Here is a 130,021-nt window from a genome sequence, read left to right as displayed (position 1 = left end):
AAAAAGCGATTATGAGACTGAATACGCATATTTTGAATCAATCTGCATGTACGGCCCTGCAGAGCTCACACGCTAGCAAACACAACATATGGATGATTTTACACATTTGACTACGATTCCTGCAATTAGTAAATGAACCTCCCATAAACATACAAAAGTTGTTGATGTATGTTGTTTCTCCCTGAACCCCCCAGGATCCAGAAATGACTGGTCATGGAACTAAGGGACAGAACTGCCTGATGGGATGTTGCAATGCAAACTTAGAAGAACCAAACGGCTGCCACAGTCAGGTATCCACAACTGTGCTGTGTATTTTCCAGCTAGAGCTTCATATCGAAATGTTGCCTGTAACTATGCAGAAACCTGTGCAGAAACCTGAGTTTGAACAGTAATACCAAAATATCTCCTTTTCTTAAATGTATTTTTTAATACAACTTTCTTAGTTCTGATGATAAATGAAAAAGCTTAGAGTGGCAGAAATAGTTTTTAATGCTTTATATTAAGATAATAAATATCAGTTTCTTAAATTCAAATCAGGGAATATCTGACAACAGAACACTGTACATAGAAAAAGAACTGGACCAAGAATTCGCTACTAACCTTGCTACATACACATTGAGTCACTCAAAGCGGTACTGATGTCCCACATGCAGAAAAAAGAAGCAGTCATTAGGTGTATTTGTGTAAAAACCTTGGGACTATGGATGCCTGTTGTTTCAGACCGATGACGATGACTTCATGCTGGAGAAGCCACTGGGCTACCTGCCCCTCCATCATGAGCTGGACAGTGGTCTGGGCTGGACTGATGGCTCCATCCACCAGGGGGACCTCTCAGGGCTGGAGACCGAGGAGGGAGGTCTGGAAGACTGTCATTCACATGGGGCCCTCGCTCCAGGTGGTTGTGGGGGCTTCAGAGGCGGTGGTTCTCCTTCCTCTGAGTCCTTCATCTCTTCTGAGCTGAGCGACTCAGGCTTCTACAGCGTGAGCACCGGGGAGTTCAGGCACTTCCAGAGGCTATTGGAGAAGCGAATGCGGCTGTACAATGCCAGGGTGCAACATCAGGGTGAACCCTGTGAGAGGCGGGAGCGGCGTGACAGTTGCCCTAAGAGCCACCGAGAGCTGCTGGAAGCCATCCCTGAGACACTCACAATGCAGCCTCAGTGTCAGCGCCTGCAGATGGGGATGAATGAGGATGCTGGGCCTATCATGGACCTCCCACCCCGCGGACTTTTCAGGTACTCTTCAGGCGCTGGTTTCACACATTTCTGACGAGACTAATGAAAAGACGTTTGTTTGCAGACAATCTATACAGTAGCTAGTCGACCAACATGTTTCCAAGATTTTAGGGAATATCTCTAATGTCTCTTTAATTAAGAGTAAATCAATACAAATAAACTGTTAAGACAAATTTTCTGGAAAACACAGTTAACAGCTGAACAGTATACATGTTCAAAACTGGAAATGGATGTTAATTTTCCAACAATACATGACGAATTATAACGAAATTATGAAATTCATAGTTTTGTGCCAAAGATGAATTTGAATTTGAATTTGAAGTTAATCTATTATTTAGAAGTGTGTCTTTATGAAACCATCCCCTGACTTCTGAACATCTACAGTATGTCCTGAAACATGTGTTGGTGCTGTTTCATTGTAGACTTCACTGTTTGTGTTTTCAGGGTTTCATCGATGCAGTTCCATAAAGCTGATCGACCCTGTCTGAACCGCCACAGCTCCAGCAGTGGAGCCCTTTTTAACCCCTCCCACGCCGCAGTCTCACGATTAAATGCCCCAGTCCTCTCCACCTGCAGCACCCCCTCTAGCCACCGGAGACCACTAGTACCCATGCAGCAGAACCAGCAGGGCTCAAATTCAGTGGGGATGTTGAGGAGGAGCCGTACGTTGCACCATCGCCCTCCTCCGCAGGAGTATCGCCGCCGGGCAAGCCACCCATCTTCCCCCTCCTACTGTGCAGCAACCATGCACCACTGTGGAGGTGTTGCGCCATGCAACGTCCAGCCACCAGGCTTGCCAGAGGAAGGTGAGCTAGTGGCAAGTGTGATGGCCGCCCACCAAGCAGGCATAGCCCTCTCGCCCCAACAACATCACATCACTCTGGGGCACATCAGGGGTGCCAACACCCACGAGAGATGCTGTGACAACAACAGCCAGATTACTCACCACGACTGTTGGCACTCACAAGAAAGACGATTGATGCCAGAGTCACTGGTGAAAGAACGGGACAGAGAGTTTGAGAGGGAATTGGAACAGAAAAGGCAAATGCAGAAGGAGAATGAGCTGGAGAGGAGGGCACAGATTCTGGAGGAGATCAGCAGAGAAAGACAGCAGGATATGGGGAGGAGCCGAGCCAGAGAGCAGCAGCATCTCCAGAGTTTGGTCCACCCTTCTCAGGCTGTAGACATTAATGACACCTGGCCGAAACCGGCCAGCCGTCAGTCCCTGGTTGGTGGTGGAGGGAGAGGTCTCTACAGCACCCTGGAGGGCCACACAGGGGCTGTGTCTGCTGCTGGTTGGGATGAAAAGAAAGGACATATGAATGCAAGTTCAAGCCCTAATCCCAGTTGTGGTCAGCAGCCAAAGCTTGATCTTATCTCCAAACCCAACACAACTTCAAGGATCTCTAGGAACCAGCTCTTGAGAGACAGGGCATCTCAGCTTGCAGATGAACGCAGCGGGATGAGCACAGATGAGGAGACCAGTACTGACATGCTGATGGGACGGTACTGGAGTCGAACGGAGAGGAGGGAACACTTCCTGTTGGCCCGTGAACAGAGGCAGCAGCAGCAGCTTCAGGTCAGAGGACTGACTATACGAGACACCATCAGCAGGGGAGGAGCCACGGCAGGGGGAGGAGGATCCTCTGTTGGAGATGGAGGTGTGCTGGACAGCAGAGGAGGTGGAGCTTTTGCAGAAGGTCGGTGCAACACAGTCCTGGAGCTGAGTCAGAGGAAGCTGAGTCGTCTTAGGAACAGGAAGATGTTGGATGACTGGACGACAGTAGAGGAGCTGCTGACTCATGGGACCAGGCTGGATAACCAGGAGAACATGCTGTGTACTAGCTCCTTGCTGACGGTCACCACAGTCTAACTGCATGGACACAATATCTAACTGTGTGTGACTGTGTATGTATGTGTGATGTTAAGATAACAATAGGACACTTTTGTAAATCCTCTTGTTCTGTATTTTTAAGTTAGACGCTTCTATGATTATAGCTCCACCCCTGTTTGTTCAGTACAGAGATAGGCACAGGAAACATTTTTAGCCTTGTTCAGCACAAATACTGAATCCAGGGGGAAACTCCTTGCCTAGCTAAATCTCAAGAGACAAATAGCATTCAACAATTACAAGCTAACAAGTCACACACTTTGTTTAAAATTGTTAAATTGTTTTAAAACAGCACATTCCTTAATGTAAATGTACTTCAATACTGCACTTGCATTACCATATGGTCTGCATAACATTAGGTATATTTTGGGCTTGCTAACTCAAACCCAAAATGTAATTTGTACATACAGTATATGTGGTTTCTTGGGTCTGACTGTATGCAGCTATAGTACAGTGTGCATTACTTCCACCCCGTTGTCGGTATCATCGTTGGAGCATTTTCTTCCGTTATTCACACATGAAGAACATAGTCATCTTCATCTCTGTACTTGAACAACACAGATGAAAGTAATATCTATTAATATCAATGGGACTCTGGGGAAGAGAGAGAACATGAGGATTTATGGGAATGTTAGACTGTTCCTTGAATGAATGTGCGTGAGAGAGGGGAACCTCACTGTTATCGCTGTACATCACCTCAACTGATAGCTTTATGTGTGGGTGTATCACCACTGTACAGCACTCCAGACAGAACGTGTATGTCAGTGCATGACACTTGTAATGACTACTGAACAAGGTCACATATGCGTGTATGTTTGCATAATGTGTTTCATGCTACATCTTATGCTAGATATATTTCACAGAATATTTTTGGGGGAGCAATACTGTACCAGTGATGTACCCATCTGTGCACTAACAATTGATCGTCAAAAACTACTTTTACATCAGAGCCACAAATCACATCAACTGTAGCAATGCAGACAATAACAACTGAGATTTGATACCATATCCTGAATAGTTTTTATAGGAACTCTGTTTACAATTAAAAAGAGCATATTCTTGCTTGTGCAACAACCGTGACCAACCGTGTTGATCAGGGATGGGGAATAATGTGCCACGAAGGTTTGCAAAATATTTAAACCCAGTTTTAATCTCCAAAAATTAGCTGTTGTTGCGTTTTGATAAGGTTTATGCTGCATTCACATCATGTCTTTTAGACCATACTTATGAGCTTTTAGTTGTTGTTGCTAATATTTCACAATTGGTTAAAAGAAGCAAATACATGTCAATAACACAGCAAAAAATTGTGGCAAAATAATGAGTCCCCTCCCATGGCAGTTACATTGAAATAAAATCCAATATTAACACATGTAATTCATTCAGATAATTAAAAAGGAGTAAACCACTTCTACAGATTTCTATATGAAGTTTTAACATACATTTGTAACAGTGTACTTAATATATGTTTATTTGGTTTGGATACAAGGCTAACCACACACTTGTTTCAAGCACATGCAGAAGCAGGCCCACTCACTTATGAACACATCGTTATTTTTAACAATAACAGAATATTTTTTATATGCTGCTGCAGTTCACCACAGAAACCACATGAATGATGAAGAAAGACATACATCCATGAATTAAACACTTCTTTGCTAGCAAAAAAAGAAAACCCTATGTTTCAAAATGTTATTATCCAGTGTGGGCTACTAAAAAATGTTATGATATTAGTAAGCAAAATCTATGATTGGATTTCAATCAAAATTCTAAGCATTCCTAGTTGATGTTGCTCTGATTCCAGCACCTTATCAAACTTAATACCAACCTTGCTGTCCAGCACTAGCAGCTGGCCTACTAAAAGCACCATGTGTGAATGTTCCAGTTGTGATAAAGATATACCCCCCCCCTCCATTGATATTGTTGTGCTGACACAGTGTGAATGCAGCATAGGATTTTTGGCCCTTCACGGCTCCCTGTTTCTGCTATTGTCTTTACTATCGGCAGGATGTTTACAAATCTACCAACCCAGGTAACAGCTTATGCATGTTTACTAAAGTCTACAATGATGTTTTGACTGTGTGGAGACCATTTTCCAGAAAAGACAATAGACCTCATGTCAGTTTGTTGGTAGGCTGCTGCAGCTTATGTACAGTGAAGGCGTCAGCGTTGTTGACATTCCACCAAAAGTGTGAGTAAATCTGAAATCTACTGATTTCAGGTCTGCTGTTCGGGAAAATGTGCAATAATACCTCAAGTTAGTTTGAATATGATCATGACAGGGTTGTGTGCACTGCCTGTCAGTACCTGTCATGCAGTAACACATTTCAAATCAAACTGATGCACAAAAGTGATGCATCACTATAAGTGCACAGTAATTCTATAAACTAAAATAGCAAGAACAAAAGTTATGTAGATATTACATTATTTCTTTAAATTGTTTTCTATGAGGGACCTTAGAAAACAACTTTTTGCACATAATTTTTTATACAAAAACGTTTCCCTACCTTTCTGTACCAGGGACAAAGGCCAGTAGAACGTCTGTAATTAGAACAACAGTGTGTGTTGATGTTTTCTTTATAAACTATCATAGTGATTCATGGCAGAAAAAATTCAGTTTATTGTCATTGTGTTGGACATATAAATATTTTTCTTGTGATGGTTACAAAACCAATGTAAACAGTTTTTATGATCTTTAAAATCTACTTAATTTACTTAAAAGCTGGTGAAACTTTTATTTTCCGTTTTCAAAGAGTAAACACAAAACGTGAACATTATGTCTCTTTAAATAGCTAAATTGAATTTTACTGTTGTTTTGTGTCATTATGACATGTACATATTGATTTTGTTAGAAGGTGCAGATGAGATTGGAGTTAGTAACAGAACATACTGATGCCATCAAACGCCTCCAATGGTTTAACATGTGATTCTATAGGTTTATAGCTGTGTTATGGAGGCTGTATATACAGCATTGAGGATACCATTGTAGTAATAGTACATTTAACACACAATATTGTTAAGAAATCATGCAAAATGGTAAAGTTTGTTCTGAATGTTAAATGATATCAACAAATTATGAGTCAGATCACTGTCACACTTAGCCTGGTCCTACCAGACCATCATACTTAATTTCATTTGTACAGGAGGTCTGTTGACAAACGTTAACTCACTTGAGGGCGGGTGTCTGTTGAAGTTTAAAACTATTGGATCCGACCAGTGCCACTCTGGATCTGCCAACCAATCGCATAATGTTTGGTCATGGCGTATGTCATGCGCCGGCTTCTGAGCCACTCCCTCTGTTCGCTGATAGGACCACCAAAAATCTGTCCAGAGAAAACCTAAGAATATACTGCAGGCCCAGACTAACTACTCAAAGGAAAATAAAATTGAGAGGAAGTATGCATTGCCAGGCTATGTCACACTAATGCTCAAAGGAAAATTTAAATTCATATACATCTTCTTGTTCTCTGTTTTCTCCAGAGTCAAATGATTCACATAGATCAGTTTCATCTCTCCGTGTATCAGCTACAAAATGGGTTTTAATCCTGGTTTGGCACAAATACTGGAAGAAAAAGAGAAACACTTCCAACAACTCCAAAGCCATCAAAGTTAAGCGTTTAACCTCATGAAATATAAAGAAGTTGTGGTTTTATAAGGTTAGTTGGCACAAAGAATTGAAGCAGGGGGAAACTGTACTGAGCTCTAAATATGATGCCAGAAGAAAAGTCAGCATATACTGAAAATCATTACAATTCATTCTGACGGCACCATGGATATCTCAACCAAAAGTCTTGAAAAACCATACAATAGTTTGAGACAAACTGTTTCAGTCTGGACCCTTGGTGGTGGACCACAAAATATATCTATGCTGCTAGTGTGGCTTAAAAAATACTATAACATCTCCAAAGTTGTCTGATTTACAAGTTGTTGACTCATGGCTAAAAAGCTCACTAAAAAAACAATTTGTGAACTTCCTCAAGAAACAATCCAAATTACAACACGAAGGAGGCTGATTGATACATTCCCTCTCCTCTCAACTGAGTCCGGAGAAGCCAAAATAAGAGTATTTACAGAAAGTAAACCTGTTGGAATCAAACCCTTGAAATTAGAGATGGAAAACATGGAATCAAACCTCCATTCGTTGGTTTCCACGTTTTCCCCTCTCTCTCCGCTGTGACTCAAACAGTCTGAATAATGGATGACGAATAAAGCATTTTTCCTTCCCACTGTCCCCCTTCACTCTTGTACGTTACACAAGGCCACAGAGAGCTGAAAATAGTACTGCTGTCCTCATGTGATGGGAAATTAAAAGCACACTGGAGCGAAGACATTTGCTAAGGGGGAACTGAACACTTGTTTCACTCCATCTGACAATCCTGCCATCCAGCCTGCAACACCACCTCCATTTGTCTGTGCAAGGGTACCTTTCACAAAAGCAAGCTTTTTGGAATATGATGTACATGTGATTGTAATAAAAGAGATTTTAATTAGTTATGATATAATGGTTTTGTGTTTTCATTGATAAGTTAAAAAAAATATTGTGACGTCTTGATGTTCAGATATGACCAGTAAACTTTGGGCTGTTTTAGTCATTCGAAACTGGTTTCAATAGTTAAATTAATGTATTTATGTCACAAATGATTAGTTAAGGCCAAAAAGTTCCTTCTTCAATTACTGGGCAGGATATATTGTCCATACAGTAGATATCCCATATATTATACATTAACATACAAACTACATTAGAACACACATTAATGTTGGGTCATTGATTTAACTATGAACTAAATACAATTATTTATTTATTTATTTTTAAAGTTTGGATAAATACTATTTGACACAAAATCGAATCCAGTCGGGGCATTCGCAATTTCCCTCTCTATTTTTTTGTTTTTACTTTATGCAGTTATTATTCTAATGTGTTGTATGAGATAACAGTATTTCTTTTTCCAAGAGCCACATATTGCAACTAATGTGTTATTTAATAAGACACACCTGTATTGATCTTTCAGAAAAATCTGTGAGAAGACTTAGGTGTGGGAAACCTAGGAGAAGATCAAGGAATGTGGTGGAGAGTTAAAAAATGTTTGCAACAAATACAGCTAGATTAAAGAATAGCTATCACACGTGTTCAGTTTGATTGGCATCCTTAACCCCAACCAGCAGCCGACTAATGTCCAGAAAGATTTGGCATGGTAAGGAAACACATGTTTTGAACCCCCTGCCTTATATATGGAAGTAACATTTTGATCCAGTAATTACAAAAAAACAAATTTGACTAAAAATTTATATTTGCTACACCTACAAGTTAAAATGGTAGGTACAACTTCAGTATGATTGCTAAAATAGAATATATTTTTTATTGTATTTCAAAGTTAATCAAACCTTGGAGGACACCAATGACACCAAGGACAACATCCAGATTGTTGGTGATGTCAGGCTATGTCTCTATGACCGTATAACAGACAACCAGCATCCGTCACAAAACCTGATTTCAAAGATCTTGTGCTTGCAGCACAGGCATATACAATCTATTTTATATGTTGAAATACTATTCAGTTATATGATTTAATCCACATTGTACAACCGTGTGTAGTGCAAACTGATTATTATATAATAGTTGATAAAGGAATGGCCAAAAAGTTATGTTGAAGTGGGATATAGTAAGCATGTGCTGAGTGAAAGTAATTAATCCCAGGAGCATGTCTGCTCTCTCTACATTACATGGTCACTATTTTCCCAGATTCACACATAGCTCCGTGAGTCTCCAACAACCCTCTCAGTCCTCCACCTGTTCCCCTGAGAACAAACCAATGTCCCCAGCACATCAATTATTATTGTTGACTCTCTTTTTGGCTACCAACTGTGAGAAACATCAGCTAAACCAAGACCCACACATCGAGATGTGGCACTATAAATACAAGGGATGAAGCCTGAAGAGATCAGATTCTCTCTACAGCACACATATCCAGACATGGCACATACAATCACTGCATCAATGATGAATTCTCAGGAGCAGTCAACAGCGCCCTCTGGGGGCCATGGTAGACACCTACAGACTGGAGTTACTACCAGAAAAACTGAGTAGACAACATCAGTCCAAGATTACTGGACTGAATTATTTAAAATTGTATATACTTGTAACTCTGTATGTACCTGTACATAAGACTGTATCATAGAATGTCAGATTATTTTCTTTGAAAAACATCACATTTCCTAAGGAAAAATATATAGGGGAAGGTGGGGTGATTTGTGCATTTTGGAAGTTGCAAAACCCCTTGTTTCTAGAAAACCGTGGAAGAAATTGGAAATGTGACCACATATTTAAGAAGAGCCATCCATTTGACTCATCCTGTAAAGAAGGGAGACACAAGGAATAAGATATAAGCACATTTAAGCTCAAAAAACTGTGTTTTGCCTTTCAAAGTAAAATTTCCATGATCAAGGTTTTTTGATTATTGTGTCTGAACAATTATAGACACGTTTGAAAACATTTGACACATGTTTTAGTGCTTTGGTATGCTACACTTTGAGTCTATATAGTTAGCACAATGTCAACCCTAAATTGCTGCATCATGCCTATTATCCAAAATTCTGGGGATGGGGTGATTTGTGCGCAAGGGCCTGGGTGAGTTATAAGTAAGTAAGTAAGTAAAATGTATTTATAAAAGCACATTTATGACAGTTTGCACTGTCCAAAGTGCTGTACATAGTGCATTCAGTAGGTAAACAATGAAGGTAAAATAACAATAACCAAAATAAAAGACGTAAAGCCCATACATCCACATAAACACAGATAGTAGTGCAGAGGTAAGTAAGTAGTGCAGAGGTTAATGGGGAGGAAACACCAGGGTGTACATATGGGTTTTGAGCCTTGATTTAAAGGCAGAAATGTAGGGGGAATCACATTTGTCAGGTGGCAGTTGGTTCCACAAGCACGGAGCAACTAGTGCAAAGTACATTTCTGAGAGTTGTGCCAGTGGCATGGCTGTATACGCTGGTCACCAAAAGAAAGTGATTGTCTACAGTAGCTCAGAAGAGAGTGACATCTCAATTCCACTTAACGACACCACTGATGAGAGTTCAGATGGCCAGAAAGATGATGATGGTGACTTTGTCATTGTGACACAATGACGCACAAATCACCCCACATAGTGGGGTGATTTGTGCGACAAGACAACTTTTTTTCCGAAAGCTATATTTCTTAAACAGTTTATTCCAGATCCAAAGTTTTTATTGCCAGGGATGCACAACATCCTGAAATATATGTACATATTTGAGTTGGAGACATAACTGTCAAGGCCTCACTTTAAAATCACTTTGAGTAAAAAGTTGCACAAATCACCCCACCTTCCCCTACAATGTTTAGAAAATGAGGAAAGAGAACATGTTGAGATTCATTGAAATCTTGTTGTAGTAATTATCACACCTCATTGTACTTCATGTATTGGTAGTATACTAATGTATACTGGGGTAAAAAAAATTATGTTTTGAGCATTGATTTCTGTTATTTTTTTGGAAACTTTATTATGATGGATTACCTCACTTTAAACTCCCTGATTAATCAAACTGATCAAAATGTTTTGTTTAATTTTTTTTTTTGCAGAATGTCACAATTTTCCTCAGATTATTTTATGCTTCATTGAACATGCTTCATTGCACATCCTGTATTGCTTAAACATACTATATCTGTGATATACTATGTTACTTCTAGATCAGTAATGATCACTTTGATTCAATGTATTGTACTTATAATGGACATTATGTCATTATGGAATTTCCTTCACTTTTTGTGATCATTGCACAACATTGATCTGTTTAAGGATTAATGTTTCTTCTTTTACTATAAAGGCTTGTTTAATGTCTGATTGTCAGAAGTTTCCAGTGACAATGTCATTTTTAAATTCTGAAAATTAATTTAATTGGGTGGATATTTAGAACAATGTGATCTGTTGTTAGGTCAGTTTCTACAAATGTTTGTTTTGTCCAGTCACTGCAAATGTTTAGAATAATTCATTTTAAAACAATGAAAAAGGTGTCCTCAAATATAGTGTTAATTGTTTGTCTTTTATAAAGAAACATGTTCCTTTACTTTCTGAATACAGTGTTGTCTTGTTGAAGTCTACAAGTTGTTGCTGTGATGTGTCATCACCTCTAGTTGAGCTCTCTTACATAATGTGCCTGATTGAATAAACACTCCCAAATGCAAATGTTATGTTCTCATGTATCCTTTTTTTTGAGAAAAGTATTTATCAGATTTTAAGAAAAAAAACAGGCCCAAACATATATTGTTTACCCACAATAAACCAACGACTGTTGATGAAAAGGGCTTATCTGCATTAAGATTCTTTATATATATGGGGTCACAGATTGTACCTAATGTGTGGCATAATAAGGCACACTTCTATTGTTCCTCTAGTGAAAGCAGTGAGTGTGGGAAACCAGAGGAAACTCACTCACAGAGCCCTGTGGGACAAAAGATCCAGACCTTTGCCCCAAAGATGCTGAAATGAAAGGGGCTGTGGCTCTCAAAATTGGAACTTCAAAAAAAAAATGTATCATGGATTGATTGCAGTTGTTCCTCTGATATAAATCTGCATCAAAATATTTATATAATCTAGTGATAGTAAATATTTTCAGATCATTGTTTTAAAAATGTCCTGGCTGATATATTGATAGAATAAATAATAATAGATAATATGTAAATTAACCTGTAATACAAATGCAAATACAGCATTGTTTCCTTTAACTTGATTTGGTGTTTCTCAGCAATGCAACCTCATGATATGTCTTTTAACAGTAAGCTGAAAAACACAGCAACTGCACATGGTTCATAAGCTAACCAGCTGTTAAACGCAGATTAATATCTAGACCACTAAAAAGTGAGTTATCTGCGAAAAAAAAAAATGTTGCAGAATAGGAGGACAACAAACCTAGTGGTATACAATTTTAACTTTAGCTTTAGCTAGATGAAATCAATCTCTATTATTTTAACATTTGTATACAAAGAAGAAATCTCAAAATTAGATGTTCTGCCATGTACGCAATCATGAAATTTTAGCAATTAAATGTTTTTATTAATCAGCCGAAAACGTGACCTATTGCTTAAGTACCCACTTTTCACTCCAATGGCTAATTGGTTCCTGAGGGGGCCCCACCCTCTATTTTTGGCGGCACATATTCTGCTTGTGCACACTTTCCTCAAAGAGTCCATTTGAAAAGGGGCAGATGCCTTTTTTCTGCTAATGGATGGAGTGTGGGAAAGCTCTGGAGAACAGCCTTGAATAACATTCAACCCACCAGCAACCAAGTAAATCCCCAAAGGGATTTGGCACACTTCAGGAAACAGCTGTCCCCCATGAAACCTCTCATCCTTACGTGAAGAGCTGCCATTTCAATATGTTTTTTTACGAGGCATGTTTATAAGTAGAGTATCAAAATGTCTGCCAGTGAATGGAAACAGATAATATGAAATCTTAAATGGTTTAAGTGAAACTTTCTTAAAAGGTAATTCCTCAAAATTTGAAATTGTACTTGTTTTCAGAGCCAGCCAATGGTGTTGTTTCCCTCCAGATGGTTGGTGATGTCAGGCTCCGTTTCTAAACAACACATAGCCAGCAGCATCTGTCACTGAAGTCCCTTTGTGGTTCATTGACCACACCATACAGCGAGTCAGTGTGGGAAACTGAGCTCAACTTGTTACTCACACTGACAATAAGACACGTGTCAAAAGACTCATTGACATCTGGAGACCAGCATGATTATTGCCTTGGGTTTACTTTATGTATTCAATGTATGGGCAACATTGTTTTATAAAATCTTACAATACATTAAGCAAAATGCTGCCTTATAAGTGAAGCAAAACTAAAGAAACATTGATAAAAACATTGTTTTTTAATTATAATTACATATAAAAAAATATTCACATCTTGCATGTAAATCATGCATTACACAAGAAATTATATTTCACCATGTGTGTGAGCTCAGTGGAAGTCATTGATCTCAGCATCAGATCTGCTCTGTCTACACTACAGGGTCACCACTTTCCCATATCAACACAGAGATTAGTGAGTATCTCTCCTTTAACCCCCCAGTCCTCCACCTGTTTCCCTGAGATCTAACTATTGTCCCCTGGGCAATAAAAGTATTCAGCGTGTAGCTTCCCTCATTGTCTTACCAAGCTCTCTATTGGCTGAGAGTGTGAGAAACTCCGTTCAGACCGAGACCCACACATTCATATGGAGATGTGGGACTATAAATAGGAGGGATGAAGCCAGCAGAGATCAGATTCTCCTGACAGAGACCACTAAAACACAGAGATCCAGACATGGCACCTACAATCACTGCAGCAATGACCAATTCTCAGGAGCATCTGACTCTGACCCACAAGGTAAATTGAAAATGCAAGAAGATTTTTATCCTTGATGAGAGTTGATCTTGTTCATGCTAAGACTATACTCCAGAATAAGATGATTAATTACTTTTTTCTTCTTTCTGCAGCTCAGAAAGCCTCTGGTGGAGAAGTTACGCAGAGAGCGAATCAACAGCAGCATTGAGCAGCTCAAGTCTCTCCTTGGTCCAGGGTTCCTCAAACAGCATCCAGACTCCAAGTTGGAGAAAGCAGACATCCTGGAGAAGACAGTTTGTGTTCTGACACAGCTGCAACAGCAGAATCAACAGCAGAAAAGACTGATGAACCATTTCAACAAGCCTGACCTGAGAAAAGCTGATGTCTCTCCTCTGAGCTCCACAGTCCACACCAGCATCCCCAAAGACAAGAGTCCAGTCAACAGCGCCCTCTGGAGACCGTGGTAGATAACTTCAGACTGGAGTAAAGTGAGATGACCATATTGGTCAAAGATAACTGGAACTGATTTATTTGAAGTATTATAGACTTCACTTCTGTCTGATCAGAAGGCTGTATTATGTTTGTGAATTTTCTGTGTGAAAGATGATATTTCCAAAGGAAATAGCAATATCTTTTATAATAAGAAAAGTCATCTTGTCATGCATGTTGTATGCATAAAATCTGATTGCATCAGCAATTATTATCACTTTACTACATGTATTAGTAGTGTATATTATGGTAACATTTGTAATCTTTCCATTTGTATTGATCATTATGATCAAAGAGTTTAAACAGTCAATTACGTATACTCATTGACAGATCTATTTTAAGATCAATAGTATGTTCTTTTACTGTAAAAGATTTGTTGCATGTCAAACGTTTACATTTTTCCAATGACAATGTCATTTTTGGAAGCAATAGAATATGATGGTTCATGATAATGTGACCTATTTTAAGTTTTGATTCTACAATTTATTTTTCAAATTGTACCATAAGCTAAAATGTTTCCATTTGGAGAAAAAAATCTTGAATAACAGTGAGTACTGTGTCCACAAATATTGTTCGTCTTTTATAAAGACAACTGTTCCTTTACTGCCTCTGAGTACAGTGTGTCCTGTAGAAATGTACAAGTTATTGTTGTGATGTGTCATCACTTGTAGTTGGAGCTTTCATTCTTTATGTGGCTCATTATGGCTTGGTGAATATATAAAATAAAATATAACACTGCCAGGTCTTCTTTTGATAATATTTATACTTTCACACCTTTATAATAAGTAAAAGGAATAAAGTTTGGAACAGTGATTTAATTTAAATCAAACAAAACAGTTAATAGCATATGCAAAAATATAAATGTATTTAATTTAGGATTTTTTAAGACCAATTATGTATCATTACTCCATTTATTAAGTAAATTAAGTAACCCAGTTGAAGGAGAAAACTTTACATTCCAAATAAATTTGGCTAAACTTTAATTTTGGTAGAACTTAAGTTTCAGGTGTTTTAGAGTAAAAGGTTTGAAATTAACCATTGCTTTTTAAAGAGATCAGACATTGTATCAAAATAGTTGCATAAAAAGGCACACTTCTATTGTTCCTCCAGTGAAAGCACCGACAGGACACAGTGTGGGAAACCAGAGGAAACTTACTCACAGAGCCCTGTAGGACGAAAGATCCAGACCTTTGCCCTGAGAAACAAAGCTTAAAAGTAGTCTGGCTCCACAATAAAAAGCCTCCGAGTCCGTATCAGTTTTAGGTTCCAGAAGAAATAAATCTAACTTTTATTCTGAGATAAAATCGCCTTTACCAATTACAGCAATATTGACATTTCTTCAAGTCAGGACTTGGCAAAGTCATAAAACAAGTTTCTGTAGTACAGTGATAATGAAAAGGGATTGCCGTTAATAATTTATTGTGTAAGATATTTGGTTTGTTTAGTATTTTTTTCAGTGTATATATACCACAAACGTCAACGATTTGATGAAATAATATGCCTACTACAAAGATACTACGTATATATGGGGTCACCGATTTTAACTAACGTGATGCATAATAAGACACACTTCTATTGTTACTCAAATGAAAAGACAAAGTGTGGGGAACAGGAGAAAACTCACTCTCAGCGAAAATTGACCATTATTGATAACACACAAGTCTGTATTGCGTTAAAACAGTATGAACAAAATTAGTTTCAAATGTGGATTTCAATTTGGATTGGTTAGATGTCCAATTTAGGTTAAAGTATTAAAATAGGTAAATTTTTGCTGGTTTCAATTACTCACAATTTTTAATTTGTAATATTGGTGAGCTTTACATCAGAAAAAAATAAATAAACAGACCTCAAAAAAGGAAGAATCCTAAAAAGTTGTATTTGAAAATAGGAACACGTCAAATCTTCTTTCACTGAACAGAGTGTGTGAAAACTCTGGAGGGGGAAGATTTGCATGCTTATTATCACAAATTCCACCAGCAGCAGACAATTCCCCAAAGGGATTTGGCACGCTTCAAGAAACAGATGCCTCAGCCTTTCACCCTCATTCATAGATTTAAAACTTTGAACAAGTTGCTGATACAGGCAAAGTTATGATTAGTTGATCAAAATATATGAAAACAATTGGGAGTGCAGTGGACTAAGTATTTATGCACAGCAATGTAGCTGACCCTTCATTTAAAAAAAAGTGATCACAAGTTAAATTGTAACTTAGAATCAGCCAATGGCATTCTTTCCCTCCAGATGGTTGGTGATGGTGATGTCAGATCCTGTTTCAACTACAACACACGTCCAGTATCAGTCACAGTCACACAACTCTATTCAAAGTCCTTTTGTTGTTCATAGACCACAGCATTCAGGGAGTCAGTGTGGGAACCTGAAACCCACTTTCTACTCACACTGGATACAAGGCAGAAGTCAGAATACAGATACATCTGGAAAGAACAATGAATATTGTCCTGAGTTTATTTTTAATTACTTGAATAGGTTTACATTTTTGGCTCAGGACGGCAAAGTGATTGTGCTTCTAAAGCTTTGAAAACATTTAGAATCATGATGGGTATAACAGTTTTTGTAATGTATTTTTATTTATTTCCAACTTTAAGAAAAATGTCTATCTGCATTTTGATTCCGGTACATTTGTGAATTAATTGGAAAGACAATGGAATAGAAATTACATTTATGGGACTCTTTTTTCCAGAAATTGACAGGATGAAGCTTCCAGACATAAACGTTTATTTTCACTGATTATTTGAATTTGTGACATCTACGTTTTACTTTTATCCGACATGCAGTTAACTCTCAGAATCCCACGTGGGTGACGGGATGATGAGCGTGTTCTCAGTCAAAGTCATTGATCTCAGCATCAGGCTGTAATTCTGCCCTCTCTACAGGGTCACCACTTTCCCAGATTAACAAAAGAACTCTGCCGCCCCCCCCCCCCCCCCCAAACACACACACACACACCACCCCGCCCTCCACCTGTTCCCTTGAGATCTAACAATTATCCGACAGGCAAAAACAGCATTCAGTTATAGCATCCCTTATTGTGTTACAAGGCTCACTGATTGGCTGAGAGTGTGAGAAACTCCATCCAGACCAAGACCCACACATTCATATGGAGATGTGGGACTATAAATAGGAGGGATGAAGCCAGCAGAGATCAGATTCTCTCTACAGAGACCCCTACTATACAGAGATCCAGACATGGCACCTACCATCACTGCAGCAATGACCAATTCTCAGGAGCATCTGACTCCAACCCACAAGGTAAATTGAAGATTCAATGAGCGTTAATCCGTTATAAAATGCTGTCTTTAAACAAAACAATACATTATACCTTGAAAAAGATTACTAATGACTTTGTTCCTCTTTCTGCAGCTCAGAAAGCCTCTGGTGGAGAAGTTACGCAGAGAGCGAATCAACAGCAGCATTGAGCAGCTCAAGTCTCTCCTTGGTCCAGAGTTCCTCAAACAGCAGCCAGATTCCAAGTTGGAGAAAGCAGACATCCTGGAGATGACAGTTTGTGTCCTGAGACAACTGCAGAATCAAACTGTGGACCCAGCAGCTGTCCACCAGGGTTACTCCAGGTGTGTCTACGAGGTGACAAATTTCCTGTCCAAGGAGCGAGTGAATATACAGTCCCCAAAAAGACTGCTGAACCACTTCAACAAGATAAAGTCTTCCTCTGATAAAGACGTGAGAAAAGTTGATGTCTCTCCTCTGAGTTCCACAGTCCAGGCCAGCATCGGCAAAGACAAGAGTCCAGTCAACAGTGCCCCCTGGAGGCCATGGTAAAAACCTACAGGCTGGGGTAACTACCAGATAAACTTAGTTGACCACATTGGTCAAAGATCAAGGGAACTGATTTTTGGGAAATTGTAAGGACTTGTTCTTCTGTTTGAACAGAAAGCTGTATTGTTTTCTTTTTACATTTTTTTTTGTTGGTAAAGATTATATTTCCCAAGGAAATTATAGCAAAAAATAAAAATGTATGTTAGGAAAATACTATCTTGTCATGTATGTTGCATGAATCAAATTTAATTGCATTGGCAATTATTATTATACCTCACTGTGCTTCAATTATTGGTAGTTTGTTTTGCTTAAATTTGTGACTTGATTGTTATTGATCAATGTAATGAAAAAAATGTATCTGTCCTTTTTATGGACAGGTTACTGGGAACTACCCAACTTTAATCTATCTGATTACTCAATACTGATCTTTTGAAAGATCCAAATGTTTATTATTTTTTTCTAAAAGGTTTTCTTAATATCACAATATGAATATACTATGAATATGCATTTGTCTGTGGTACTTTAATGCCTTAATGTTACATGTGGATACAATATAATGCAATATTGACATTTGATACCTATTGATGGGCAATGTTAAAATAGACTTTACTTGATTATTGGAAAAACTGTTTAGAGAGCGATATGTTTATCCTTTTACTGTTTAAGTTACTATACAGTTTTACATTATGATAATCCATTGAATGTTGTGGTTATTGGAAAAGATGTGGCCTGTTGTAGGGTCAATTGTAAATACTTATTATCTTTCACTAAGTGAAGATGTTTTAATCATCTGAGTAAAAGAATTATCTTTTTTTATGGAAACAGTGAGTACTATGTCCTCAAACATTGTTCGTCTTTTATAAAGACAGTGGTTCCTTTGCTCTCTCAAAGTACAATGTGTCTCTAGATTTTGTGTTTGTGATGTATCATCACCTCTTGGAGCATTTGTAGCACATGCAGGTCATTGTTCCTTATTGAATAAAAAAACACCTCAAAGCAGCAATTCTGTATTCTCTAGTTATTTTGTGTCATGAGTAACAGTCTGATTTTCTATGATAAATGGGAGACTTTCTACATTCATGTTGTGGAAGATTTCTCACATAATTGATAGAGACTTTCGAAACCACCTTTGAATAACAAACATCAAGATTAAATTAAAAAAATTAGAAGATTTACATTTAAAGACATATTGTTTTCATGCAATATCCTTTTGCTACGACTGTCAGTTTAGTGCATATTGATGGAGAGTTTAAACTAAACCTTTTCCTCTCTTTAAAGATGTTATCTGTAGGATTACCATCACATTTATTGTCTGTAAAGTGCCTTTCTATCAAATAGTAAGTTAAAACAACGGTGATAGAGCATATCTCTTTATGTCGTCCTCAGACGAGCCCTCCATCGTTGCTTCCAGTCATCCCGATTCTCCATACATCTGGCCAGTTCATTGGTACTTTGCGCTCCTGCATCCGTCTTGAGTAAATCCACGTATGTTAGTGTAGGACGTCCTCGCGACCGATGCCCATGGTTTGGTTCCCATAGTACCAGTTTGCTGGCTGGCAACTCTTGGTGTCTTTGGCAGTGTCCTGCCAGTCTCATTCTTCTAGAAGCTACTTTCTCGCTAACCCGGTAATCCTTCATACAGGTTACTGTTAGTAACATGTGTGCTCCTGCTGATGTTTAGTACTGCACGCAGCATTCTGGTGTAGCACCTGTCTAGGGATTTCTCCAAAGTTGGCTTCAGGGACCAGCATTCGCTGCCGTAGAGGATATGACCCACTAATGAAAGCTCTAGTATTTGCTGCTTTGCCCTGTTATACTTTCAGAGAGGCAACCCTTGTATTTGCCGAGGTGCGTTTTTGTATTCAGGACATGGGAGCTTCAGACTCAGTAGTAATGAGTTCAGAACTGTATGCTTTCCAGTACATCCATACATTTTTTTAAAATGTTATCTTTTATATACAGTCTATAGATTGTAAAAGACATGGTCATAGGTCCCACATTTTCTAAATTTATGAAAAGGTCATTCTGCACACTGTGTGTGCTGTCATGTCTGAAGTTCCGGATTTTCCATGTACAATCAAATGTAGCATGCATGCCTTTGTGACTATCACTGTGTCGACAGTGTAGCGAAACAGAATCTGTCTGTCTGAACTTCCCATAATGTCTGAGTCACAATGTTGGATCTGAACACACAGAGATAGCCTTCCGCATGTAAGAACTGCCAACATAATGACTTTGTACAGTCAATAATGTTCAGTTTTGAAAGAAACTGCTCCAGAAACACCACAGCAGAAGTGTGTAGAAATGTAAACATTCAAATGTATGCTGACAATGCCGTTGTTTTTACACAGGGCAGGAATAGCCAACCAGCCTTCACCAGTCTGGCGTTTACCTGGACGGTGTAGAGCTTAGTTTAGTTAGTGAGTTTAAATATTTAGGCCTAACATTGGACCCAACATTACCATTTAAAAAACATATCAAACAATTAACAAAGACGGTACATTTTAATATACACAATTTCAGACAGGTAAGATCCTTCATGACTACTAATGCTGCTCGAATGTTTTTACACTCGATGATTTTTTTCACATATTGAATACTGTATAACCACTTGGTCACATGCTGCTGGCACAACACTTGAACCAATACAATCTCCTTTTAAAAAGGCCATAACAATCTTTGACAAAAAGCCATTTTCGTTTCACCATTGCATTGTTTTAGATAAACATACCGTATTTTCCGCACTATAAGGCGCACTTAAAAAACAAATTTGACAACAGTGCGCCTTATAATCCGGTGCACCTTATATATGGATCAATTGGAAAATTGGTTGATCCATACTGGTTGTACACAGCGCTCAAGGCGCTCTGTCTTTCAAAGGTTTTTTTATTCATCAAAAAAAAAATTTGCAAAGCAAATACAATACAGTGATTAATTTCCCCCCCCACCCCCCTCCCACATCTCACCCCCACCCACAACCAATCCTGCAGCACACAAAGAAAAAAAAAAAGAAAGAAAAAAAGAAAAAAAAATACACGTTAGAAAATTACATAGACGAAATACACGCTACAAAAAACAAAAATAAACAATCGATGAAAAAATAAAATAAATAAATAAAAAAAAGAGGGGAGGGGGTAGCTACTCCTGTATTATTGTAGTTGGTTTATCAAAATAATTTATGAAGGGGCGCCAAATTTTGTCAAATTTAATCTCGGATCCCTGGGTAGTATAACGTATTTTCTCTAGATTCATACATGACATAATGTCTTTAATCCAGTGTGAGTGGGAAGGAGGAGCAGGATCTTTCCACTTGAGTAATATAGCCCTACGAGCAAGTAGCGAGGTGAAGGCCAGTACCTTCAGCTTCACTTTAGGCAAGCCCGGATTTGGAGCAATGCCAAAAATTGCAGTAAAAGGGTTCGGCTCTATTTGATACTGTAGTACTTCAGAAATTGTTTGAAAAACTGATGTCCAGAACTCAGTCAAGGTGGGACACAACCAGTACATGTGAAAGAGTGATGCCGGTGCGTTCTTACAGCTATCACAGGTCGGGTCTACATCGGGGAACATACGAGCTAATTTAGTTTTAGACATGTGGATACGATGTACTACTTTAAATTGCACAAGAGCATGTCGGGCGCACATGGAAGTAGAATGTATCTGATCCAGGACTGAATCCCACATGTGATCTGTGAAGGCAGAACCAAGGTCCTGCTCCCACAGAGTTCTTATAGCTGCTAATGAGGGGCTATGCAACTTCGAAATAAGGTTGAAAAACACAGAAATTGAGCCTTTTAATGTGGGGTTTACAGAAAAAAACAAATCGACATGATTGGCTGGCGGTTTGTGAGGGAATTGGGGAATTAACTTCTACGTAAAATTCCTGATTTGCAGATATCGGAAAAAATGAGTCTTTTCTATACCAACATTTTTTGTCAATTGAGAAAAACTAACAAATAGATCATTAATAAATAAATCACCGATGCATTTTAAGCCTTTTTTATGCCAGATCTTGAATGCACCATCCACAGTCGAGGGAGTAAACAAATGATTAGCTGCAATTGGACTGAAAAGTGAAAAATTCTGCATTCCAAAATTCTTCCTAAATTGGGTCCAAATTCGAAGGGAGTGCTTAATCACGGGACTACTGTTGGGAATCGCCGAAGAGAGTGGAAGTGCGGCGCTTAAGAGGGCAGATAGAGACAATGGGCTAATAGCGCTGGACTCCATTGTTACCCAGACTGGGGCTGAGTCATCAAGGTGAAAATGCACCCAATACATTAAAGAACGGATATTAGCCACCCAGTAGTGGCGCTCTGTCAAAAAGTTTCAGTTTGAAAAACCAATAAAAACTATTTAATAAAATGTTTCAGTACGCCTGGTAACAAAGCCGCACCGCTTGCAGCATTACAGCTACCGTAGTCAGTAAACTGTCATGGTCTGTCTTTGTTGTGTCTTGTTTTGGTGATCCCCTGTTTCCTGTTTTATTTTGGTATGTCTGTCTTGTTCCTCCCCATGTCCTGTCAAGTTTCCCTCCTGTTTGATTGCTGTTCCCGCCCCTAATGTGTTTCACCTGTCTCTCGTTGTCTACCCTGTCTTGTGTGTGTATATAACCCCCAGTGTTTCTTTGTTCCCTGTGCGAGCATTGTTTCCTGTTGGTGAGTCTGTCCCGTGCTTGTTCTATGTTTTCCTGTTTCTCCTGGATGTTCGCCTGTTGGCCTTTTTTGTTAAGTTTTTGGACAATAAATATCTTTTAGTTTTACGTCTTGCATTTGGGTCCTGTTTTCCTGCCTGCCTGCCTGCCTCATCGTAACAGAATGCTCGCACCCAGATTGGACCCAGCAGACGCTCTTTTTTGCCATGAGCTGGAGGACATGCTATCTTTTATTATCAGTGCCATGGACGGCTGGGGGAACATTCCCAGTAGGAGGGAGCAGGGGTATGTGTTGGCGGGTATTTACAAGGCTGTCGCTGCTAAGCCCGAGTTGGAGGGCGCCTTACCCGAGTGGGCAGTCGAGCTTCTCAACCCCACAGTTTTTTGGCCTGAGAGCTACACGCCACTGCCACCAGATTTTGGCAACCGTCCTAAGCCTCCACGCTCCAGCCTCCAGTCACTGCCTCCGGTGTTCAGCTTCAAGCCTCAGCCCCCGAGTCCCAGCTACCAGCCGTCTCCGGCTTTAAGGGCTATCAGAGTGGGGGTGGTAAGTTTGGATTGCCATCCATTCTGCGGATGCTCTCCAGCTCCCGAGTTGCCCCCGGCCTCCAGCAACAAGCTCCAGGCCCCGGTCTCCAGCAGCAAGCCCCAGGCCCCGGTCTCCAGCAGCAAGCCCCAGGCCCCGGTCTCCAGCAGCAAGCCCCAGGCCCTGGCCTCCAGCAGCAAGCCCCAGGCCCCGGCCTCCAGCAGCAAGCCCCAGGCCCCGGCCTCCAGCAGCAAGCCCCAGGCCCCGGCCTCCAGCAGCAAGCCCCAGACCCCGGCCTCCAGCAGCAAGCCCCAGGCCCCGGCTTCCAGCAACAAGCCCCAGGCCCTGGCTTCCAGCAACAAGCCCCAGGCCCTGGCTTCCAGTAACAGGCCCCAGGCCCTGGCTTCCAGTAACAAGGCCCAGGCCCTGGCTTCCAGCAACAAGCCCCAGGCCCTGGCTTCCAGTAACAGGCCCCAGGCCCTGGCTTCCAGTAACAAGGCCCAGGCTCTGGCTTCCGGTAACAAGCTTCAGGCCCCGGGTCCCTGCAACCAGCCTGCTAGCTACCAACCCCAGCAGGCTAACTACCAGCCCCAGCATGGTAGCAGTCAGGCCTGCTTCCTTCGCCTTCCTGAAGGGGTCCGCCCTCCGCTCCTGCCCGAGGGGGATCGTCCTCCGTTCCTGTCCGAGGGGCCTCCTCCTCTGTTCCGTCTTCTTCGCCTGCCCGAGGGGCCTCCTCCTCCGTTCCTGCCCGAGGGGCCTCCTCCTCCGTTCCTGTCCGAGGGGCCTCCTCCTCCGTTCCTGTCCGAGGGGTCTCCTCCTCCGTTCCTGTCCGAGGGGCCTCCTCCTCTGTTCCGTCTTCTTCGCCTGCCCGAGGGGCCTCCTCCTCCGTTCCTGTCCGAGGGGCCTCCTCCTCCGTTCCTGTCCGAGGGGCCTCCTCCTCCGTTCCTGTCCGAGGGGCCTCCTCCTCCGTTCCTGTCCGAGGGGCCCAGCTCCGTGTTGCCTCCCGAAGGGCCCAGCCCCCTGTTGCCTCCCGAGGGGTCCAGCCCCGTGTTGCCTCCCGAGGGGTCCAGCCCCCTGTTGCCTCCCGAGGGGTCCAGCCCCCTGTTGCCTCCCGAGGGGCCCAGCCCCCTGTTGCCTCCCGAGGGGCCCAGCCCCCTGTTGCCGCCCGAGGGGCCCAGCCCCCTGTTAACGCCCGAGGGGCCCAGCTCCCTGTTAACGCCCGAGGGGCCCAGCTCCCTATCCCTGCTCGAGGGGGACCGCCCTCTGCCTCGCCGGCCTCCAGAAGGGGGATGTCGCCCTCGCCGCCGGCCTCCAGAAGGGGGATGTCGACCTCGCCGCCGGCCTCCAGAAGGGGGATGTCGACCTCGCCGCCGGCCTCCAGAAGGGGGATGTCGACCTCGCCGCCGGCCTCCAGAAGGGGGATGTCGCCCTCGCCGCCGGCCTCCAGAAGGGGGATGTCGCCCTCGCCGCCGGTCTCCAGAAGGGGGATGTCGCCCTCACCGCCGGCCTCCAGAAGGGTTCCCTCGCCTTCATCTTCGTCGCCACCGGCCTCCTGAGTGGTTCCGCCCTTGCTGTCCTCCAGAGGGGGTTCCTCGTCTTCGCCGAGGCCGGCCTCCTGAAAGGGTTCCTCACCTGCATCTTCGCCGCTGCAGGTCTCCAGAGGGACGGAGCCCTCGCCAACCGGGCCGTCCGCCTGAAGCTCCCTGCCGTGCCCCTGCTTGCCCCCCAGGCCGTCCGCCTGAGGCTCCTGTTTATGCCCTGGGGCATGTTTCTGGCCGCCCGCCTGACACCCCTCCATTCTGCCCCACTCCAGTTCCCTGTCCAGCCAGTCACCCCTGTGCTCTGCCCCAGGCCATGTTTTTTTTTGTTCCCTCCTCCTGGCTCCCCTCCACCCACCCTGTTTGGGTTTGACTTTTTCTTTTTTGGTCGCCTGGAAGTCGACCTTTTAGGGGGGGGTACTGTCATGGTCTGTCTTTGTTGTGTCTTGTTTTGGTGATCCCCTGTGTTTCCTGTTTTATTTTGGTATGTCTGTCTTGTTCCTCCCCATGTCCTGTCAAGTTTCCCTCCTGTTTGATTGCTGTTCCCGCCCCTAATGTGTTTCACCTGTCTCTCGTTGTCTACCCTGTCTTGTGTGTGTATATAACCCCCAGTGTTTCTTTGTTCCCTGTGCGAGCATTGTTTCCTGTTGGTGAGTCTGTCCCGTGCTTGTTCTATGTTTTCCTGTTTCTCCTGGATGTTCGCCTGTTGGCCTTTTTTGTTAAGTTTTTGGACAATAAATATCTTTTAGTTTTACGTCTTGCATTTGGGTCCTGTTTTCCTGCCTGCCTGCCTGCCTCATCGTAACATAAACTTTTATTTTGAAGCAGAAACACTAAGCGCTTCCTAGTTCCTAGCCCCGCTGCGCTTCCATCACACTATTTTCGCCCGACCGAACCAGGCTTTTCTCGCTTGTGTGATAATCAAAGTTCATTTCGGACACTGAAACCCATCGGTAACAGACCTGTCGGTGTTTGCACCATGGGCAGAGGATCATATATCCCCGCTGACAGAGCAGTCGAGCCGGCGTTACCCAGGCAGGCAGCGCTTGACAGGCTCACGGGGTTAGCATCCGAGCTAGCGGGGCTGTTTGGCTGCTATCCCCTCGGGCTGTTTTGTTGACATTCCCTTTAGCACAGCTCCATCTACGCAACCCCAGTCAAATGTTTGACTGCAGTGTCTTCTATTCTATGCGCCTTATAATCCGGTGCGCCCTATATATGAAAACAGTTCTAAAATAGGCCATTCATTGAAGGTGCTCCATAAAATCCGGTGCGCCTTATAGTGCGGAAAATACATAACTTTTTCATAACTTTGTTTATTTTAGAAATGCATGTTTTATATATACAATTTTGCACGGACTTGCTCCTCCTCCTTTGAAGGACTTTATTAAGCTGAAGTCTGCGAGTGGGACTGGCACCAGGGCCACAGCCCAAGGAGACTGTGACGTCCCTTACAGACGCACTACTTTCGGACAAACTGTTCTGTCAGTCAAAGGAACTAAATATTGGAATATTCTCCCACTCACAGATAGTAAGAGACTCACAAAATTATGCAACCTTCAAAACACACCTCAAACAGTGGATAAAAGAAAACCAAGTCTTCGACCACCTTTAAACTATTTATTGTCTTGTGTCATTTGTGCCTTTGTATATGTATTCTATTTGTAACTTGTATTTCTCTGCCTGCTTAGGGACAATGTAAATGTAATGTACATGTAAATTAGCACTTTTGCTAAAATCTGGCATTTTTACAGCTGTAATTGTTACAGCTGTTCATTAATATGCATTGTCCCTAACAAAAAAAAATAATAAAAACATTATTTGCCAATTACATGCAGAGCGGGTGACTGAGAGACGTGTGTTATGAAGTGTGCACACTATATAAGTGATCAATGTATGAATATAGAGCGATTTAACATGTATATTAACATAAATATATCGCTCACTTCACCTTTACATTTTTGACAAAGGCCCACACCTACATTTCTTTAATGAACAGACAGTCGCAAAAATCGGTACAAAAATCAACCCACCAGCAGACTATTCTCCAAAGGGATTTGGCACACTTCAAGAAACAGATAACTCAACCTCCCACCCTCACTCATAGAGCTGAAACTTTGACCAAGTCACTGCAAAAGCACTATTATTAGTTGAAAATATTTGGATGTTGACTATATAATTTGGACTGAATTTTATCCCACCTTCATTATGAAAATTCATCATAATTTCGAACTCGAAGTTACTGAGAGCCATCCATTGGTGTTCTTTCCCTCCAGATGGTTGGTGACATCAGGCTCTGTTTCTACAACACGCAACAACAAAGCTCCATTCAAAGTCGTTTTGTTGTTCATTTTCCACAGGATTCAGGGAGTCAGTGTGGGAACCTGAGACCAACTTTGTACTCACACTGAATACAAGGTGGAATACAGCTACATCTGGACAAAACTATGATTATTGTCTTCACTTTATTTTAAGTTCAATGAATCTGCATCAAATCACTGTGCTACATATGGAATGAAAAATGATTTTTAGGATCTAATAAAAAGGAATTTAAAGTAAATCAGCATCACAGCTTTGAGAATACATAGAATATATGGACCCCCTCGAAAACGAGATGATACATCTCAAGGGGCTTATCCTTAAATAAAATGTTTGAAATGAAAATGAAAGGAAATATGCAAATGTGTTACATTTAGTATTTAATATACATTTAAAAGACAATTTGGAGGACAAATAAATTAAAATATATACAATACATGCAAAGATGCCCTTAATTGTCAGTCTCCAAGATGTGTGATGGGATGATAAGCTTGAATGAGCGTTTGCTCGGTCAAAAAGTTATTGATCTCAGTATCAGGCTGTAGTTCAAAGAGCTATGCGAGTCTCTCTTCAACACCCCTAGTCCTCCACCTTTTCCCCTGATTTAACTATTGTCCCCCAGGCAATACAGCGTTCAGCGTGTTGCATCCCTTATTGTGTAATTAAACTAATTGATTGGCTGAGACGTTGAGAAACTCCAGCCAGTACAAGACCATTACTTACTTTATAATTAAATCAAACATTTCCAACAGTACACTTGTCATTACGTGCTAAGCTATTAGTTCGGTAAAACTGTCAGGTTTCGGGAGTTTTAATTTAAAAGGTTCAATGTTAACCATTCCTTTTTAAATGAGGCCACACATTGTAACTAATGTGATGTATAATACGGCACACTTCTATTGTTCCACCAGTGAAAGGACAGAGTGTGGGAAACCAGAGGAAATTCATTCACAGAGCCCACAGGGACAATAGTTCCAGACCTTTGCCCTGAAGGGACAGAGATTAAAAGGTTCTCTGGCTCCACGGATAGAAACCAACTAACAAGTTTTAAATTATGTAGTAAACCTTTATTTTGTCTTAAATTTCTTATCAATAATTTGACTTGTATTGAGATTTACTAAAGTCAGGTTTGAGCAAAGTCATGAAATACAAATATGTCAATTGCTTTACCTGTGAAAAGGGATTGCTCTTAAGAAATGCAAGTTTATGGTATTTGGTTTGTTTGATTCCAATAATATCTGAGGCATTATGACATTTTGTTTATACAAACAAGACAGGGAATTGATTACGATTTTGAAATGTTATCTTGAATAGATGTAACGCAAAAAGTAAAAGTAAAAACCCAATGTCCTAAAAGACAAAAAATATCCTAAAAAGGTGCATTTGGACATAGGCACATGCCTACATACCTTTCAATGGACTGAGTATGGGAAAACTCTGGAGATCAGAATTTAGCATGATTATCATTACCAATCCCATCAGCAGCATACTATTCTCCAAAGGGATTTGGCACACTTCAAGAAACAGCTCCATCAACCTTGTGCCCTCATTCATAGATCTAAAACTCTGATTTAGTTATTGCAAAAGCACAATTAATAGTTTATCAAAAATAAATGTATGAAAATGATTGGATGTTGACTTCATAATTAGGAATGAAACTTAAATGTATGTTCAATTTCAAAACTCAAAGTTACTGAGAGCCATCCAATTACATTCTTTCCCTCCAGATGGTTGGTGATGTCAGGCTGTTTCAACTACAACACACGTCGAGTGTCAGTCACAAAGCTCTATTCAAATTCCTTTTGTTGTTCAAAGACCACAGCATACAGGGAGTCAGTGTGGGAACCTGAGACCAACTTTCTACTCACAGTGAATACAGCACACAAGTCAAAAGACTGCTACATCTGGACTGACGCTGAATATTGTTTTCACATTTTCAATGAAAGTTCAAAGTATGGCCATCAAGTCAATGTAATGCACTGCATCTGTATATTGGGAACATAAGACAACTTTCAAGTAAAATTTCTGGAGTTCATTATCTTTTTTAAAATTTTAAGAAAAAAGTCAAATTACATTACATTCAATTTTTATATACATTATTATTTACAGAATTATTTAGAATTTTTTAAAACCCTCATCACTTTCTTAACCAAGGTGTAGTCATAAGAGATGTTTTTATACAATAAGTTTTATCTTTAATGCAATTCATTTTCAGTCTCCCACGTGTGTGATGGGATGAGGTTGTGCGCTCGGTCAAAGCCATGGATCTCAGCTTCAGGCAGCAGATCTGCTCCATCCTCAGGGTCATCACTTTCCCAGATTGACACATGGCCAGTCCTCCACCTGTTCTCCTGGGATCTAACCATTATCCCCCAGCAATAAGAGCATTCAGCGCGTGGCATCAACTATTGTGTCACCAAGCTCTCTGATTGGCTGAGACTGTGGGAAACCCCAGCCAAACCAAGAACCACACATTCATATGGAGATGTGGGACTATATAAAGGAGGGATGAAGCCAGAAGAGATCAGATTCTCCCTACAAGAGACCCCTGCAGCACCGAGATCCAGATATGGCACCTACAATCACTGCAGCAATGACAAATTCTCAGGAGCATCTGACTCTGACCCACAAGGTAAATTGAAAATTCAGGAAGCCTTAATCCTTTATAAAACATTGTCCTGTTTCAAAAAGAACATTAGACTACTTGGAAAAAACAATATATTTTTTTTCTTTCTGCAGCTCAGAAAGCCTCTGGTGGAGAAGTTACGCAGAGAGCGAATCAACAGCAGCATTGAGCAGCTCAAGTCTCTCCTTGGTCCAGAGTTCCTCAAACAGCAGCCAGACTCCAAGTTGGAGAAAGCAGACATCCTGGAGAAGACAGTTTGTGTCCTGAGACGACTGCAGCTGCAGCAACACCAAGCTGTGGACTCAGCAGCTGTCCACCAGGGTTACTCCAGGTGTGTCCAGGAGGTCAAACACTTCATGTCCAAGGAGCAAGTGAAGACACAGTCCCATAAAGGCATGCTGAACCACTTCGACAGGCTGCAGTCTTCCTGTGATAAAGACCTGGGAGAGGACTTCCCTCTTCTGAGCTCCACAGTCCAGACAGGCATCACCAAAGACAAGAGTCTAGTCAACAGCGCCCTCTGGAGGCCATTGGTAGACACCAACAGACTGGAGTTACTAAAAGCCAAATTGAGTTGACCAAATTGGTTAAAGATGACTGTTAATAATGATAACTGAATTATTTTAAATTGACCTGTTCTTTATGAAAAGAAGGCTTTTTTTTGCTTGATGAAAGATGAGATTTCCTATGGAAATGATAGCAACAATATATTGTATATTAGAAAGATAACACTTATTATTATGACTAACTGTACAGAATGTATTGGTAGTGTATGGTAACATTTGTTATCTCTTAATTGTAATCAACGATTATGAACTCAAAATTATCCTTTATAAGGACTTGTATGTGATTGTTTAACATAGATCTGTTGTAAGATCATTTTATTTTATTTTCCTCAAAGGTTTATTTAATGTTACCATATCACAATTTTCCTGTGATAAGTTTATGCTTCATTGTGCAACATGTATTTTTAAAATATAGTGCAATGCTGATCTTTAATACTTCTCAATTATTCAAGATAATTTTGATCAAATATGTTACTTTTCTAATTTTGGGACATTTTGTCACTTTACTTCAGTTTATTTGAATATTTAAACATGATCTGTTTAAGGTCAATATGTTTTTATTTACTGTAAAATGTTCGTTAATGTCACACTGTCACAGTTTTCCAGTGACAATGTATTTCATACATTTTGATAATTAACTGACTTAAAATTGATGTGACCTGTTGTAGGGTCAATAATAACCATTTTTGCTTTTGTTAATTTATAGCAAATATATTTATCCAGTTGGGGAACAATCTCAAAGGATAGTGAGTACTGTGTCCTCATATATTAGTAAGTCCTTGTCTTTTATAAAGACAGCTGCTCCTTTACTCTCTCTGAGTACGGTGTGTCTTATTGGAATATGCAAGTTATTGTTGTGATGTGTCATCACCTTTGGGAGGAGTGTTCTACTTTGTGACTGATTGTTCCTTTTTCAATAAATAACACTGCCAGTTGCAAATCTGGTGTTCTGATTGATGTTATTTAGCCTCATACCCACTTAAAAGAAGGTATGGGTCATTCCACAATTTTTCATTTAATCAAAAGATCATTAAAAAAAGAGGCGTTCTATATGTGTATTAATTTTAAATAAATTGATGGATATCTCCACATCAAAGATACATTTTGGCCACATACAGTAATTGATTATTATTCATAACACAACTGTTAACAAATGTTTTTAAATTCAGTTGTCTGATTAAGAGACATTATAATAGGCCACTCTGTAACTTTAAAGTAAATTAAGTTGCAAACCAAATAAGAAAATGTGCTTCAAAGCCACTATTGCTTAACTTTTATTTCGGTAAAACTGTCAGTTTGAGGTGTTTTAATTTAAATGGTTTAATGGTTTTAAGGCAAGACATTGTGTCTGAAGTGATGCATAATAAGGCACATTTCTATTGTTCCTCCAGTGAAAGCAGTGAAAGGACAGAGTGTGGGAAACCAGAGGAAACTCACTCACAGAGCCCAGAGGGACAATAGTTCCAGACCTTTGCCCTGAAGGGACAGATATTAAAAGGGAATCTGGCTCCACATATAGAAACACCCCAACAAGCTTTAAATTATCTAGTCAACCTTTTCTTTGACCTAAATTCCTCATCACTAGTTTCACGTGTATTGAGATATACTCAAGGCAGGGTTGAGCAAAGTCATGAAATAAGAATGTTTCAATTAATTAACTGTGAAAAGGGATTGCTATTAAGAAATTAAGTGTATGGCATTGTTGTTTTTTATTCCAATAACATCTGAGGCTTTATGACATTTTGTTGACACAAACAAGACAGGGAATTGAGGAAAATGTTAAGTATTGTCAGTGTTCGGTTGAAAGAGTATGTCTAAGAACAAGAATCAAATATTGATTGTAGTGTGTATCGGTTATATTTAGGGCTGTCAAAATTAATGCGTTAACGCTGGGTGATTCATTTCTGGAATTAATGCACACATTTTTTAACGCAATTAATGCATGCGCATAATGACCCGCCCAATATATCCCACCCGCTCTGCACTAGTCATCGCTCTAACGTTATGGCTGACCCAGGATCTGCACTAGGCACAATGGTGATGCACAGCGGCCGGCAGAACGTAGCAGCACGTTTTGTTTTGACCTGCTAGTTCCACTTTTGTGTCCCGGGCAGCAGTTGCTGTCTGAAGCAACAGGGGGAACAACATTGTCTGCTTTGTTCAGAGCAAGGGAGGACACAAACGTCTGCAATTTTCAGAGGTGTGTGTGATTAATACGTGACATCAACATAACGTAGGCTTTCTGGCACAAATAAACAGTCCCCCAGAATGTGGGCGCGTGGCGCAAACACACACACTCTCACACACACATGCACACACACACACACACACACACACACACACACACACACCGTGGACTGCAATCAAGTTGTATGCAGGAATGCAGAAAGGAAAACACACACATTTAACCATTGCTTTTGGTGTAGAAAATCCAATAAATGCCATATATTTGCTCAGGGGCATAGTAGGAGCAGTTAAATGCTACAATCTTTCAATTTGTGATACAAGCGTGAACATTGGCATTAGCAGTCTCCATGGGTCACCTGACAAGAAAATTGTCCGAGACGATGAAGTGATTTTTTTTTAATGAAAAAAATCAATAAATTTGTATGAGACATTTTTTACCTTTAAATTTCAAATGTCTCGGACAATTTTCTTGTCAAGTGACCCAAGGAGACTGCTTATGCCAATTTTCACCCTTGTATCATCAACTGAAAGATTCTGACGAAAATAAGCACTTAGCCGCTCCACTATAGCAAAGAGACAGCCGTATTTAATTATGTTGTGGTATGTTTTTTTTCAGTATTATCATAATTTGCATTTGCCATGATTAAAAAATTATTATTAAAAGTATCCACCTTCTGTCATTCATCTTTCCGCAATACAACAATATACAGCGAAAATTCGAATTTTTGAAGCATATTTCGAATGGCGATTAATCACGATTAATCCACAACTACCCAGTGATTTATGTGATTAAAAATTGTAATCGTTTGACAGCCGTGGATATATTTGAAATTCAGTTTTCAGTGTTTTTAGTTTTTAAATAGTGTGAGAGATTGTTTCAGGTTTCCATTACTCCCAATTTCCGAGAAAATATTATATATTTTGATATGTAATCGTGATTAGATGTAACGCAAAAATTAAAAGTAAAAACCCAATGTCCTAAAAGATTAAAAAAAAAACATCCTAAAAAGGGACATTTAGACATAGACATATGCCTTAATATCTTTCAATGGACAGAGTATAGAGAAACTGTGTAGATCAGAGTTTAGCAGAATTATCATTACCAATCCCATTAGCAGCATACTATTCTCCAAAGGGATTTGGCACACTTCAAGAAACCGCTGCCTCAACTTCCCACCCTCATTCATAGAGCTGAAACTTTGATTTAGTTATTGCAAGAGCACTAATATTAGTTTCTTAAAATAAATGTATGAAAATGATTGGATGTTGACTATATAATTAGGACCGAAACTCCACTCACCCTTCATGGTAAAACTCAATCATAATTCTGAACACAAAGTAACTGAGGGCCATCCAAAGGCATTCTTTCCCTCCAGATGGTTGGTGATGTCAGGCAGTTTCAACTACAACACACGTCCAGTATCAGTCACAAAGCTCTATTTAAATGTGTTTTGTTGTTCATTGACCAAAGCATTCAGTGAGTCAGTGTGGGAACCTTAGACAACTTTCTACTCATGCTGAATAAAGCTACAAGTCAGAAGACAGCTACATCTAGAGAAGGATTATATATTGTTTTTGTTTATTTTGAGTTAGATGAATGGGCATCAACTGACTGCTACATCATAGGAGCAAAATTCAGCTTTTGAAATAATAATAATAAAATATATATAAACATAATTTTTTTTTATATAGGAAAATTAGCACATTATCTTTTTTTAAATTTTAAGGAAAAAAGACAAATTGCATTACATTCAATTTGTACTGAAATTATCAACAAAATATCGAATACATTATGACATCTACAGGATTTCTGGTTAGGAAACAATTAATATTTAAACACAATCAGTTGTTTCCTATGATTTTTTTACATTCAATTTGTACTGAAATTATCAACAAAATATCGAATACATTATGACATCTACAGGATTTCTGGTTAGGAAACAATTAATATTTAAACACAATCAGTTGTTTCCTATGATTTTTTTATTCTGTATAACATTAAATTTCATGTAGCTGACGCTTTTATCCAAAGTCGCTTCCAATAAGTACATTCAACCGTGAGGGTACAAACCCAGAACAGCAAGAATAATGTACTTACATAAGCGTCAAAAAAGCCAATAATAACTACAAAGTGCTTCATATCAGTGCAACATGTTACTGAGATTAGCCAAGGTGCAGTCATGAGAGATGTGTTTTATACAATAAGTTTTATCCTTCGTGCAATTAATTGTCTGTCTCCCACGTGTGTGATGTGATGAGGTTGTGTGGTCAGTCAAAGCCATTGATCTCAGCTTCAGGCAGCAGATCTTTTCCATCCTCAGGGTCACCACTTTCCCAGATTCACACATAGCTCAGTGAGCCTCTCCCCATTAGCCCCCCAGTCCTCCACATGTTCCCCTGAGATCTAACCATTATCCCCCGGCAATAACAGCATTCAGCGCGTGGCATCTACTATTGTGTCACCAAGCTCTCTGATTGGCCACGACTGTGGGAATCCCCAGCCAGACCAAGACCCACACATTTATATGGAGATGAGGTACTATAAATAGGAGGGATGAAGCCAGAAGAGATCAGATTCTCCCTATAGAGACCTCTACAGCACAGAAATCCAGACATGGCACCTACAATCACTGCAGCAATGACAAATTCTCAGGAGCGTCTGACTCTGATCCACAAGGTAAATTGAATATTGAAGAAGCCTTAATCCTTTATAAAATGTTGACTTTTTTAATAAGAACACTATAACTTGGAAAAGATTATTAATGGCTTTTTTCTTCTTTCTGCAGCTCAGAAAGCCTCTGGTGGAGAAGCTACGCAGAGAGCGAATCAACAGCAGCATTGAGCAGCTCAAGTCTCTCCTTGGTCCAGGGTTCCTCAAACAGCAGCCAGACTCCAAGTTGGAGAAAGCAGACACCCTGGAGATGACAGTTTGTGTCCTGAGACGACTGCAGCTGCAGCAGCATCAAGCTGTGGACAAAACAGCTGTACACCAGGGTTACTCCAGGTGTGTCCAGGAGGTGAAACACTTCATGTCCAAGGAGCAAGTGAAGACACAGTCCCAGAGAGGCATGCTGAACCACTTCAACAATCTGCAGTCTTCCTTTGATAAAGACCTGAGAGAGGTTGACTTCTCTTCTCTGAGGTCCACAGTCCAGATCAGCATCACCAAAGACAAAAGCCTTGCCAACAGCACCCTCTGGAGGCCATGGTAGACACCAACAGACTGGAGTTACTACCAGCCAATTTGAGATGACCACATTGGTTAAAGTTGACTGGACTGATTTATTTGAAATTGAATTGTTCTTCTTTATGAAACAAAGGCGTTTTTTTTTGGCTTAATGAAAGATGAGATTTCCTAGGGAAATGATAGCAACAAAATATTTTATATTAGAAAGATTACACCTTGTCATGCAATTTGCATGAATGAAATCTAAAAGCAACATCAATTATTATAATAACAAACTGCACTGGTAGTGTATGGTAACATTTGTTATCTCTTAATTGGCATTAACCAAGATGACCTAAGAATTATCCTTTTTAAGGACTTGTATGAGATTGTTTAACATAGATCTGTTGTAAGATCAATTTTTTTCTTTTCCTCAAAGGTTTATTTAATGTTACCATATCACAATGTTCCTGTGATAAGTTTATTAAGTTTAACATGTATTTTTAAAATATAGTGCAATGCTGAGCTTAAAGACTTCGCAATTATTCAAGATCATTTTGATCAAATATGTTACTTTTCCGATTTTGGGACATTTTGTCATAATATACTTTACTTCAGTTTATTTGAATATTCAAACATGATCTGTTTAAGGTCAATATGTTTTTATTTACTGTAATATGTTTGTTAATGTCTCACTGTCACAGTTTTCCAGTGACAATGTATTTCATACATTTTGATAATCAACTGAACTTGAAAGTGATGTGACCTTTTGTAGGGTCAATGAACCCATTTTTGCTTTTGTTAATTAATAGCAAATATTTTGATCCATTTGGGGAAAAACCTCAAAGGATAGTGAGTACTGTGTCCTCGTATATTAGTAATTCCTTGTCTTTTATAAAGACAGCTGCTCCTTTACTCTCTCCAAGTATGGTGTGTCTTGTTGGAATATGCAAGTTATTGTTGTGATGTGTCATCACCTTTGGGAAGAGTGTTCTACTTTGGGACTCATTGTTCCTTGTTCAATAAATAACACTGCCAGTTGCAAATTTTGTCTTTTGATTAATGTTATTTTGCGTCATACCCACTTAAAAGAAGGTAAGGGTCATTCCAAAATTTTTAATTGAATCAAAAAGATCAATCATTGAAAAAGAGGCTTTGTATATTTCTATAAATTTTCAATTAATTGATGGATATCTCCATTGATGTTCTTTTGTTTGATCATAAAAACAAGATACATTCTGGCACATACAGTAATTGATTGTTCATAACATAAATGTTTACAAATGTTTTTAAATTCAGTTGTCTGATTAAGAGTCATTATATCATGACACTCTATAACTATAAAGTATATAAAGTCCTCAAGTTTAAATGGTTTAATGTTAACCATTCCTTTTTTAATGAGGCAATTCATTGTATCTGAAGTGATTCATAATAAGGCACACTTCGATTGTTCCTCCAGTGAAAGCAGTGAAAGGACAGAGTGTGGGAAAGCAGAGGAAACTCACTCACACAGAGCCCAGAGGGACAATAGTTCCAGACCTATGCCCTGAAGGGACAGAGATAGAAAAGGACACTGGCCCCACAGATAGAAACCAACAAACTAGTTTTAAATCATGTAACTAACCTTTTTTCTGTTAAGAATACCTCATCACTAGTTCCACGTGTATTGAGATTTACTCAAGTCAGGGCTGAGCAAAGTCATGGAATAAAAATGTGTAAATTAATTAAAATGTGAAAAGGGATGCTCTTTATATTCAGTATTGACAGCACGCAGGTGTGTGTAAGGTTGAAAGAGTATGTCTAAGAACGCGTATCAAATATTGATATCGTATTGGTTATATTTGAATTATTATTTTTTTAAGTTTTTCAAAGAAATTGGTGTTTATTTTTTAGGTTTCCATTACTCCCAATTTCCCCAAAACATTTTATTTTTTGAAATGTAATCTTGATTAGAAGAAACACTAAAAGGAAAAGGAAAAACCCAATGTCCTCAAAGGAAAAAAAATACTAAAAAGGTGCATTTGGACATAGGCACATGCCTAAATATCTTTCAATGGACCGAGTACATGAAAACTGTGGGGATCAGAGTTTAGCATGATTATCATTACCAATCCCAGTAGCAGCATACTATTCCCCAAAGGGATTTGGCACACTTCAAGGAACAGCTGCCTCAACCTCCCACCCTCATTCATAGAGCTGAAACTTTGATCAAGTTATCACAAAAAGCACAATTATTAGTTTGTCAAAAATGAATACATGAAAATGATTGTATGTTGACTACATAGATAGGACCGAAACTTAACTCACCCTTCATGGTTAAAATGAATCATAATTCAAAACTCAAAGTTACTGAGAGCCATGCAATGGCATTCTTTCCCTCCAGATGGTTGGTGATTTCAGGGTGTTTCAACTACAACACACGTCCAGTATCAGTCACAAAGCTCTATTCAATTCCTTTTGTTGTTCAGTGTGGGAACCTTATATCAACTTTCTACTCACAGTAAATACAGCATACAAGTCAGAAGACTGCTACATCTGGACAGACAATGAAAATTGTCTTTACTTTTTCGATGAAAGTTCAATGAATGGCCATAAAGTCACTGTGCTATGAGAGCAAAATATGTATTCTTTTTAGGATTACATTGTTCTTTTAAATAAATCATGAACATTACACTTTGATCAAGTTCATGATGGTAAAAATATATGACAATGACTTATAGGGGAATTAGTAATTTTTTTCAAATACTTAGCTAACGCTCCATAAAAAAAAGACACTACTCAAACTTTTTGATTATTTCAATCCAGCCAATGGTGTTCTTTCCCTCCAGATGGCTCTGCTTCAAATACAGCACACGTCCAGTCTCATTCACAAAGCTCCATTCAAAGTCTCTTTGCTGTTCATTGACCAAAGCATTCAGTGAGTCAGTTTGGGAACCTGAGCCAACGTTCGACTCACACTGAATATAGCCACAAGTCAGAAGAAATTACATCTGGACAGAAGGATTATTATTGTTTTTAGTTTATTTAAAGTAAGATTAATGGGCATCAACTACTACAGCAGGAGGGGAACATTATTGTTCTATTGAGGTGAAAAGAAAAGGCTTCATCATAAGAGCAAAATTCTGTGTCTTAAATGTATATTTTTTAAACAATAAGCATCACATTCTTTTTCCTATTCTTATTTTAAGGAAAAAAGTCTTCGCATTAGATTTAATTTGTTCAAATTATCAACACAATATGTAAGCCATTATGACATGTACGGGATCTCTGGTTAAGACCAAATCATAATTTAGATACAATCATTTATTTCCAATGAGTAATTAATTATGTAACATGTAACTTATTATATGACATTACATTTCATTTAGCTGACACTTTCATCCAAACTCGCTTCCAATAAGTGCATTCCACTATGGAGGTACAAACCCAGAACAGCAAGAAACATGTATGTACGTAAGCTTCAAATAATGCATTAATAACTACAAAGTGCTTCATATAAGTGCAATTTATTTACATTTTTTAAACCCTCATCACTTTCTTAGCCAAGGTGCAGTCATAAGAGATGTGTTTTATACAATAAATTTCATCCTTCGTGCAATTAATTGTCTGTCTCCCACGTGTGGGATGGGATGAGGTTGTGTGCTCAGTCAAAGCCATTGATCTCAGCTTTAGGCAGTAGATCTGCTCCATCCTCAGGGTCACCACTTTCCCAGATTCACACAGAGATCAGTGAGCCTCTCCCCATTAGCCCCCCAGTCCTCCACCTGTTCCCCTGGGATATAACCATTATCCCCCCGCCCCTGGCAATAACAGCATTCAGCGCGTGGCATCAACTATTGTGTCACCAAGCTCTCTGATTGGCTGAGACTGTGGGAAACCCCAACCAGACCAAGACCCACACATTCATATGGAGATGTAGGACTATATAAAGGAGGGATGAAGCCAGAAGAGATCAGATTATCTCAACAGAGACCCCTACAGCACAGAGATCCTGATATGGCACCTACCATCACTGCAGCAATGAACAATTCTCAGGAGCATCTGACTCTGACCCACAAGGTAAATTAAAAGTTCAAAAAGCCTTAATCCTAAAAACTTAAATGGTGTTGTTAAAAGAATAATAATAACACTATACCTTGAAAAGTTTACTAATTATTTTGTTCTTCTTTCTGCAGCTCAGAAAGCCTCTGGTGGAGAAGTTACGCAGAGAGCGAATCAACAGCAGCATTGAGCAGCTCAAGTCTCTCCTTGGTCCAGGGTTCCTTAAACAGCAGCCAGACTCCAAGTTGGAGAAAGCAGACATCCTGGAGATGACAGTTTGTGTCCTGAGACGACTGCAGCTGCAGCAGCATCAAGCTGTGGACAAAACAGCTGTACACCAGGGTTACTCCAGGTGTGTCCAGGAGGTGAAACACTTCATGTCCAAGGAGCAAGTGAAGACACAGTCCCATAAAGGCATGCTGAACCACTTCAACAATCTGCAGTCTTCCTGTGATAAAGACCTGGGAGAAGACTTCCCTCTTCTGAGATCCACAGTTCAGACCAGAATCACCAAAGACAAGAGCATAGCCAACAGCACCCTCTGGAGGCCATGGTAGAAACCTACAGATTGGAGTTGCTTCTACACAAACTGAGTTGACCATATTGGTAAAAAATTACTTGAACTGACTTCTTTGAAATTGACTAGTTCTTCTGTATGAAGAATAGGCTTTATGCTTCATATTTATATATGTATTTCTATATTCGAGAAAGATGATATTTCCTAAGGAAATGGCAGCAACAACAACAGTATCTCTCGTAATACGAAAACATACATTTTATCATGCTTGTGGCATGAATTAAACCTGATTGCATCAGTGATTATTATTTACCCTCATATCACTTATATTGTTACTTATTGCTGTATTTTTATCAAAACTGATCTGTTGTAAGATCCAAATGTTTTTAATTTTCTTTTTTTGCTAAAAGCTTTGCTTTATGTCCACTTTTTCATTAATATTTTTTATTCTTCAATCATGAATAGGTTAAATATAATGAAATGGTGATATTGTGTACCTTTTAATTATAATACTTTATTTCACTTGCAATTACTGAAAAAAGTATCTGTTTAAGGATCAATTGTCCATTTCCTGTAAAAGGTTTGTTTAATGTCACAACGTTTCGGTGACAATGTATGTTATACATTTTGAGAATAGCGCAATTCAGTGGGTATTATGAATGATGTGATCTGTTTTGAGGTAATTTTTTTACTGCAAATGTTTTGATCCATTTGAAAAAAATCCCAAAAGATAGTGAGTACTGTGTTCTCAAATATCACATATTGTTTGTCTTTTATAAAGACAGCTGTACCTATACTCTCTCTCTCTGAGTGCACTGTGTCTTGTAATCTACAAGTTGTTGTTGCGATGTATCATCACCTCTAGTTGGGAGTTTCAAACTTAATGTGGCTCATTGTTGAATAAACAAACACTGCCGGCTGCAAATTTTCTGTTCTTATGTCGTCCTTTTTTCTTTTCACTTTATTGATAGTCCCTATAACTGTGCTCTACCTTTGTTTGGAACGTCATTAAAATTTGGCACACAGCAATTTTTAATCCATAATATATCTGTTTAGTGTACAACAAAGTTGGCATAATAACTGGGTTCAATTTAGGTTTTTAAAAGATAGGGATTTAAAATGTTATTTCCCTACTTACATGGAATAAGTCAAGTCATAACACAATTGAGGAAAATGTACATCTCAAAGACACTCTTGTTGCAGCCTTATTTTGGGTAAATTGTCAGTGTCAGCCAGGGTTAATTTCACTTTACCCAAACCCTGCGTTCCAATACCCATACTATCTACTATTTAGTATGGTAGAAAAAAGATTTAGGATGTCCTGATTCTTGTGGCCAGATTTAGGATGGTTAGAAAGACCCGGATGTCTACTACATCCGGACGAGATTTCTAGTGTTGAAAACAGCATCCTATTTGGGCGATTCTGACCCACAGTGCGCACCTGAAGTGATGTCAAATCAACGGAGCCTCAATATGAAAACAACCGGGGATGCGACGGATATAAAAGCAAGAGGCAAGATCGAGGCGCAATGTTATGATGAAATAAATAAGTAAAAGTATGTCCCAATTGTAGCATACTGCATCCTAACTAGATTATTTGTATCGTCAAATGTAGTAGGCTATGTAGAATAGAACAAAAGAAAGAGTATGCAATTCAGAACGCAGGGTATGTTTCTCAGAAGCACATCCTGATAATATTCCCAAACAGAAAATAGATGAAACACAGAAGTTCTGCAAATGTTCATGTGCTGAGGGCAAAACATTTTCAGACCACAAAGCTATAAAGGACATAGGGGAAAAAACAGAACATTACTACATACACAACTGAATTGACCATGTGACAGCTCCTGGCACCTCCTGATTTACAATACTAAACCCCAAAAGAGCTTCCAAAATATACTAACTAGTGCACAAATTAACTGATTTAACAAAGACTAACCGGCCTCCCCAAAAACCAGTACTGCGCACCTTTAATCCCAAGACTAATAAATCCCTTCAATTATTGCCCAGACTGATTTCCTCCATTATGCAAGGTTAAACCCTAACTCCTTCACCATAATACCTATAGAGTAAGCTAGATGAAGCAAGTACCAGTTTAACTACCAAAAGTTTTACACATCACTGAAAAACTTACCAAATTAGTTTGACGTAGCCCCCATTAAAAGAAGCTGCTCCCAAACAAACTACCAACCTGTCCTGTGTGATTCCTCCAAACTGTTCAATTACTCAATCCAACCACTTATTGACGAGCCCCCATGTCACAGCCCGGCTCGAGGGAATGACAATGAGGAAACCACACAAGAGATTAAATTAAGGCTGTTACATACTCCGCGAGAAGAAAGAACAAAGTTCTCGGTGACAGAGCTGCGAGAAGAAAATTACGTCATTTTCTTCTCTCAGCTCTTGTTTAGCTGTTCTCGCAGCTTGTTCTCGACACATCACCCGGGCCGAACTTTCTTCTCGCAGCTTGTCCGAGAACTATTGTGTGATTGGTCAGTCTGAAGTCAATGAGGAAAGTGAAGTGAAATCGGTTGGTTACGTTGTAACCTAGGTTCTCTGAGTGGAGAGACTATCTCTCCACCCTACATATTCCATATGTACGGGGACTGACCCCCACGGGGGCAGTTGACGTGGATACTCTTTAAGACACACCACTTGTGGCGGCCACGCATGATTGGCCAGCCTGGCTATATAAGCCACGCGCATGCGTGGCCTCTTCGGTTAACCTTGATTGGAACGCGTTTCTGAGCGGCATCTTGGCTGGAGAGATAGTCTCTCCACTCAGAGAACCTAGGTTACAACGTAACCAACCGTTCTCTATCGTGTCAAGACTATCTCTCCACCCTACATATTCCATATGTACGGGGACTTCTGTAAGACACACCGCGAGGAAACCAAGCAGACGTAGCTGCTCCTGCGGGAGCCTAAATAAAAAAAGGCAGTTGAGTTCGAATGAAACGTCACCACCACCAGAGTGTTCACCCATGTGCCCAGTATAAAGGAACTATTTACAATTATACATTATGTACACACTTATCGCCAGGCGCCAGACGCTACCAAGGCTAAGCTGGCCCTGCAAGATGCCAAGGCCAGCCCTGAATGGGTAGATGGCCTAGCCCAAATGCGCACCGTCCTGCTGCATTGAGCCCAGCACTCGCTCCGAGAATGGGGTGCTGGCTGCCACATTCATGCAGTAGAACCGGATAAAAAATGGACGGGATCGACCAAGAGGCCGCCGTACAAATCTCCGATAGAGGGGCACCTCGCCATAGGGCCCCTGACGTAGCCATGCCCGTGTGGAGTGCGCCCGCACCCCTACTAGGGTTGGCTTGCCTGCCCTCTCATATGCCTGCTGGATAGCATCCTTCCCAGTGGGAAATCCTGGCCTTGGAGACTGGCTGTCCAGGACGGTTAGGCTTGTAACAGACAAAGAGCTGGTCCGTTGCCCTACGGCCACGTGTCCGATGCAGATACACTGTTAGGGCACTGTCTGGGCACAGTAGTGACCGCCTACTCCACCCTGCTTCACCTCCCTGGAGGGTGGAAGGGGTGCAGCTCAATAGATCGACCGGTGTGGGACTCAGACCAGACTTTAGGGTGGAATGTAGGGTTCGGGCGCAACACCCCCCCAGTACCACCTGGCAAGAGCGGCTGCAGCCCTCATGCACTGAAAGAGCATGCCGCTCTCCCATTCTCAGACACAATTGCGAGCTCAAAAACGCTGTCTTGAGAGAAAACCATTGTAGCCTAGCTGTATCCAGGGGCTCGAATGGCTCATTCTGCAAGGCCAACAGCACCACCTCCAAATCCCATGGGGGGACAGCTGGCCTTCTGCGATGTGGAGTAACCCTACGAGCACCTCTAAGAAACTGAGCAATAAGGTAGCAACAGCCTTCTGCCAGCTCCCGAGGTCCAACACGGGCTGCCTTATGGCTGCCCCTATTCCCCTCAATGTCGAGGGAGATTTGCCCACCTCCAACATTTCCTGGAGGAACTGGAAAATGTTATGGGCCGTGCAGGCGAGGGGATCCACCTGTCTCGAATTGCACCATGATTGAAACACTCCCCAACGATAAGCGTATGCCGCCCTCGTTGATGGAGCCCGGGCTCCTTGTAGAGCGCTAACCACCGACTGGGGCACTCCCACGGGTGTCCCTGAAGGAGGGGTGCAATCGCTGAGAACCAGATCATCTGGGGCCAGCCTTCTTGGGGGCCCCCAGGATGAGGCTCACCTCTTCCACCTGAACTCTCTGTAGAAGTGGATGAAGGAGGGTGAAGGGAGGGAAGGCATACAGGAGGCCCAGTGGCCACTGGTGTGCCATGGCATCCGTGCCTCTCTTCTTCTTTTTCCCAATCGCTGAGAACCAGATCATCTGGGGCCAGCCTCTTTGGGGGCCACCAGGATGAGGCTCACCTCTTCCACCTGAACTCTCTGTAGAAGTGGATGAAGGAGGGTGAAGGGAGGGAAGGCATACAGGAGGCCCTGTGGCCACTGGTGTGCCATGGCATCCGTGCCCAAGGGAGGATCGTCCCTTTTCACTCTTGCGAGAAAAAAGAGGGGACCGTGCTCTTCCTTTACTTCCCGGCACGTGCATCGCCCCGAGGGACTTGCCCGCGGATACGCCCACTCCCATATTATCTGAGCCAATCTGCAAAGGCGCGGGGAACCCAGGCCCCCCTGCCTGTTTATGTATGCCGCTGCTGCTGTACTGTCTGTCTTACCAGTACATGGCGGTTTCCCAGCTCTGGCAGGAAGTGCAAAAGAGCTAATGGATAGCCTGCAATTCCGACTGATTGCTGTGCCGTGTCAACCAGGGTCCGTGCCATTGGCCACTGTGCCAAATAGGCTGGTTCCTCCCACCTGTGGAGAGCTATGCGCAGTATGCGTGACACCTGGCATGCAGATCTCTCTGTGGACAAAGTCCCAGGCTCAGGAGGCAATGCTGCACCGGGTGCATGTTCAGAAGGACCAGGGGCACGATGTGCACCGTGGCTGCCATTAACCCCAAGAGTCGGAGGCAGAATCTCCAGGTCACTCTGGCCCCCAAACAAAGCTGGGACAAGCAAGCCCTGAGGGCGGCTTGTCTCGCCGACGTCAAAAAGAGTTCATGATTTGGCATCCAAACACATGCCCAGGAATTCTGTCGATTGTGAAGGCTGCAGCCTGCTCTTCCTCTTGTTGAGGCGCAGGCCCAGGTGCTCCAGGTGCTGCAGAAGCCGGGTCACATTGATGCGACACTGTTCCTCTGAGCGAGCACAGCCCAGCCAATCGTCCAGGTAATTCAGGATGTGAAGACCTTCCTGCCGCAAAGGACCCAGGACTACCTCCATGCACCCTGAACGTGCGAGGGGCCAGTGATATCCCGGATGGGAGGACGCAGAACTCGAAGATTTGGCCGTTGAAGGCAAACCCGAGAAAACGTCTCCCTCTCATATCAGGATCTGGAAATACATCCAGGTCGACTGTGGCGAACCCGTCGCCTTAACCCTCGGCACAGTCCGCATCCTGCATTGTAGGGGCCTTAAACATTTGTTGAGCCCCTTAAGTCCAAAATCGTCTCCCATCTCTCTTCGGGATGAGGAAGTACCGTGAGTAGAACCCAGCCTGCCGAATGTTTTGCTCCACCTCTCTGATGGCCTTCTTGGCGAGGAGAGTGCGGATCTCAGCGGCTAAAATCTCCCTGCGCTGTGGGTCTTCCACCACTGTAAATGTGGCTGACCTCATCAGTGGGGGTGGGTGCCGAAACTGCAACCGATAACCCTGAGTCATGGTGGCAGACCGGCCTGGTCCTCCCCTTGAAGGCGTGACTGACTCAGCCAGAGGTGTCACCTCACCATCCCGGGAGAGGCCATAGCCCTGCCTGTTGCCACTGCTTGCTCCTTCATTAGCTTAGCTAGGAGCGAGGACACCTGCTGTATCTCAGCAGCTAGAGCGGAGCCTTTCTGCTCCAAACGTTTGGACAACTGGTGCTGACAAAAGGCTAACATAGCCCCTGTATTGACCAGCTGTCCCTGGGTTGCCATAGCTCCATGCACTCTGGTGAGTAGGGGAGAACGGGGTAAGTAGGCACACTTTTTACTCTAGTGAGAATTGCTCATCACCAAAACATCTGTCAATAGCCATTCCTACATTAAATTGAAGCTTAAGGTGTTGGCTAGAAATGTGTGTCTCTCTTTTTTTCCAACTTATTGTAATGAAGAAGTAATTTACCATCAAAGACACTCTGACACATTGTGATAACCAACCCCATCAAGGGGTCGGTTGTCACACACTATGGGGTTGTTTGTCACAATGTTATCTTAATGGGAAAAATCTTAAAAAGAAGGCAAGGAGGCAGAACCAAATTTGAATGTTTAATTGCATTGTCAAGTTGACAAATAGGCCTACATAACGTTCTGTAGCCTTGGCAGCTGGTCTAGTTTGGGATGCACTGGGTTGTTTTGATTTTGTTGCCCTTTTTTCTTTTGCTTGCTAGCTGCCTTTTCCTGCTCTATTCTTTCCTTCTCTGGGGTGTCAGTGAGGATACAGCTTGACAATTTCTTTCGTTATTGGGTTCCTTTTCTGGCTGCAGCCTTGAGATAACATGTGACAACCAACCCCCCAAAAAATTTGACGACCAACCCCAACTTGAATTTCTTGCTAGCATCAAGGCCAACAACCATCTGACAACTAATTAGCTTGCTAACCACAATCTAAACTATAGTTTACCCTTCACACTTTCTGAGGGTAACAAGTGTTTTGTTATAAACCCATTGTGTAAAAGCCTAGAAGAAAAATACTGAGAAGCAAAATATTTTGAATTTGACATGAAAAACACAAAACATCCTCTCACCTGAAATGCAGCTGTCTTCCTCCAAGGAAGTCTATGTATGTGACCTCTGATCCCAATTCTGGACCTTTTTTATATCAACATTTCAGAGCTAGCGCGCTCTGGTTCCGAGATATAACGAATGTGACATCCAACCCATGTGACAAATTACCCCGTTCTCCCCTATGGCATCCCTCGTTTTAGTGTTTCTGCTTGGGCAGCCTGGCTTCCCCAGAACCGACCTGGTGGGGGACACTAAGGCCCCCAAGGTTTGATCCATGGGAGGTGGTGGTCCACAGCCTATCCTCTCCCGACCTTGCACACACGCTAGCCGTCTGCATAGACCCGACCAGCGATGGGCTTCAGCTGGTTTCTCAAATTGCTTCAGCACCAGTTCCTCTAGATCGGGAAGCAGCGGTACGAAAAAAGAGCGCGTCTGCCCCGTCTCTTCATCCTCAAAACGGGAGGCCGTCCGGCCCTGCTCCGCTGGCAATTCGACATCCAATGCCTGAGCAGCCCCGGTGATAGCTTGCTGATAGAAAGGAGTCGAGCGCTCCTGCTCCTCCTCTACCTCTTGCTGTGCCTCCACACCCATCTGGCCGAGGGGGAGGTCTTCCCCCTCCGAGTCCATCCCCAGGATGTCAATTTCCTCTTCATCCGACGCAGGGTACCCCTGCCCCAATCCCCCCCTGCTCTGCCAGTGCAGAGGTGGGGGGCTGGGTTGTGGATGGGACCATCATTGCTGCTGTAGAGGAGGGGCTTGAACCCTCCAGCAGCCACACCTGGGGTATGAATTAATGAGTGAGGCTCCTCCCCCATGTGATCATTCCAAACCACTACCCTTGGCTGCTTCGCCCACTGCGGCTGCCCAATGAGTGTGGCCGGATTTTTGAGAGAAAATGCTAACGCCGTAGCCTCCCTACCCTAGCTGGCAGGAAAAACAATTCATGCCGGAGGCGGGGTCTTGGCTGGCCATGCGCGCATGGCCCCGCCCTAGACAATGCACTCACACATTGATCGTGACCGTCCTCCATTGACATTTTTACCCCGCAGCCCGAGTAGGCGTGGCCTCTTGGGCTAGACATTTCCTCCGGACCCAACATTTTGAATGCTTTGTGAACTTTGGGAGATGTAGCTTATGCGCGTGGCACTAATCACCCCGCTGACACCGAAACTCCCGCTGTCTGCGGGGACGTGCCCTCTGAAACAATTTACTTTTTGTTTCCTGGAATTTACCCGCGGCTTAAAGTACGCCCGTTCGCTTCCTCCGACAAGGTCGGGCTTCACGAGGGACTATGGCTGTGGCGTTAAACGGCACCCGTTAATACACACCGCCACACTCTGGCCACGCTTTCCTCTCGCTGGTTCAGCGATCAGCTGTGAAGCACTCCGCCGCTTCCTCCGACTGGGTCGGATTTCACGGGAGACAATGGCTACAGATCGGCAAGCCGATCAAGCCACGCTTCCAACAGCCTGCTCTTCTTAATTTACCTGCGGCTCAAAGTACGCCCGTTTGCTTCCTCCGACAAGGTCGGGTTTCACGAGGGACTACAGCTGTGGCGTTAAACGGCGTCCGTTAATACACACAGCCACACTATGGCCACTCTTTTCTCTCGGTGGTTCAGCGATCAGCTGTGAAGCACTCCGCCGCTTCCTCCGACTGGGTCGGATTTCACGGGAGACAATGGCTACAGATCGGCAAGCCGATCAAGCCACGCTTCCAACAGCCTGTGCAGTAAAGACAATACAGCGATCCAGAGAGGGGCCCGTAGACCTGCTCTCCTACTCACTAGGTAAGCGGACAACGCTGATGTCACCACACTTGCTAAACCCACACAACTCAATCTTTTCCTTATTTGTTTTGCTTTGCTTTGCTTTGCTTCTTTTCTCACACACGTCTACTGCTTGTCCGTGGAAATCAAGGAATCGAAGAGGCCACGCATGCGCGTGGCTTATATAGCCAGGCTGGCCAATCATGCGTGGCCGCCACAAGTGGTGTGTCTTAAAGAGTATCCACGTCAACTGCCCCCGTGGGGGTCAGTCCCCGTACATATGGAATATGTAGGGTGGAGAGATAGTCTTGACACGATAGAGAACAGCTGGCGCTACTGAGTCAATTACCATGGTAACAATGCGCCGCGGTGAGGAGTTCGGCAGTTGAGTTCTCCTGAAGTATGTAATGTCAGACCAGAAAGAACTTCTCGCAGCTCTGCCACCGAGAACTTTGTTCTTTCTTCTCGCGGAGTATGTAACAGCCTTAACCCAGGAGCATGTATGTGGCCTGATGCTTCCACCTCTGATGGGTTGTGCGTATTGTCTCCTGCTAAAGCGAGGTCTGAGGTACCTGGGCAGTCAGTGTGTGCAGTGACCCATTCTCTCAGTGTGCTGCCAAGAGTTGACGTACAAAGATCTGATCTTGGGTCCGTTTCTCATGCAGAATTGGTGAAGGACCAGATAGATGACCTTTCTTTAGTTGAACTATTTGATCGTGCTGTGCATTCTGGTAAGTGAGGAAACCATTCTGGAGCTTATTTTCTCCATCATGGCCTGCTGATGAGGAGGTGGGTCCCTAATGGGAGAAATTTGGCTGGGGGATCAGTGGGGAAGATTGTGCTTCCTGTGAAATATAGACAGCCGGTAATCAAAATGACGCATGTAGCTGGTCAAGGGGGAGTGAGGAGAACATATGGGCGGGTCCTTCAGCACTTTTTCTGGCCGTGTATGAAGCGGGATATATCCACTTGTATAAAGAACTGGTAGCATTCGTTCCTGTGGTGTGTTCCCGTTCTGTAGGGTCTTAGTTGCTGGGTCTCGGGGATGCCGGAAAACAAAATGTACAAAGAGAGATATTTGTTCAACGGGTCAATGGTTGGTCATGCCTGAGTATAAATTGTGTCTTAGGCTTGTTTTGTTTGTTTGGTAATGTAAATATGTTGCACGTATCTAACTGTTGTTTTGCAGGTTACGTGTTGAACCTCGTTTCTATGGAGGGGGGTGTGACAGCTCCTGGCACCTCCTGATTGGAAGGCTTCCAGGAGATGATCGCTAATTACAAACACCCATGCTGGCTGATCTCCTGAGCTATATAAGCTGCAGGAATCAGCCACTTGTCTCTCCCTTCCTATGGTTTGTTTGGCTTTGCTTTGGTTTTGGTTTGCTCTGCTTTGCTTAGTTTAGTTAGGTTTGCTTTGCTTTGCACATACATTACACTCTTCACAGACACAGCACCCATTACTGATTACTGACATTCACGCACCACTTAGTATCTTACTTTAAACTTTGTTTAAATAAATTATTATTTGGTTAAACTTAATCTCTTGTGTGGTTTCCTCATTGTCATTCCCTTGAGCCGGGCTGTGACAACCATCAACATACCTCAGAGATGAACACACTCTTTGCCCATTCACAGCTGTCTAAAACGTCTGCAATGTAAAAACCCAACTTATTTTACAGCATAAGAGGACAAATAATTAAGAAATAAAAAGTAAAGATTTATCTAACAGTAACTCACCATTGAAACATGAAGGGAGGAGGGCCGTAGGTGAACTGTCTTGGATAATTCCTTTCAGTCCTGTTATGGTTTCTCTCTTCGGTTTTGGTTTGTGGAACTTGCCCCATCAATCGCGGTTCTCCGGCCTTTGGTATTGAAGCAAAATAAAACTTTATTTGACTTGCTTTAGGTTGTTAACCCATTGATGACGGCTGCTGCGCGATGCCACATTGGCTCTCCTGCCTGATGCTGCATCGCGCAGCATTATTACTTTATCTAATGTTCATGGCATTCCCAGCATAGAATGCACTGTCATTGGTTCAAATACACATGAGGTGGGTTTTGTTGATTTTTTTAAGACCACGTGACCACCCAAAAGTTGTGTGGTTTGCCGAAAATCACTTCAATCAAAAAAATAAAAAATAAAAAAATAAAACAAAATAATAAAAAAAATACGCCGGCTATGTCGGCGACGGAACAGTTAGTGGCGTTTGGTGCGCAGAATCAAGGTCTACTATAGACTACTGACGAAAATCACACAACACATTGCATCTATTTATTAACAATATTTAATAATTTTCTAATTCATCTAATTTTGACGATTTTTAGAAATATGTGTTGGTTTGTAAGCGCTAAGGGAGCATTTAAATAAAACCTGTGAACCTTAACTTTTAAATGTATTTTATTTCATGTTTCTATGAGCTACACAGGCTTAGATATTAAGGTTTTGGTAGACTTGACAATTCGTACTATTTTTTCAGAAAACCCTCAGGCATTAAGGACATGCATCCTAGATTGCCATAGTCATCAATGGGTTAATACAAGTACCAGTACAAGTGGAAGGAAACCCAGCGTAGATAAAAAATTTGGGGGATGGAGGAGCTGGGATGATAGAATGCACTGGACCAAAATTGGCAGGTAACAGTTGAAGTATTGCCTTTTTTACGTATGTCAACATTTAAACTTAATTAAGTTTCCTTACTTCTTGCACTTTCCGTTGCCACAAACGTTTCACCTGGTGCTGCACTATATAGCTGGTGTGCACATTATGATAGATGGGTTTTGAACAGCAAAAACAGCTGTTTCTGACAGCTGAAACAGTTCATATGCTAAGATGATATTTCATACTGATAAATATGTATAGCTAAAGATAGGTATCAAAGCCTTTAAAAGCATTAAAGGTGTAGGTCAGCAATTTTGGAGAATGCTTGTTGTCAAAATCCCTTTTTGTCAAAATCTGTGAATAGTTCCTCACAATCTGCTACCTGTCTGAAAAAGAAACCTGGTGTTAATTCACACAGCCTAGGATCTGTAAACCAGTGTGTAAACAAAGTATGTATGTATAGGACTAAACAAAGGGGGCCGACCGCAGCTAGCAACATGCGCTTTTATAGGGCCTAGGCTGGGTAGTAACACTGATTTTTTTTTAGCGCACACACAGAGACAGGTAGCAGATCGTCACTGATTTTGAAAAAAAATTCTTTTGACATCAAGTGTTCTCCAGAAACACTGACTACACCTTGAAGAACAACTTACACAACTTAACAGCAGAGAGCTGAAATAAAAAACTAACTATTACCAGCCGTTCACATGCTTAGAGTAGGCTATAGTTAAAGCTAGACATCGAGAGCAAAATATAACAAACATTACTGAACAACTTCTTCCGAAATTAGAACACAAGACTGTAAGAGCTGTATCCATTTTTCAACACCACATACAGCGACATTTTGGCAGCAGTCCCAAACAGATGCACAATGTAAAATAAAAGCAGGTTTAACAACCTAAAGCAAGTCCGTCTAGTTTTAGACTTTAGACTTGTTTAGGTTGTCAATCCAAAACTCACCAGTAGGGTGGAAGGAGACCCAACAGAGAGCAGCAGATCTAGAAGTGGGGCTGGAGGAGGTGGGCTGACAGACTGCACTGGGTCAACCTTAGCCGTTAATGTGTTGTCTTCTTACAATTGTCAATATTTCAAATTGACAACGTTTCCTCTTGCACTTTTCTGTGCATCTAGTGTTTCAACTTGTGCTGCACTAACTGACCTCCCAACTAGGTCTACTGGTGGGCAGCTGAAACAAAAAACTAGGCCCACTGCATACAGTTAGCTAAAGGTAGCCTAGATTATATGGCACATAGCAGCCAGTTGAAACCAAACACTAGGCTAACTAGCCTACTGCACACAGTTCATACACTAGATCGCTTTTGAACAGTGAAAAAGATGATTTAGCTAGACATCAAAGCCTTTTACAACATAAAGAGTAGGCCTAGCTAAAATAGAATTAACGTCTACTGAACAACTCAAACGTAGCCTACCCTAATCAATGGCGACATTTTGACAGCAGTCCCAAACAGACAGACACATTAATAAAAATGTTACAGCATAGGAGGACAGTAAAATTAGTTAGTTATAATAAAAAACTTAAGTTTTAGTTAACAATTATTCACAGAGTCTTGGAGGGACAAGGGATGGTGGTGAACAAAGACGGTGGGCTATTGGAATCTCTTCCAGTCCATGCACCTGTGGTTATGGTCACGTTTGTCCAATCCATTAACGGACTTGCGTTTTTATGTTAATCCAAAACTCACCGATATGATGGAAGGAGACCCAGCAGGGAGAAGCAGTTCCAGTCTTGTGGTGATGGCTGATGGAGGAGCTGAGCCGATGCACTGAACCAACATGCGTTAACCGTTAAGGTGCTAGGTTTACGTTTTAAGTGGCTGAATTTCGATTCAACTTCCTGTCACATTAATTATGACCTGCTGGATCTCATAATGAGACGTTCGGCCCTTATTTTCACACTCCGACTCAGTAGCCTGCATAAGCAGCATTTTATAATTATAATGGTTTTCGTGTGCAAAATGTAGCCTAATGAAACTAGTTTTCTTTTTCTCGTTTTAACAAAGTAGCCTATTCACTTTTTTTTTGTCCAATGGCCTTTTAAGGGGGCCCCAGCCGTCCCATCCTAGCGCCACAAACTGCTTGATCACAGGGTCTTCAAAGAGTCAATTTGTCGAGGCAGGGCACATGCCGTTTTCTGGTAGCCTAATGGACGAAGTGTGGAAAAGCTCTGGAGAATAGGCCTACACTTGAAAGACATTCATCCCACCAGTAGCAAAGTCATTCTCCTCCTAAGGGATTTGGCACACTTCAGGAAACAGCTGCCCCTCAGGAAACTTCCCACCCTCATGTGAAGAGCTGAAATTCCAATCCAATTTATGGTCAGTAATGAGGTAGCCTATGTTTATGACTAGATTTCTTAAATGTATGACAGTGACTGGAGACAAATAGTATGCAATCTTAAATAGCCTAATTGAAGTAAAACTATTTCAAACATAATTTACCAATATAAATGTAGCCTACATAAGCTATTGTCAGAGCCGGCCAATGGGGTTGTTTCCCTCCAGAATCTGGAGTCCAGATGGTTGGTGATGTCAGGCTCTGTTTCTATAACAACACAGCCAGCAGCATCTGTCACTGAAGTCCCTTTGTGGTTCATTGACCACACCATACAGGGAGTCAGTGTGGGAAACTGAGCTCAACTTGTTACTCACACGGACAACAAGACACGTGTCAAAAGACACTTTGACATCTGCACAGCAGCATGATTATTGTCCTGAGTTTACTATATGTGTGCCATTTTGATTCAGCAAAATTTAATAGATATCAAGTTCTAAATGAATATAAGTAGGCTATCATCTATCTATCTATCTATCTATCTATCTATCTATCTATCTATCTATCTATCTATCTATCTATCTATCTATCTATCTATCTATCTATCTATCTATCTATCTATCTATCTATCTATCTATCTATCTATCTGTCTGTCTGTCTGTCTGTCTGTCTGTCTGTCTGTCTGTCTGTCTGTCTGTCTGTCTGTCTGTCTGTCTGTCTGTCTGTATAAAAAAATATATAAATAAATAAATACATTAATTAATTAATTAATTAATTAATTAATTAATTAATTCCCTTGCTATATCAGGTTTTGGCTCAATACAATCACCAGAAAAAAAGTAGGCTAGAATGTATTTATTTAGTCATTTATTTAGTTATTACATTTCAACGTGTGTGTGTGTGTGTGTGTGTGTGTGTGTGTGTGTGTGTGTGTGTGTGTGTGTGTGTGTGTGTGTGTGTGTGTGTGTGTGTGTGTGTGTGTGTGTGTGTGTGTGTATGTGTGTGTGTAAGTGTATGTGTGTGTGAGAGGGGGTGATGAGTGTGTGCTCAGTTAATTCATTGATCTCAGCATCAGGCTGTAGTTCTGCTCTCTCTATGAGGTCACCACGTTCCCAGAGATCAGTGACTCTCTCTCCATTAGCCCCCCCAGTCCTCCACCTGTTCCCCTGAGATCTAACCATTGTCCCTAAAGCAATATAACCGCTTTCAGTGGGTTGCTGCTCCACATCCCTTGTCTCACCGAGCTCTCTGATTGGCTGAGAGTGTGAGAAACTCTGTTCAGACCAAGACCCACACATTCATATGGAGATGTGGGACTATAAATAGGAGGGATGAAGCCAGCAGAGATCAGATTCTCCTGACAGAGACCACTACAACACAGACATCCAGACATGGCACCTACAATCACTGCAGCAATGACCAATTCTCAGGAGCATCTGACTCACAAGGTAAATTGAAGATTCAAGAAGATTTTATTCTTGATGAGAGATGATCTTGTTAATGCTATGACTGTACTCCAGAATAAGATTATTAATGACTTTTTTCTTCTTTCTGCAGCTCAGAAAGCCTCTGGTGGAGAAGTTACGCAGAGAGCGAATCAACAGCAGCATTGAGCAGCTCAAGTCTCTCCTTGGTCCAGAGTTCCTCAAACAGCAGCCAGACTCCAAGTTGGAGAAAGCAGACATCCTGGAGAAGACAGTTTGTGTTCTGACACAGCTGCAACAGCAGAATCAACAGCAGAAAAGACTGATGAACCATTTCAACAAGCCTGACCTGAGAAAAGCTGATGTCTCTCCTCTGAGCTCCAAAGTCCACACCAGCATCCCCAAAGACAAGAGTCCAGTCAACAGCGCCCTCTGGAGGCCGTGGTAGATAACTTCAGATGTTACCTCCAGACAAACAAAGATGACCATATTGGTCAATGATTACAGGACTTAATTATTTGAGGTTTTATCGACTTGTACCTCTGTATGAACAGAGAACTGTTTTATGTTTATGTGATTTCTTTTGTTAAAAAAAAATCACATTTCCTTTCATATTAAGAAAGAGATATCTTGTCATGCATGTTGCATGAATCAAATCTGATTGTATCAGCAATTATTATTATACTCACTGTACTTCATGTATTGGTACTATATACTATGGTAACATTTGTTATCTTTTTATTTGTGTTGATCATTAGGATCTAAATATTTACCCATCCTTTTTATGGATTTGAATCTCTCTGATAACTCAAAACTGATCTATTGTAAGATCCAAATATTTATTCTTTTTTTCAAAAAAGTTTGCTTAATGTGACAATGTCACAATTATCTTTTATAATGTATTGGTCATACAATGGTGAAATGTTTTACCTATTGATCAGAATTTATAATTTTAATCTTTCCTTTTTATGGAAATGGTGTCCCTTACTTAAGATTACTAAAAAGATCTGTTCCTTAAAAGGTTTGATTAATATCACATTGTCACAATTTTCCAGTGACTTTTATGTTTGACGTTGTTAATTAACATTCATGTTTATCACTATGTGATACAAACATTCTGATCTGTTTTAAGGTCAGATATAATTTTTTGCTTTTGTTTATTAATAGCAATTTTTTATTTGTGTTTAACAATATTAGCAATGTCTAAGTCTTAGTCCCTTCTCAAACATGTTGGTCTTTTATAAAGAAAACTGTCTGTTTTTCTTGGAAAAATCTTCAAGATGTTGCTCTGATCTATCTTCAGAGTTTAAAAAGATACTGTATATGTGGCTCATTGTGCCTCTTTCAAATAAACAAACAACAAATATATTTGCAAATGATGTGTTCCTGTGTTATTTGCATCATGCATTTTTCTCAACTCTTTTACCTTTTCATGCATTTAAAATAAATATTCCACTCTGCACGCTGCATCTCACTGCTTGCATTTACATATTGCATATTTATTTATGCACTATATTATGCACTATGATACATTCCTTGTTACTGTTATTCAGTTATTTAAATAAGATAAAGTTAGTATGACAAATAGCCTCACTAGTATTTCCAATTAACCATCTTAATGAGAATTTGCAATAACCAGTGGATTATTGGTGTATTAATCTGTCACCATCAACCCAAAGCTAACAGAGTTTCATCAGAAGGACAGAAAGTGAAATGTGAACAATTACATAATGTTTGCACAGCTAAATATAAAAAAAAAAAACGTTTTTCTAACATGTAGCAGCTCAACTATATTACCCCCCTCACACCCTCCCTCACCCCAGACACACACACACACGCACACTTAACCAATATAGCTATATGAGTAAAGTAATTTCAGTCAGTAATATAATTACATAATAATCTATTTTACTCTACCACTCATACCACCACCTCATTAGCCGTCTCTATTGCCTGCCTGCTGCTCTAATTATGTGTGTGTGTGTGTGTGTGTGTGTGTGTGTGTGTGTGTGTGTGTGTGTGTGTGTGTGTGTGTATGTGTGTGTGTGTGTGTTTTGTGTGTGTGTGTGTGTGTGTGTGTGTGTGTGTGTGTGTGTGTGTGTGTGTGGGGTGGGGGAGGTAGACTCCATAGAGATGGATAGGTAGATAGATAATTTATTCATCCAAGGGAAATTGTGTCGTTTGTTTGGTTTGTTGGTTATGCTTTTGGTTTATAGTGCATTTAGGTGGCATGAGTCTCATAAAGCCAGAGTTTTCTTTCAAGAATGTACATTTTACATGACTGACAGAAAAGTTCAATACAATGAAACAAATAGGCCTACATCTCAAATTCTGTTAAAATAGTTATTTGTATGATCTTCATTTTTCCAAGCAGAATCATAGGCAGAAGTACTGTAATACGCTCACTGACAGGTATGTTTTTTTTCTGTTGTTTTTTACTTTAATCCTTTGTCATGCACTTTCAGAGAGAGGTTTTTATTGTTTTTGTTCATTATTCTCTTTGATATCACTAAGACAACCAAAAGCTGATTACTAGGTTTTGAGGTGGGTTAACCTCCCCAGTTATCTCCTCTCCATCTGTCTGTGTGTCTATCTGCGGTTTGTGTCTGGGCTCAGGTTTCCTCTCGGGCTCCCACAGCCCCCTGCACAAGGCCGAACGTGCCCCGGTCACACGCCCTCCTCTCTCTCTGGAGCTGGGAGCCACAGCGACACACGGCTTCCCACACTTCTGTATGCAGCCTGCTCAGCTGCACACACAATAGAAGTGTGTCTGCTCTCACAAAGCCTCGGGACGGTTCTCAGGCAGAAAGCCACTTTACAGACAAGCCATCTGGTTTGGCTGTAACTCGCTGCTGGGGCACAGAGAGGCAGAACATATCACTTTGAAACACTTTGAAACACTTTTTTAAAGAATGTGTTTAGTTATATATATATATATATATATATATATATATATATATATATATATATATATATATATATATATATATATATATATATATATATATATATATATATATATATATATATATTCACCCCGATGATATATATATCATCGGGGTGAATTTAATGTTTTTTTGTCAATAAAAAAACATTGTAGAAGAGAGTGCACCATCCATTCATCGTATAATAGAAAGAAAGAGATCATGGCAGTACCTCTTAAAGTATTGTACAGTGCAGTGTTTTTAATACTCATCAATATGTAAGAGAGGATATTTGTCCATGTTATGTATCTCATTTCCATTTCATGAGAGTTTTTGTTGATGCCATGTTGTTTAGTCTAACTAATTGTAATGGTATATGCGGTTATATTTTCATTTCACATTCCTAGATTAGGGTAATATAAAAACCAAATCGTAATCAGTGTCCAGGTCGGTGGGAAGATTTTGACCGTGTCCACTTCAGGAGAAACACTTTCCCACTGACCCCAGTGGCGTATGGCATACAGATAAAGCATCCCACCTGTTCTCTGTGACAGGCATTAAATTCACCCCATTGTACTAAGCTCTGAGACTCCCCATTGGCTCAAACACAAGGAGAGCGCAGGATCTGCAGCATAAAAGCAGTGTGGTGATGCACATGTCAACAGAGACCTCCTCTGAACCTTGGCAGACAACAGCAGCACTCACCACCACCACCAGACGAAAAAGCTTGAAATGGCTCTCTACGCAGACCTCGTTCTTCAAGACAGCGTGAAGGAGCAGCTCTTTAGGTAAGCCAACGCTTCATTTATATTTCTTGATCAAGTCTACTAGCAATTTTTTTTCTTTAAGAAAAAAATATTTTATTAATTTTACTAAACTGATGAACATATTAATAAAAGTCATGACTTTCTTTCTCTCAGGTGTAAACTCAATATGTTGGAGAGGAAATGCTGCACTGGCATGGAGAAGCTGAAGGCTCTGATTGAAGAACACCTGCAGAATGGGATCCCTGTGTCAGACCTCCTGGAGAAAACAAAGTCCCTCTTCACCCTGAGGAAAGCCCTGTTGTCGCACACCGGCTACTCCAAATATTCAAGGGACATTTTACGCCTGTTTCCTGATGCAGAGGATGACTTGGCTCCACTGTGCTTTTAACGCTGATGAGGAATGGACTATACGAAATCACTGAAACTGCAATGTAAAAATTGCAGTTTAGTGGTTTGTCAACTAAAGACTTAAGTGACGCCAGTTCCAACGATGTGTGTTGAAAATCTGCTGATTGTAGAGAAATGTATTATTTGCATTTCCTCATTTGGTGTCATTTTCACTGACTGAGAAGAAAAGTCAGTAGCTATGTTGTTGAAGCATGTTATGCTGCTATTTGAGGGATTTATGAATCTCCTGGTTGTAGTTGTTTGGCCACAGAAGCTAATTTGGTCTCTTAACTATGCGGGGATTTTATTTGGTTGTTGATGTTTTAATATTTGCGACCATAATGTTTTATTTTTTATTAAATGCAGTAAAATATGCTTAACATGTTAAGCCTGACAGCAATATTAAGCCATTCTGCCTTCTAAAATACTGTAGGCTGACATCGTGTGATTACAGTTTGCAAACAGTGTCTTACTGCCTTGTTTCAAGGCATAATTAATTTTCTTAAACACCAACCTTTCTTCTGGAAAGGGATTTGTTATTGTTTTTTGTATGCCATGTATGCATATTTTGTTGTCATCATAACTTTATGTTGTTGTTTATTTGTATACATCCAAAGTGGATTGAAATTTGTTTTGGAGTTTTATCAGATTTCAAGAAAATAAATATATGAGAGATTTAAATCTTGTCGTGTCACTAGATTTGAATCAGTTTCAGGGAAAATGCCATCAACACTCATGAAAGTAAAAAGAACAAAACAGAAAATAAATATATATTCAGAACTTAATAAGTATAGTTTTCATAAACAAGACAGAAAATTGCAATTTGGGGTATTTTTTAAATTGTAACTTTCTTAAGTGAAATGAACGCTTTTTTCAAAATATGTTTGATTGAGCATAGACAATAGACATAACAAGTTCTCAAAATTGTCCTCAAGAAAAGCAAAGTTAAAATGCTTACTTTTCTATCCCTCCCTCCCCCTTTCAGCATCAGGCAACATACAAACAAAACATTGATGATAGTAATAAATAATAGTTATGATAGATAGAAAACAGATGCAAAAAGAAATAGAAAATAATACAAGTAAAAATAATATACAGCATAGTAAGTCATAAGATGTCTAGGATGTCAGTGAGAGATATATATGAACTCTTTCTAAATGCCATGAACAGCAGCACTGCCTGCTCCGTGACAGATTCTGTAAACTGCAACCATTAGACATGAATAGGCAGGTGACACATTAACAGAAAAAAAAGAGTAAAGAAATGTAATGAATTTAGATGCCAGTTCAATGACTGGTATGATGCGTATGAAATCATGTGAATCATAATAGCACACTTTGGCCTTTGCATTTATCAGATCTTAGCCCAGTTTAACACAGAAGGGAGGCTGACTGACAGCTTTCCACTGAAGCTGTCTATCAAAACATCCAATGAGGCGGTATGTTTTATGAGAACAGAGTTCACCCCACCAGTCAGCGTGATTACAGGGACATGGCACCGTCCTGAAGTTCCGGAGGCTTGTGAAGGCCCGACAGCTTCCTGAGAGACACAATTTTGTTTTGTTCCCTTACTTAAAGCCATCTTTTCCATTGATTACATGTAGATTTGATGTAAACCATACGCTCACAGCAAGAGTTACATTAACATGTGAGGAGTGTTCAGTTTTGCCAAAATGTGATTTAACTGAGATATTTGTATTCTTCATCCATCAGCTGCTCATACATTCTTGCCATATTATCTCCCGTTTTTTAAATGTAGAGCAGATTTAGTTTTGGTGCTTTATATCCACTAGTGTACATGAGTGGCTGATAAAATGACATGAGACAGGCAAACTTTTGTTGTTGTTTTTTGTGATTGTTTTAATGCGCATCACTTGGTTTGAAGAGATACATTCATTGTTTCAAATAACAAGCCCTTCATTGAAGGTATGCGTGCTGTCACTCACAGAGTCATACATGAGCACATTTGTCTTGATGAATTGTTTTTCATACACAAAATCAATCTGCCATAAATGCAGACAATTGGCACATTTAAAGATGTACCAGAAGGGACATTTCAATAAACATTATGAATATGTGAATATCACATATACATTTGATACATGTTCAACATGATTAACTGTCTCTCCTAAATGGAGAGAACGTAATGTGAATGCATCGTTGTCAGTGTCACAGACACTATATAGACATTCCCATTAGGAAAAATACTTTTTACTTCACAGAGTAACATCTCAATCAAGAACAAAATGACATCTTTAAAAAAAAGATATAGTAGCAAACCTGCAAATATCACAGAAACACAGACTGACATTAATAAAAGGTAGTAAAAGTAACATTTTGCAGTAATATATGCATTAACTCTTCAACATAAGACTACCATAAGATGAGGGTAAAATTCCAGGAGCACATGCACAATTGCTCATTAAAGAACAGACAGGAGTGTCTCTGTCTCTGAGCAAAACTATTGTAAGTCCTATAGTGTCTACCACGGCCTCCAGACGGAGTTGTTGACTAGACTCTTGTCTTTGATGTTGCTGGTCTGGACTGTGGAGCTCAGAGGAGAGAAGTCGACCTCTCCCAGGTCTTTATCAAAGGAAGACTGCAGCCTGTCGAAGTGGTTCAGCATGCCTTTCTGGGACTGTGTCTTCACTTGCTCCTTGGACATGAAGTGTTTCACCTCCTGGACACACCTGGAGTAACCCTGGTGGACAGCTGCTGAGTCCACAGCTTGATGCTGCTGCAGCTGCAGTCGTCTCAGGACACAAACTGTCATCTCCAGGATGTCTGCTTTCTCCAACTTGGAGTCTGGCTGCTGTTTGAGGAACTCTGGACCAAGGAGAGACTTGAGCTGCTCAATGCTGCTGTTGATTCGCTCTCTGCGTAACTTCTCCACCAGAGGCTTTCTGAGCTGCAGAAAGAAGAAAAAAGTAATTAATAATCTTACTCATGGTAAAGTGTTATTATTAAAAAATGACAATATTTTATAAAGGATTAAGGCTTCTTGGATCTTAAATTTACCTTGTGGGTCAGAGTCAGATGCTCCTGAGAATTGGTCATTGCTGCAGTGATGGTAGGTGCCATGTCTGGATCTCTGTGCTGTAGTGGTCTCTGTCAGGAGAATCTGATCTCTGCTGGCTTCATCCCTCCTATTTATAGTCCCACATCTCCATATGAATGTGTGGGTCTTGGTCTGAACAGAGTTTCTCACACTCTCAGCCAATCAGAGGCATCAGGAAGACAATGGGGGATGTAGCAGCGTGCATGCTGTTATTGCTGGGGGATAATGGTTAGGTCCCAGGGGAACAGGTGGAGGACGGGGGGGGGGGGAGGTGATGGAGAGAGGCTCACTGATCTCTGTGTGAATCTGGGAAAGTGGTGACCCTGCAGAGTGAGCAGGGCTGATGCTGGGATCAATGATTTTGACTGAGCACACGCTGATCATCCCATCACACACTTCTGAGATTAATGATGATGAAAACACATTGCATTTTCATCAAAAGTAATCATACAAATATTCTGTTTTAAATAAAGTTAACCTGTCATCTTTTTAACTTACTGGATCTAGAATGTTGCTGAAACTGCTATAGGGGGTCATCTCATTAAGTTCATCCTGGATTAAATAAACCTGTTTTGTTTTTTTAAGATGTTTTTTTACATACAACACAAACCTCCTTATTAACAACTGGAAGATGATGGTTATCATGGTATGAATAAAGTTGATTGCATCAATTACAAATCAGCCTTGAAATCAAATTCACAGTGTTATTGGACCATAACAGCACCGTATTAAGGAATAGACTTCCTTTTTTTCCTCCCTATAAAAAATAAACAGTGAGGAATGCAGGGGAATATTTTAATGTAAAGGAGAGGGGGGAAAAAGGCTTCTGAATGTTCATTAATCCTTAGCATGTCTGCATTCCTTGCAGACATTATACAAAAGCCTGGTAGTGACGAGTCTTGATGAGAGGAATTCCCATCCACGGGCAGTGAGACAAAACTCGTAAACTGACTCCATAATTAATGTGATGTGCAACCAGACACACTTCTTTTGTTCTTGAGAGCAGTGAATGGACGGAGTGTGGGAAAGCATGGAAACCTCACTCACAGAGCCCCAGAGGGACAATAGAGGCAGACCAGACAAAGACGTCTGTGCAGAGGGGAGGGGGTTCTTTAGGCTTCTAAGGGATTTTAAATGTTTATGTTTTTTACTCACTTAACCTGACATCATCTACATTTGAAGACATTTTTCTCCTCCTATATTTTTCAAATTTTTGAATTGCTCTCTGTGAAAATATAAATTAAGAAGTCTGTTGTATTTTGTTTGTTTTAAATTACATTTTGATTTAAAGACAACTGTATCAAATGATCAAACCTCATATAAACCATCTACAGCTCTGGAAAAAAATTAAGAGACCGCTCCATATTTTCAATGTCTATGGTTTTACTATGTATAGTAGTGAGCAAAGTGAAAATGTTCTTGTGTTTTACCAACTACAGACACAAATATATAACATCATACTGCTTATAATGCTGAAGAGCGGAATTTAAAGTAGGTTATTTTAAAGGTGCAAGTAATTATAAAATGTGCATCTAAATACAGTTAGTTGTCTTGTTAGTTTACATCCTCAGTCAAAATCCTCAGTCAAAATATTTGTGTTTATTTCTCTTGCTCTGTGTAAACAGCAAAGTGTGTAAACAGCAAACTTCGCCCTCAGGGCAGAGCTGGGAGCTGCTTGTGTGGGGATGCATTAGCATTTAACAAGGCACATGTCTATTGTTGAGTGGGAGCGCTGTCAATAGACAGAGTGTGGGAAAGCCGTGAGAGGCAGAGTCACAGTTCAGGGTGATTAGCATCCTCCACCCCACCAGCACCTGACTACTCTCCAAGGGGAGTTGGCACACTTAAGAAGAGGATTTTTTCCCTCCAAATTCCCTTTTTTCTGTCTATCTTGCAATGTATGTCTCTCTCTGGTCCCAACTCTTTTTAACTTCAGCCAAAATTATTTCGCTTTTCGTTTATATGGTCATCATTTGAATGTAAGCCTTTTTATTTATTCTATTGATGGATTCCAACCCTGCCAGGGCAATGTAGCTCTTACAAGCAAAGTTATAAACACGTTTGTTTTGCTTCATGCTGTCACATCAATATATATTGTCTTAATTCCATTTCTTAGGACCGAAATACATTTCTGACATTTCAATTCTTTCAGACCTATATCGGGTTGGCTGGGACAGGTCTATTGTCAGTCTCCAGAGTCAAGTCTAACCATGCAGAAACAGCTTTCAGTTTTTATGTACCACAAATGAAACAAAAGAAAACGTGATGTCTGCTGCAACTTTCAGCTCTTTTAAATCAAAGCTGAAGATTTTTCTGTTGGTATGTTACTTATTTTTTTGCTTGTTTTTTCTTAATTTTTAAATGCAAATTATTTTCAAGAATTTTAACAATTTATCTGCCAGCTCTCACTTTTAATTGTACTATCTCTTAAATTAATTTTCCGTGTTTTCTTATGTCTTATTTTTTTAAATGTACTTGTGTACCCCTGTAGAGCTTTCCTTCTAGAAGTAACCAATTGCTTGTCACAAACATTCACTCTAAAAAGTATATTTTTGAAAAGTTGAAGTAACGCACTGTTTTGAATAAATCTGACTCAGTTTTCTGCTTTAGCGATGGCAATGTACTTTTGTGGATTTCATCAAATTGAAATTGTACTGTACTACATAGACCTGACATTGACTTGCTTTTCTTATGCAAATGAAAGCGCTTCAATTAGGTTTTCCTGTCTAACGTCATGACGTGGACGTTTACGTCAACGTCTTTTTCAGCTAAAATTTTCCTGTGAAGCCGCCATGTTTTCTCCTCGCACTCGTCTCGCGCACGGTCACGGCGCCCCAACAAAACGGTAAGTTTAATCGAGACAAAGTAATGTTTTACAAATGTTAATTGTCAGATAATACATTTTCTGCCTGCAATGGTTACAGTTTTTCGTCTTAAGGTTAACGTCAGTTAGATAAACTGAGCCGGACCAGCTAGTTAAGTCATGCTGTGTCCTTAAGGTTAGCTTATCATTTTCGATGAATTTAGCTGATTTTGTGAAAAATGTTGGCCATTTGTTCAAACCACTTGTGTGTAAAACTTCCTGTGGCATTAAAATGTGATAGTTTAGCTGTTAACTGGTCAGTAATTAACTGCATTTTGCCAGCGGACAAGTAGAGTGAACGGTTAATAATTTGCGCGGTGTTAGCATGCTGTGTAGGCTACTGGTAAGGCCAGATACATTATACAGGCTGCCGGACAGTGAGAGTAAATGCACGGTGAGTTACTTGCACGCGGGGCTCTCGTGGTGTATTACCGTTACTGAAAGTAGTCTAAGTTAACGTAATTCATACTATGTACTGGTTAAGCTGCTTAAGTGCACATTAGCGCGGATACATTAAGGCCTACATGTGTTGGAAACTGAGCTGCACGCGCTCGCAGTTCTGTTAAGACGTGTGTGTGTGTTTGGGTGTTTTACTGCAGGTCGTTCTCGTGAACGCACAGTGGTGAGTCCGGCCGCTGATTAAACAACACCACTGCTATTACTTTTATTTATTTATATTTGTTTGCAACTGAGCGTTTCTCTTTGGACCGTGTGTGTGTGTGTGTCCATGTGAAGCGGTCCTTGGAGGCAGAAATGACAGCCCTGAAGCAGCTATGTAGTGCCAACTACATTGGCTGGCTGCTAATATTGTTTCACCCTTTTCCCCACATTTGGGGAAATTAACCTGATCGTCAAGATTAACACTGAATTGAAACATCACCACTCCCTTGATATTAATGCATTTTTATTTTGCTTTTCATGATACTTTCCCTGATTGGTGGTGATTACATCAGCTCTGGCCACGACTCTTCCAACTAACCAAAGGTAAGTTAAACTGCAGAATTACTGTGCTAAAGACAGTGATTTTATATGGCTTTAATGTGGCCGTGTGTACAGGACAGTGTGTTCTGAAGGGCACAAACTGTTTGGTCATACCATCTGAAATGAAGGCAATTTCAACAGTTAAGGTGGAGTGCAGGTGATATTCAAAAAGTGATGTCTGAATCTTGTTTTCTACAACTTGTTTTGTTAATGTACTCGTAGTTTTGCAAAATGTAGTATTAATACTCGCACATAAATAACCCATTGCAGCTTAAAGTCTGAAAAGTCTATTTAAAAAAATCCTATCTAGGCCTGAAAGTAAACTGACAAATGAAAAATGAGCCTCAGGTAAAAACAAGGCACAAAGGACATTTAGTACTAAAAAGTCTAAATTTGGAAGATATCCACATTGGATTAGATGAATTCAGACTGTTGAAGTCTTGCTTTAGCTTAAGCTACATTTTTTAACAGTTTTACACAGAACACTGACTGGAATTTGCCCCAACTTGATTTTTATTTAAATCTATTTAGGAAAGTGAGCACTTTGCAACCTGTACTGACAGAAGAAACAAAATGGCCACAAATTGCTTCCAATGGGCATGTGTGTATTTCCCTTAGGACAGACTTGATAAATGTATACCTATCCCTTAAGGCACTGTTTCTCAATCCTCTTTAAAAAAAAACAATTCAGCATCATGAATAAAGAGATGTTATTGCCAAATAACCATTGAAATAGGGTCTGCAATATTTAAACAATACCTACTATGGGATTCATTCTCATTTATATTAAGGTGAATGGTAAGATATTACAAACTACATTTACACTGTTGCTGTCTTTGATGCCTCAGATAGGAATGCACAGTTTCAAATATATCCATTTACAACGATCACCTTTTACGCAGTCAGTGTGAATAAATATTAATTTGCAGCATTTCAATGACAATTTATGGGCAACTATGGCAGTTGCATGAAGTTTGCAAAGGCTGCGACACATTTCAAGTTTATTTAGATTTATAAAATGAAACTGGGGCTACTCCAGAGGCTTTATTGAAAAAAGTGCTAATGATTCAAGTCAAAGGGTGGCATTCTGATGAAAAAAAACGAAGTACTTGCACAAATATATCTCCGAATACAACAGTGCACACTCTATGTTGGTTTCACTTCATAGATTACAATCAACGCTAAATGTATCGCAACATTTGCAGTTTCATGTAAGGCCCATAGTTGCCAATAAATTGTCAGTGAAACTCCCCAAATTAATATTTGTTTACACTGGCTGCATCAAGGTGATTGTGGCAAATGCTGTCAGAAAGAAAAACACATTGTGAATGCTGTTCATGCTTTAAAACAAAAGTACACGTTGAACTATAAAATGAACTTTAAGCCATACAACAATATATGATAAATATTAGAAACTGTGCACACCTATATGCCTGACTGAAGCATCGAAAACTGCATCACTGTAAACGCAATTTGTAATGTGCTGTTCATGTTAATATAAATGAGAATACATTCCATAACATGCAGGTATTGTTTCAATATTTCAGAACATATTTCAGTTGTTCTGTTTGTATTCATGATCGCTGAATCCTGTTTTTTGGTCATTCCCTGTGAAATTAATTGGGCTTTTATTTGATCATAAGAATGGCTTCATCTGTTTTTGCAAAGTAACTTATGTTTGACACATGACGTGTGATTTTGGATTAATTTTACACAAAAACGTAGTTTCTCGCGTTTTCATCAGTTTGTCTTTTCTCCCTTTTCTCTGTGTTCGCCTGGGTCGGTGTCCAATGACAGACTGTTGCGTTTAAACAATTGGCTCCACCACGTCCTTAAAAATTTGACCTGCAGAGAAAGTAAAGCCCGTTTCTCTGTTTTTCCAGTTTTCCGCTTCATGTGGAGATGCAAGGACTGTGGGAGTGTCTTAAAAAGAAGATCTGAGCTGCTCAAGCACTACAAACTGAATCATAGGCACTACGGACGGGGCCATTCATATCCATGTACCTATTTACATTGTTCATGTAGATTCAAGACTTGGAGTGCCCTAAAGACCCATTTATCAAGGAGTCACCCTGCCCAACAAATTATCAGCAAAGCTGTATCAACATTCACATGTCATATTTGTGGTCATAATCAACTCTCCACTGAGAGGGAATTTCTTCAACACATCTTTCATCATCTTAAAAGTAAGGAGACTGTAACATGCGTCTTCCAAGACTGTGAATATAAAACCAACGTATATGAGAACTTCAAAGGTCATAAATACAGGAAACATTCTGGGACAGGGAATATCTTTAAGCCTGGTATTAATTCTGTTACAGAATCATTTGCCAGTCTTGCCGGTGATATTTCAGATGGGGAAAGTTTAGAGAACAATGACAATTTAGATTCTGCTTTTGTCGATGGGGTTTCTGAGAACTTGGAGAAGGATATTGAGCTTAAACTTGCGTCTGTCCTTCTTAAGTTAGAAAACATCTTTCTTGTGTCAAATGCTGCTGTAGATGAAATTTTGCAGGAGTTTCACTATTTGATTGGTTCTCTTTCTCTGCCAATCACTCAAAATACTATTAGCCAAGTATTACAAGATAATGGTTGCCAGTTTGACCAGTCAGTGGTTAAAAAACTAGCCAGTGCACTCTGTGATACACACCCTGTTAATAAAGCAATTGGAGATAAAGGCCCACTTTCCAGTGCTTGGAGGCGAAAGGCTTACTATAAGAGACACTTTAACGTAGTGGAACCAGTGGAATATATATTAGACCAAAAGAATAGAAAGTCATTCCAATATATTTCGATTTTAAAGTCTTTGGTACAAATTCTTGACTGCCAGACAATCTTGGATCAGGCTGTTAATTTGAATACTGTAGATACAGAACCACAGGGAACTTGTGCACAGATATACAGATCCTTTTTTGATGGTGCCTTGTTCAAAGAAAACAGACTTTTGTCTAAACAGGAAAGCATTTCATTGATATTATATATTGATGATTTTGAAATATGTAATCCCCTTGGTACATCCAGAAGGAAGCATAAAATCTGTGGTTTGTATTGGATGCTGGGCAATTTACCACCGGGCTGTAACTCTGCTCTTTCCTCCATCTATTTGGCAGCTTTAATCAAAAGTACTGATCTGAAGTGCTATGGCTATGCTAAAGTGTTAGAACCTGTTCTTAACGATCTTGTCATTTTGGAACAGAAAGGGATATTTGTGTCAAAGTTGGGCAGAACAATAAAAGGCACAGTTCAGTGTGTGGTTGCTGACAACCTTGGGGCACACAGTATTGCTGGATTTGTGGAGAATTTCTCAGGGTCATATGTATGCAGATTTTGCACTGCAGAAAAAGTAGATTTCCAGACCCAAGAAGTTAGAAGTGGGGTCTTTCCTTTAAGAACCAAGGACATTCATGCCGATCATTTAAGAACAATTGAAGAAAATGGGTTGCCCAATTATTATGGTGTGAAGTCGGAGTGTGTTTTATCAAAGCACCTCTCCTATTTTGACGTTACCTCTGGGTTTCCTCCAGATATCGTGCACGATCTTTTTGAAGGTGTTGTTCCTTTTGAACTTGCACTTTGCCTGAGTGTATTCATTAAAAAAAAGTATTTCACATTATCTGCATTAAATGATGCAATATCATCTTTCAACTTTAAGTGGGCTGACAAAACTAATCGACCTCATCCTGTGCCTCTCAGTTTTGGATCCAGAAAAACTGTTGGGGGAAATGCGCATGAGAACTGGAGTCTAATCAGATTTTTGCCTTTGTTGATTGGGCGGAGAGTTCCCTGTGAAGAGCCAGCTTGGCAGATCTTAACAGACCTGAAGGACATTGTTGATCTGGTTGTCAGTCCCGTTCAAACCCAGGACTCCATTGCATATCTTGATTTTAAGATCTCTGAGCACAGAATTAGATTCCAAGAGGTTTTCCCAGACTGTCACCTTAAACCAAAACACCATTTCTTAGAGCATTACCCATACTTGATCCATCAGTTTGGTCCACTAGTTTCCCTATGGACGATGCGTTTTGAAGCAAAGCATAGCTTTTTCAAAAGAGTTGCCAGGAATATCAGGTGCTTCAAAAACGTGCTCCTTTCCCTTTCAGAGAGACATCAGTATCAAATTGCCCATCATTTGCATGCATGTAGCTTTACCAGACCTCTATTGGAAGTGACAAATGTTTCCACTGTACACATCGATGTTCTTAACAAGGACATTTCAAATGCTCTGAGACGGAAGTCTTCAGATATGGACACAGTGGGCTTGGCCAAAAGTGTGGCATATGATGGACTAACCTACAAGTGTGGAATGATCTTGAGCCAAGGCTCATTGGGAGGACTGCCAGAGTTTGGCGAAATCATCCAAATGGTGATACTGCAGGACAAGTTGATCTTCATTGTGAAGAAGCTCAGTGGATGGTATATTGAACACTATAGAGCTTTTGATCTCAAACCATCCCCAGTCAAGGAAGTGGAACTTATTGAGCCACAGGAACTACTTGACACATACCCACTGGTGGACTACAAAATTGGAGGGATGCGTCTTGTCACATTGAAAAGATATATCCATGTTTAAAGGGTGAGCCCTCTCAATGTAATGTTATTTTATTGTGTTCTCAATATATTTTTTTTCATAACGTAAGCCAAAGTTGGTCCACTCACAGTAAGTAAATTGGTAAACCTACATAATGAGAACTTTCTAACTGCATGTGGGTGTTTTTTTATTAGTTGCTTTTAAGGGATAGTTCAGTATTTTTAAGTGTGGTTCTATGAGGTACATGGCATAGTCTGTTACCTTATGGAGATGGTGATCAGCACAGTCATTTGAAGGAGAAGACTTGGCTGTAGCAGAAGTCAGCCTTGTACTGTTGCAGAGGGGGCCTGCAAAAAATGTGGCCTGTTCGCCACATAAATAAATGCTTACCTTAAAAAAAAAAATCCATTCAATTGTACACTAAATGAAGGACTTTTTCACTGCTGATTTCCGGACTGAACGCTATACAGCACTGGCAGACAACCATTCATTTTTGCACTTTTTTCAAGCATTTTTCAGCCATGTATTAGTATGCCAACTTGCGTCGATGAAGTACATCGTATCAATATGCAAATTGGCAGTGAAAAAAGACTATTTAGTGTACACTTAAACAGATATTTATTTTTTAGGCAAGCATTTATATATGTGGAGAAAAAGCGGTTTTCTGCTGTCCCCCTCTGCAACAGTACAATGCTGACTTCTGCTACAGCCACATCTCCCCCAAACTCCTTAAAATGGCTACGTTGACAACCATCTCATAAGTTAAAAGACTAACTATGCATAAGTACAACCCCACTTAAAAATACTGAACTATCCCTTTTAACCTGCAAAACACCTACACATGTTCTGTCTTTAATACATCCCTTTTTTGGGGGGGATGGAGGGTGGAAGCCTATCAAATTTCAAAATTACATTTCTTACATATTTCTAAAATTACTTTGCAGCTTTATTTGTTTTGTGGAGCCCAACATTGAGGTTTAGGATTTGTAATAGGAAGTAGTTGTTTTATGTTGTCTGCATGTCTGCAAATGCCAATGGAAAAATGATGTAGACACAGTTGACATTTGCCTCACACCTTATTGTGCTTTTGCTCTCTTCTCAGACTGCCATGGCTCATTCCACTACTGCCAAACTTAAAGTGATTTTGGGTGAAAACAACATTGAAAAACTGACTCTGCCAAATGGCATACCAGAGTCACTAGATGAGCTTATCGGCACGATACGGAGTACGTTCGGATTAAAATGCAGCTTCAAACTGCAGTACATGGACCAAGAATTTGGCAATGACTTTTTCAATCTGAACTCTACTATTGAACTGCAGGATTTGGGGACAATCAAGGTGATCGAGCAAACAGATACAACCTCGAGCAGCGCCACTACATCCTTTGCTTCAACGGAGTCAGATGACTGTGCTTCACTGGCATCAAATGATACTATACTGCTCTCATCCCCCGAGTCGACATCAACTCGTACAAAGCAGTGGCCAAAGGAATTTCCGATTCCTAAATTTACCTCCGACACAGAGCAGCAGTTAGCGAAAGGAAATCATGAGTACCAGGTTGGACGCAAATTGTTGATCTTGAGCTCCCGAATGAAGTCTGATATACTGAATAAAGTATCCGATGAAATATACCAATACAAGGCCTACCCAGAGGATGCACATTTCTCCACAGTTGCAGAGGCCTTAATCAAAAAGCACCCATGTTTATGGGAGCCTGGCTCATTTAATGGCTGCTACGGCTGGAAACAGCGACTGAAGTGGAAAATGGGAAACTACAGGACTCTACTCAAAATGCAGGGGTGTCCAGAGCTGTCAGTAAATTCCCTGCCATCTAAATCAACGACCGACGCTTTCCCTGCTAAAAAAGTGAAGAGGCCAAAACGAGCTGAAGCTAACTTCTATCCATCCTTCCCTACTGGTGAAACTCAGGACAGTATGGACAAAGAAAGAATAGAACTTCTGACCGACTTCAAAATAAGGAACAACGAGAGGGTAATCGCTGAGAAAATGGCTCGCACGTTTGCCTACAGACGACAAGAGGTGGTCAACCAAGAACCGAGCATTAAAGACTTTAAAGACAGGTGGCCTGCCCTGTTCCATCAGAAAGAGGTATGAAACTGAAATAACTCTTGAATTTCATGTTTCATATAACACTGTTCACTGACAGAATTTACATATTCAGTTAAACTTTTCGTTGCATTGCCATTTTGGCTGTTGTGTATGCAGGCTTCAGTGTTAACGTTTTTAAAACTGAGATTGTGAGGTAGTTTGCATTTCCTTTTTATTTATTCACTGCCATTTGTTTTAGATCAATGCAGAGTTCCTGAGGCTCATGGCTGTTCCGCTTGAGGATAGGTTCTTTGCCCAGTTAGACATCCACTCAAGTCAGCTCATCAGGGTCATCCGTGCCAAGGGTGGCTCAACACGCCAAAAGACATCTGACATCATGCAGATTCTGGATCAGGTACATCTGGAGCAGCAAATGAAACGAAAATGAAGATTCCTTGGTTGCTAAGAGGGTGTCACCGTTCCCCTATCATATATTATAGATCCATCATCCGGGTTATTTTAGCTCCAGCGCCGTTATCTAAGGGGAGCAATAGCGTGCCTCCGCTGGCAGCAATAAGATTAACTAAAGTTATTACTAAACGCTCCTGTGTGCTTGTTGTGACCTGTTTATTATTATTACACTGCAGAATGGGATGGGTTGTAAACAAGATGTCAGTGACTATAGGGTGCAGGAGAGAGGTTGTTGTGAAGATCCAGAACCGTATCGATTTGAACCAGAATAAGCAAAGGAGCAACTAGATGTTTTGGAAGGGGAGCAAGCAAGGAGAGAGGCTAAGGCTGCTGCACCGAGTGGATACATGGAAAAAAAAGTCTCAATAACTGCAGGTTGAGTGACTACAGCTGGAAAATCGTCACTTGTTGTGACACAATCTGTTGTTGTACTGTCCTCTTCGACCTGATATGTCAAGCCTTCCCATCAATGGCAACTTCAGGTCCTACTCAGTGCAGCAAAGGCACTCGTTTTCTGTTGGCATGTTGACAAGCCCACGTCCACACCACTGGTTCTGAATCTCCCCGTGTCCCCAGGCTGTTAACCAGCCTCATTCTCTCTCCTCTCCTGCTACCCTTCCAAAACATGAAGTTTCTCCACCATGTGTTCTGGTTCAAATACATACAGTTCTGGATCTTCACAGCAATCTCTCTTCTGCTCCATAGTTACCGACCTCTTGTTTACAAAACTGAAAAGCCCATCTGTGTAAGTTTGCGTATGCCCGCTGTGCCGTTTCCTACCGGTATGTATTTGGTTCTAAAATCACACACCGTGCCAAAAATCACGAGTGCAACGTAATAAACGAGCACACAAGTGTTTGTTGATTAGTTTAGTTTTATCTTCTTGCTGTAAGCGGAGGCAGGCTTTGTGTTCCCTTTTAGCTACCAGCGCTGGAGCTAAGCTAACCTGGATGAGCGACCCATGCCCCTAACTTAATTAAAAAGCATGCACAGTTAAAGGGAAGGTCTCTGTTTGTTGCCTTATATTTAGCCGGAGTGAGGCAAAGCGCAACATTTTTTAAATATTGAACTATTTAAGTTTTAGGGGCAAGAACACCTGTTTTAAGAGATTTTGAAGATTAAATTAATCAAGATTATTTTGTCCTAGACTGAGGACGTTCATCTTCAAAGGGAGTGTGTCCTGAAAACCCTCATCATCTTCCTCGGCGAGGATGCTAATGACCTAATAAAGGAATATCGTGTAAGTTTCAACAGTAATTTGCATGTCATCTCATCAAAGGGACATTTACAAAAAAATCCTGCATATATTAATGCTGTAAAACGGACATTTGGATAACTATAATTACTAAAACCTGGTTGGATTGACTACAAGTTGTTTTCATAATAAATGTAGAGACTCTTGCGTAGAGCTACTGTTGAAAAAGTTAGTCTAGAGTACTGCAAAACGTAGAGTACTTTGACCCCGTCACAAAACTAGACGTGTGGCTGAGCTCATAAAAGGCTCCAATCCATATAGCATTATTTAGTGAAATGTAGTAGATGTGATTTTGCAGCTGTTGTCTTTTTAATGTGAGATGTGAATTAAAGTGTGAAGTGATACCAGTGATGTTTTGTGTCATGTACTGTAGGACTCTGGACCAGAGGACATTCAAAGGGACCTGGAGCGTCACACCTTGGCAGTGTTTATCATTCGAAAGGATGAGGGAGGACCGCAAGAGCCGGCTGACGACATAGGCATCGTCATCGAGGGCGTGGACGTCTTGCATGGACTGACTTCAGTTGCCTCAGCTTTTGCAATGCTTCTTGGTTTGCTATACGCACTTAACCTAGCTTATCCCAAAACCCTTCGTTTGACCTTCGAAGTGCTCCAGAAGGTCATCATGCAGCTTGAGCAACACAAGATGTCCCCAAAAGTCCACAGTCTGTATGGCAGACTTCAAAGCTCGCAGTAATGACACATCACAATTGATTCCCTTTCTGGACCAAAAAATGGCCTAGGGAAGCACAATGTTGTTAAGACGTGGGGCCTGTGAAAATTAAGCCTCTTTTGTGTGTTTTTGCCTTTGTGTGTTTAAAGAGACAAGCAAGAGAAACTAAATTTAATGTTCTTCAAACCACAAGAAGATAAACGTTGAGATAGATTTGTTAATAATTTGCAGGATTATTATTTAATTTTTTTAACGTGGCTGCCAGAAACATTGAAAAGCCTATGCGTTAAACACTGGTATTCTGTTTTTTAAACTGTAAAAGGAGTAACAGTTTTTTCCTCTCCGATGTTCAATTACAGTGTAACTGGCTAGTTTTGTTGAAATGTTTTTCAAAATACAAGCTAGAATGTTGAGATACAAAGTTGAAGTATTGAGTAAAATGGCTACGTTGACAGCCATCTCATAAGGTAAAAGACTAACTATGCATAAGTACCTCATACAACCCCACTTAAAAAATACTGAACTTTCCCTTTTAACCTGCAAAACACCTACACATGTTCTGTCTTTAATGCATCCTTTTTTGGGGGGGATGGAGGGTGGAAGCCTATCAAATTTCAAAATTACATTTCTTACATATTTCTAAAATTACTTTGCAGCTTTATTTGTTTTGTGGAGCCCAACATTGAGGTTTAGGATTTGCAATAGGAAGTAGTTGTTTTATGTTGTCTGCATGTCTGCAAATGCCAATGGAAAAATGATGTAGACACAGTTGACATTTGCCTCACACCTTATTGTGCTTTTGCTCTCTTCTCAGACTGCTATGGCTCATTCCACTACTGCCAAACTTAAAGTGATTTTGGGTGAAAACAACATTGAAAAACTGACTCTGCCAAATGGCATACCAGAGTCACTAGATGAGCTTATCGGCACGATACGGAGTACGTTCGGATTAAAATGCATTTTATGATTTGGCAATGACTTTTTCAATCTGAACTCTACTATTGAACTGCAGGATTTGGGGACAATCAAGGTGATCGAGCAAACAGATACAACCTCGAGCAGCGCCACTACATCCTTTGCTTCAACGGAGTCAGATGACTGTGCTTCACTGGCATTTTGTTTCCCCCCAAAATCACTTTAAGTTTGGCAGTAGTGGAATGAGCCATGGCAGTCTGAGAAGAGAGCAAAAGAGACAACATAAAACAACGTACTGCCTATTACAAATTGAGTAATAACGTACAGGATTTTTATTTTTTTTATTTTTATTTTTAACTGGCGGCTGCCAGAAACATTTAAAAGGGCAAAAGCACCCTAGAAATTGCGGTTGTCTAAAACTGAAGGGCCTACTTGAATGATTTTTTTTTTTAACGTGGCTGCCAGAAACATTGAAAAGCCTATGCATTAAACACTGGTATTCTGATTTTTAAACTGTAAAAGGAGTAACAGTTGTTTCCTCGCCGATGTTCAATTACAGTGTAACTGGCTAGTTTTGTTGAAATGTTTTTCAAAATACAAGCTAGAATGTTGAGATACAAAGTTGAAGTATTGAGTAAAATGGCTACGTTGACAGCCATCTCATAAGGTAAAAGACTAACTATGCATAAGTACCTCATACAACCCCACTTAAAAAATACTGAACTTTCCCTTTTAACCTGCAAAACACCTACACATGTTCTGTCTTTAATGCATCCTTTTTTGGGGGGGATGGAGGGTGGAAGCCTATCAAATTTCAAAATTACATTTCTTACATATTTCTAAAATTACTTTGCAGCTTTATTTGTTTTGTGGAGCCCAACATTGAGGTTTAGGATTTGCAATAGGAAGTAGTTGTTTTATGTTGTCTGCATGTCTGCAAATGCCAATGGAAAAATGATGTAGACACAGTTGACATTTGCCTCACACCTTATTGTGCTTTTGCTCTCTTCTCAGACTGCTATGGCTCATTCCACTACTGCCAAACTTAAAGTGATTTTGGGTGAAAACAACATTGAAAAACTGACTCTGCCAAATGGCATACCAGAGTCACTAGATGAGCTTATCGGCACGATACGGAGTACGTTCGGATTAAAATGCATTTTATGATTTGGCAATGACTTTTTCAATCTGAACTCTACTATTGAACTGCAGGATTTGGGAACAATCAAGGTGATCGAGCAAACAGATACAACCTCGAGCAGCGCCACTACATCCTTTGCTTCAACAGAGTCAGATGACTGTGCTTCACTGGCATTTTGTTTCCCCCCAAAATCACTTTAAGTTTGGCAGTAGTGGAATGAGCCATGGCAGTCTGAGAAGAGAGCAAAAGAGACAACATAAAACAACGTACTGCCTATTACAAATTGAGTAATAACGTACAGGATTTTTATTTATTTTTTTTAACTGGCGGCTGCCAGAAACATTTAAAAGGGCAAAAGCACCCTAGAAATTGCGGTTGTCTAAAACTGAAGGGCCTACTTGAATGATTTTTTTTTTAACGTGGCTGCCAGAAACATTGAAAAGCCTATGCATTAAACACTGGTATTCTGATTTTTAAACTGTAAAAGGAGTAACAGTTGTTTCCTCGCCGATGTTCAATTACAGTGTAACTGGCTAGTTTTGTTGAAATGTTTTTCAAAATACAAGCTAGAATGTTGAGATACAAAGTTGAAGTATTGAGTGTCATAACTGACAGGATTTTCTTTTATTATAATTGTTTTCTAACTGGCGGCTGCCAGAAGCATTGAAAAGGGTAAAAGTAACCTAAAAATTGGGGTTGTCTAAAACTTAAGGGCCTTTTGTTATATATATATGTCAAAGTTTAACAATGTAAGTCATTATATTGAGAAATTATAAATTTTTCGTCAAAGTTTTACAATATTTGGACCTATTTTTTTTTAATGCTTTTTCAAATGTCGAAATGCAAAGTTAAAATACTGAGATGACCTTAAAATAACTTGCACAAATTTTTTATTTTACACCCTAAGAGCTGTTGATGGTTAAAAGCAGTTGGGAAATATGTTGCTTGCCAATAAAGTATATAAAAAAACTGATTTGAAAATGTGATTTTATTTTAGAAGCAATTTTAAGTTGAATAAACTTAAATAAATTATGTGTTACCGGTTGCCTTAATTCAATTAAGTTGGTCCAACTTCTTCTTCTTTTAGGTTCTACGGAAGCAATATTTTACTTTAGGATTAAACAAGAAATTGAGTCAGAAAACACTGACATTTTAAGTTGTCGTCCCTTAATTATAAGTTGGATTTAAGCAAACTTTTGATTTGAAAACAAACAAACTATTAAGTTGATCTGACTTAAACCAATTGTTTAAGTGTAACTTACATTCTTTAGTTCAATAAACTTAATTCAAGCCTGTGTTACCGGTTGCCCTAATTCAATTAAGTTGGTTCAACTTTTTTCTTTTTAGAGTGTTCCTTTACGTCGTCCCCCTTTAAAGTTGGACATTAAAACTCAGCCACTGAAATTATTTCCCTCCAGATGGTTAGTGCAGTCATGCAGGCACTGCCCTTTGCTCAACACTGGGCATATAGTCTCCATTCAAACCTCTTTTGTGATGCATTGATTACGACTCCCAGGATTCAGTGTGGGAAACCCTGACCGACTCTAACCATAGCTCTTAACTCACTTGGACAAATTGTCAAAAGACAGAAGTCACATCTGTTTAATCTGGACGACTTTCAGTGGAATTTGCATTACTTTGTGATCACAATATATGAACTGAGCTTGCATGAACTAATCGCAGATGTTGCAATAATTGGAAACAATTTTGTTAAACAATTTACATTACAACAATTAATTCCTGCACTATAATCTTTCAATAAAGATATTATACAAACTAACTGCCATTTAAAACAACGTAATACTTTATGTTTAACATTGAACAAACATCATTATGCAGATTCTGTAAGGAGGAAGGGGAAGACCAGTTGCATTTGTTTTTCTTTTGCCAATATGTTGATAGTTTATTGATTAAAATCCCACATTTTTCTTGTATGAAATCTGTCGCCAGATAATGAATATATAGGTAAAATAATAATATTTAAAGCTCAATTGAAAACTAATTTAATTCAAAATGTCATAAAAAATAAACTGAAAGGGCAGTGTCTTTTGGATAAAATAATTTCAACAAACCATTATAAAGTAGCACAATATAATATGATTATTTTTTTGATTTGTCATCGTAGAGTTATATGTGTTATGTGTAATATTGATAAACATCAACAAAAAAATAAAACATTCAACTTATGACGGATGGAATTTAAGAGCATACACACTTCAATTCCTTAGAGGTATGAGGATGGGTGTGTTGAGGACATTGTCAATCTTCCACATGTGTGATGAGATGATGAGCGTGTGCTCAGTCAAATTCATTGATCTCATCATCAGGCTGCAGATCTGCTCTCTGCAGGGTCACCACTTTCCCAGATTCAAACAGAGCTCAGTCAGTAGCTGTCCATCAACCTCCCGAATCCTTGACCCTTTCCCCTGGGATCTAACCATTGTCCCTTAGGCAATATGACAGCATTCAGCATGTTGCTGCTCCACATCCCTTATTGTTTGAACAAGCTCTCTGATTGGCTGAGAGTGTGAGAAACTCTGTTCAGACCGAGACCCACACATTCATATGGAGATGTGGGACTATAAATAGGAGGGATGAAGCCAGAAGAGATCAGATTCTCCTGACAGAGACCACTAGACAGAGATCCAGACATGGCACCTACCATCACTGCAGCAATGACCAATTCTCAGGAGCATCTGACTCTGACCCACAAGGTAAATTGGAGATCCAAGAAGCCTTAATCCTTTATAAAATATTGTAATTTCTTTAATAATAACACTTCACCATGAATAAGATTATTAATTACTTTTTTCTTCTTTCTGCAGCTCAGAAAGCCTCTGGTGGAGAAGTTACGCAGAGAGCGAATCAACAGCAGCATTGAGCAGCTCAAGTCTCTCCTTGGTCCAGAGTTCCTAAAACAGCAGCCAGACTCCAAGTTGGAGAAAGCAGACATCCTGGAGATGACAGTTTGTGTCCTGAGACGACTGCAGCTGCAGCAACACCAAGCTGTGGACTCAGCAGCTGTCCACCAGGGTTACTCCAGGTGTGTCCAGGAGGTGAAACACTTCATGTCCAAGGAGCAAGTGAAGACACAGTCCCAGAAAGGCATGCTGAACCACTTCGACAGGCTGCAGTCTTCCTTTGATAAAGACCTGGGAGAGGTCGACTTCTCTCCTCTGAGCTCCACAGTCCAGACCAGCAACATCAAAGACAAGAGTCTAGTCAACAACTCCGTCTGGAGGCCGTGGTAGACACTGGAGTTCCACAGAGTTGACCACATTGGTCAAAAGTTATCATCAGACATGTTTTTTGAGGTGTCTTTGAACAATGTATTAATTCATGACAAGGTCATATTGAACTGACATATCAGTTTAACTTTGTTTTCAAAGAAATGATATCACAAAAAAATGTATTCTATGAATAACATATTTTCCTATTGATGTATCAATATAATTATCACGGACCAATAGTGGTCATTATTAAAGCACGTGCCTTTACGTCCTGTAAGTTTTCTGTTTGAAGATTCATTCTGGGACAGTCACTGGCACATTTCTGCTACTTTCTGGTAGCACTTTGTCTGTTTTACTTTGTAAAGGATTACTGACCCATGTTGGGGTTTGAAATCATCTGTTATATCATCAACATGTTTTGTTGTGTCAATAGTACAAATGTATATTTGAACGATATTTTCTCTCAATGTAAGAGAGTTGGTTGTGCTTGTGTTTTGCAAAGAAACTGAAGCTTATTATTGTACTCTTTTTGAGTTCATTGTCTTACAAATGTTTGCTGTGATGAATCATCACCACTAGTGCCTCTATGATGTGACTCATTCATTATTTGAATAAAACCCATCAACTGAATATTGAGCTGTGTCATTTCATTTTTTGCACTGATAAAAAATTAACAGGGAATAACTTTATCTGAATTACATCAAACTGCAAGGATTAATTCATTGTCGAAAAACATGTTAGATGGCAATAGGCCTAATTAATATGGCTGTTGATAGTGTCTCCATCCAGAAAGAGTAGACTATTTCAACGAGGACTTTTCATTTTTCTCTTATAGTTGAGCACTCCCCTCTAGTGGCCAGTTTATGTTAATGCTCTACATACCGTTTTCAAATTATTTTCTACTTTAGTGGCTTCAAGGTATGAAAAACAACGTATTAGCCTATATTTTACAAAAAAAAAACAAGTTAATGTTAATAATCAAAACTGAAAATCAGTGGAGAGATGTAACGCAACAATAGTTGTAGAGTAGCCTACTTCACCAATGATTGATTCACAAGCTAAAACTTATGAGGGTCACACAAGGACTCTGAGTTAGCTAACATTGTTTTATCATAGAGAAAGCATATCTTCTTCTTCTTCTTCTTCTTCTTCTTCTTCTTCTTCTTCTTCTTCTTCTTCTTCTTCTTCTTCTTCTTCTTCTTCTTCTTCTTCTTCTTCTTCTTCTTCTTCTTCTTATTATTATTATTATCATTGTATGGGTTATTATTATTATTATTATTATTATTATTATTATTATTATTATTATTATTATTATTATTATTATTATTATTATTATTTAAGAAAAACTTGTTTTGATATTCTGCACCCACACCTCTTTGAAATATTTCCCGTCAATTTCTAAGTCGACGTGCAAAAACATATTAAAATAATCATGCACTGGTTTACAGAGACATACAAAGTGAATTCAAAAAGTGTTTACTTTGTCCATGGCGGTGGCACTGAAATGTTTACAGGACGATACTATCCACGCCTCAGACTGTACGTGAACGCTGATTGGACGACTGGGGGGCACGCATGGCACGTAGCCCACGCACGCCTCGCATGCAGCGTCAGAAATTGTCCACCATGGCGGAATGTGTTCGACTTGAATGCAGTACGAATAGTCACACAATGGATAAAAGCATTACTCTGCCGCCTGACGAGATATTCCGCAATTTGGAGAATGCAAAGCGGTTCGCAATAGACATAGGTAACTGGGAATATAAAAATGTTCTTTCTTTGTTCTGCCGCCTCTGCTCGAAATATAATGTCCGTGTTTAAGCTTGATACTGTGACAATACCTGACTCCTAAGAGTAAGTAAACAATACAAACATTAACGGTAACCGCCAGTGTTACGCCACAGCTTAACACTCGCAAAGCCTACAATAAGTGGTGTTTTTTATTGTATTATTAATCTGGATCTTAAGGTGCAATGTTTATGACTGTAAGTTATCTAGCAGCCTTTATGACTGGTCCTTATCAATGCTGCTTTGCTTTACCAGGTGGATCTCTAACAAAGCTTGCCTACTACTCTACTGTACAACACAAAGTTGCCAGAGTACGATCTTTTGACCACACAGCAAAGGTAAATATTGTTGATATCAGTTTGTTTGTGAAAAACATATTGTCATTTGGTTTCCTGCGAGGTTTTCTTGCATCCTACAAATCTCAAACTGCACGGACAGGGGGAAAATATATCTCATGTTGGCCTACCATTTGGTATCATATGTATTTGATTTAAATGTCAAAGCACCAACATCATGTAACCTAATATACAGAACCTAAACAATCTGGGAAGCATTAGGCAAACTGGATGCAACTGGTAAGGAACTGGACTTTCTTGGAACATTAAGTTAAGTTAGCAGTTAGTAAGTTAGTTAGTAAATGGCCTCATGCTACTCTCCAGGATTCTCCTAGGATTCTGTTTTACTTCTTTTCATTCGCTTTTAAATGTCTTCTAATGTGTTTTATGTATTTTAATCTTGCCCCTGTAAAGCACTTTGAGTGGCCTTGTGTTTGAATTGTGCTATATAAATAAACTTGCCTTGCCTTGCCTTACTGTCTGACCTACTTACACAATCCCTCATTTCCCCTGGACACTAGTTTCTTCCCTCAGAACACACACACACACACACACACGTTTTTCATTATGCACCTTTTTACATTGATATTTTATGATCGAATACTGTTATTACTATTATTATTATTACTATTATTATTTGGATTCAGTACAACAAGAACCAGTTGGATGAAAAATTAATTGATTACTTGTTAACCTTGTTTCTCATCTTTGTCTTAGGAGGCTGCCAGTGACAAGCTCTATGAAATATCAGTGCAGGAGGAAGTCACTGCTCGCCTGCACTTTATCAAGTTTGAAAATGCTTACATCGAAACATGCTTGGACTTCATCAAACACCATCTGGTCAACACGGAAACCAAAGTTATTAAAGCCACAGGTGGAGGAGCGCACAAGTTCAAAGAACTCATTGAGATGAAACTGGGACTCAGGTGAGTGCGCTGCATGTACAATCCCACACAGAGACTGTAGCCCATTCACACACAAAGCGATATACTGTCCTTTTCCTTTGAACAAGGTTTAATCAAAGCACAAAGTTGACTGTTTAGGCGACCTTATGAATACTGTTTACTGGCTTGGAAACTTTTGTGACCACTTTAACATTGTGTGAAAGTAACAGTGCATTTAAATAAGATTGACTTGCCTTTGTCATGCATTTACAGTATATGGCATTGGCATTAAGAGCCACGTATATGTTGTTTTTCCAGTTTTCTAGTTAATTGTTTCTCTTATAATTTAATTCTGTCTGATCAAGTCAAGGGGTTACTGCGATATTGTCTTTTAAGCATTTGTTTGGAATTAATACAAACGGTATTTCACATTTGACAAGGCTGCTTCTTGTTGTATTGTGACTAGAGTGGACAAAGAGGACGAGATGACCTGCCTCATAAAGGGCTGTAACTTTGTGCTGAGGAACATCCCCCACGAGGCTTTCGTCTACGCCAAGCACGCTGACTCAGAGTTCCGCTTTCAGACGACTCAGCCCGACATCTTCCCTTACCTGCTCGTAAACATCGGCTCTGGGGTCTCTATAGTCAAGGTAATGACTGACGAATCACACTTCCGTCAAGGGTTCAGGAAATAAGTCTCTCTGTTCAGCAATTTAAAGTAAAGCTGAGACAATATGTAGATTAATTCATTAGCCCATCGACAAAGTGAATCATGAGTTATTATTTATTCCCCAACTGCAATAATTTGATAACCAACATCAGAAAATATTGTTTCACTACATCTGTTTTAATTTGCTCCAAAAATCCAGTATCAGTTTGGCTCTTTGTTCTCGTTATGTTATGCTTGTGGGTCATGGCACATAGACTTCATATGAAATGGTTCATATATCTTTATCTGCTGTTTAGTATAAAGTATAGTGCATCTGCTTATTCTGATAGTTTAGCATGTTCCAGGTGAATTCTTTATTACTTCTGCTCTTGCTGTATTGTGATCCACACAAAAGGCAACATCCCATTCTCTCTCTGTTCAACAGGTTGAATCAGAGGACAAATTTGAGCGAATCGGAGGAAGCTCAATAGGTGGAGGGACATTCTGGGGCCTTGGAGCCTTGCTCACCAAAACAAAGGTATCCTTAAAAACGTTTTCTACCATACTGTTTTAACTGTTAGACTTAGAATTCAGCCATTAAAGAACATTTCTCTACTATATTTTGTTCCCTTACGCCTCATGAACTTTTAATTTTTTCCTCCTTTAGAAATTTGATGAGTTGCTAACGTTGGCCTCAAAGGGGCAACACACGAGTGTCGACATGCTTGTCAAAGATATCTACGGAGGATCATATGGGTCTTTGGGCCTGACCGGAGATCTTATTGCTAGCAGTTTTGGAAAGTCTGCTACTGCCGACAAAGGTGACACACGTTGATTTTAAGTGGCTGCCATGTAGCATTTTATATGTCTACGTCTAGAGGCCCATCTTGAAACCCCAGTCTGCTTTGATATCTTTGTCTGGGGGAGACCTTGCTTATCCAGTATAACTATCATGTTTGCTCACTTAACATTTTTTTAAATTGATAAAAAATAAAAAGTTAAAACATTTTACAGCATTTTTTCTCACCTGTCTAAAACTTTTGCACAGTACTGTATGTTTCTGTTTCTGTTTGTGATGCATTCTTGGCAATGCTTAATCTTTTCCATTTTTAGAGGGAAGCCTGTGTTGAAATGAACTGCTGACCTCTCACCCAGTTCTGGTACAGCACTGCTGTCTCCTTGTGCTGTTAGGAAATGCAGGGCATGGCAGGACTTAAAAGAAATTCACAGCTTTCCTCACGCATCCTTCAACTTTCCATCAGGTTTATACAGTTAAAGTTTAAAAGTACGGAACACAACTTAAATATTTATACCTAATTGTTCTCCTGATGCTTTTAATAATTTAGTGAGACGCCTCCTGGAAAAATGTAAGACTTCTGATACATTTTAGTAGCCTATTAAGCTAAGCAATAAATATGTTTGCCTTTTATGTTCATCTATCTGTGTTCTGATTGTAGAGTTCCCTAAAGAAGACATGGCCAAGAGTTTACTCCACATGATCAGTAACGACATTGGGCAGCTGGCCTGTCTGTATGCCAAGCTCCACAACCTGTCCAGAGTGTACTTTGGAGGCTTCTTCATTAGAGGACACCCTGTCACCATGCACACCATCACCTACAGCATCAACTTCTTCACCAAGGCAAGGCCTCTTCCTCTGATGATATCAAAACTAACTAACCAACCTCATAATTGTCCTCCTTTCTCATTCTAACTAAACCATCTCAGTTTAGTTCTGAACTTGGTTCTTTATCGGCGTTTCACCCACAACCCAGATTTGTGTCCCCCCCCTCTTTTTATTGTTGTAGGGTGAAGTTCAGGCCTTGTTCCTAAGACATGAGGGCTATCTTGGAGCCATCGGAGCATTTCTTAAAGGAGCAGAGGAGGACAGTAAGTCAATCAGCTTTATTCAAGAGACTCGCGGTCCATTTAAAAGACATACAACATACATGTTAAAGGAGACAATTATACCAATGTTTCCACTTGGATGACTGGTAACATCTCAGCATTTCGGGCTGAGATGTATGAATGTCATAATGGGGTGTTTAGAAAAAGTAGTTTCACTTTAACCTTTCAAAAACATTGTGGCTGAACTGGTGCAGATACTTGCTGCCTGCAATTACACACCGATGATCATGGAAGTCCTCCCTCACACATTAGGGCGGACATGAAACCTGTAGTAACTTGTTGTAACCTTGACATAAACAAATTTAACTGACAGCAGTTGCAGAGTTATGGATAAAAGACTTAGGGAGAAAGGGTGAAGATTATGTAAGTGATCAAGTGTAGGACAGTTTCTTCTGCTCTATGCCTTTCCTTGTTTATAAACCATTTTTTTTTAATTGAATAAATACATTTTCAATTCAAAAATAAAGACTGGTGGATAAAACGATCAATAACAGACTAAAAACTTGGCACCAAGTAAAAGCTAACCTTGAATATGAATGAAAATCACTTTAATGTCAATCTAAATGTTTTACCATATAAATACTATAATTGCATCATTTGATCCTCTAGATCCAAACCAGTACAGCTGGGGTGAGAACTATGCAGGAAGCTCAGGCCTGATGAGCACTTCTCCAGATATGAATCCCATGCAACGTGCACGTAGTGGAACGGTGAGTCTGCAGACAAAGTGATCAGATATGAAGCTGTGTCATGTACCACGAGGCCTCCTGACCTATGTACACTCTGCTGCGTCCTATTCATTGTTTTTACTCCACCCATATCCTTCTGTCACATTTTTTTGAGCCTAATTTCACAAATCTGACTTTTTATCTCCTTCATGGAAATGCCGCCACCACAGTCCTCTAATTAATCCAAGAGGATCTTTAAAGATGTTTTTTAATCTTTCTTTTAATTTCCTCTCCAAACTTTTCTCTTGTCTACCTAACCCTCTCCTTCAGTTTTCCGTAAGTACCTTTGTCTGCCTCACTTGTGGTGACGTGGTTTGATGACGTGGCTCCCGCACACAGTGCCTTGTTTTCCAGCTGCAAACTCTTGACTGAAGTACTTGGCAATAAAGAGATATTTTTTAGGCTTAGATTTGATCTAGTTGAAGATCTTGCTCCTGTTTTGTCCATTTACTAAATCATCACGATGGAAAATAACAGTATTTGATGTTTCTGACGGCTGCTTTGCTTCTTGATTCCTTGGTGTGACACTTTGAGCTTCTAGTCTTCCTTAGAGCATTAGGAGTTCTGTTATACCCTGCTGTTAGCATTAGAAACTATCACCTATCATACTCCTGCTTTTTCCCACCGCTTTCATTATCTAGTTTTCAATTGCAAACTGACAAAGTGTGATACAGGTCTACAAGTTAACAGCTGACTTCTCTTAATGGAATAATATTGATTGTGTGTCCTACAATAAATGACTCTGGAGGCTTTAACCGGCTTTTAGGATTAAATGTAGTTAGAATAGGTTTCTTCCTTGATGTTTCTTGCTCCTTTTTCGTCTTACTAATGGAAAAATACTAAACTGAGTGAAACCTGCCACAGTGTTTTGAGGAAAATGGAGAATATTGTGAAAATATGTCCGAACATAAAAGTTTATAACAGTGGTATAGGTGGAAAATGTATTTGATGTTTGAGTTGCTGGAAGGAGCTTTTCAGAAATCTTCAGCATGCATCTCTTTGGCTCTTCTCTTGTTGTGTGTAGTTTGACATGTTGGAGATGGACCGTTTGGAGAGGCAGCTGGTGAATCTGCCTCTGCTGCAGGACGCGTCGTCTTACATCCCAGACACTATGGACCTCACGGAGGACGCCGTGGCCCGGGAATACTGGCTCTTCTGCTTCGAAGAGGCCCTAGACGGGGTAGGACGGCAGCGAAATGTTTTAGAAGTCCAAATCCAGAGTCTGAATTTAAGATGTGTCATATTACAGACTGTGTCTGTTAACCAAGTGAAAGAGTTTTATACTCTTCATTTGGCACAATGTGTAAAGGGAATTGGCCTCTTTCAGAACAGACTTGATGGAAATGGAATATAATGTTCATAGGTATGTTTTATTAGTGTCTATTACTTGTAAACGAAAGTTGTTGCTTTTTCTATTACCTTTTTGGAATGAGTGTTTTATATCTACATAGGAGTGGAGCGTGCCGCCATGTTGCACCGCGGTGTTTCTACAGTAGAACAGAGCAGACAAACTCAACGGCCTTACGCGTTTTTTCATACAGTACAATGAGTGTCCGCCGGAAGTGCAGCGGTTGGAAGACGAAGAAAAAGTACTATAAAAATAACTAAATACATATAATATTCAACTCATCACTTGATATTGTGGAAAGACTTGAGGCGGTGGTGGATGATGCCATCTTTAGTAACTAGCTTCTTGCCCTTGAAGGCCACCGTAGCTTCTGTAAATTCCATGAATGGGAGGGGTAAGGACAGAGCTTGCAATCTAGATTTTTCACCACTATATGATGCCAAAATACACCTTATCTGTGGCAATATTGAGACAAAATAAGCCCAGAAATTGATATTTTTTAATGTTTTTCCCACTCAGTGCTCAGTACTGCATACATTGTAAACATGGCTGATAACTGTGCTTGTTTTTTGTTGAGCAGGTGGTTAAGAGAGCAGTAGCGAGCCAGCCTGACATGGTGGAGGCAGCCGAGCGAGCCGAGAAGTTCCGTCAGAAATACAGACACAAACTTCAGACGCTCCGCAACCAACCTTTGTAAGGACTGCTTTTTTTATTTTGCATGTAAGGCAATTGGTTTGAACAAGAGGTTTCCTTTTAGTAGACTAACACCACAAGTCTTTTCTTCAGCCTCTGCTTTAGTTTAATGTCTTCATGCTTGCTGTAACCGCCCAATGTGCTTTGTCAGTGATAAAGAGCACATTTTGATGTCAAAATGTGCTTTAATTTTTAATTCTTTAGGAGCCAGGTGTGGTGCTTCAGTATTTGGTTAATTAACTCTGACAATAATATATCAGTAAATAATGAATGATGAGCATGTAAGCTGTTTTTGAAAATCAAAAAACTAACCAATGAAAAGTAGGATGCATCGACCGTCCAAGCCTCCGTTGTGTGTATTTTTTTTCTCTCTGGCTAATGTAGAGTGCTTCTTTTCTCACCTAGTGCTTATGGATCCCTCACTGTCAGAAGTCTGTTAGACACGAGGGAACACTGTTTAAACGAGTTCAACTTTCCTGATCCCTACTCTAAGGTCTGAGTGAAATCTATCAACCTTTTTTTGCTTTCTTTTCGTGTCCTCACTAAATTCTCATGACTTTATTATTGTAATATTGAAGAAAAAGTCTCTTGAAAGTCTCTCAGTGGCTCAAACGAAACAAAAATCAACAAAATCGCATTCCTTCAAATTTCTGTATGCTGAATGCCTGTGAGTGAGCACGTTTGTTTATTTATTCAAACCAACTGTGTGCCACCAATGTACTCGTGTAGATCAAACAGAAGGAGAATGACGCGGCTCTCAAGTACTATCAGAAGGCAGTGAAGTCACTGGAGGCGTTGAGCTGGGAGCAGAGACAGTTTGCCCTGGTCATGGGCGTCCTGGCTGGGAATGTGTTTGACTGGGGAGCCAAGGCCGTGTCAGAGTGAGTAGAGATAATGGCTTTTCTTGACTGTGAGACCGTGGACTAAATCTATGCAAGTTTGTTCACAAGAAATCCCTTTTTTTTTACTATGGCCTGCCTGCTACTCTTCAAATCCCGTCTCTTTAACCCATTGATCCCTGATGCTGCGCAAAGCAACATTGTATCCAATGCCTGTCACGCAGCATCAGGCATCAATGGAATGATTTGCTGAGAGTGCCCTACTGCTTCTGTGGCTTTCAAATTCTTACATTGTAGTTTCAATCTCAATGTTTGGAGAGTTTGGTGTTGGGATTTGTACACTGTGATCCTAAATAATCCATATTTTGTTTTATGTCTGCCAGCGTTCTTGAAACTGATCCAGAGTTTGGGTTTGAGGAGGCGAAACGACAGTTAGAAGGTATCTAAGATATTCTCTGCTTTTATTATTTAACCTTTTAATCTGATCTAATTTGACACACCGATAGACATCCGAACCACATGATTGTTTCTAGTTCTTCAAATGTCTTCTTTTTTGTTAAATCAATATTTGCTTAAGAATTTTAGGACCTTTAGAAATAACTCCTGCACAAAGGCACTGTCTCAGATTGATTTTTTTTTTGTTTTTGTTTTTGTTCTCAGAGCGGCCATGGCTTGTCGATTCCTATGACCAGTGGTTTGAGCGACTAAAGGTCAGGCTCTTTCACTACTTTTTCATTTCACAGCCTCGTAGCATTATTTTTTGGAGGTTATAGGTTTTATACACACAGAGTTAAACAAACACATAACTTGGGCACAGTCACTATGATTTTGATTAAACACAAAGAAATAATGTTTTCTAGGGCTCCTTATTCATATATTTATGATATTGTTTCTGTGTCGTGTGATCTTGATGATAAATGCTTGAATACGAACCATCCTCCGTTTTCTCTTGCAGGGTCCTCCTCATAAGTGTGCCTTGTTTTTCGTAGATAATAGTGGAGTAGATATCATTCTAGGGGTGATGCCTTTTGTCCGAGAGCTTCTCTCTCGAGGAACAGAGGTAAGGAACTCAAATCAATTGAATTTTTTGAATAATATATTTGATCAAATGTTTATCAAACTCTTCTATTTGTCTTCCTTCAGGTTGTGTTAGCCAGCAACTCTGGCCCGGCTTTGAACGACGTAACAAACGGTGAACTGCAAATATTGACTGAAAGCATCGCTGCCATGGATCCAGTGATTAAGTGAGTATTTATTTAGTTTCCATACCAAAGCAAATCATCCATTATGCTACAACAGCAATCTTTTTATTTTTGTCATCATATTTTGTTTTATTGCTTTTGTTGATCGATCTGTTTGTTGTGTAGATCTGCTCTGACGGAAGACAGGCTGACGTTGGTACAAAGCGGTTCCAGTTCACCCTGCCTGGATCTGAGGTTGGTCATTAGGAAATTTGGCATTTGAGTTTTTCCGTTTTCCGTATATACTATCTGCTGTTGCTCTGTGAATGGAACTTTAATTAAAATTTAGCGGAAAGCTTACTGTATGCGAGTAGACTGTAAATCAGGCCACAAATTAATATAACTTTAATACAGCTTTGTAATTTTCTTAGTGGATGTTCTAGTTTGGAGTTTGGGCTTGACATGTTCATAGACTAGATAAAAGTCTTATGGTCATTTTGTGCAGCAAAATTTAACCACACTGTATTCTCTACTTCTTATCCGATTAGCCGCCTGGATAAAGTGCTGGCGACGACAGTGCGAGAGAGACAAACAGACCTGGTGATCATCGAGGGAATGGGCAGAGCCATTCACACCAACTACTACGCCATGCTCAGCTGTGAGAGCCTCAAGATGGCTGTCATCAAGAACACGTGGCTGGCCGAGCGGCTGGGCGGAAAGCTGTTTAGCGTGGTCTTCAAGTACGAGGTGCCGGCTGAAAAACCAAGCCAGCTTTCTGAAGCGCTGACCCCATAAAGGAGCGCACCACGGAGCTCACGTTTGAGCCGTACAGAACAACTAAGTCGAAAAAGCCAGAATGGGAATTCGCTGGAGCTATGAATGTAAGGGTGATCATCGTATACTGCCACTAAGTGAATGACTAATTGCCAGCCGCCTGATATAAATTTTTATTTGAAACGGTTGTTGATTTCAGGGCTGGTTTTCATGAACACAATTTATATTTTCTTGCAGGGTTCTGTCCAAATATCCTGTGCAATCACTTAGTTTGCTTCCATCATTATTGCCTATTCATCTCATTCAGCAGCTGGAGTTTCTCTTCATGTGGAGCCATCGTCACAGGCTATGTTCAATATATTCTAACAGACTGTTATGACACATGAGATATTCAGGCTCCTTGAAAAACAAATGAAAACACATAATTTTAAGAAGATCAGTCATTGACATGCGGCCAAAACACAACACTCAGCCTCCATATAGGCAAATTTGATTCTTTGGCTGGTATGTTTTAGAGAGAGCGAGAGGGCTGCAGCAGTAATTACAGCTTTCAGCAGAAACACTTTTACATAAAGTGTATTTAATGTGCCTTGAGGCTAATGTGATAAAAGCACGATTCACATTGATTGCTTTTAATGCCTATTGGAGGGTTTGATGCCACACAAATATCTGCTTTTGTCTCCCAGCAGTCTTGCGCCATAGATTGGGATTGTATCCATGGATATCCTGTATGTGAATGAACTGAGATTAAGAAATGAATCATTGTCGCTGTCACTTGTGTGGCATCAGGGAAAATGTTTGATTAGTGGAAGATGCGGCACTTAATCACAAAGAGATTTGGTCATGTTCCTCCACAAGGTGGCAGTGTTCGATTGTGATTGTGTTTTTTTATGATTTCTCCAATCTTACCCAAGGTGCTTGGTGTAAAATTAAAATGTAAAACACTACATATTTCAGGTTAACTACATAACTGTCTCTAGGAGCTTCTTGGCACTGAGCTGGCCGTGGCAGGAGTCCATGCATTTACTGTAATCCGCCATGTACAAGAACAAGCTGTAATTTTCCCAAAGGCAATAATACTGCAGCTCCAAGTGGTAACAAACATTATACACTGTATGGTTGTGAAGTGACTGACCGTATCTGTCACTTTATTGTAAACATCTGAACTCAAGGCAGGAACTGATTTTAAAAGCCTTGGTTAAAAAATATTCCCCAAAGTTACAGTTATGGACTCGCATTGCAATACTGTATTTGTCATTTGTACAGACATGTGATTTACAAATGTGTATGTGTGTTTGTGTATACATTTATATACACATATATAAAAGTAATTTGCATCACTTTAATTCAGTAAACCAAGCACAATTTGTGTGTATTATTCTCCTGACAATCAATTTTAATTAAATGGTGGAAGACATTTTATTTTAGTCCCTTTTATCTATGGTTGCGTTCCGAATCGCATACTCTTTCTTTTTTCTATTCTACATACTACATCTGACGATAAAAAGAATCTAGTTAGGATGCAGTAGGCATACTATTGGGACGTACTTTTCTCTCTTATTTCATCATAACATTGCGCCTTGATCTTGCCTCTTGCTTTTATATCAGTCGCATCCCCGTTTGTTTTCATAACATGGACCTATAGGCTTCGTCGATGTTACGTCACTTCACGTGCGCACTGGATTGTGGGTCAGAATCGCCCAAATAGGATGCACTTTTCAACACTAACAATCTTGGCCGCATGAAGTAGACCATCCGGGTATTCTAACCATCCTAAATCTGGCCACAAGAATCGGGACATCCTAAATCTTTTTTCTACATACTATATAGTAGAAAGTATGCGATTCGGAACGCAACCTATGTGTTTGTGCGCGCGTGCACCTGCGTTGATTTATCTTAGTGCATGTGGCAGGAGAGTTTGCAGCCTAATAGAGGAATTGAAGGAGTTTAAATATGTCCCATATTAAAAATCCGAACCTGCCCGTGGCGGTATTAAAGCTCGACACCCTGTTATGTGGTGCTTGATGCCTGCTGGGAAGCTGCGGCTTGATAATTCATGAAGATGCCTGGCAGGGGGTCCTCCTGCTTTCCTCTTGCACTTCAATCTGACTGCCAAAACACACACAGACACACACACTCTCTCTCTCTCTCTCTCTCTCTCTCTCTCTCTCTCTCTCTCTCTCTCTCTCTCTCTCTCTCTCTCTCTCTCTCTCTCTTTCACACACACACACACACACCACTTCAAGAGATCAATAATAATTTGATGTTAACCTGGAAATAATCAGAAACAAACATAAACATAAAAAAACTACATTTATGACATGAAATGGGGTTCTCTAGCTTTATAAATCCAAGCTAGAGATGTATGGCAGTAACAGAAGAGTGAATGAAAGCAGTGGATCCAACCCACAATGGAACACTGTTGAAGAAAATATTCAGGTCTGGGGGCGTTTTGCTGCTCTGGAGTTGGACACCTGCACAAATGCAAAATAGAAATATGTTGACTCAGTCTTTTGGACCCCACTATGTATAATGTATGTATATTCCGCCCTGGGTTTGTTTGTGTGTTTTTCTCTCGCTGTATAATAACCAGTTTAGGCAGGAAGCATTGGTGCAGATACAGATTGGTGAAGATAGAGTACATGTTGCACAACATCAGAAGAATAAATTCCCTTTCTCAAGAAGGTTACCCACAGCTAACCCACAGGTACTGGTCCAAGCTCTTGTCATCTCGGCTAGACTACTGCAACTGACTGGTCTCACAGGAAAGACGGACATTAAGACATCATGTCAGGACCCAAAATACATACAGTACATTCAACACAACATTACAATTAAATTACATCATCAGCTAACATTTGATGTGGGATTAAAGCACCATATTGAGTTTGAGAATTGACTGGTGCACAGAAGAGTGCTTCAGTCTAACTTTATTAAATGTTGGAACCCTATATCTCCTGTTTGAGGGGAACCAACCACACTGCTGCTGCCCACATCTGCTTCTACGTAGCCACTAAGCCACATGCTTACCCTGCTGCTAGTGGTTCAGGCTAAGCAGACATCCAGGACATGGTTCAATGCACCCCAATGTGGCCACTCACTGCGAGGGACACCTAGTCACTCCACAAAATCATGACTGTTTGATGTCCTGACTCCCCAATGGTGGAACAAGCTCTCTATTGATATCAGGAAAGTTGAAATTTCACATCTTCCACTGCAGGCTAAAAACACATCTGGTCTGACTGCCCCTTGGCTAAAATGATGATTTTAAAACATAAACTATGCGCTTACTTGTAGTAATTTTTAGTTTGGCTTATTTGAAGCTATTGTACTTATTATTATTCTGGCTGTTCCTGGTTTGTACCCTCATGGTTATTTCCACTTATTGGAAATCACTTTGAATGAAAGGATTAGCTAAATGATATGTATTGTATTTTAATGTAATGTAATGGTACAATCTCAGACAGATTATGACATGATGAGCTATTGTACTTAAATTATTCTGGCTGTTCTGGGTTTTTAAGACACCAATGCATAACACATGGTTGTGTGCACTTTTTGGAAGTCCCTTTGGATGAGAGGATTAGCTAAATGATATGTAATGTAATGGTACACTCGCAGACAGATTATGACACAATGAGACCTCCACCTTCCTCGCATATCCACACTAAAATTCGATGTGCTATCATGTGCTCAGATAACTCTCAGGTGTTGCACATTAATTGACATACTGACACTCCCACTCTGCACAAATAATTCCCTCTGAATGTCCTGAACACATGATCAAACACAAAGTTACAGTTTCCATGTACTTGTTTCTGCAGCTGCACTGGGCCAAACAATTTACTTTGTGGCTTTTCACTGTTTTACTCTTCTAATTACAGGCAAGGTTTGTAACACAGGGATGAAACAGTGCAGCATTTACTGTAGCTGTCTGCATAACACTAATTACTGTATTTACAGTAAACAGTGATTTCAAAAGAAGCTTTTTCTTGAGCTTTCAATGAAAAACACAGGCTGAACCTTTGGTGGATTCTGAGTAGCGACAACATCAATTTTGACGTTGAATACGGTGCTTTGTGAATCACCACATTTTTTTAGAAACATGATGGCTCAATGCAGATCTTGGTGTCTTTGGTGATTTACTCTATTTAAGGTGTTTGCGGGATGGAGCTGGTGCAGTGAAATAGTGTTTGCAATTGGACTCATTAAAGATAAAATGGCCTTCAAATAGTCCACATACCTCCGACTCTATCTGTTATACCAGTCTCCAGCCTTTTTGGCGGAATAGCCTACCTGATACTGTTTAACATTACATTCTAGAAAAGGTTGTTTTTACAATCCTGCAAGACACATTCATCCTGGAATTGATGTTCTCTTTATTATTTCAGTGGTTCGGTAAAGTTTTCCATTCAGGCCACTAGCTGCGTCTTACAACCATTTATCGATTACTGTTACTAATGGCTTTCAATAGCTTTCATGCCTGCTCAATCTCGGAAGGTGGTGTCCAGGTGTTATGAATGATTCAGTCCGTGGTGGAAGAAGTATTCGGATCCTCTACTTAATTAAAGTCTCATACAAAAAACACACTGTAAAATGCTTAAATAAATATATATACGTATAATTAGTGAAATTTAAAGTATGAAAAGTAATAGTATGCAGATCAGAAAATGGTCCCTATATTATACAGTATATTAAACAATGACATTATTATTATTAATCATCCAATAATGTAAAAGCAGGATTTTACTGTTGGAATTGTGAGGAAGAGATGATTGTGAACTGCAACTAAATAATAATTGTTTGGCTTCTAAAGAATCTGATAAAAGGGAGAAATGCTGTCACAATGATCTAGAGCCCAAAGTTATTATCTTCACAATGTTAATTGGGTCCAATCAACAGTAAGAAATCCAATTATAAGAATGAAAAGCTGCATATCTTCACATTCAAATGGGAGCCATTGAAGTGTTGCTAATTGATTAATCAACTTATCATTTCAGCTATATTTGGAGAAACTGTTGGGTTTAATTTATAAGAAAAATACATATTATGAGCTTTTCTTGTGCTTTCTGTACCATCGCTTTGCAAAACCTAAATTGTAAAAAAAAAATCCGTAACTGAATCTGTAAAGAAAAAAGTGAAAAGGAAAGACCGAAGTAAAGTACCTTATATTTGAACTTAAGTGCATAAGTGTCATGATCCTGCCTGGGCCTCCTTGTCTCTGTTTTGTTTTTTGCCTGTTTGCCCTTTTTCTTGTCTGGCTTATTGCAGGGTTGGAGCAGGTGTGTGGGGAGTCAGCTCAAGCACTCACAGCTGCCAGCAATCACCAATCAACCGCCTCTCATATACCCGGTCCGACCTTCCAGATACTGCCAGATTGTAGTTTCAGTTCACGCAGTCAGTAGCGCTACTTCTCATTACTTACCTGTTGCAGCTCACTTGCATTTTTTCCCCGTACTCATTTTTGTTGTTCTCCTGCCACAGCTCTCCCGGTCTGATTCCCCACGGCTCCAACCTGCACCAGCGAGCACTTCCACCCTGGACTCTTCTACCCGCTTGCTCTGGATTCTTCTCACCCAAGCCCTGGACATTCTCCGTTGCTCTCTCCCTGGAACCCTCCCCAGGACAGTTGGAGCCCCCCCCCCCCCCCCCCCCCCCGATCCCGACCCAACCCCCAGCTGATTCTTGTTCAATAAACCTTCTTAAACTAGTGCTGTCTCCGCGCCATGTGTCCTCCCTGTCCAACCGTAACAATAAGTTCAGTAAATATAAATAACATATGGATACATATAATTGAATAAACTTAGTTACATGTAAAAATCAGCATTACACCAATTTGTAATCCGGTTGGTTTGTTTGTTTCCCCCCAAACATACATATGTGGTTACATATTTTTGTTGCTGCAGAATCCAGAGAATATGTTTCGATTCAAGCGCATGTGACGCTGATGCCAACTCACATCAGATGTTTTCTCAGTGTCACAGGAGCTACAGGGGTCCCATTCTCATACACCATCGTGTGCTTCAGGGAGCTGTTGATATCTTGCTCAAACTTAACCGTATGCACGAAGCAATATATGGAAATCTCAACATCAGATGGAAGCCAAAAAAAGTTAAAAATGTTATGAATACATGCAAGCAAGTGTCCTTAGATGTTTTTCACCCAGAACGCACAATACAAACCATAATATGTATTTTACAAATTTAAATAAACCCATTGTGTGTGTTTCGTGCACAGAACATATTGTAACCTACATAAATTTACTTCGAGAGGCAGAATTTGACCCATTACAACGTAAGATATTTGAGTTCTCATTACCCATTTCTAAAGGCATTTTAAATGAATGTCATTATCTTCCTTCAGCAGACTCTGTATTACAACCGCACTTCAATAAGTAGCTTGTCGGCATTATTTGTATTCAAACCAAATTAGTGTAAAGCTATTTCAATGGTTTCAATAACGCTAACAAGCTGTTTTTCAGAGGGGACACGAAAACAAAAAAACATAAATAGCAGACTAAAAATGCTAAATGTCAACCAATCCCCTCAAGTGATTTATACACAATCACTGCAAATACAGCGTTCAATCTGTCCACACACAACAGGCTCAAAGTGAGGATTTATAGTCCTGTTGGTGCTCTGCAGTCAATTGACTGTGTAAGATTAACCAGTCACAGGGATCTTCACCTAAAATAAAAATAAATTTATACAGCGAGCATTGTCTATGATAGCATTTAGCCTTATTAAGGAATAAACACCATGTCATGTTATTTTTTTTTAAATGACTGAAGATTGATGAAGAGCTTATGAAACCCTTTCAGTTGAGGACCGATACACTGCATGACCAGAAAGTATGTGGATGGGCAGTTTGGGCACCCAAGTATAGCCTAAAGCAAGCCAAATGTGATTGTGGAACATATAATTTCAAAGCTATATCTGCATGTTAAATAACTTTGAATTACAAAAATTAACTAGGCAACAGTGATACGCTCCCAGTTGAGGGTCAAAGCTAGGACACTGAGGAAGCCTATTTTAATGATTTATATTGAGAATTTGTTTTAGCTAGGCCTGTTTTAATTTTAGGCCTAGCCTACTCCAGGGAGAGCAGAGGACGTTGGAACACTATGCTAAGTATTAAGGCTACACCTATTAGAAAACAGGACCAACCAACAGTAGGTAGCCTAGGCTATCGTTGAACAGTTAGGCTAAGTGAATACAGCCTAGGATATACTGTATAAACTAGGCCTATTACAAATCTCAGTAATTCAGTTAACATTTCTTTTTCGGCCCCATTAAAGTCTGAGTCATTCACGACATCATCTAAAATAGGCCTATCACTGTCTGTTGTAGCATTAAAGGCGAACACTATAAGAGTTTACACATTTCAATTTTTAGCCCCAACAAATGTTTTATAGTCTGTAGGCTATTGGGGTTGATAGCATGGTTGATAGTCGGGTTGGTTCTGTGATTAAAATGATTGATAGCCTATGAGGAATTGTTCAAATATCAATGGATGTTTTGATAGGGGTAATTTACTCCTGGAACCAGAGCCGTGGAAAAAGGGGCGGTCACTGTTTAGGTCTATGTGCGTAAATAATATTTTTGGCGTGAAGGCTAAAAGTTTGACAAAAAAAGATGAATGTGGAGTTAGAAAGAAGCATGCTCCTCTCTGTTAATGGCTACATTAGCTGCTAACAACGTAACTCACTTATTAGCTAAATTGATCCAAATTATGATCCAAATTGTGGCTAATGTAAACCAGGTTTGGACCATGAAGACTAAAATGTGGAATAATAGTCTAAAACATTAAACAAGGCATTAGCCTAATCATGATTTATCACTCATGAAAAAGAAATACTTCTGATTTCTCTCAGCCTCTCTCCCTCCAGAAAACTAGGCTATAGGCTACCTAATTGAGCCTAAAACACTGATAGCCAATGTAGCATTAAACCAATAGGCTACTAATGCCTCCGTCCCAGCCCTGATACGGAGCACGCGCACTCGGGAGCGCGCACTGAGCCGGCGGTGCCTCTCTCTCTCCTCCTCAAGAAGCAGGAGACGGTCCGGATGCTCAGCACATCCCGGGCTGCACTGCACGGAGAGCGGACTACAGAGCTGCCGTCAGCCTGCAGCCTTGTGACTGAGCTGCTATTCAAACCACAAACAACACCAACAAGGAAAACAGCAACAACAACACGCAAACGCGGGTGAGGAATAATCTTTCACTTATTGCATTATTTCCAGTGTGAGTGCCGTGCGTGGCTTTTTTTTAAATGAGAAATCAAACCAACTATCGTGTCTCTAATGTCCGTAAAGGGTTCTGTTGTGTTTCTGTGATGCTCAGATTAGTTTGTATAGTGACGTTGTGGCATTTAATTAGCCAATATTTAAAAAAAATCACTCATAGAATTGTCTACAGCTCTAAGTGCTGCAGCTGAAGTGGACTGTTTTCTTTAAAATTATTGCAGGCCTATGTTTATTGCTATTATCCCAAACAATTTGAATAGGCTGCTGTACCAGCGGATTGCAATGATTTCTATCTGTCCGTAAAAACACATCAAAGCCGCAACTGAATAATGTCATATAAATCCACATTTTTGCCATTGAACAAATATAGTGTCATCAACAGAAACGATAAATAGTCTGCAAACAGCAAATTAGTTTTGAATTGATAGCTCTGTTTCCTGCTGTCATGCTTTAAAAATCACTTCACAAAGGATTGTATTGGATGAATGGTGAGGAGAATCAGAAATGATTGTAGCGATTATCTCTTTCTGACAGCTCATTGTTGCTCACTGCACACACTATAGACAGTGTGGTGTGTGTGTGTGTGTGTGTGTGTGTGTGTGTGTGTGTGTAAGTGAGAGAGAGTGAGATAAAGGGAGGGAGGGAGTTGGGGGGGAGAAAGAGAGCGATTAAAGTTGGGAGTCTCAGTATGACACCATGCAATTAAAAGTGAAACACACTTGCAGAAGAGAAATATTTGCGGACTCACATTAGCGAGTCGATGTTAATTAACAGCAAGTCAATCAGCGGGTAAGCATTAGTGATGAGAGGGAGTGTAGAGACCCCACACTGAGCCGACCTCGGGCCAAAACAACAGCTTGGATTCACTAATAAGTGAATTATAAGAGAATAACAAAAAAGATAACCCAAGGACATGATAACATCATTTGATGTTTGAGTGGAAAATGAAATTGGTATTTTCCCCTCCCCAAAAAAGTGTTTCCAATTTCATCATTTCATCTCAGTGATCCAGAAAAAGGTGTCAAACAAGGACTTGGAAAAAAAATCAATAAAAAAAAAATCAATTCAAATTCAAAATTCGAAACAACCTTTGAAGAAACAAGATTGTCTTTATTTTGTGCTTTCGGTCATTGCAGAAAGTAAGACCTCTTTATTTTTTCTTTTGTCTGGAGTTTGAATTACTGCCAAGAGGCTGCATTGCTCCTCATCTATCCCCAGTGCCCTTCATCCTCCGCCGCGGTGTGAACCTCGCCTTGAACGTCACTGCCAAGCGTGGCTGCCACTGTTTGATCGAGACCTCTTTCAACATTGGAAAGCCGCTTGCCAATGGGTGTTAGGAGAAGGGGGGGAAACGTTGGGTTCATATAATGCATTTACATGCTTCACTTGGTCAACTCTAAACAGAGACCCCCCTCCCCCTCCCTTCATCCCCAAACACACAGCTGACCGGTCAAACCGTTCCCATGCGGAGCATCAAGAATCCAGATACAGAGCAGGTGTCCAGACTTTTTCGGGATTAGCAAGGACCAAGTTTTGTTGTTGGTTTGGGAAGCCAAAGCTTTGTTGGTTTTGTGTGTTGGATGGGATTCAGCTGGTGAAATGAAAGATGCCACGGACACTTTGTTCCAATTAAAACAAGGATACATTCTCCCTCTGTGTGTGTGTGTCTCTCTCTCTCTCTCCCCAGCTTTCTCACATCTTTCTCTCCCTCCTCTCGCTCCACATTACATCTTATTTTTCTCCTTTCCTCTCAGTTTCTCTCCCCCTTCCTCACCCTCCTCTTCCTTGTCCTCCCCTTTGTCCCTCTCTTTCTCTCTCCTCTCTGTGGGACGCCCCTTGCTTGTGCTTCTGGTGCTGTTTGTGTCCCACATAATTTTTTTGGAACATGCTCTATATGGGTGTCTGGAGGAGGTGTGTGTGTATGTGTGCGCGCGTGCGTGCGTGTGTGTGTTGTGTGTGTGTGCAGGCCTCATCGCACGGGAGATAAGGGGGCAATGTTGCAGGATGTCGCTGATGTTACCATGCATCAGTGACAATGTCCTGGTCTCGTCCCACATCTGTTGTACCTGTTCGACCAAATTACCACTGTTAATTTGTTGTTTCCCTGCTCCCTGCTCCGGCTCACTTGCAGCTGACAGATGGACCTTCCTTATGGCTCTTGTTTTCTTTTTTCTTTTGTATCACCCACCCTGCATAGCTTCAAGGGGCCTTTGCCATCCAACAGACACATAAAACCTGCAACAACAAAAAAAATCCTCTGAGACAGTTGATGTGCAAATCCCACCAAATTGTTTGCGGAGGATTTCAGGAGACAAAGCGCCGCTACAGTGCTGAAATTGGTGGCATTGACCCTTGAGGAAAATATGTTTTATGGTGTTAACTGCAGCTTGGCAGAGGTGTTTATTATGCAGAGGGCCTTTACCAGAGCTGTAATTTGGCTGCTTGTTTATTGAGCTGGTATTTATGATACTTTGGTGGTGCTGATTAGACCCATTTTACCCAAGATGACAGATATAAAACTTAGTGTTTATGCATCAAATATTTAGCTTCATTACCAACAGACAGAAGAATGGCTGCGTCCGGAACACAGCTGGATTGTATGTATTTGTCACACAACAGACAGCGCACTTTATTCTTCTTTGTGACTATTATGTTAAATCTTGCATTTTTTCTTTTTATTATCTCAAACACGTAAGCTGCTGCTAAGCGAACCAAGCCGCTGAAAGGAGATATTTATCTTGTGTCTGTGCAGCTACACACGCCCAAAGTGACCTGTGTGCCGGACTTAGTGAGAGTTTTCGTATTGACATATACACAAACAAGATTTAAGGTGTTCATTTCGCTGTACAGATGCATGCATAGAAGCACTTGTTTGACAGAGCTAGACTAGCTGTTTCCCCATGGTTACAGTTTTACACTTTATACTAAGCTAAACCGCTAAGCTTCTGTAGCTTCATATTTAACACACAAACACGCACGCTCACACACTCACACACACACACATATACCTAACTCTTTACCAGAGGGTGAATAAGCATATTTCCAAAATCTTCAAAGAATAAGAAACAATGTCCCCTGCCTCTGCCTCAACAGCAGTGTCTTTGTTTGCTGGATCGTTATGGTTGCCATGAGAGATAAAACAACAGGAGCAGATGGCTCCTGGAGGTTTTGGTGTCACAGCAGGTGAAGCTAAGAGATGCACAGACACATAGAGCGGTTTATTAGCAGGGTGGCCTCCTGCTCCGCCTCGCTGCTTCTCTTCTCTTACCTTTCACAGATCTGGGTCCACACACTGAAATATATTTTTTTATAATGAGTGTGTCAGAGAAGTGCAGCCATGCTTAAAGGACTGACCAATTGATCATGGACTGGAGAGTGGTCTCTGATCTCATAACAGCTTAATCATCCAACCCCCCTTTGCACTTCCTTGCAAGATTACCTATCACCTCATACTTATCACATTCTGCTCTGATTCATGACTCCCTGGTCTCACACTTTACACTGTGCTTATAAAAGCTTCTGGCACACGCATACGGTTACCTATTAAATGTAATCCATAATCACCCCATTTTAACTTATTGAAGCGTCCTGAACATGTATTTGAGTATAAAATTGCATTTTATTTCATATTGCAGTGCATTGTCCCTCTCAATACATTGCTAAGCTCAGACATTCAGTCATTTAATATTATTACAACCTCAAGATCTAAAGCAAGATGTAAACTTACTGAAAACTTACTGTCGTGTCACTTTTCAAATGACCTTTATTTATTTGTTGCTTTTTACTCAACTACTGCATAAAATATGTCATGGTTCTAAACACACTGACTCTGTATGCCAAACTTGATATTGTGTCCCTGCAATGACAACCACACGCTTATTTTATATTGCATAGTGTTTTATATTATTTTGGTACACTATATTATTACCACTTGTTCCATTGACTTGGGTTGGCTGTCAGGACCATTCATTGGTCTCAAAGTTACTCAATTATTTGTGATGCTATAAATGTATGAACAGTTATTCAGGGAAGAAACTGGGTGATGTGAAAGGCAGATGCAAAGAGGTATATCACTTTGTATTTTTTTTCTATTTGTTTACGTAAATTAATTGTTGATCAAATATGTAGTCAAGTGGAATTTATATTTTCTTTTCAAATCCAGATGAAGGTGTGTAGAGCCTTATTTTGTTGGGTGATATTCAGTCTTGGGTTCAGCTCAAACAGATTCATTTTCTTTGTCATTATGTGGAAAGTATTACAATTGGATGGGACTTTCACCTAAAGTATACTTTACAGTATACTGTATATCACTCCTCCTCAGGGTGATTTGCATGGTCCAGTCCTCAAACGTTGCAATTATAATAAATGAATCCTTCTGAAGTCAGACATTTACATCTGAACATGTCTGCTTCTTCAGGACTGTGTGGCTTTCCTTAAGTGACGTTCTTCCAGCCGACTTCAAAAGAAGACTTTAGATGAAAGTGCAGACAGATATAACCAAACCTTCTAACCTCTAACTTTCGCCGAAAATATTATGTTAATGTTGAACCCAACGCTCATTTTTCAGGGCCTTGATCAAGCTTGAGTTCTTTATTCCAACAGTTATCCTTAAAGTCTTAAAGCATAATTTGTTTCTATTTTGTCCAGACTGTGCCTGTCACCGTTTGAATGTTGATTATCTTATTAAGGAATGAAATTTGTCAGTTCCAGGCCACTTGTTTGGCCTCCTATCGCCTCGGTAGCAGATGCTCACCCTGCTGTGCCCTGCCTACAACGCGCAGCCATGTATAATACAGACTCTGGCAGGACACTGTGTTGTTCGCGGAGGTTGTTTATCACACACAAGAGACTGTGCTTAAAATCCGAAATGCCACCCAGCGTGCTCCATTATCATCCCCATGCTGTGTCTTCTCAAAGGACCACCTGTTAGCAGCACATGAAAGTGTGAGGGAGGAAAACAGGGCACTGCTGTGCTGAGATACTTGGTCCTCCTCCTTCACCGCCTGCCTTCTTTTTCTAATGACAGGTCTATTCAAGAAGACTCTATGGGGTTGACGCATGGTGCCTTGCTTCTCTTTCTATGGAGGCATCACATCTCTCTTTCATGTCTGGATTTTTTTTTTTCAAAGGTCGTGGTATTTTGCTGCTCCTTAGTTTTTTCTATTATCTCCACCTCAGTTTAGTCTACTCTGCAAATATTTTGATGTTTAAGGAGATACAGGTACACTCAAGAAATTGAAGCATCTGCCTTTTCTTCTTTTGATTCCCAATGCAAAAAAAAGTTTGTGAGTACTAGTTAAATATTTTTGAGACAAAGGCTTTCTTGGCGAGGGTTGGATGGAAAGAACGATACCACTCTCATGTCTGTATAGTAAATATGAGGCTGGAGTTGGTTATCTTAGCTAAGCTTAGCACAAATACTTAAAACATTGGAACCAGGTAGCCTATATTGTGGTTTTAAAGTGGGTTATGTGTGGGAGTATCTCTTTCAGGTTATGCTAGAGAACAACACATTGATGGTTTTTGTAGCTCTTTGACTGTATGATAGTCCTCCTCATAGAGTAAACAGGGAGCATACTGGCATGTTGTGTGAGTCTGTAAAACACCTTTTACCCTTTGGTTTTGGTAGAGATAAAAGAAAGAAGATATAAGCTGTAGAGGTGCTAGTTGGACAAAGACAGGCTAGATGTATCGCCTTGTTCTCAGTCGTTTTGCTGAGCTAACTAGCTGCCGGGTGTAGCATCACGTTAACTGTACCATGAGCGTCGTATCAATCTTCTCATCTACTGTAACTCTCATAGAGCAAAGATTTACACGTATTACCCACAATGTCACTGTTCCTTTAATTTATGGAAGAGTCATGTGCTGTGATCCCTAAGTCAACTCCATTTACACATCCCCACCCCTCACTTCAGTTTGGATGCGTTCTTTCCTAAATCACCCTTTTGGCCACTCGACACTGACAGAGCATATAATCCTGGCTAAATACTTTTGTGCATGACACGGCCGATTGCCTTCCCCCCTGACAGTGAAGGCCTGTTTGGAGATAAAGGTCTCACCTCAGCAGCCAGCTTCACACTCTTGTCTGCAAACTGCACAGCTGCTCTAACTCCCAGAGGCCAGCCTATGCAGTCTGCCTCCGAAATTCCCCCTGGGACGCTACATTTTGTCCTGACATCACCAGCATCCCTTTCCTCCACCAAGCACACACAAGCAGGCACACACACAAAATTGGTGCGCCTCTGCCCCGTTTTTTTATTTATTTTTTCTAGAAACGACTAAATCACCCACTGTAAACCCAAGGGCTTGTGTTTTAAAATTGGTGTGTGTCAGTGTGATGAAAAAGCAGAGACTTTATCAACCCCCCTAACTCCACCTCTCCGACACACACACACACACACACACACACACACACACACACACACACACACACACACACACACACACACACACACACCCCAACACACACACACACACACACACACACACACACACACACACACACACACACACACACACACACACACACACACACACACACACACACACACACACACACACTCACACAAACCATCACCAGCAGCTCAATACTTCTCCCTCATTGATTTTCTGTTTGCGCTGCATCGCCGTTTGTCTTTTAACACAAAGGAGACGCTTGCCATAGCACCATAATGACATTTTGTGTGTGTGTGTCTGTGTCGATGGATTGTCTCTGCGTATTTTTTACAAAACAAGCATATTTAGAAAAAAACACCACAACCTGACACAAGAAGAACCGGTGTTAGTGTTCAATCTAAAACGATACTGCCTTTATGAAAGCTATTGAGAATTAAAGATGGCACACACAAAAGGGTTTAAGATCTGTGTGAATTTCTGTGCAAGTCCCTTAAAATGAATACCCACTCATCTTCCAGTTACCAAACTCTTTTTAGGTACCCCATCATTTATTCACCTAGTGTCTGGTTTGAGGGCCAAATAGGGTTGGTGGAGTCAAACCCTTTTAGGGTTATGTGACATGTTTAAATCCTGATAACGTAATATCAAATATTCTGTGGAATAGTTTTAGCTTTATTGTATTTAATAAAGACCCTTTAGGTCAATAGTTTTTTAATTTACAATTTTCTTTTACTAAATTCTGTATAAAAGTAGAGTGCATATAAGTTCATGCATATAGGTTTATTATTTGAGGGTGTTATATGTTGCAGACATTTTTACATTGTGACACTGAAAAAAACTATTTTCAAATATAAATATTACCGAAATATTCTCCCTTTCTGGCTTCCATGTTTGGACGAGGTGCCAGACCTTAATGCAGAACTTCATATTACAATTCAGTCACAGCTCACAGATGTTTTGACTTTCGGAATGAAAGGGACGGTTGAAGGGCCCTGGAGAACACTGAATGTTCAGTGATGAAAGATGTGTGCAGTGCCGTACCTCATATTCAGTAAGGCATGAAGGTACAGGAATGAATGCTGGGAATCCTTTTCTAAAAAGGAAGCAATGTTCTGTCCATTTCTTTACCACCTCCTCAACCCCAGAAAATCCAGATAAATGGGCCCTTTTAAGCTAAGAGCGATGTTGTGTCGATGTGTAGCATGGGTGACGGCAGAATGAACACAGCAGGACACAAGACACATCACACAACTTCAGGACTTACCATGTTTCAGAAAGAGGCTTCTGCATTTAATGCTGGAGGAGCAAAAGTTGAACGAGGGACGTTACACTTATTTAAGCGACTTATATTTGCCCAAAAGGAAATGTATGCATCCGTTTACAGAGACTATTTTGCTATGCGTCTACCTTTCCACTTGATTCACACTTATGTTCATTATGTCCCAAATAATTGGCGCTTTGCTAAATATGTTGTTTAGTCTTAGGTAGCAATAATCTTGCAGGGATGTACTGTATATTTGGTTTTGTTGGGGTGAAACTATAGGTGTGCAGATCCACTCATTATATGTCTCGATGACTTAGAAGTAGATAATGCTGTATGAAAGTAATTCATTTTCAAAAGATGAATGAATCATTAAGAAAGGTCCATTTAAAATCTACAGCCTAATGTCTGAAATGATCGCTTTGGGATTTGTATACATGTTTCATTGCTTGTTGTCTAATTTCCTAAATAGATATATTTTTATTGAATATTTTTTAGCACATTTTTTAATTGGTGGACTCAATCATTTGACTAATTATTTCAACTTAAACTAAATGTTCTACATATAATCCTTCAAAAGAAGTTTAGTCAGAAGAAGCTTGCCAAATTATTTCGTACGAATAAATGACCAGTTACAACGTGGAAAGCCCAAGTTTCAGTGTCAGTGAATGTGTGCAATTTAAAGTATTGAAATGTATTTCCTCCTACTGGCAGGTGGCGCTGTGCTTTTACAGACAATGGCTCTCTCCTGGAGTCTTCACCTGGCCTTCCTGTTCACCACTTTGGCCCTGTCTCACAGTGCTGAGTCCGGGGCCCCTCCTCACGGCAAGAGGAGACAGACCTCGACAGGTGGCGGCAACACCCTACAGCACCCTCTACAGGGCCACCGCTACAGCAGTAGGGAGCGCGGGGGAGGGCACAGGGGCCAGGGGGGCCGCGCTGCCAAAGCTGGAGCTGGCCTTCTCTCCCACAATAGGCCCCTGCACCCCCTGCTGGCCAGGCCTGAGGACGACGGGACAGGCCTGGAGAGTCTGAGCCCGGTGAGACTGGAGATGGGTCCGGGCAGGGACAGGGACAGGGACAGAGACAGAGGCCGAATGAGTATGAAGAGTCCGTCCCAGGCCAGGGAAAACGACCTGCTGGGGACGCGTAAAGGACGGGGGCATGGACACGGGAACGGGCATGGACACCATTTTGAGCCCAGGAGACAAGGGAGTCGGCGTGACAAGGCACGGCATGGAAAAGGTGAGTCAACAGATGCAGAAGATAAAGAACATACAGTAGATATTCTTTCTGACAAATGATCCAAAACTGCTTTACACTGTTTGACAATCAACAAAGAGATCCTTGACACACTGAATTACAGCCAAGTGATGTCTTATTCTTGCGTGCTGTTTATTGTAAAACAACAATGATTCAAAGTTCAGGTATAATCTAAAAGGTTAGTTCAGCCCACTCACAAAAAACATTGTAACACGCAGTTACGTCATCTAGCAATGTTTGGGGTACTGCCTTTTAGATTTACGCCTCAACTCCAATACAGTGGAGGTGAATGAAATTGTAGGTAAAATTACATTTCAACAGCCTTTTATAGACTATGTCTTGCATGGTGACTCAAGATAATTCAAAGGCATCATGGTGAAGAGTTTTAATTTAGCATATTTTCTACCATTAAATATACCATATGAAAACGGTTGACAGCACAATCACACACACACTTTCTCAGCACATGAAGTTTGCCCATTTGTCATTGTATTTAAGATTTCACATTTGAAAACCATGCAAAGTCTATCGGCTGAGAAAGATCATTTGATACAATCAAAAGCATTTAGGAGTAACAGATCCTCCATACAATGAATTGTCTGGACATACCCCTACCCTACTTCTCAACTCTTTTGATAAGGTTTGGTTTCATTAGATATATTTGTATCAACAAAAAATGAGAGCAAACTGGTTCCACGTAGTTTGTTAGCGACTCGTTCATTTTGTAGTCGTGTCACGGTATTGTTTTTTTTTTTTTTTAAGATATTATTTTGGCATTTTTATGCTTTTATTGATAGTGTAGAGACAGAGTTGAAATGGGGCAGAGAGGGGAGTGACATGCAGAGAACGACCGCGGGCTGGAATCAAACCCGGGTCCGCTGCTGGCCGAGGCCCATGGGGGGGACGCCCTACCAACTGAGCTAAGGGCGCCCCTTGGTATTGTTTTTCATTGTTTTCTCTTCTTGTCTGTCCAGGCTTTCTTCCTGAGCCTGAGCTGAGTTCTGCGTACAGGGACAGAGATGTGTTTGAGGATCCTCCCTCCATCTCCTCCTCCCCCTCCCTCAGCATGACACCGCCCAGTGAACCCCCCTCCCCCATCGGCGCCGCCTTTGGCTCGGGCTTTTCCATGGTTACCACGGTGATGGGCGAGCATCCCCCAACGCTGCCCCCGGCCTCCACCAAACCCCAGGTACAGTAACCCTGAGGAAAACCCGACTGCTTTCTGAAAGGGTCTGCGCTCCTGTTGTTGCCTTGCTGTGTTGCCAGGTGTGTGGGGGAAGTGGAGCGAAAAAGTGGCCCCCATTACTGCCGTTATTCCAAACCTCATAGCTCATGTTGGAAATGACGCTGTCTAAAGTGTGAACCCTGAATTTGCTGCGTGTGAAAAATATCCTCCAGGAGGCGAAACTCACTGGCTCGTGGTCACAGTGTGCATGATAAATATAGGTGTCGTTCTGTATATTAAAACTATGCCTCTGGGATCCAAATCACACAGTTAACCACATTTTAATAACTACCTTACTGTTACTTTATTATAAACTATGGCAGGACAAAATGTATGTGAACACGGAGAGTCTTTTATATGTGTCCGACTGTGGGCATATTCACTCAAAACCCTGCAGGAGTGCGTGGGGCACCCCTCACCACCTGTCACATTCACGCAGCCTGACGCTTTGAGAGTATACATAAACAGATCGAACAGCAAGAAAAGATCACACATGTTTTCCCAATCCTCCTTTCATCTTGGAACTGTTAGAAATGAGACTCCTTAAGACAAATCGGTACTTGATGCCAATAGAATGGAGGCAGTGCCCACTCTATGGAAGCTGTTACATTGGCCACAGCTGCTGTTACAAACACCCAACAGCTTGTGGGGCATCCATGGGAAATATCTGGCATAGTAACAGGATCACCAACGCTTGACGTTTGATTGACAGTTGTTTTGTCGAGGAGCCAACACGGTATAGATGATGCTGGGAAAAACAAAATCTAATTTTTAATGAAAGAATTCTTTCATTGTAATTATATATCACTTTTGTTGTAGTCAAGACCGTATCATTCAAAGCCGAGTTTTCGCCAAAACCAGGGTGTATCAAGATCAAATCAAGACCAGGACCACAACAGTGTAAGAATATTGCTGTGTGGTGACAGCCTGAACAAAAAAATCAGATTAGAAATGAGTATTATTATTGGTGTAAGTAGTTGCATTTGAGACAAGACATTCAAAAGGTTGTCTAGAGACCAAGACCGATTTTGAGTACTACAACAATGCTAATCACCATGTGGCCTCTTCCAGCACTATAACAGGTTCAGCTACTAAAACCAACTGTATTATAGTATATGCTTTTGTATGTTTTGAACTGAAGCATTAGAAAAACGCAATAGTCAAATACTCTCAAAGACTGTTATTGAGAATAAACAGTATATGACCTGATTTAGATAAACTTAAACAGTAATACTGTTGAGTTTTTTTGAAGAAACAAAAAGTTTCATTTTGAGTTTAGTGTGTTTTGTTTTGGGTTCTACCTTGTCAAATGTCCTGTCCACTTGTAGTTTTGCCAATTTCGCACGAACCATGATTCAGTAGCACAGCTAAAAAGCCATTCATGTTCGGTTATATTATGGCTTCTTTCATGGTCCGACCAGCACCATTAGTCCTCCACCTTAAATGATGAAGCAGATGGTATGTCACTGCCTTCCAATACAACCCTTACGGTGTTTTCTTATCTGGTGTTTGCAAAATGACACAGACACCCTTTCAAATGGCATAACTATTACAAAAAATATTCCTACACATTTTTCTGATCCACCAACTCTACAATTACAGGTTTTGTTGTTAACTTAAGAACTAAACCTTTCTTATTATTCTTAATTATACCTCTCTTATTTATTTAGGATAGAAGAATGATTGTGGTCATGGTTAAAGTAACCCCCCCCCCCCGCCCCCAGTTCCACAGTTAAAGGCTCCTCGTTAAGAAATTATAAAGCAACCAGTGACTTATTTTACTTACAAAAATGTTTCTTATGTTCATTGCATTCACATGTTCAGCACCTGCTAGAGGTTTTAAAAGAGATCATGGTGGCTCTGCCTGACTTTGATGCTGGCCAGTCTCTATGTTTGATATCTGGCTTTGAATTATGTTTGCAAGATGTCTGAGAGTCCAGGAATCAGTGAGAGCAATCGAAAATGATTGGACCACAGAAGGAAAAACAAATAGCTTTTCCTGAACCTAGGTTCAGTGGCACGAGCAAGCGGTAAGGCTTCTTAATTAATGTTCGATCTCCTGTTGATGGTTTAATGAGCACCCGAGCACCGGTGCAAGCGCCCTGCATTTAATCTAACTGATATTTCCATATTGACTTATTTCCTGAGGGTGGAAGGAAACAAGTATGGATCTGTTTCCATGAAGAGGTGGATTCTTACATTTTGATGGATGTTTTTCAGGGACCAAATATTCCTCAAGAGGCATTTTAAAGTCCTGCGGAATTAATTATTCCGCCAAACTCTTTAGTTTTCTTTTATCTGTGTGAGGAAAATTACAGTGGTAACATTTAATCGGTTTTTGTCATGCAGAAAGTTATGGCCGAGCAATCCACCACAAAGTTTTGTTTCGTAGCAACATCATTGAGCCCTCATCTGAATTACATTATTTTATTGAAGTCTGGTTAAGCCAATCTTTGAATTTATGACACACACTCATGTCTTTATATGAAATGATGGATCGGTCCAAAGTTATCCAACTATTGACTCTAACGCTTTAGGTAGCTAAAGAATGTTCATTATGTTTTTATTTTTCCATTTAATGGAAATTAATTTCCATCATGGAAAACTACACACAAGAAAAACTGTATATTGAAACATTGAACATGTAAACAATGCATTAATGTGCTTCGTCATATCACTTAAGGTCTGTGTGATCCTTATGCAATATATTTAAACAACAACAAGTTCTTAAGCTGGAAATATCAGCCTTAGACTGCAATGTTCAATTCACCACTCTATGAAAGTGTTAGATAGAGAGAACAGCCTACTTTTGCTTTTCTTACGGATACTGTTTTCCTTAGTGTAGTGCACAATGACATGCTTTCAGTAAAAAATAAAAGGGTTTATCCTCTCAGGATCCTCTCTTCGCTAATCTTTTGACAATCCTTTTTTTCAGCACAAACACTACTGCTAATGCACAAGACAAGGACCTGCCCTCCAAATAGCATAATTTGGTTTGCACCATCAATATTTGTTATGAAATATATATTCTAGGATTCCCCTACAGACCAGGGACCCAAAGCAACTGCATACAGTATATTGCTTAATGGGTATCTATATTAAAGTACCTTCAGAAAGTTTGTAAACAACTTACTTTTGAAGGTATGTGAACGTGAGAATACTTGTACCTTACCCTTTAAATGCTATGAGGCATCTAAGAAAATGAGTGGTTGATGTAACTTAAACATTGCATATGTTCGAATTTCTTAATATTAAATTACGTAGAGTAGAGAAATAAAAAATGTCCACCCAGTTCTGATGATTACTAATATACGCTGCATTAGTTGTATGTTTTCCACGCTAGATGGAAATAAAGCCTGTGGTTGTGTGTAATGAACCGTGTGTTTCAATCTATACGTCTCTATAATTCATTTGTATTACCAATACAAATGATATGATACATACAGTATTTGTATTCCTCTGCACTGTGAACAGTCATGTACTCTGTTACAAATCGATTAGTTTTGAAAGCTCTCCTGCTATCTCTGTTGTGTCTGTGTGGGCATTTTATGAATCAATGAACCAATACTGCCACTCGTCTCAACATGAGTCTGATGTGTTTCATTAAGAACACAAAGAAAGTGTACATCAGAAATACAGATGGAAAACACAGTCAACAAATCCAACTATCGTCATCTGCTGCTGTGGTTTAGTTCATCTGTGGAGACAGAGTTGATCTCTTCAGTGTTTTCTGTACAGCGACTTACATAATGGATCGTGCAAAATGTAGGATGTAGTTTTGAATACACACCTCATATTTTGATCACAATGTATTTGGATAATTGAATAAAGTCAGTGTTTCAAACATTACCATGGAGGCAGGACTTACACAGCATGCTGTAACTAATTTAGGATGGGATTTGGTCTTAACAGATCTGCAGATCAGCATGTTTGAGCTCTGCTTTGTGGATTCTTATATTAAGCTATTATGCAAATGTTGCGACTGCAATGTAGATTGAATATATGATATAGTATGTAAGGTGTTATAGTTATATAACATAAACAAGGTATATTTCCTGTTTCAGAGGTCAGGAAGAGGAAAAGGACAAGGAGAAGTGATGCCGACGCTGGACATGGCGCTCTTTGATTGGACAGACTACGAGGACATGAAACCTGACGCCTGGCCGTCTTCCAGGAAGAAAGGTTAATGTCCTGGAACTACCATTGTGCCGTTATTTAAGGTTGCGTTCACACCAGTCTGGTGTACGGTTGAACCGAACCAGGGAGCGTTTAAACCCCTGGGTTCTCAGTGGCCCGTAAGTGACTTCACCAACTTTCACTTCAACCCAGCCAACAGTTAATGAGATATGTTTATAAAAAAACTAAGATTAAGCTGAAGTTAAAGTTCAAGGATCACCAAAGTGATTAGGGTACATCATCTGGGCACCAGAGCTTTGTATACAGTTACCAGTTCGACTTTTTAAGTCTTAATTGCTCTCCATTTCTGACACAAGATCATTGCTCCCTGCTAAACAATGAACATTAAATATATTTAACTTTTCACAGATAACTCATGCAATGAATGAATTTATTTTACCATGGCCTCATACAAATATAAATGGCTTTACCATAAAATAAGATAATGATTTACTGATGAATCTATCAGAGTTTTTGGTTGAGGTATAGGTTTTGATGGGACACCTTCAGGATCAAACTTCAGGATCTTCAGGTGTTTCTGTTTATTTCAATTTCCTACTGCAGACAAGAGGCGGAGTAAGAACCTCAGCAGCGGAAATCTGACTGCAGATGCTGATGCCATCGAGCCATGTGACCACCACCTGGACTGTCTCCCAGGTGAGTTTGCATAATGAATGTCGCTCTGGTCCCAAACACAACTTTGTGATGCTCCAAAAGACAAAAGATCTAAATCACAATTTACCCTACTACTTTTCTTACAAACAACAAAAGATCAAATAATGCCACTTCTGTAAATCTTTCTTTTATACGACATAAGAACAATAGGAACTTTTGTACAATTTGCCATTCAGTTGTGTAGAGAAAGAAAGGTTTATGTACTTGACACAATAATGTCCCATAGTATTTGAATGTAATATGCTTGTTCTTCTAAAGGTTCTTGTTGTGACCTGAGACAACATGAGTGTAAAGCTCACAACCGGGGCCTTAACAACAAATGCTACGATGACTGCATGTGTGAGGAAGGTAAGTCAACTTTCCACTGCACTATTGTATGATGTTTCACAAGTTTAACAGTAAAGTATAACAAGATGCCTACTCACTTTCTGGACACTCCAGGAAGTTACTGGCCGCAGCCAAGAAAAGGTTCTTACACACCGGAAAACAAACAAATTGACGATTTTGTTTGGATTACGCAACAAGATATAATCATTGAGCTTTAGAGATGCTGGTAGATGGATTTTGTCACCTTTGGACAGGCTAGCATAGATGTTCCCCCCGTTTCCAGTCTTTGTGCCAAGCTAAGGTACTTGACTTTGTTTTTTTACATATAGGCTAGGCTACTGACATGAGTGATATTCTCTTCTTACCGAAACAGTCCATCATAGTTCAAGTGGGGCAGCGTTAGCATGGTGCTAGCCCATTAGAACCAGCAGCCTGATGCCAATGTGCGTAGCCTGGCTGCAACAGTTGACAGCGACGTTATCGTGGATCAGTCCTCAGTTATCTGATTTTGCGGCTCCGGTAGCCTATGTGGTCAGAAACCGGTGGGCTTCTTTTTCTAATGAAAGACGTTGTCTACGTCCGTCTTTCTGTAGTGATTGACAGCCATGCAGGGAACAGCAGTGAAGGCTTGAGATCATGAAGGAATAGCTGCTGAAATAGCTCTTTGTACTCAGCGCGCTGCTCCGTGACTTCGGGACAGTAATCTTCATAGGGAGCTCAATGTTCCCAGACTCAATGGGGTAATATGTCAGGGCAGTATGTCTGTATGTGTGTGTGTCGGTCTCACTCCCATTTTAACCTCTCCTGGTCCCAGTCCCATTACCCTTACCCTAACCACCCAGCTGTGATGCCTGAATCTAATCGCCAATTTCAGGAACATCCTATTTGGTGCAATATAAACCTGGGAACATTGAGCCTTGGTAACATTTAGCCCTGGGAACATTGGGATGACCCCATCTTGATATTTGTAAACTGGGCTGTCCTTGTACTTGAGCTGGATTGCATCCTTCGGGCTGCACGGATGGTCTTTCGTCTGGAATTTGTGGAAGGAGTTTTGAAAAGAACACAGTTGGTTGGGGGCCCTCAATTGATTCAGGCACTCTCAAGAGACAAAGTTTACAGTGCCTGCTTCTTCCCTCCATATCGGTGAGTTATGCCTTTAACTTGACATTGTCGCTGGCTTATGTGGTTATAGTTGACTCCAGGGTCTCTAGCTGGTCCATCCTGAATTACAGGGCAGAGATGCGCTGCTCGTGGTCAGTCAGTCGTCTGCATTCCGCCTTATTTTGTGTCGATTTCTGCCAGTTTACTTTCAAACCAAACAGAAAGCAAATTTGGGCCGGACAGTGGGTCCGCACACAGCTCCGTTAGCATGTTAGTTAAAGTGGCCTTGTCGATGCTAGCTGAAGGAGCGTCAGGTTGATCAGGTTTTCTTGAGGATTGCCTGGTGGTAGTCATCATGGTGGGCACAGTTTGTTCCTGCAGTACTTACTTGTTTGTTTCGAAATGGTTAAACGGTAAAGTAGAATACATTTGGCAATTTAAGAATTGTGTGGTGGAGCTCAGAGATACACAGCTTCTCCATTCCCGCATCTAGAAGTTCTCCCCATGAGTGATATTCTCATCTAACTCTCCACCAGACATTAAATAAACATAAATCCCAAAATTATACATTTAGTTATAATGCCATACTCCACTGTGTGACACTTTTAGTATCTTTATAATTTTCCAGCAGCAGCTTGTCCTTTCATGTGCAATTTAGCCATTTCCCAAAGTCTCACTGTTTCTTATTAAGAATTTAAAAGTCTTACAGTATGAGTCCCTGGAGTGGCCATAATTAGTGGCAGATTGACATAGTGGTAAACAGAAAACTTTCCAGTAATAATAAATTATGATTTTGGAGTAAATTAGTTTTGATTTAAAAAAAGCACAATTATTCATGTGGGGATAACACTGCAGGGTAAGTTTTAAATTATAAAAATGGTTAAATGCCATCTATGGGTTTGGTGAGTTGATTCTTAAATTATTCATTTCTGCAGATGCAGATGTATAGATGATCCTAGTGTAGTCTCGCAAAGCCAGACCAAACTACAGCAAGTAGTAGGGTCTGGAAGCACTCTGTTTAGAGCCGTCTATTCGGGTGGGGAAACCGGGGAAACTGGGCTAGCCTGTTTGTATTTGTTTAAACCAATCACAATCATCTAGGGCGGGGCTAACCCCGGGAAGCAGCAGCGGTGTCCTGCAAAATAGTGCCGGGGGGGGACTTATTTTGATGGAACGTCTTTACGTCCAGAGACTGTCAGAGAAATGGCTAAACCCGCAAACGCCACACAAAAACTATTAAAGACAAAAGGAATATACATAGTGTGTTGCTTTCTAACCAGCATGTCAAGACACCATACACTTTAGCCCCCGAGGAGCTCACGGGATAACTTAACCGGAGTTAACTAGCCACCCACGTAGTGTTATCTCTGGTAACATTATCATCGGCGGTTGAGAGGACGGCTACGGCGGTCGAGTAGAATTTTTAGCATTCGAGAACTTATGTCACCACCTCCTATCGCTGTAGTCAGAGCCGTAGTCCGTCTGTTTACAGGCAGAACAGGGTTTTGACGTTGTGAGCGCTACACCAACTGCAGCAAGTAGCCGTAAGAGTTGCTAGGTGATAGTGGAAGCCGTTGGAATCTTTCCCCGTCGCTAAAACATCGCTGCATAGTCCCTAATTCACCAAAGAAAGGGAACGGCGGATCTTAATCTAGCTGGTTATAAGGTCCGGTGCTCAATTCAAACCCCCACGCTTCATTTTCCAGAGTTTATGAGGGTATTTCTGCCCGGGGGTAGTTGTACAATGAAGTTGGACAGCTAGGCTAAGCTAGGATGCATCCCGGACCGCCGCCGCCAATATTATTATCCCGAAGTATCGCCACACTTTATATCTGTCTACAGTAATGTGACTTCTCACACCCTGTGTGTGTGTGTGTGAGAGAGAGAGCGCTGCACATAAGCACACGGGTTGACTGAGCGAATTGTTTCCGAATTTGAGGGGGATCACAATAGGGGAAAGCCAGCAACCGGGGGCTGCGTAGCTTTTCGACGCAAGCGAATAGACGCTGGCGGAAGTGGTCATGCCAGACTAATCCTAGTGTAAAGATGTTTCTCTTGTACATCTAAATCCTTGCAGTTCATCTGATTTTACTATACCTTTGATAACATGTGATTTTTAATCTTTCAGGGTTTCGTTGTTATGCCAAATTCCACCGGAAGCGGCGTGTCACGAGGAGGAGGGGTCGCTGCGTGGTGCCGGAGTCGGTCAGCAGTGACCAAGGAGGCTTCATCACTATCTGAGGAACATGGAGGAGGAAGAGCAGAAGAAATGACACTATGACAGAGTAGATAGTACAGCTAAGACATCACATGACACTGCTGACTGACAGAGGTGCTGAAAGATGACGGAATTCTGTTTTTTCAAGCTGATTCCACAATGTGAAGCAGAATAACGGGTGATGTAATTGGATATGCTGTTTGAATGTTGCATTGTGGGATGCACCACACCTTTTAATCCAGCAAATGATCATCTTTAAACTTAGTTTCAGTTCAGGAGCTAAAAATCAATACATAATTCAGTTTCAGTCACTTCAGCATCACTACAGAAGCATAAATACATGTTATTAAAGAAAACACACAAGTACAGTCTCAGTCGATGACCAATTTATAGTTTTTTTAATTAGTTTTTAAATTGGTATGAAAGATTCCCTTGGCTGGCAGCACCTGTCCAAGTGAAATCTGTCAACATCGCATAGTGCATGTGTTAATATTTACCACATCTTTCATTGATGTTGATTTGGTCCAATTTTAAAGCAAAAGCAGATTTTGTGAGTTTTGGAGACTCTGAGCGTTTTCCTGCATTTGATTGTCTCAATCCCAATTAGTCAAACAATGTTTACAAGTCATTTTTAATAATGAATCATTGCGTTTGGAGTCTCTAATGGGACGTTTTGGTTTCTGGCACTCTGCTCATCTGGTTCACCAAACAATTGCAAAGAAAATGCCATTAACTATTTGTTTCTGATGCCAGTCTGCTGTCCTGTTCTGTAAATATGAATGTGTTTGAATTGCCAACAAGTATTTTGTTAAATTGACACCACTTCTCTTCAAATGTACTTAACCGTTAGAGCGACATAAAAGATGCTTGTTTGACATTCTTTTGACATGTTTTAATATATGTTTTATTTATACTGTACTTCAACATGTTTGTCTATATATTGTGGTTTCTGTCTTGTTTTGTTTCATGATTAAACACTGGCTACAGCAAATCTTTTGTGGTGTAAACTTGATATATTTGCACCATTGACCTTCATCTACACTCTATCTCTTTAACAGCAGTTGTTGTGTCATAAGAGTTGAAATGAAACCAATGTATAAAGTTTTATTTGGTGGTTCCTAGCCTAGGGGGTCAAACATTTCCAAAGGGTCTCAATACGTTTGCTAATAGGGATGAAAATAAGAAAAAAAATATTGTGGAAAAAATCTATTAGTAGTAGTAGAAAACTTTATTGTCCCCGTGGGGCAGTTGGGTTTGCGGCACAGTCGCACTTCATGACATGACATCAGACAAATGACACAAACAGATAGTCCATTCATCAGACACTGACAGACATAACATGAAGAACATACATTACACACTACAATGCACTATACAACTTTGGACATGACCAGGCCAGCTGGACATCTAGCTTATTTTGACTGATTTAAGGCTTTTATGGCTTGTGGTACAAAAGAGAATTTGGATCTGTTCTTGGTCATAAGGGGTACGCAGAAACGACGACCAGATAGCAGTAGTTTAAAATGGGATGCCAGGGGGTGTGTACAGTCACATACAATGTTATTGGCCTTTTTCACCAGTCTGTCTTTGTAAATGTGTTCAATGCTCAGTAGTGTGATCCCAAGTAACTTGCTGGCAGTTGTAACTGTTTTTCTGATTGTCTTTTTCTGTGATTCTGTGGCATTTCCAAACCAGCAGACAATACAGAAGGTTAAAACACTTTCAATGAATGCAGTATAAAACATTTGAAGCATTTTGTTATTGACATTAAAAACAAGCATTTTCTTTAGAAAGTACATCCTTTGCTGTGTCTTAGTGTGCAAAAGGTCAGTCCATGAGTCCCATTTAAGCTTGTTGTCCAGTACAATGCCAAGGTATTTGTAGTTTGTAACAACCTGAATAGTCTCCCCATTGATAAAAGTGTCAGTGGATTGTTGAGACTTTCTAAAATCTATGGACATTGCTTTGGTCTTTTTAGTGTTTAAAATTAAGTGTGACTTATTGCACCATTCTAGAAAGGAGTCTAAAACTGGCCCATGATCTACCTCCTCATCCCGTAGCAGACTCACTAGGGCTGTGTCATCTGCGTATTTAATAAAGTGCCTGTTTTGTAAAGTGCTAGTGCAGGAATTTGTGTATAAAATAAATAATAAAGGAGATAAAACACATCCTTGTGGGGAGCCTGTGAATGTTGTCATCGCATCAGACAGAAATGAGCCCACTCTGACCCGCTGGACTCTACTGTTAAGAAAGTTCATGATCCAATAAATAATACCTGTATTAAGATTGAATTCACTGGCTAAAATGTCTGCAAGAATGTTAGGTTGCATGGAGTTAAAAGCAGATGTAAAATCCACAAATAAAATCTTAGCATGAGTCTTTGGTTTCTCAAGGTGAGTGTGCAAAAGGTGCATTAATGTTGAGATTGCATCATCCACCCCCCTGGAGGCTTGATAAGCGAATTGCAGGGGGTCCATAAGATGGTGGGTTTGGGATACAATGTACCTCTTTACCAGACGCTCCAGGCACTTCATGACCAGGGATGTCAGCGCTATTGGTCGGAAGTCGTTGGACTCTTTGGGTCTTGGCAGTTTTGGCACAGGTACAATTGTAGATGTTTTCCACAGGGTAGGAACTTTACAGAGGTTAAGGGAGGAGTTAAAAATGTCAGTGAACACAGGGGCTAACTGTTCTGCACAGTGCTTAAGGATATTGCCACAGATGTTGTCAGGGCCAGGGCTTTTCCGTGGGTTACAGCGACTAAAAAGGTGAAAGACGTCCGATTGTCTGATGTTTAGGTCAGATGCAGGGGGAGGAGGGGGCAGCACGATGCCAGCTCCAGCATCGCTGCCTCTCTCAAAGCGACAGAAGAAGCTGTTGAGCTGGTTTGCCCTTTCCAGTCCCTCATCTCCAGGCAGGATCAGGGCAGGTTTTCCTCTGCCCTTGTGTGGGACATTGGTCATGGTCTTGATCCCCTGCCATGCCTCACGGGAGTTGCCTGACACCAAGGTGGCCTCAATCTTCTGTCTGTAACTGTACTTATCCAACTGTATTTGCCTTTTAATCTGTCTCTGTATGTCCCTTTTGGCTGTGTCATCCTGATTCCAGTATGCTTTTTTCTTTTCAATTATAAGATGCTTTAATTTGTTGGAAATCCAGGGCTTGTCATTTGGGAAGATCTTAGTCGTTTTCATGGGTATGACTGTGTCTACACAGAAATTGATGTAGTCAGATATTGTTTCTACCTGTTCATTAATATCAGGGCAATTAAAAGTATCCCAGTCTGTGCAATCAAAACAACCCTGCAGGGCCATAATACTGTCATTATTCCATACTTTAACTGAGCGTTCTTGGGGCTTCTCCCTCTGCAGGAGTCTCTGATATGTAGGCCGGAGGTAAACCACATTATTACAATCTTAAGAAGTTTAGAACGGAAATCAATTTGGTGAAACTGATGATACTCAAGAAATAAATGATTCCTTTTGATGCTTCAGAATAATCAGAATCATGACATTGGTTTGTTCAGGGTTTATGTTACATTTTTCCCCAAGCTGGACCGTTTTTGGGATAAGCGGGGAACGTAGGACCCCTTTTTTAAAAAAAGCGTCCTATGTTCCCCAGTCACATACAAAGCAGGGAACATAGGACCCGGGGACCATAGGTACGCTCCCAGTAAAAGGATGAATGGGCTCAAAACTGACCATTGACTTCAACAGAAGCACTGCATTTTTCTCCAAGCTGTTCTGTTGTCACATTAGCCTATTCCAAACACGTTATCTTTACTTGAAATGAGGATGTATGAGTCAGTAATCAGGTGCCATTCATCTCCATGTGATCAAATGAAACGCTGCAGTCTTTGAAGTTCATTATCTTCCAACTAACCTAAACTGTGTCAGAACCGCAAAGCTTACGACACATTAGAGCAAGTACAAGCAATAACATTCAGCACGTTTTTGTTAAAAAAAACACACAAAGCCTCTGAAAATCTATCCCTATCAATATTTGATTAGATGGAGAAAATAAGACACATTTTTCTTTCCTAACCAGCATCTCAGTCAGACCGTGATTGTGCCATCCTGATTTACGGCCACAGAATAAAAGCCGTAGTGATGTATTTTTAAAACTTAACTCTGACAGAGAGCGCTGCTGGAGTGCCCTGTTGAATCCTGGCCGCCAGCCAGCCAAGTGATAGATTACACACAGCCACATCCCGGCAGACCTGCAGCCTCACATCACCAACACCACAAATACACATCTGCCTTTCTAAGTCTTCTTCTCTTGGAGTTACTAATTACCAAAGTTGCCTTCTTAATCCAACTTTTTCAAGATCCGACTATCAAAAGGAAACAGATACAAGTAAGAATTTATAAGAAACAAAGCTGCAGGAAATAATTCCATCTCTCTAGCTTCAGAGACAGAATAAAATAAATAAATACAAATTAATTTAGTTTGGAAGAATTATTAATATTGATTTATTTTAACAATCTGTGCTCCAGCATTACATGTATGCACTCTGTGGGTCATTTGTCCAGTCTGTCACAGCAGGTTAGAATTTAAAATGGATAATTCTATTCATTCACATTAGTTGATCCAAGAATTGCTTTTCCCGGTTGCTCCTCAAACCGTAAAAGGTCCTAATGCGAAAAGTGTTTAAGAAATGAATACTAAGATAGTGGTAGTCCACCGGAAGCACAACAAGGGTGTGGGTTTACATCCATCCCTCCCTGGCAGGGAGAACTGGATGGGTGTTGGGGATTTAGTTGGGAAGGGTTTTGTATCTCCTCTTTTTTTTCTTTTTGTTTTTTGTATTGTTTTCTCCTTTTGTTTTTTTGGTTACCGGGGCTAGTATTCAACTTGACATTATGCTAAGCTGGGTGATCCATATGAAATTATATGTGAATATCAGTATAGACACTTCTTACATCAAAATGTCATATAATACAAACTGTCCTACAAACACATTAAAACAAATTAACTATATATGGGAGGTTTAAAGGTGATTTCATGGAATGTCTCAGGTTGTAATTATCCCATTAAACGTAAGAAAATAATCAATTGGTTAAAACAAAATGGATCTGATATTGCAATGATACAGGAAACGCACCTGAGTAAAGAGGAATCTGAAAAATTTAAGAGGGGTTGGATTGGGCAAGTATATTGCAGTGTGTATAACAGTAGAAGTAGAGGTGTAAGTATTCTTGTTAGAAAAAATCTGAACTTAGTGGTCCATAATAGCCAGGCTGATCAGGAGGGTAGATGGATAGCCCTCGATGCACAAATAGACAATGAGAGACTCACCATCATGAATATATATGCTCCAAATGTTTTAACTCCCAACTTTTTCTATGAAATCTGCAATGTTATAAGAACCATTGGGAACCAAAGCATTATTCTTGGTGGGGATTTCAATCAGGTCAGAGATGCAAAATTGGACAGATCTGTGTTCAGACAGGGTGCACGACAGACATGTACAGCCATTGAAACAATTATGGATGATCTGAATTTGTTAGATATCTGGCGCGTGTTACACCCATTAGGAAAGGACTTTACTTTCTTTTCCAATCCACACCAATCATTTTCCCGAATTGATTACATATTGGTGTCCAAGAACCTTGTTAATTATGTCCAGAATGCTTCCATTGGAAACATAGTTATTTCCGATCACGCACCAGTTGACTTAATAATAAGTAGTTTAGACAAAGGGGAAAGAACAAGTCGATGGAGATTCAATAACTCATTACTGCAAAATGATACATCATGTTCTGTAATTGTAGCAGCAATGGAAGAATACTGGACATATAATGAAGGCTCTGTATCTGATCCTGGTATTGTATGGGAGGCATTTAAAGCGGTCCTAAGGGGGCAACTTATTCAACATTGCTCATATCAAAAAAAGAAGGAACGGGAAAAATTACATAATCTTGAGCAACAACTGAATCATCTCAAACTTCAATATATTAAAAAACCAGACATAGTTACCTGGAAAAGTATGAACACCACAAGATTTGAAATTAATAGTATCCATCAAAAGAAAGCAGAATATGCCCTCTTTTGTACGAAACAACGCCACTATGAACAAGGAGAGAGAGCAGGAAAGATGTTGGCACATAGGGTTAAACAACTCACTACACAAAATATCATCCCATCAATTTTTAATATTCATAATGACTTAATTACAGAGAAGAATGAAATTAATAAAGTTTTTCGGGACTTCTATCAAGATCTGTATACATCACAGGGAGCGGTTGCTACAGACCAATACGACAATTTTTTTTCCACACTAGATGTGCCCCATATCTCCTCACCCAATACTGAGCTACTGGAAAAACAAATTTCATTGCAAGAGGTCAAAGACGCAATAAAAGGCCTCAGATCAGGCCGAGCCCCTGGAGACGATGGTTATCCATCCGATTTTTACAAAAAGTTTACTGATATACTTGCCCCTAGGTTATTGGACGTGTTCCATAGTGCACTGGCAAAGGGTCTACTCCCCCCAAGTATGAGAAAAAGCTTGATCACAATTATCCATAAAAAAGGGAAAGACCCTATGCATTGTGGTAGCTATAGACCAATTTCGTTAGGAAATGTTGATGCCAAGATACTAGCCAAAATACTTTCAAATAGATTGGACAACATACTTCCAACAATAATACACCATGATCAAGTAGGATTTGTCAGGAACCGCTCATCCGCTGATAACATGAGAAGGTTATTACATATACTGTGGGAGAGCAGAGAGAACCCAGACCCTGTCATGGCCTTCTCACTAGATGCAGAGAAGGCCTTCGACAGGGTCGAATGGGGCTTCCTATTTTATACACTAAAAAGATTTGGTTTTGGACCAACATTCCTAGCTTGGATACAATTATTATATATGGACCCCATGGCGTCAGTATTGTGTAATGGCATCACATCCTCCCCTTTTAACCTATATAGAGGCACCAAGCAGGGATGCCCACTTTCCCCCCTCATCTTCGCCATTGCCCTTGAGCCTTTAGCCATTGCTATACGGAACAATGTAAATATCAAAGGGGTTACAGCAGGTCATCAGGAACATAAACTGTTTTTATATGCGGACGATATTTTATTGGTCTCAAGCAACCCAGAAACAACGGTCCCCATAATTAGCTCCCTGATCGATAGGTTCTCCAAGATCTCAGGTTATAGAATTAACTGGACCAAATCAGAGGTAATGCCCATATCAAACATCGCCACACAATCACTTGGCACTAAATGGCCGTTTAGATGGGTAGCCTCAGGTATGACCTATCTTGGTATTAAACTTATGCCCAACATTAAAAAAATGATGCAAGTTAACCTTCAGCCCATTATACAAAGCATTGAGTCCCTATTACTTAATTGGAACAAGCTAAATGTATCACTTTTAGGCAGGATTAACTTAATAAAAATGATCATAATGCCAAAGGTCAACTACATAACCTACAGTCATATGAAAAAGTTTGGGAACCCCTCTCAGCCGGCATTATAATTGACTCTGCTTTCACACAAAAAAGATAAAAGTGGTATGTCTTTAATTTACCAGGAACAGCTAAGTACTGGGATGTTTTCCAAACAAAGATTTTTTGAAAAGCAGTATTTAGTTTTATGAAATTAAATAAAATGTGAAAAACTGGCTGTGCAAAAATATGGGAACCCTTGTGGTCTTGCTGATTTTAATGCATGTAACAGCATGTAAAACTGAGGACTTTAAACACAAAATTGGTTGGATTATGTTGTTAAGCCTTGAACCTCATATAAAGGTCTGTTTAATCATGATAAAAGGTATTTTAGGTGCCTAAATGCAAGTTGCACTTCTCTTTGACTCTCTGCAGAAGTGAGACAGAATGCGATCATCAAAACAGCTCCCAAAAGATCTTAAAAACAAAGATTATTCATTGTCATGGTTTAGGGGAAGGCTACAAGAAGCTTTCCCAAAGGTTTCAATTGTCAATTTCTACTGTAAGGAACGTTGTCAGGGAATGGAAGGACACAGGCACAGTTGCAGTTAAACCCAGGTCTAGCAGACCAAGAAAAGTACAAGAGCGGCATATGCGGCGGATTGTGAGAATGGTTGCACACAACCCAAAGATCACCTCCAAAGACCTGCAAGAACATCTGGCTGCAGATTGTGTATCTGTACATGGTTCTACAATTCAGTGCAATTTGCACCAAAACATCTGTATGGCCCGGTGATGAGAAGGAAGCCCTTTCTGCGCCCATGCCACAGATACAGTTGCATGGAGTATGCAAAAGCTCATTTAGACAAGCCAGCTTCATATTGGAAGAAAATGCTTTGGACTGATGAGACAAAAATGAAGTTATTTGGTCTTTATAAAAAGCAGATGTTTTGGTACAAATTGCGCTGAATTGTTGAACGATGTACAGATACACAATCTGCAGCCAGATGTTCTTGCAGGTCTTTGGAGGTGATCTGTGGGTTGTGTGCAACCATTCTCACAATCCTCCACCTATCCCGCTCCTGTTTTTTTCTTGGTCTGCCATGCCTGGGTTTAACTGCCACTATGCCTGTGTCCTTCCATTTCCTGACAACGTTCCCTACAGTCGAAATTGACAATTGAAACCTTTGGGAAAGCTTCTTGTAGCCTTCCCCTAAACCATGACAATGAACAATCTTTGTTTTTCAGATCTTTTGGGAGCTGTTTTGATGATCCCATTCTGTCTCACTTCAGCAGAGAGTCAAAGAGAAGTGCTACTTGCATTTAGGCACCTAAAATACATTTTCTCATGATTAAACAGACATTTCTATGAGGTTCAAGGCTTAACAACATAATCCAACCAACTTTGTGTTTAAAGTCATCAGTTTTACATGCTGTTACAGGCATTAAAATCAACAAAACCACAAGGGTTCCTATATTTTTGCACAGCCAGTTTTTCACATTTTATTTTATTTCATACAACCAAATACTGCTTTTCAAAAAATCTTTGTTTGGAAAACATCCCAGTACTTAGCTGTTCCTGGTAAATTAAAGATATACCACTTTTATCTTTTTTTTGTGAAAGCAGAGTCAATTATAATGCCGGCTGAGAGGGGTTCCCAAACTTTTTCATATGACTGTATATGTTGCCACTTTCCTTTCCTGCTCATCTCCGAAAAGAATACGATAAGTGTGTTGAATCATTCATATGGCAAGGTAAAAAGCCTCTATTTAATCGTACCAAGTTATACTCTGCTAAGAATAGTGGGGGACTATCCCTTCCTAGATTAGATTGGTATCAATGTTCATTCTCACTTGCCCAAACATCAAAATTTAACCTGCCCCATCACAGAGTCCCTGCCTGGGTACAAATTGAGAAAGAGCTACTTTATCCTTTTAATATAGAAACATTTGTGACACAGAAAAGCACGTTTAATGTTGTTCTTAATCCTGTGCTCGAATTTACAAGGGAAAGCTGGAAAATGGTACATTGTCATGTTAAAAATAACCCATCACTGACACTTGAAGCATCAATATGGTTCAATTCAAGGATTAGAATAGCCAAAAAGCCATTTTGCTGGTACCAGTGGGCCAAAGTGGGAATTTTACATTTGGGGGACTTATACGACAAGGGCCATATGGTAACATTTGAACATTTGAAACAACATTACAATCTGACAAATACTGACTTCTGGAAATATCTCCAGTTACGTCACTGTCTCCTGTCAACCATGAGCTCTGGACCTGACCCTAACACTGAAATACAACGTATGCTTCATCATGCCAGCCAAAAAAAAGGTGGTGCCTCACTATTTTACAATTACATTAGAGATTCCAATGCACCAAAATTAAATAGTCTCAAATTAGTATGGGAGAAAGATATAAGAGAAAATATAGAACAACAACATTGGAAGGAAGCCATATCTAGCTGGCACACAACTGCTCGAGAAATCAAAACACAATACACAAATTATAAAATCCTCCATCGAGCATACTGGACCCCAAGCAAGATGGCCAGACTCAAGTTAAGAAATGATGATAAATGTTGGCGTTGCCAAAATGAGACTGGAACAATGGTGCATATGTTGTACGAATGTGTTATGGTAAGGGACCTGTGGACTAATATTGTATACCTTTTAAATGTTTTGTTTAATGTCACCCTAACTAAAAACCCAGCACTCTGTCTTCTGGGAATAATACCAAGTGATCAACAGTTGCACGGCAAAAAAAAATCATGGTGCCGACTGGCCATTTTAACAGGATGTAGAATTATCCTAAGGAATTGGAAATCAGTCACCCCTTCATCCTTCGGTGACTGGATTGAACTAATGACAGACATGGCAAACTGTGAAAGGATCACATTCAGACTCACTGGACAACATAATTCCTTCCTAACTACATGGACCCCATTCCTGGATTACATTAACAATAGACAGTGACCTAGCATATTCCACAGAAAAGAAAAGAGAAGGGGAAAATAAATAAATAATTAAATAAATGAATAGAATAAAAATGGGTAAATAAATAGATAATAATAATTAAAAAAAAATAATAATGATAAATAAATTCAAGTGGATAAAACCTAGTCATAACTTAAGTGTACATTACTTACATTACTTACGTAATTTTTCTTTTACTTATTTTCTTTTTATTTGAGTTTTTATTTTTTTTGTTTGTTTTTATTTTTATTTTTTGTATATTGCTAATTGTGTTCATTGTTTAAAGAGGAGAGAAGGGGAGGGGGGTGGAGGGGAAAGGGGAAAAAAAAAGTGTTGCAGGAAATGATATGAATGAAGAAACCTTCTCTTTGAAATTCAGCTTCCATAGTCCATGTGTTTCTTGTTGGCAATATTTGTTTGGCTATTTTACAATTGTTGTTTGCTGTAGTATCCAACAACATTGTGTACAAAATGGCTAATATTCTCAACCTTTTTGGTGAAAAATAAAATATAGAAGCCAAAAAAAAAAAAAAAAAAAAAATGAATACTTCAGTCAGAGAGGAAAACCTTGAGTCCTGTGCTGTCACAAAGGTCAGAGGTCAACACGAGGTTAGGGCGCTCACGCTGGTTATTGGAGTGCAGGGGCCATCTGCCACGCTCAAAGCATACAATGGATAAAGTAATTTAAGGCGACACACAGCAGTTGAATTAATAGGGTACATTTTCTAACTTGTAAGTATCATCATGAAACTTTGCCACTTGATTACTAATATTACATAATTTCTTTTTCAATACATTTCCAAATATGGCAATATCTCACTAATAATGCTACATTTGTATATCTTCAAAAACCAACAATCTAGATGTTGGATGAAGCCAGAGTTAAAATCTTTATTTAATTTTGACAACATTTTAAAGTCCAAAGTTTTAACCGATCAGATTTTGGATTCAACATTTTTTCCATTGTATACATAAAGAAACACTATGTCTTAAAAATGCAATTTCAGCATGTTTTCCGTAACAAGATTAATCACAAATCAGACAAATTACTAGCCTAGAAAATCCAGACCCACACCTAGAACGATGTAGGGTCTGGCCACGATCAATAGACCTTCCCAACTCAAGGGCTGGCACCTACGTGTGTATTTCAAATACCACTGCACGCAATTTGATAGCACTACGACCAATCAGAGCAATGAACAAGGTGACGTATTAAACCCCATTTGTTTAGCGAACAGCGGGGATAACTGGTAAATTAAACTTTTGAAAACATGAAACAATTATTTTCTTGATTTGATCTTTAAAACAGATCACACAGTCAGATGGAATTGGCACAGTTGCCAACATATGAACCAAGTATTTGATTTTACGAGTCACGTTATGTGAGATTAACATTGGGTGGGGACAGATAAGATACTCTCATTTACCAGTGAAGGGAAGAAAGTCACCAAAACTATCAGAATTTTTTTTGTTGTGACTCACCAAGTTTATGCTGAGTTCTGATTGTCTGACTGATTTGCTCTTTTGTTGCTTTACCCCTATGGACTTCATTGTTGGCTTGTGTTCCCAGACCTCAGCATTTTATTTACTAAGTGAAATGTT

The 130,021-nt window shown here is 40.3% G+C and overlaps 4 protein-coding genes and 4 pseudogenes across 9 annotated transcripts; 7 read left to right on the top strand and 1 right to left on the bottom strand.

Moving 5' to 3' along the window:
- The first annotated feature begins 13,387 nt into the window (after positions 1–13,387).
- Positions 13,388–13,935, top strand: LOC307249616 (transcription factor HES-2-like; annotated as a pseudogene). Its single transcript has 2 exons — positions 13,388–13,510; positions 13,621–13,935. The product of its transcript is annotated as a transcription factor HES-2-like (transcript).
- A 3,166-nt stretch (positions 13,936–17,101) lies between these two features.
- Positions 17,102–17,752, top strand: LOC307249615 (transcription factor HES-5-like; the record flags this gene model as incomplete). The annotated part of the gene is made up of 2 exons (XM_080026417.1): positions 17,102–17,224; positions 17,336–17,752. 2 exons carry the CDS (start codon positions 17,102–17,104, stop codon positions 17,750–17,752), a joined length of 540 nt encoding a protein of 179 aa, XP_079882543.1.
- An 11,542-nt stretch (positions 17,753–29,294) lies between these two features.
- On the top strand, positions 29,295–35,377 carry LOC307249614 (transcription factor HES-5-like; annotated as a pseudogene). Its single transcript has 2 exons — positions 29,295–29,418; positions 34,952–35,377. The product of its transcript is annotated as a transcription factor HES-5-like (transcript).
- A 3,890-nt stretch (positions 35,378–39,267) lies between these two features.
- Positions 39,268–80,050, top strand: LOC307249006 (transcription factor HES-5-like; the record flags this gene model as incomplete). The annotated part of the gene is made up of 2 exons (XM_080025595.1): positions 39,268–39,390; positions 79,625–80,050. 2 exons carry the CDS (start codon positions 39,268–39,270, stop codon positions 80,048–80,050), a joined length of 549 nt encoding a protein of 182 aa, XP_079881721.1.
- On the top strand, positions 54,695–55,235 carry LOC307249618 (annotated as a pseudogene). Its single transcript has 2 exons — positions 54,695–54,811; positions 54,921–55,235. The product of its transcript is annotated as an uncharacterized misc_RNA (transcript).
- LOC307249023 (transcription factor HES-5-like) lies at positions 61,347–62,005 on the bottom strand (annotated as a pseudogene). Its single transcript has 2 exons — positions 61,883–62,005; positions 61,347–61,772 (listed from the first exon to the last, which is right to left on the bottom strand). The product of its transcript is annotated as a transcription factor HES-5-like (transcript).
- Positions 80,051–81,655: 1,605 nt separating the features above from the next.
- pank4 (pantothenate kinase 4 (inactive)) lies at positions 81,656–92,531 on the top strand (the record flags this gene model as incomplete). Of its 2 annotated transcripts, XR_013844819.1 has the most annotated exons (20): positions 81,656–81,779; positions 82,073–82,155; positions 82,870–83,078; positions 83,503–83,686; positions 84,131–84,223; positions 84,353–84,506; positions 85,143–85,324; positions 85,491–85,572; positions 86,200–86,300; positions 87,343–87,498; positions 88,247–88,359; positions 88,765–88,852; positions 89,089–89,240; positions 89,582–89,637; positions 89,859–89,908; positions 90,154–90,258; positions 90,342–90,442; positions 90,566–90,634; positions 90,928–91,260; positions 91,391–92,531. XR_013844819.1 is itself a non-coding variant. In XM_080025421.1 (19 exons), 19 exons carry the CDS (start codon positions 81,656–81,658, stop codon positions 91,172–91,174), a joined length of 2,349 nt encoding a protein of 782 aa, XP_079881547.1. In that variant the 3' UTR covers positions 91,175–92,531. The 2 variants fall into 2 exon arrangements, 1 of the variants encoding a protein (XP_079881547.1); XM_080025421.1 differs by having other exon boundaries at positions 90,928–92,531.
- A 15,262-nt stretch (positions 92,532–107,793) lies between these two features.
- Positions 107,794–118,842, top strand: draxina (dorsal inhibitory axon guidance protein a; the record flags this gene model as incomplete). The annotated part of the gene is made up of 6 exons (XM_080026929.1): positions 107,794–108,301; positions 109,294–109,508; positions 113,609–113,726; positions 114,285–114,377; positions 114,654–114,743; positions 117,955–118,842. The coding sequence occupies 6 exons, from the start codon at positions 107,794–107,796 to the stop codon at positions 118,065–118,067; spliced, it is 1,137 nt and encodes a 378-aa protein (XP_079883055.1). The 3' UTR covers positions 118,068–118,842.
- Positions 118,843–130,021: the final 11,179 nt, after the last annotated feature.

Source organism: Ammodytes marinus (assembly GCF_949987685.1).
Source record: "Ammodytes marinus genome assembly, chromosome: 4".
Lineage (NCBI taxonomy): Eukaryota > Metazoa > Chordata > Actinopteri > Uranoscopiformes > Ammodytidae > Ammodytes > Ammodytes marinus.
The sequence above is the reverse complement of the archived record's forward strand: the minus strand, read 5'-3'. Positions and strand labels throughout refer to the sequence as shown.